Genomic DNA, 144,179 nt, shown 5'->3' on the forward strand with positions numbered 1-144,179 from the left:
GGCTCCTTTGCCTTGGCTATGCGCACCTCCTTTCTTTCTCTGCCTGCTTGAATGAGTGAAGGAGGCACTCATTAGCCACTAAACCGCTCGTTAGCCATCATTCAAACCAGCCGGCTTCCTCTCTCCCAGCATGGGCTCTCTGGAGGGGCAGGGAAGGTCCCTCCCAAAACCTCACTTGTCCTGGTGGCACCCTGGCAATAGCAGCTGAGCAAGGGAAGGAGGAATTCTGGGAGTTGAAGTCCACAAGTCTTAAAGCTGTCAAGTTTGAACATCCCTGGGGTTTTTTTCCCCTAAAGGTTTAAGGGTGCAAGAGTTTTGTAACTTGACAGCTTTAAGACTTTGTATGCTTTCAAACACCAGAGTTTCTGAGCCAACATTTTGGTTGCCAAGCAAGAGCGTTGTTAAGCGAGTTTCACCACATTTTACAAGCTGGCCACACCCACCCAGTCACATGACTGCCAAGCCACTCCCACCTGGTCACATGACTGCCAAACCACTCCCACAAAACAGGCCACACCTACAGAATAGGTTCTAAAAAATTTGAAACCTACCACTGGCATGTGCACACTGGGAACAGGCTCCAGCTGTTCCTCTGCCTCACTAATGTCTGACTCTGAAGGCAGCTAATAACTGGCATATGGCTCTGGCCCCCTCTCTGCCTCCAACACAGAGCCCTCGTCAGAGCCTTCCCCAGACTCCAGGACTGGCCCATCTTCCTCCCCAACCTCCTCACTGTCCGAATCTGCTGCCGGCTCCACCGGCCACTGGCAGACCACAATAGACTTGTGCCTGAGAGCATTGAAGGCTTTCCCCAGATTTGGGGTACTTGTGATTAAGAAAGGGCATTTTGGGGGGGGAGGTTGAAATAGAAAGAAGAATGAGTTGAAAGGAGGATTCATACAAAGTAGAAATCAGTAAAAAAAAAGACAAGCTCCAAAAACCTTTCACTGGGAAAATCACATCTGTCCCTGTGTTTGATGGTTAAGCAAAGCAGTGAAAAACAATGTTTCATTGTTTTCAATCATTATTTCTTTCATGTTAGTTTCTCAGCCGTTCCAGCAATAATACAGCTCCCCTCCTCAGAGGATAGTCATGCGCACAATTATAAACGGCACCACTTTGATCTCCCGAAGCTATTTTCTGTCCCTTCCTGGTGCCTGTGACTTTCTCTTGAAGCAGCTGGAGGCTGGGGGGCTGACCATATGACCAGGGCCGGATTTTCCTATAGGCTAACTAGGCTTCAGCCTAGGGCCTCAAGTTCAAGAAGGGTCTACATTCAAATTGTTAGCAAAATTAAAATTACACTATTCTAAAAACAGTGAACACTAAAACACTGAACCGAAAATAAGGAGAAATTCTACGCATATCACTAATAAACAAACATAAAAATGTATTGGTTAAGATCGTTCCAGCGCCGTGGCAGTTGGGGAGCCCGCCCACGTGCCCGGCACCGGCGGTCGGGCGAGAGGCACGGCTGCTCCCAGTAGCCGCCCCGTCGACGCGGAACCCACCAGCGGCCAGGCAGATGAGGGTGAGGGGGCCGAGCCGGGCAGCTGAGCGCAGCAGGAGAGGCGGCTGGCCTTGCTGCCTTTGCCGCAGAGCAGAGCCGCCCTCCGTCGAGAGGCCAGCTATATATATATATTGATATATATTGATATATAGCACAGTAATGATGTATTTTATTGTCTCTCATGTAATTTACAAACTTAAAAATGGGAGGTGAAAGGGCCTCATAAGTGGAATAGCCTAGGGCCTCTTTTCATCTAAATCTGGCCCTGCATATGACCAATGGTCTCCTCATTAACCAATCCTTTCAAAGCCAGCCATTAGCAAGATGCATTCCAGAAGCAACAGGAGGAGAAGGAGGGATGAGGGAAGGAATGGAGAAGCATGATTTGCCGAGAAAGATTCCATATCTGCTTCTTGGTTTTCTTGTTCCGAGATATATATATATATATTTAAAGTCACAACCCCTGGTATGCCCAAATATGGGAGGAAGGTCACACTTCCACTCTCTGTCTTCGGCTCGTCACAAGAGACCATCCAGACAGAAACCCAATATTTTTTTTACTGTTGCCTTTTTGTTACATTTGTTATATTTATGCTGATAAATAAATAAAGGGAGACTAGTATAGATCTATTTCAAGCTATTTAGCTCTCATCAGCTAGCCACACCCTTGTTCGATTCCCAACAAGGGTGTGGCTAGGTTCGATTCCCAACAAGGGTGTGGCTAGCTGATGAGAGCTAAATAGCTTGAAATAGATCTATACTAGTCTCCCTTTATTTATTTATCAGCATAAATATAACATACATATATACATACATACATACATACATGTATGTATGTATATATATATATATATGTGTGTGTGTGTGTGTGTATGTATATATATATATATATATATATATATATATATATATATATATATATATACATATACATATACATATACATACATACATACATACATACATACATACATACATACATACATACATACATACATACATATATATATATATATATATATATATATATATATATATATATATATATATATATATAAACTTCATTAGGAACTAGATATGCAAACTCTCATGATGGTTACAGAACGCAAAATGTCATTTGCAGCAGAGATGTTGTAATATAGTTCCTTGTGTAGGTGTGGGTCACCCATGGCCCAGTTCATACCAGGGCATGCAGAGCCACGCTGAACCACACAGGAGAAAACAAACTCCTAAAACGCCATAACATCCTGATAGTTCATAACATAACATCCTGAGATGTGCCCTACCAATGACGTCCAGGATTTGACCATATATAGACAGAACTTCTCTGAGCAGTAGATTAGAAATTGTACTTTTACAGGCTGTTTTTAACCACATGCTATTGCTCCTCCTGCCTTTGTCCTCTCTCAATAAAAGGGGCTCTCAGACCCCCAATCTGGGTCGCTCCATCCCGAGAAAGATTGTGTCCTGTCTTTTCTCCACCTTGGCCTCATGGACGAACCACGGGAACGTTACAGCAGACAATAGCGACTCATTAGCTTTGTGAATCATTTGGAATCAGGTTTATTGCATTTTTGTTTTCAGAGCTTGTCACGGCAATGCGTAACATCTGCGGCGAAGAACTCGCGGCTCATAAAATCACCCGATGAAATTTCAGTGTCGGAGCTGCTTGAACTCCTGCCAATGTGCCATTCTTCCTGCTATGCCGACGCAATCTGCTGTGGTTTTGGAAAGCCAACACAACTGGATGTGCCTTAGCATTAGTTGGACTTCATTCTTGCTTAGCTTGCTGTCCTTACCTGCATTTGAGCTCTTCAGCGCTTCCGTGCATGTGCACGGAGCGTACGGCGCCTGCGCAACGCTCCGCCGAGAATCTGGAGCATCGCAGGAGGTAAGGATGCATGTGCGTGCTGCGTGCATGTGTACATGTGCTGCGCACATTCATATAGTGGACGCCGGGCCCCATTGCACTGTACCGGTTGCAATGGGATTCGGAACCCATCACTGACCCACCTCCAACACAATACAACTCACAGGAAAGACAAAAAATCCCTAGCCCAGTGAATCCTACTAGGAAACACCCAGTCCTACTGGGCCATGTGAACTTATTGCATGTCCTGCCGGCCCCACAAGTCAATCATACTACAATACAATACAATACAATACAATACAATACAATACAATACAATACAATACAATACAATACAATACAGAGCCAAGGTGGCGCAGTGGTTAAAAGCAGCACTGCAGGCTACTGCTAGATCAGCAGGTCAGCGGTTCAAATCTCACCGGCTCAGGGTTGACTCAGCCTTCCATCCTTCCGAGGTGGGTAAAATGAGGACCCAGATTGTTGGGGGCAATATGCTGACTCTCTGTAAACCGCTTAGAGAGGCCTGAAAGGCCTATGAAGCGGTATATAAGTCTACTGCTATTGCTATTGCTACAATACAATACAATACAATACAATACAATACAATACAATACAATAGCAGAGTTGAAAGGGACCTTGGAGGTCTTCTAGTCCAACCCCCTGCCTAGGCAGGAAACTTTATACCGTTTCAGACAAATGGCTATCCAACTTCTTCTTAAAGACTTCCAGTGTTGGGGCATTCACAACTTCTGGAGGCAACTTCTGTTCCACTGATTAATTGTTCTAACTGCCAGGAAATTTCCCCTCACTTCTAAGTTGCTTCTCTCCTTGATTAGTTTCCACCCATTGCTTCTTGTTCTACACTAAGGTGCCTTGGAGAATAGCTTGACTCCCTCTTCTTTATGGCAGCCCCTGAGATATCAGAACACTGCTATCATGTCTCCCCTAGCCCTTCTTTTCATTAAACTAGACATATCCAGTTCCTGCAACCGTTCTTCATATTTTAGTCTCCAGACCCCTAATCATCTTTGTCGCTCTTCTCTGCACTCTTTCTAGAGTCTCCACATCTTTTCTACATTGTGGTGACCAAAACTGAATGGAGTATTCCAAGTGTGGCCTTACAAAGTGGTATTAACACTTCACGTGATCTTGATTCTATCTCTCTGTTTCTGCAGCCTAGAACTGTGGTGGTTTTTTTGACAGCTGCTGCACACGGCTGGCTCATATTTAAATGGTTGTCCACTAGGGCTCCAAGATCCCTTTCACAGTTATTACTATTGAGCAAGGTACCACCTATACTGTACCTGTGCATTTCGTTTTTCTTGCCTAAATGTAGAACCTTACTTTTTTCTCTACATTGAATTTCAATTTGTTCGATAGGGCCCAATGTTCAAGTTTGTCAAGATCCTTCTGTATCTTAAGCCTGTCTTCTGGACTGTTGGCTATTCCTGCCATCTTGGTGTCATCTGCAAATTTGATGAGTTCCCCAACTATGTTGTTTAGGGTTATTTTTCATTCGGGAGTCTGTCAGCCCACGGATAAAAACCGTTCTTCAGCCAGTTTGTGTGGCTGCCCATCCTACTACATCTCCTTCCAGATGGTAGGCGGATAAAGAAGGAGGGACCAGGGTGTGAGTCGTCCCTGAGGATTTTCCTCTCTCCTAAGGCAGTGATCCCTAGTGATCTCATCCAGCAGTGTCAGGGGGCAGCCCACAATGTTTTGTGCTGTGCTCACCACCCTCTGTAATGTCTTTCTATCCGCAGCTGTCAAACCAGCATGCCACACCGTAATGCAATGAGTGAGGACACTTTCTATTGTGTAAAAGGAGGTCATCTGTTGTTGTTTATTTTTTCAGAAGACCCTGAGGAAGTTAAGTCTCTGTTGGGCCTTTCTGGCTACCTGGGTCGTGTTGAGGTGAGATCTTTGCTGAGAAGTGTTGGCAATGTCATTAGTATATACAAGCATATATGATTCCACACTTTCCTATATTCTTGCACATACATTTTAGTGAAGCCTAACATTCCTTCGATTATTATTGATATATTATTTAGTAAAGAAATTATTAAGTCCTCTAGGATGAGGGATGTCTCTGAAGTTCCTCTGGCATAATTGTCATTACAAGTGTTTGGTAGAAACATTAAGTCATCCCCTGGTGTTGTCACGCACCCCACAAATTGCGTAATTCATGTCTTTTGTGAATTATTGGTAAGTTATCTATATTCACAATCCAAAGCAGGTATATGTTGACCAATGGTGGCTTTGTACTGTTTTTACTACCAGTTCTCTCATGCGCGCACACTCTCTCCCTCACAACACTTCTGCACATGTGCAGAAGCGTCTGGGTGGGTGGGTGGAGCCTCCCGCCGCCGCCCCTACTGGTTCGGCTGAATAGGGAGCAACCCGCCTCTGATGTCGACTTCTGCCCTTCCCCAAATACTCTGAAACAGCTCATGAAACTTGTAAGTTACCACAATCTGTGCCAACATGTGGCTGTTGATGAGGTGCCCTTATTTATTTTATTTAATTGTGCAGAATCTGTAGCTTGGATTCGATGTATATTAAAATATCTCACAGAACTTGCCAATGGGTATATCTTATTTACACCTTTATTTAAACTTTTCAACAATACAATTTTCAAACATCCATGTATTTATACATACAGGCACTGTGCATATATTTATATTTATATATCTATATATTTATATAAAAATATTTTTTAACTCAAGAACCTAAGAGTTGAGAAGACTTTATTGCTACAGTTTAACATTGACAAGAGAACACAACCGCACAAAGCAAATTTGAAAACCTCGGGCTCCTGCATAAAACTACATTTGAACAAAAACAAAATTATAAAAATATAGCTTCTGAGACTCTTAAAAAGAAACAAATAATAAATCATCCAAGTGCCAATGAAGTACCGCTGTGCCTATAATTATTACAATTTTCTGAAAATAACCGCTATAAAAGCCAGAGCGCGTTTTTCTGGTAGCTTTAAAAGCTTTAGGAAGGTAAAAAGTATATGACTCCAGCCCTGTTTTCACCTTCTGTACAGAAATATACATCGAACTGGGGAAGTTCTCCAATCACCTCTCTATCTCCCACACATTCAACTAAAATGCTACCTCTCTCCCAGGAGATTTGAAGTTAACTTGTGATGATTGGTGAAAGATTCTTCTGCTACAAGCCTTTCTGACTTCTGGGAGGACTCTGTAAGGAAAGATGCAATATTCACATCTGGAATAAACGTGAATGTTGGGGAATCTCAAGATAGGTCTACATCCTATTCCGATTGCTTAGGACTCCCCCTTCAGAGCTGGCCGAACGGGTGAAAATCGGAGCAATGAGACAGCCGAGTTCTATCTGCAGTTCCAATTCTCTAGTTCAGTGTTTCTCAACCTTGGCAACTTGAAGATGTCCGGACTTCAACTTCCAGAATTCCCCAGCCAGCGAATGCTGGCTGGGGAATTCTGGGAGTTGAAGTCTGGACATCTTCAAATTGCTAAGGTTGAGAAACACTGCTCTAGTTAGCCTTACGGGGCGAGGAGCATGGATGAAGAAACCTCTGCTATGGTTGAATGAGGGAATAGGTTAAGATTCTTCCATGCAACTGGGAAGCTATTTTGCAAGGTTTCCAATCCTACATTTCCAAGCCTATCAGTGCTGAGTTACGTAAGGAGGAGGATCTGTTTCAGATATTCTTGCACAGATTGGAAAGGGTCAGATGTTGTGACTTCTGTGGGTACCGAACGGGAAAACAATGTTGTCATATAGGTGCCATTTAGCTCTCCTAACCACCTCAACTGGAACGGTTGGTCCAATGGCTCCCCTGAGCAGGTAAGGTTTTGATGTACACACAAATACTTGGCGGGACCTTCCCCTTAATGAGAAGACGAAGGTCTTCTGCATGTTGCAAGGAGAACCTTGGTTGGTTGAAGTCTATTCCCTTCACAGAAGGGAATGGGGACCTTCCGCAATTAGGGAGCTTGGACTACGCCATCCCCCACCCCAAACAAAAACTCTGGCAAAATTTGGAAAGGTGCAACAGTGTAACATCTCCAGTGAAAGGGTCTATAAAACTGGCTGGCCCACTTTGGTAGCTAAACAACATAGAAGAATATTAAATTATAGATCAGATTACAAAGGCTAATGGCGTTTAACCCGTGGAGGACATTGGGGGTGTATTTTAATTATCTTGCATCTGGAGAAGTGTTTAATAACATTTCAGGAGGTCAAATAACTGCTTTTATCAGAAATGTATGTAAACGTAACAATGCAGTAAATGTAAATAACAGGATGTGAAAGCCCCAGTGGATTCTAAATAAATCAATACTTTAGAATTTGTTAGGAGATTTATTCTCGAGTCTTCCCTGGATGTTTTGCCTTTAAGAGAAAGATGCACTTTCAGAAAAAAAATGCCAATGGATACACATAACTGATATTTACCTGCCAATACTCGGATTTAAAACATGTTATTAGTTATTTTTCTCAATGCTGACATACCCAAATACCCAGTAACACAGGTAAGTAAGATGTTGCCAGATGTAACTAAGAAATGGTTTACCTCTAATAATTTTTCAAAGGAAAATGCACTCCTGATAAAAAATTTGGAGTTTATCAAATGTACTCGACTGATTTAAATACACCCTGTCACACATATACATAAATTGAACAAGTGAGCCATCTTTTCACTCAATCTACAGGAGCTACACAAAGAATATATGACTGTTTTGAAACACAAGTATGTCGCCACCAGACTGGAAAATCCACCATATTGGATGTTACATTTTTTTACACTCTCTTACAAATGAAGATACTTTGTTAATATGGAAACCACCATATGACAGCCTGTTTTTTTCCCCTTCCCAATACATGCTTCCGGAAACCATCAGGACTACCGTATCCGAGCTACAAATCCTGAACAAACCACTAAAGGGCAGCAGAGAGACATGGAAAACTCTTAAAACTCTCTGCTGCCACCTAGTGGCTCATCTGATAGTTGCAGGCCAGATAGAGCAGCCCTGAACATAAGCAAAAAAAGCAACGAGGAAACTGTACAGAAAATATGTCTGTTAATATCAACCCTGTAGAAGAAATGAGGCAGGAAGATTCTTTTGTGTCCCTCTCATGTTATATATTTTCTGCTCAAGCGGTTTTTCTTCAACCTTGGGCAACTTTGAGAGGTATGGATTTCAACTCCCAGAATTCCTGAAACAGACAGCAAGCTGGCTGGAGAATTCTGAGGGCTGAGTGCACACCAGAGATGGTATTCTGCCAGTTCGCCCTGGTTCAAGCGAATTGGTAGTGGCGGTGGTAGGGGGCTCCGCCCATCCATCCAGACGCCCTGCGCATGTGCAGAAGCGCTGAGCGTGAGCTTCCGTTTCCAAACTGGTAGTGACGATTAGAGCATTTTATACCTGGTCCACAACCTCTTAAAATTGCCAAGGTTGAGAAACTGGCCTAGAGTGAAACATTTGGGAACACTGAACTAAGGCTTAAGCAAGATGGGACTGGCAGTAACTCAAACCTAGGGAATCTGTGGTTCTCCAAAAAGTTATAATTTTTAACATCCATGACTACGAGCTTGCTTCACAGCCATAAGTTCCTCAACTCTCTTTACTAGGAATAAGTTCTGTTTGATGCTCATTCGAGATCTATTTCTCAATCAAGTGTTGCCTCTTTGTTCTTGGAATGTCAGTTTTTTTTTTGTTTTGCTTTCGCTTCTAACCCTTTTAAGATTTGGGAAATAATGGAAATTGCTCAAATATTTCCTCTTCCACGCTCAACACAACAACATTTTGGACTCAGGTGTTTTGATGCCTTTTGTATGATGCTCTTTTTTTAAAAAACAACAACAACAACAACCCATACTTATTTTTGAAACTGCTATTTCCCACTCCCAAATCTGATTCTACATTACCCATTGCCTATAACATAGCAATTATACAAATCCTAGCAAGCAGTGTTAACAATGGTGTGGCTGTCACGGGCAGTCTAATTTTGTATGTGATTAAAAAGAAAGCAGAGCAACTCCTGAAGTACTTCTACTAGAGCAACAGATTGTCGTTTTGAAACAGTACAATCTCCAGAAAGTTGGGTTGAAGTCTATTTTCAAACGTCCTCGTGTGTGAGTAAGGGCTGAGTAGACGAAGCACTGCTACCCACTGAGTTAATTCTTACGGAGTGATCTGTGGCATTTCCTTGACCACAAATGCCGTTTGAAACGTTTGAGTAAATCTGGAAAAGATAAGAAATTAGAATCAGTCTCTCGGACACAACACCAAACAATTTGCTTTTTGCATCTCATCCGCAAATGCTGTCTAGCTTTCCTCAATCTGATAAAAGCGTATTATAAAAGCTCAAGCCACCGTAATTTTAGTGATTGCTTTTTTGCTTGCTCGGAATATTGATTCTGTTTATGATTATTATTTTTTTTGCTTCCTATCTACATTTTATGGAGATTTCAATTACCATATCGCGAGAGGCAATCAACAGACATATTTTCACATTCGAGGGATGTATGTATATAATCAATAATTGATGTTGATTCATTCTGACTGTGATAAACTCAACGTGGCTGTTTTTTTTTTTTTTACAGATGATGATTTTAACTAAGGATGTGTCCTCTTAGTTTTGAGAGAAGGACAGTTTCCATCTATAAAATTAATAGTGTTTAATTCAAGCATCAACTAAACAAGAGATATACAGAGTGGAGGGGGGAAGATGGTCAGGACTGCAGATATTAAAGGAACGGTTTTGTATTCATCTTTAAATATACCTGTTTAGATTTCAATGTCTGGACTGGGATCATGTGACCAGAGAAATGGTACGATGGGCAGAACTTTGAAGATGGCTCATTAAGTACCACTTTCTCAGCACTGTTTTAAGCTTAAAAGGTTACTGAAGAAGTGGTTAAGTAATGACCACCTGCAGCTTAAAGTTGTTTAGAGAAAAAGAAAAATCCCGAATAATGAAGACAATGTAGGCATCGAAACTGATTAAGAAAGGTGGGGGGAACACAGTTAAGCACTTGTTTCATTTTTATTTTTATTTTTCCCTTGTAAATTTTAATTTTGTTTTTAACCACACTTTTAGTTGTGATTTTATGTTCTGTAATATTATCTTGTTTATAAACAACTTAGCTGAGATGGAGCAGTGTACAAATTTCATTGACTGATGCATAAATAGAAGAAAGATAGATATAGATAGATAGATAGATAGATAGATAGATAGATAGATAGATGGATGGATGGATGGATGGATGGATGGATGGATGGATGGATGGATGGATGGATGGATGGATGGATGTATGGATGGATGGATGGATGGATGGATGGATGGATGGATGGATGTATGGATGGATGGATGGATGGGGATGTGTGGGTGGATGGATAGATGATAGAGGTGATAGACATATATATATATATATATATAGATAGATAGATAGATAGATAGATAGATAGATAGATAGATATAGATAGATATAGATAGATAGATAGATAGATAGATAGAGATAGATAGATAGAGATAGATAAGATAGATAGATAGATAGATAGATAGATAGATAGATAGATAGATAGATGGATGGATGGATGGATGGATGGATGGATGGATGGATAGATGACAGAGGTGATATATATATATATATATATATATATATATATATATAGATAGATAGATAGATAGATAGATAGATAGATAGATAGATATAGATATAGAGATAGATAGATAGATAGATAGATAGATAGATAGATAGATAGATAGATAGATAGATAGATAGATAGATATAGATATAGATATAGATATAGATATACAGGCAGGCAGGCAGGCAGGCAGGCAGGCAGGCAGACAGACAGACAGACAGACGGACAGACATGGATAAATATTGGTGGATGGAGTGGAGTCGAATGGAATGGAATCAAATGGAATCGAAGCACATATTGGAAACGAAGCTGTTATGACCAGGACAGTGAGAACACACTTCACCCCTTCTGAAGGTCACAAGTGGCAGGAAACTAAATCCCACAAAAAGACAAGCGAAAATAATGCGCTGAGCTTCTGGTTTCTGGCACGTGCATGCATGCCGGTCACCTGGCCTTCTGATTTCTGGTGCACACATGCCCGAGCAAAGATCAGGTGGCCAGCCGGTATGCACGTGCCAGAAACCGGAAAATTGAGATGAGCCCCTCTTTCAAAATCCAATCTTCTCAAAAACCTGGTCCTCGCTTTACCTGACATTTATCTGATCATCTTTTCGACGAGATGAATGGAAAGCCACATAAAACAAGACCTGCGAACAACTAACACCTGATGTTGACACCTGTAGTGCCGAAATACTCCGTACTTACGTGACTTGTGGTGTCGGAGATCTGCTGTTCAATCAGTTGTACAATTTGCTTAAAAGTTGGCCTCTTCACAGGATCAGAATCCCAGCAGCTCTTCATGATGTTAAAGCTGCAGACACAGTTAGAATGAACCAAATGAAAAATATCCATCGTAATTTTGAGAAGGTTTTGGGAAACTTTTAGAAAACTCACAGGCATGCAGTTGGGTTCATTTTTCCCAAAACAAACCATTCATTTAATCGCCGAAAGCATCAGAGTGCCTTCTGAAAGGAGCTCTGAAAAATACAATGTGTGTCTAAAGTCCCAGCCTCCCATTTGTCATAAAGGGGTAAAGGTAAAGGTTCTCCTCGCACATATGTGTTAGTTGTTCCCGACTCTAGGGGGCGGTGTTGATCTCCATTTCAAAGCCAAAGAGCCAGCTCTGTCCGAAGACATCACCATGGTCATGTGATTGGCTTGACTAAACGCCAAAGGCGCATGGAGCGCTGTTACCTTCCCACCAAAGGTGGTCCCTACATTTTTCCTTGCATTTTTGCATGCTTTCGAACTGCTAGGTTGGCAAAAGCTGGGACAAGTAACGGGGACTCACACCATTACGTGGCGCTAGGGATTCAAACCGCCGTACTGTTGATCTTTCTGATCGACAAGCTCAGTGTCTTAGCCATTGAGCCACCGTGTCCCCTTGACACAACACTAGATAAAGGATAATTGTTGTGCTTTTATATTATACTTCTTGGAAACTGAAAGAATTCTGCTATGGAGCTTGCCGCAATTATATATGTATTTGTTTTTAAATTCTCAATGCGAATGAATGCTAGTATCACTTCATATTTAGTTTCATTTACTTTACTTTATTGTCACTGCACATTGTACAACAAAATTAAATGCCATCTTCAATATACATTATAACTATAAAAATAATAACACTAACACACATCTTTCACATTCATATCTCCTTGAAGTAAGCTGTGAGGAACTCTGGAAGCGTTCGGCTTATTTTATTAATTACTGAGGCAGGCATTCTATTTTTCCTGGAATGCTGACATGAACATCCAATGTTACAGTCACATGGGCATTCCAGAATGTGCTGCCAAAGGAGAGGAAAAATTAAACCAATTGTCAAGCTTATTAATTTTATCCACATGCTAAAATACACATATGTGCATATACACACATACTCTACTGGAAATAGATCCAACAATGATATTTTATTTACTCTTCAATTAACAGAAAATCAGAGTTGGAAGGGACCTTGAAAATTAATTTCTGTTGATTTTTAGGAGAGTAGATATTGACACAGGGCAAAGAACCCAGTCCTATTCAATGCAAAAAAACCCAAAACATTTGTCTCTAATTTCTAAGAAGACAACGTTTTATAATTGGAAAACCAATGATCAAGATCAATTATTAAATTGATGAATTGGCTATACACAATTGAAAGCCAGTGGCATCAGACCATAGTGAAGAGATTTAACTTTAGGATGTCAAATTTGATTTAACTGTGGTGATGATGATGATGATGGTTATTGTTATCCAGATAACTAGTTGCATAAGGAATCAAATAACCATCATGTACCTATGCATCCGGCCCTCTCAATTCCTGGCAAATAGTTGGGGAAGAAATGACAAATTTTATTTTCCTGGGCTCCAAGATCATCGCAGATGGGGACTGCAGCCAAGAAATTAAAAGATGCTTGCTCCTGGGGAGGAAAGCTATGGCAAATCTAGGCAGCATACTAAAAAACAGAGACATCACTCTGCCAACAAAAGGGCGTATAGTCAAGGCTGTGGTTTTCCCAGTTGCAATGGATGGCTGTGAAAATTGGACCATAAGAAAGGTTGAGCGCCAAAGAATGGAGGCCTTTGAACTCTGGTGCTGGAGGAGACTCCTGCGAGTCCCTTGGATTGCAAGGTTATCAATCTGGTCAGTCCTAGAGGAGATCAACCCTGATTGCTCTTTAGAAGGCCAGATCCCGAAGAGGAAACCCAAATACTTTGGCCACCTGATGAGAAGGAAGGACTCACTGGAGAAGAGCCTCATGCTGGGAAAGATTGAGGGCAAAAGAAGAAGGGGACGACAGAGAATGTGATGGCTGAATGGAGTCATCGAAGCAGTAATGGACTCCAGAGGATGGTAGAGGACAGGAAGGCCTGGAGAAATGTTGTCCATGCAGTTGCAATGGATCGGACATGACTTCACAACTAGCAACAACAATCTTCTATGCATATGAGGTCATACCACAATGGGTTAATTTAATGAGCACCTTAATTTCAAAAGATTTGGAAATATTGGACAATGCATGCAAGGGTAGATAAATGTGGGATATTGACCCAGGAAGACCTGTGGTCACAATGGAACAAAAAAAAATAGTGCCATGACTAATTGTAACGCCGTTTCTTTTCCCCACGATCAATTCAAACGGAATTCTACAAAATTTGTAAATATATGAAAATGCGAGAAGGGACCTTTTAGTATAGTATAGTCTTTATTGTCATTGTACAAAATAAATACAACAAAATTGCTTTTATCTACTACTGAAACTTTTAGGAAAAAACAGCATAAAATAAGTATTTACATCAAAATTGGATAATCGGAGTTTTTAAAGTTTAAATAAATTCGGACTCACATTTCTGGAGGTGCATATTCTGGACTAAACATTCTGTATCCTTCCTTAATGTTTTTATAGAACTTGGAATCCACAGGCATTCCAGGATAGGGACTGCTTCCTGTTAAACAAGATGCTATCTATTAGTATATAATTTTAATTATTTTTGCATTCAATAACCACTCGCTCCAGTGGACTCTATTTTAAATGGGTTTATGTTCTGCTTGGTGCTTTTTGGGGAAGCCTAGGTCAGAACAGGCCTCATTTGTTAAGTGAATCAATGCAGTTGATAAGTTAAGCAACCTGCTTGTCGATGGAATCTCGCTTTCCCATTGACCTTGCTTCACCATATCACCCTGGGACACTGCAACCATCAGGAAGAGTTGTAAGTGTGAAAAACAGTCCCATCACTTTTTTCATAGTTGTAACTATGAATGGTCTTAACTGTTGTAAGTTGAGGACTAGCTGTCCCGACCCAGCTCCCAAACACAACAAACCCTTTGTAAATATTAAATAAATGTTTCCTTTATTAGGAACGCCAGCAGCCCTGGCAAAAAGCTTCTCTCTCAACGCAAGCTAACAAGTCTGTCTGGCAGGGAGATGAATAGTTGTGTGCCACACTTATTCATTTCCACCCCCTGCCTTTTATCCCCAGAGCTAGAATGGGGCTTTGCTAGCAGCTGTGGCTCTTCTGTCCCAAGGACCGGCCCATAGATTTCCACTGCTCTCCTCTCCTCTGCCTTCTGCACATCAAGCACTGGGCCCAGCTGTTCCTCCTCTTCCTCATCAGTCACCTCCAGACCTGAGGACTGTTGACTCTCCATCTGAGGGCTGACAGCCCAGGCTCCGCCTCTCTCCCTCTCTCTCTCTCACACACAGCTCCATTCCCTCTTCTCCCTCGGAGCTCTCAGGTTGCCTTGGTGCTGGCCCTGACTCCCACGCCTCCTCCTGATCTAATTTGGCTGCTGGAGGGGCCGGCGGCCGACAAGTCGCAACACTACCTGTACAAAGGACATATGTGATCACCAGGCACCTGTTACCTAAAGAGAAGAGTTCCCAAAGCAGAATTCCGTAAGACCAAACATCGCTCTCAAAGGTGTACACGCATTCAAAAATGCTCTCTGGGGCCATCCACTTCACAGGAAGCCGTGCCTGGGGAGACAAAGGAAGAACATGTTACAAAAAATAATAATCGACAAAGATTAAAGATCTTATCCTGCGCAAGGTGAAAATCAAGCATTATTTGATAGAGCTTTCAACAGATTAAACATTTAATTGAATGCCTTAGTTAGCTTTCAGTACATTAGTTGTTAATTAATCTTGTTGTTACAAATTTGCATGTAATCAGATGTATCATAAAAACAGCCCCTTGTTGCCGGAAGAAAAAACTACCAGAATACTAAAAATTAAACTGGATAGATTAACACTTCAAATAAAGGAGAAGGAAGAAACAGAATATTTTTTAATGTGGGATTTGTTTTACGAATGGATAGCTAATAGAAACAGAAGTTAGAAACTCAAAAGTTTAAGAGAATGACCAACTACAGAATGAAGGTTTATTAGTAGGGGTAAGCAAATATTATCATTATGCGATTATCATTAATGCTATGAATATTAGTGTTATTATTGCTATTACTTTTCAAAATGAATTGTTGCAAGACAACACACTATTCATGTAGATATTGAGTTTCTATGTATTCTAAAAAAAATGTATAAATAAATATATAACAAAGATACAAAATACTAAAAATTAAACTTTTTTGGGGTTCCTATTCAATAATTAAAGAGACCAAGTGCCTCTGAGAACTTATTCTCGTTTTTTGGGGGGGAAAAGTATCAGCAATGGGTAGGATAGGTTGAAACCATCTGTTGACATACAAGAAATGGAAATTATGTGTCTCTCTTCTATTCCCCCTTTCAGAACAAGCACATTTGATCCTGGACAAAAGGGTCAGTAAATTAGTAAATTAATGATAGTGTCTAAACTGTATAAACATTCTTAAATATGCTGTTAACTTCAAGCCCAGTGAATTAAAATTCAGCTTCCTGGCTTGTAAGCTAAAGCTTCTATTGATGATGAATAAAAGTTATTTAATAATTATTCAGTAAATTTATTGCTACCAGAGAGGAAAGTACAATAGAAACAGGTACTGATTGTCCACACAATACTAAATAATCCCACCAAGATACTGAGATTAATGTTATTTCAAAGATTTTATGAAACGTCAATCTATCTAATAGAAGTGACTAACAATCTGATTTTCATTCATTCATTCATTCATTCATTCATGAATGAATGAATGAATGAATGAATTCCTTTCCTGGCTGCTCTTGCAAATAATTTCCTTTGAGATGGACAAGGTGATACCATCTCATTTGACCCTGATTCAGTTTAATTGCAGTTGTATCTGAGTTACAATTCCCAATTGTGTGGTTTTGTATGTATACATTGGATTTAATTTGTCACAATTCTCCACCTAAACTGATGAAAGACTTTTCCTCTATCCTATGGTTATTGTTTTCATGAATCTCATATATTCTGTATAGAGGTGGTATTCAGCAGGTTCTGACCAGTTCTGGAGAACCGGTAGTGGAAATTTTGAGTAGTTCAGAGAACCGGTAAATACCACCTCTGACTGGCCCCGCTCCCATATATTCTCTGCCTCCCGAGTCCCAGCTGATCGGGAGGAAATGGGGATTTTGCAGTAACCTTCCTCTGGAGTGGGGAGGGAATGGAGATTTTACAGTATCCTTCTCCCACTACACCCACCAAGCCACGTCAACAGAACCAGTAGTAAAAAATTGTGAATTCTACCACTGATTCTGTATCTTTATTAATTTAAAATTCATGTCTTCGTCCATTTGCAAGTCTTTTCAAGTCTTGTAAATTCTTGTAAATTCTGCTTTACATTGTTACCCAAGGAACCATGTCACCAGTTTTAAGTAACCCAGCAAAAGTTGGATTTTGGATAGAAATTCCTTGGATCACATTTAAAAAAAAAACCTCTGGAATTTGGATTTTCTAATGTAGACCCATGTTTTTTTAATCGCTACTATACAATTCATGTTCTTTGTTACGATTTCTATAGCAAAGTATTGATGATTATTGCTGGCTTTGTTACTGAAGTTAACATTTAGTTGAATCAGACTACTTTAATGGATCTCATTATACATTTCTTACCAATGATAACCACTGCATGGTACAAGAATCATACATTTATTTTGAAGTTTAGGAAAGTAATCTGCATTACTATTTCAATTAATTCCATGAAGTAAAGCTTTTAAATCAGAGTTCTAATTCTATATCAAGAAAGAATGGAATCATTATTAAACTAAAGGTAAAGATTCCCCTTGGACATATATGCTAGTCATTCACGACTCTAGGGGGCGGTGCTCACCTCCATTTCAAAGCCGAAGAGCCAGCGCTATCCGAAGACATCTCTATGGTCATGTGGCCTGCATGACTAAACGCCGAAGGTGCACAGAACGCTATTACCTTCCCACCAAAGGTGGTTCCTATTTTTCTACTTGCATTTTTACATGCTTTTGAACTGCTAGGTTGGCAGAAGCTGGGACAAATAACAGGAGCTCACTCCGTTACACGGCGCTAGGGATTCGAAACGCCAAACTGCCAACCTTTCTGATCGACAATCTCAGCGTCTTAGCCACTGAGCCACCGCTCAATGATTCCTCAATTAGGAATCATTATTGCTAAAAGCCAAATGAAATGCTGACTCCTTTCATTTTAAAGCAGGATCAGTATTTCCGTAACATGTGCTTTAGGTTCTCCCCATATACATGGCGAGAAAAATGAATCTTGCGAGTTTACGAGACAGATGGCAGAGGGAACAAAGCTGTTACAGAATCTGGTAGTCCTACTAGAAATACTTCAAAACCTCCCAGATGGGAGTAACAGAAACAGACCCGCAAGTGGGTGTGTGGGGTCTCTAACAATGCTTTGAGCTCTAAGCACATAGTGCTTATAAGCAATATCCTGAATAATGGGAAGCGAGTTTGCTATAATAAAAATATAATATAAAATATAATATAATATAAAATATAAACATATAATTTAATATAATATAAAATGACGCTATAGGGCACTGCACACCAGAACAACTAAACACAAGGACAGTTTTTCCCTGAATACCATCACTCTGCTAAACAACTAATCCACACAACACTGTCAAATTATCTACTAAGACTGTATTACTATTATTATTCTCTTCCTTTCTAGTACTTATCTCTCTCCTAGTACCTATCTCTTTCAACTTTTGACTATAACCATGTTGCGTGTATCTTTAAAATTTATATTGTTTTGTTTCCTAGTATGATTAGATTGCTTATTAGTAACCTATGACTATCACTAAGTATTGTATCTTACGATTGTTGATGAATGCATTCTATTTGATTTTTCTTTATGTACACTGAGAGTATATGCATCAAAGACAAATTCCTTGTGTGTCCAATCACACTTGGCCAATAAAGAATTCTATTCTATTCTAATCTTCTCTGCTGTCCACACCACTCTCTGTATGGACTTTCTATCTGAGGCATGCTGCCACCAAACCAAACAGTGATGCAGTTTGTTAAAAAGTTCAAAGAAGAGATAAAGAAGTTTATATCAGGGAAACCGTTTGAGAAGAAGTTTCTATCAAGGAAGCCATAGGCAGCAAGCTAATGCAAGGCAGGAGGAATCTCCTTCATATCTTTTTGTTTGGAAAACTAGCCAAATCTGCGTGTACCCCCCCCCCCCCAAATTTTCTAACTTTAGAGAGAAGAATCACTTACTACAGAGTTAATTGGTATGGTTTATTGTTGTGGCCCAGCAGGAGCCGTTGGAGCTGCCACCAGACTCCGACAGCGAGGGACCCTGTGAGTCAGCCCTGGAGGATGTGGAGGACCCTGGACAGGGTTCCGACTCCGAGCAGGGTGCAGAGAGACTGGTTGGCTACCAGGTGGCACCTGAGCCTTGGACCAATGGGGAGGAGACTAGGGAGAGTGAGCTGGAGGCCAGTAGTGAGTTGTTCCTGGATGCATGCCATAGAAGAGCTACTCGGCGTCAGGAACAATTACGCAATTACAGGAGGTAATTACGTTCAGCTGGTGGTCATTAGGCTCCTTTCCAGACTATAAAAAAGACTGCTTGTGCCACACCCTTCTTGCAGAAGTCAATGCTTTGACTAAAGAGAAACTAACTTGGCAGGCTGGATTGCTGCCAAGGTTTGTCTGAGTTGCTGCCAAGGTTTGTCGGACTTGCTGCCAAGGTCCTTATCTGTTTGTTTGTTTGGCTTTCAGCCACCGAGATTCTGGTCTTGTTATTAAAGGACATTCCATTTAAGCTTGTCTCGGCTTTCGTTACTGGATGGAGGAGGGGATCAGAACAGTTTATAGTCCATTGAGTTTGATGCTACCAACTGAGAGAGACATAAGCTGGGTCAAACATACTTACATTTCCTTTGACCACATAATTTGAGTCATTCCTGATGTCTCTTGCAAGACCGAAATCACAGATTTTTGTTATCCGTCCATGAGTAAGTAATATATTCCTTGCTGCCAGGTCTCTGTGAATGCACTGAAGGAATACAATTGCAGAACATACGTGTAAGGCAAGTAAACCAAAGTAATCATCAACACTGCAAATGACTATACAGAGGATATGATGGGAGTTTTAATGATTTATAGCAGAACTCAGGTTTTTGAAGATAAAGGGCATAAGAATCTAAGGAAATGCAAAGCAGCCACGTGTTGTCGCTACATATACAAGATGGTCCTATATTAACACAAAAAATACACGTTTCAACCTTGTACAAATTTCCATTCACAAGTCATATCTGTCAGCGTTCTGAGCAACACGTCTGAAGAAATCAGAACTCCGAGGCAGGAAGGTTCCTCAGAAAACATGTTTATTGGATACATCATATCGGCACAATTAGTGAAAACTCTGAAAAGTTCCCGCGGTTACAGTATAATTAAAAGAGTAAAAGTTCCCCCCCCCCGTCCCCAAATGTCACAGGTCACATTGTCCAATCAAAACAGTTGGCAGGCTCCTTGGTCACTTCTGTTCCTCCTCCAATTGCCACCTGTTGGGATGGCCTTGGTTCCCACGTGAGAGCTCTTTATTATGTCTACGAGGTGGTCTAGCTATTTCCCCCTCATCCTCCCCCAGTAGTACGTGGCAACTATGAAGCAGCAAAAGATGGCTTCAGCCAGGTTCGATTCAGAGTTGGCAATATCATTAAGATTGCAATTGGTTATTTCCTTTCTCAATCCTCCGATAGGTTAAAACATGCTTCGGAAGAATATTCTGTAGAAACCAATGGCAATGCGTTTGTTCACTATTTCTAAATTAAAGCACAATCTTGTTGCTTCTGGGACAGGAACTGTGGGCCACCATATTGGTGGCTCTTTCCTCCTGAGTCTGGAGAGAGGATTCTGATGTTGGAGGAGTTGCATCTGAATTCTCCCTTCTTTGTACACCAACCCACTAGGCTTGATGATCTTATTTAGATCATTCTTAATTCAGAAACCATCACAGATGTTGGAGGAGGAGGAATAGAAGAAGCCCTTCTCCAGGTGCCAATCCAAGAGACTATTGATATCGACAATTTTTGCTTATTTAGTTCAAGTAACATGATGTTTCTCACAGCAAAACATTGTATACTTGAGGCCAAACATGCAATATAATATTGTTTTAGAAGTTATAATGCAGAGCACTGAAGAACTTGCAGATTTCCTACCTATCTCAATTGGAGATGCATTACCATAAATTGGTGCTACCCTCTGTCTGTTTGTCTGTCTGTCTGTCTGTCCATCTGCCTGCCTGCCTGATTGCCTGCCAGCCTGCCTGCCTGCCTGCCTGCCTGCCTGCCTGCCTACCTACCTACCTACCTACCTACCTACCTACCTACCTACCTATCACTGTATATATGTATTATTATTATTTATTATTATTATTATTTATAAAATTATGTATAAAATGTACATAAAATATATGTTCCAGCATAACCCTGGAGCGCCTTGAGCAATTTCAACCAAACTTGGTACACAGATGATTTACCCTCTGGAAACAAATACGGGGGTGGGGGGGTCTGTGTGTGTGTGTGTTCCGCATAACTCTGGAATGCCTGGCCCGTTAAGGAGAACGAGTGTGGCATTCTAGAGCAGCAATTGTTTGTGATGTCAGTTCCTTCGCAGCTTCCTCTGGAAAGCCAGCTGTGACATTCCCCCTCCATTGGACCAATGGGAAAGCCTGATGCATTTGGGGGAAAGTGCCAGGATCGTAGACAGGGCGGGAAAGAGGAACACATGGGAGAGGGAAGGGAGAGGGCAAGGATGATGGCCATGGAGTAGGGGGAAGAAAGGCTCCTCCCAATAGCTCCCTGTCAGACAAACGCTTCGACGTCTATAAATACCCGGGCAATGACGGGTTATCAGCTAGTCTAATATAAAGGCAAAGAATAAAAAAGTGGGATCAGAGTTCCTAATGATTCTACAGGATAACTTAGAGATTGCCCTTCTCTAGAAGGTAAGAGCCAAGGTGGCGCAGTGGTTAAATGCAGCACTGCAGGCTACTGCTAGATCAGCAGGTCAGCGGTTCAAATCTCACCGGCTCAGGGTTGACTCAGCCTTCCATCCTTCCGAGGTGGGTAAAATGAGGACCCAGATTGTTGGGGGCAATATGCTGACTCTCTGTAAACCGCTTAGAGAGGCCTGAAAGGCCTATGAAGCGGTATATAAGTCTACTGCTATTGCTATTGCTATTTACTAACTTTGAAAATACAGAGAACATCATGATTCTTATATGAAAGGCTTCCTGGGGAGAAAATATGACAATCTAATATCATTGTATACATATATTTTTTTTAAAAATAAATTTTCCTTGAGTTTCTACTTACATTTTTAGCTGAAAGAAAGCTCATCCCCTTTGCTACCTGGTAAGAAAAACTTAAGAGATCTTCAACATCCAGAGCCAGTTCATCATCTTCTAAAATGGCAACAGTGACATCCGGATTAGCCAAGGAGCCTAACACGCGGGAACAATAAATGGAGAAATAATGTCACTTGGAAACAGAGCGGACATTTGATCGACAGGGCACGGCACCAAGGCCCTGCAGAAATGCTATTCAAATAAATGCTATTTAATGTTTAAAAAGAAAAAAAAAGAATGTAAATTCCCCCCAAGCCAACATAACATTTTAACATTGCTTTTATTTCTTTTATCCTACATTTTATTTTAAGTGGCCACTGTCAGGGTTCCAAGTAACACCCCCGCAACAAAAGAAGACTCCGAGGCTGGAGTTTTCTCAAAGTTCCATTTTATTAGAGATGTCCTATCGGCACATCTGGGAAAACCAGAATCTGAAAGCTTCCAGGTTTCCCCCACCCAACTGAAAGTTCAAGTCCCTGCCCGGCACCCACATGTCCATCACACATGGCCCAATCAAGCGCCATCCAAAACTGGAGATGCCTCCCAGTCACCTCATCTCAGCTGCAGGGCAAAGTGGCCTTGACTCTTTGAGAAAAGAATGTTATTTTGACTACATATCACCCACACTCCATATAATCCCCACTCCTGTTTTCCCACAGTAGCAAATGTGGCAGGTCCAAAGATGGCTTCCAGGTTGGACAGCCATGTTTAAACAAATATCAACAATTTCAGAACAAAGGCTCCCACCCTTCCCCCACCCCAAAAATTACCTAGTCTTTTAGTGGTTTTGGCGTGGACGATTTGAGAAACTCCTGGTTTCATGTCCATGTACTCATTGGTGGCATCACTGTGTGGAAAGCAGAGGGGATATGAGACTAATTCATACATGGAGTTTACAAGAACAAAAGAAGTATATAAAATATTCAATTGCTAAATAACCACATTTCTTGAAAAGAAATGGGAATCTATTATTAACCTGATGAAAGGTGATGATACCTAGCTATGGGACCGAAGATACCACTGTGAGTGTTATACTTGAATTCTGACATTTTACGAGAATGGATCTTAGAATTAATCATGAAAAAAGACAGTTTAAATAATAAGTTATTTGGGCTGAAGAAGGTTAATCTTCTTTACGGAGCCAAAAAAAGGCTATCTTGTAGGAAATTCCCTTTATTAATTGACTGACCTCCTGAGAAATGACTTTTCACTGATTCTGTTTGAATAACATAAATTAACATAAGAAAGCAGCAGATTGTAATGTTAAGAGGTCATTTTGTGTGCAGATAAGTTCTTGTCAGAAGGAATAGTTTAACTTGACCTGATAATTTTTTTTCTGATTATTTAAACCTCCTGAAATAATTTCTACTTTAATAACCAGCTTCTTGAGTTGATATGGTACCAAATTGCTCTGTTTCCCCGAAAATAAGACCCAGTCTTATTTTCTTTTGGCCCTCCCCCAAAAAACGGCTAGGATGTCCCCACTCTAGCTCAATTTTTACCTGTATGGCTTGCCTCATTCATGCATCGCAGAGTGGGCAGGGTCTTAATTAGGGCTTATTTTGGGGGGGGCTTATATTGGGCGTGCATGTAAAAATCAAGCTAGGATTTTCGGGGTAAGGTCATATTTTCGAGGAAGCACAGTATTTAAATAGCTTCCCTGTGTGGCTTGCCTCATTCCTGCCCCCCAGAGTGGGCAGGGTCTTAGTTAGGGCTTATTTTGGGGGGGGCTTATATTGGGCGTGCATGTAAAAATCAAGCTAGGATTTTCGGGGTAAGCTCATATTTTCGAGGAAACGCGGTATTTAAATAGCTTATATGAAAGACACACAGAGTATATATTGTACTGGACCCAATTCTGAAGAATAGTGAATTTATAAATGAAAAGAATCAACACCTCCCCCCCTCTCTCCATCCCCTGCCTGTACATCTCTCGTAAAACGGGCACCAATTTCTGAAAGCCAAAAGCCTACAAAAATGCACTGTGGTTTCCTGGGAATAACAACTGCCAATTCTGGCAACACAGCCTTACTACATGTGTTCTTTCTGATAGAGGATGTTCTTGTAAACAGCTGCTTCGTCAGGCCTCTGGCAAATAAAGGAGTCTCGTTTCCTCCTTAGGAAATTCAAAAGGTCGCCATAACAGCAATACTCAGTGATGACCAGGGTAGGACCTGCAGATGTAAAGGAAGTGTGTGAAGTGTGGGTGAATTCTGTGTTCTGTCTGAGACCTTTTTTTAAAAAAAAAAAATTAAACAAGATTATTTGTCTAGGCGTACAAAAATGAGCCTTTTCAAGCCGTGCTTTAGATTAGTCAAAGCAAAATGACATCAGCAACATCTTCTTTCAGAAGCTGGGTTTTCATCCCGATTAAAATGCTGTCATTTCCAATTAATTATTCCCGCGCATCAATAGGACTGCAGTGCAGAAAGACACATACACGCGTACACACTAATCCTGTTGTTAATGGCGCAAACCAGACACATCTGCTTCATTTTAAAGAACTTCCTGAAGGGACACCTCCGTTCCAAATACAAGCGTTTAACGTTTATTCTTTTGATTTACCCCATTTATTATTCATATAGTAATGTTAGAAACAACATTAAATATTATAGTTCTTGGTGTTAATAGGAGGGGAAAAACACACACACATTTGGACAGAACAGCCAATTAAGACTGAAAGCCCAGATGCTTATGACTTTTATAAAACATATAAAAAAAATGCCAGAATCAGCTTGCCTATAGTACAAAATATTTTTATATCAAAGATGCTTGCCAGCTAATTTAAAAAAATCGGAATATGTAACATTATCTGGAATTTCAATTATTGAATGCTGGGCTGGTGCGAGGAGATCATAATAATTCTCTTAATTATCCTAAAGGATATTTTGCTAACTAGCCTTCTAGACGGTTTGTCAAAGTAGCAGTTAGCAGTAGCAATAGCAGTTAGACTTATATACCGCTTCATAGGGCTTTCAGCCCTCTCTAAGCGATTTACAGAGTCAGCATATTGCCCCCAACAACAATCCGGGTCCTCATTTTACCCACCTAGGAAGGATGGAAGGCTGAGTCAACCCTGAGCTGGTGAGATTTGAACAGCCGAACTGCAGAACTGCAGTCAGCTGAAGTAGCCTGCAGTGCTGCATTTAACCACTGCGCCACCTTGGCAGTAGTAAAATTACTACTTGTTTATGCTGCGGTGGATATCATAAAACGAACTTTAACCACCACTGGTTGGGGCAGAAAGACAAATAGAATCACAGATAAAGCCTTATTTATTATGTAATGCAGTAGATAATCAACAAAACACGCAGTTGGAAGGCTCCTGATTGGTATTCTTGTAAGTCAAATGGACTCACTCTGAGAATACTCCTTTTTTTCCCCTCTACCCACAAAAGATAAGACTGCACTGTATGTCTACTGAGAGCTTGTAGATCGTTCTCCAGCAAGAGTTTGCTCTAATTAGCATTTGAAGCTTTGCAGAATTTTGTTACCTGAAACCGCTGATGGCTTCTTTTATATTTAGATTATGCTTATTCTGTCTTTATGATACTTCCCAGTCTTGGACTAAGATGACCATCACTACAGTGTGCCGACTGGGTTCAAAACGAAAAGATTACTTATTTATGATGAGATACACAGACATTATGAATTCCTCAGGGTGCCCAGAAGAAATGAAAGCAGCTTTCCGTCAATGCTCGGCCTCAAATACACAGCCGGGCCCTTATTTTTAGAAACTCTGAAGTGTGAATGGCTTTATCCTTCCTTCTCTTCTGAACGCACTCAACAAAGACCGTCAGAATCCTACCTCCAATAGTACAGGCTCCGAGCAGGTTCACAATATTGATGTGATTGCCAAGGTAACTCAAGACCTTCAGTTCTGACATCAAGGCTTCCTTTTCGGTGAAATGAGCACTGGCTGGAAAAAGAAAGAAGATGGAACTCAGAAAAATGGAAGTGAATCAAAAAAAAGGAAGGAGGAGGAATACTAGATACGTTTCCCTTTACAGAATAAAAAACAGTAAAGGTGGGATAAAAACCAACAACCTTATTATGTAGTATTCCAATATCCAATGACACTCAAAACCGGGGCGGGTCAAACTCAATTTCATTGAGGGCCGCATCAGGGTTGTGTTTGATCTCGGGGGGTGGGGTGGCCAGGGGCGTGGCCAACTTGACATCACTCATGTTGGGGGCACCGATGGTGGCCTGAGCGCTCTGCCAGCAAAAACAGGTTCCTGAGCTCTATTTTCGGCTTTGATGGCCTCCTGCAACACTCTGCCAATGAAAATGGACGGGGGGCTCCATTTTTGCTGGCAGAGGCAACATGGACCGGTCCTTTGCTGTTCCGGCCCCATATTGCCTGTTAGCTGCTAACAGTCCTACCTATATAACGTTAGCTTAAAAAAATTAAATAAATCATCGTTAATATAATATACATACAATAATACAATAGCAGAGTTGGAAGGGACCTTGAAGGTCTTCTAGTCCAAACCCCTGCCTAGGCAGGAAACCATATACCGTTCCAGACAAATGGCTATCCAACATCTTCTTAAAGACTTCCAGTGTTGGGGCATTCACAACTTCTGGAGGCAACTTCTGTTCCACTGATTAATTGTTCTATCTGTCAGGAAATTTCTCCTCAGTTCTAAGTTGCTTCTCTCCTTGATTGGTTTCCACCCATTGCTTCTTGTTCTACCCTCAGGTGCTTTAAGAATAGATTGACTCCCTCTTCTTTGTGGCAACCCCTGAGATATTGGAACACTGCTATCATGTCTCCCCCAGTCCTTCTATTCATTAAACTAGACATACCCAGTTCCTGCAACCGTTCTTCATATGTTTTACCCACCGGTCCCCTAATCATCTTTGTTGCTCTTCTCTGCACTCTTTCGAGAGTCTCCACATCTTCTTTACATCATGACAACCAAAATTGGATGCAGTATTCCAAGTGTGGCCTTACCAAGGCCTTATAAAGTGGTATTAACACTTCACGGGATGTTGATTCTATTCCTCTGTTTCTGCAGCCTAGAACTGTGTTGGCTTTTTTGGCAGCTGCTGTACACGGCAGGCTCTTATTTAAATGGTTGTCCACTAGGACTCCAAGATCCCTCTCACAGTTACTATTATTGAGCAAGGTACCACCTATACTGTACCTGTGCATTTTGTTTTTTCTTGCCTAAATATAGAACCTTACTTTTTTCACCATTGAATTTCATTTTATTAGATAGTGCCCAATGTTCAAGTTTGTCAAGATCCTTCTGTACCTTAAGCCTGCCTTCTGGAGTGTTGGCTATTCCTGCCAGCTTGGTGTCATCTGCAGATTTGATGAGTTCATCTCGGCAAATAGAGGCCAGGAACATTCTTAGGAAATAAAATGGAGCGTCTGGCGCAGTGGTGAAATTCAAATGTATTTACTACCGGTTCTGTGGGCGTGGCTTGGTGGGCATGGTGTGGCTTGGTGGGTGTGGCAGGGGAAGGATACTGCACAATCTCCATTCCCTCCCCACTCTGGGGCCAGCCAGAGGTGGCATTTGCCAGTTCTCTGAACTACTCAAAAATTCCGCTACCGGTTCTCCAGAACCTGCTGGATTTCACCCCTGGTCTAGCGGTATTTCATGTATCTTCTCGTAGGAAGGGGGGGGGAGGGAAAGCAACCAACTACAGCCACCACACTTGAGTGTTTTGTGACCGGCTCTAAGGTCACTGTTATGCTTGCCCTTTGGAACAACAAACCCCTGCAGATTTGTTTGGACATGGAACCTGTTGGCTGGACGAGCCTATCACTGTGATCTCTACTGACATGATGGTGATGGGTTCATGTTTTTATTACCCTTAAGTGCCATTATGTGCCATTATGCATTATTAATGCCTCAGAGTTATTCTTTTCGTCCTGTTGATTTGAATCTTATTTCTCTGTCCAGAGTTGCAATTGCATGTTGGGGGGGCTATGTAATATAATAAATACATATGCCAAGCTCTTAAAGAGCCATAGATTCCAATAGAAACACCTGGTGCATTGTATCAGATTCGTTCCTTCCATGACACAACGGTATGTGGGAATATCTGAGAGAGAGAGAGAGAGAGAGAGAGAGAGAGAGAGAGAGAGAGGGAGGGAGGGAGGGAGGGAGGGAGAGAGGGAGAGGGAAGGGAGAGGGAGAGAAGAAGAGGAAGATTTGCAGCCAAGGGTGATAGTTAGGTAAGAGGCATTTCAACCCGCAAAGAGAATAGGGACATGTAAACATCTCAAGGGGAAACCACCCTACTTCTCTGGAAAGTAAAGGCAAGGGGGAGGGAGACGGAAGTGGGCTTCACATAATTTAACAACTGGTTTGAAAATGTGCACATGCGCCTTGAGCACATGCGTGCTGCATCCAAAACACGGAAATTTGCTCACACGCCCCATCCGTGCATGCGTGCGGCATCAAAAAGCACAACGATACAGGACGGGATTGCACCAGGGTGGATGGGCGGGCGGGCCCACCGCCACCCGCAGGTCGCAACTACCGGTTCGCCTGAACCGATCCGAACCGGCTGAATCCCACCGCTGGAGGGAGATGTCCTTTGAAACTTGCAAAATTGATGTCCGGCTTTCAAGTCAGTCCAGACAAGAAATCAAAGTCACGAGTCCTAACACTAACTTTATTGTAAAATTACAGTAACGCAATCTTGCCGCCTCCTTTTGTAGAGGCTCGAAAACACCGCTGACTTGACCTTGATTTATGCGCCTGGAGAGGCATCACAACTTCAAAAAGCCACCTCGCTTTGATATGTTGACAAGTGTTATTTACTGGTTTTGAAAACGTCTCACCATATATTTTGGTTTTGAAACTTTTAAAGGTCAAAAAACCCAATTCAATTGTCCTCCAAAATAAGGCAACTTTACTAAGGTGTTGTCCTCACTGAGGAGACAACTTGGTTGTACAAATTCTTCTCCAAAGAAGGTTTAACAGTAACAGAGTTGGAAGGGACCGTGGAGTCATCTAGTCCAACCCCCTGATCACGCAGGAAACCTATACTTGGGATTTGAACCGCCGAACTGCCAACCTTTCTGATCAACAAGTTCAGTGTCTTAGCCACTGAGCCACCTAATCAGTTAGGTCTCCTGATCTACTTTGTAATTTTACAGAATATTAATCAAGACCATCGTGATACTCAAGGTAAGCTTCAGAGGGCTGAGGAATGTGAGTTTCAAATGATTTCAAGAACAGTTGATATTTTACAGTAAATGCTGAGGAATGGTGGCAACTTTTACTGTTTTCCCTTTCGCAGGCAATGGAATATGAAACAATTTCTGCTTATCTCTTTCCTCCTCATAAAAATAAAAAGAACAATAAGAGTTTTTAATTAAATTTCTTTATTTTCTTGGTTTCTTAAACACTCTACATTCAAACCACCCCAGTTCTGGCCCATTCATGCTTTCAGTTTGGTTGCCTGTGTCCAGACATGGCTACATTTCATAACCAAAGGTTCCCCTCGCACATATGTGCTAGCCGTTCCCGACTCTAGGGGGCGGTGCTCATCTCTGTTTCAAAGCCGAAGAGCCAGAGCTGTCCGAAGACGTCTCCGTGGTCATGTGACCAGCATGAATCAACGCCGAAGGCGCACGGAACGCTGTTACCTTCCCACCAAAGGTGGTTCCTATTTTTCTACTTGCATTTTTACATGCTTTCGAACTGCTAGGTTGGCAGAAGCTGGGACGAGTAACAGGAGCTCACTCCATTACATGGCGCTAGGGATTCAAACCGCCGAACTGCCGACCTTTCTGATCGACAAGCTCAGCTTCTTAGCTACTCCACAATTTAGGGAATGTAATAGGTTTCATGTTTGTTTTCAGACTTATTCTATTAATTGGGAACTGCCCGAGCTTCACCTGGTAAGAAAGGAATTCTCTGTTCAAGAACAGGCTGGCTAGTTCCCCAGGGAATTTTATTTCTGAACTCTTCCTGACTAGGATGAGAAAGTTTAGAGAAGCAACCTTCTTCCAGTAGGGCCAATCTCTGGCCTACTTTCAGTCCGCTCTCCTGATTTCCTATTTTTCTCTATTCTTCTCTTTGCCATTCAAGCTAGAGCCAGATATCTCTCTTCATACAGTTACCAAGTTCATCTTCAACCTCTAAAATGAAGCTTCTAGATCAGGGGTTTCAAACTCGATCCTGTCGTGGGCTGCATAGGGGGGCTGGCATAGCTGTGGCCTGGCCCTCATGGGCAGACTGGATGGGCATTGTTGTGGCCCGCCAGTGGCCAGCAGAGCTGGCAGCAGAGTCGGACAGTGAGGAAGTTGGGGAGGAACATAGGCCAGTCCTGGGGGTTGAGGGAAGCTCAGACAAGGGCTCTGTGTTGCAGGCAGAAAGGGAGCTAGCCAGCAGTGAGGCAGAAGAACAGCTGGAGCCTGTTCCCAGTGTGCGCATGCACAGAGCTGCCATAAGACAAGCACAACTAAGAAAGCGGGAAGCAAAAGGTTTTCAAAGAAAAGCAAAAAATGTCCAGTTGCCCCTTGAAAAAACACTTTTGGGACAACCATGACCTGGATGATTGAGAATCTCCATAGACAAATCTCTGATGTTGATATCTGACTCCGTTTCTGATAATACGTCTGCTTTGGTTCAGATGGCAAAACCCTCTAAGAATAAAGGGTTATAATATAATAATATATACAGTGAAGTAGTTACTAAATTTAACTGAGTATACTAAGTTACTAGTTACTAAGGTTCTTGATAAATGACTATCAGACTTTGAAAACCTGGTATCAATGGATCATGTTCAACAATGTTGTTGAAGTAACGTTAACTAAAAAGGTTTTTAAATTGGATTTTGAAAAACGTGCAATTAATTGTGACAGTTTTGAATTTTACTGTTACTATCTTCCTTCCGTCGTGCAAACCGCCCAGTCACATGACCCCTCCCCCAGTCACGCCCACCAAGCCACGGCCACAGAACCGGTCGTAAAAAAAAAATGAATTCCACCACTGGGTAGGGGTCACTGAGGATCAGTTTGTAGCACCAAGGGGGCGGTGGACTGAAAATGTTTGCGAATCACTGGGTTATATGAAGCTTTGGAAGCCCCAAAGGAAGATATTTTAAAAATGAAACCAAAGGAATTCCAAGGAACTTACGCTTGAGCATTTTCACCGCCACTCTCGTTGCCCCGTCAGGTTTGAAGAGACCGTAGGCAGTAGCTTCAACGACTTTCCCAAAAGCTCCGGCTCCTAGAATCTTGCCTAAAAGTGTACCAAAACACGTGAAAAGTAAGCACAAAGCTTCCTTCAAACAGATGGTCAATAAAAATTAAGTAAACCCCTGCCCCCGCTTTTGGCCCTCTTGTTTCACCCTCCCCAGGCTCCAGAGGCTCTCTAGGAGCCTGGAGAGGGTGAAAACAGCCCCTCACCTGGGGCCACCGGAGGCTTCAGGAACTTCCCTGAAGCCTCCGGAGCGCAAAAAAACGGCCCTATGAGCAAACTGGAAGTTCGGGAATGGACTTCCTGTTTTCGTAGGGTGAAAAACGGCCCTATGAGCAAACTGGAAGTGACTTCCGTTTTTTCGCCTTCCGGGAAGCCTCTTGAAGCTTCCTGAAGCCTCCCAAAGGGAAAAAAAGGCACTAAGGCCAAACCGGAAGTGACTTCCAGTTTGGCCGTAGGGCCATTTTTCACCCTCCAGAGCCTTCAGGGAAGGCTCTGGAGGGCAAAAAATGGCCCTACGGCCAAACCAGAAACCTCCTGAAGGCTCTGGAGGGTGAAAAACGGCCCTATGAGCAAACCAGAAGTCTGTTCCCGAACTTCCGGTTTGCCCCTAGGGCTGGTTTTTCATGCTCCGGAGGCTCCAGAGGGTGAAAAACAGCCTCAAAAGAAGGCCGAAGTCAGCTGGCCAGCACATGCATATGCACTGGAACTGAGAGGGCAACGCCTCATGTGCCCTAGCAAATGGCTCCGCATGCCACCTGTAGTACGCATGCCATCAGTTCGCCATCACGGCCTTATTGTAATAGAATTATTTCTCACAAGCAACTGTGATAGGGGCAGGAATACCCACAGACTACAGTGCTCCCCAACAAAATGACAGCTTCGCTCAGATACCTCTGCTGATTTCACGTGTGCATACAAGACTCAAGGTACATCTACAGAAAGACTGGAACTGGCATTGTGTTGGTGCCCTTGATCCCACCCCCCTTGATCAGGGCCGGATTTTCCTATAGGCTAACTAGGCTTCAGCCTAGGGCCTCAAGATCAAGAGGGGCCTACATTCAAATTGTTAGCAAAATTAAAATTACACTATTCTAAAAACAGTGAACACTAAAACACTGAACCGAAAATAAGGAGAAATTCTACGCATATGACTAATAAACAAACATAAAAATGTATTGGTTAAGATCGTTCCAGCGCCGCGGCAGTTGGGGAGCCCGCCCACGTTCCCGGCACCAGCGGTCGGGCAAGAGGCGTGGCCGCTCCCAGTAGCCGCCCTGTCGACGCGGAGCCCACCAGCAGCCAGGCAAGTGAGGGCGAGAGGGCCGAGCCGGGCAGCTGAGCGCAGCAGGGGAGGCGGCTGGCCTCGCTGCCTTTGCCGCAGAGCAGAGCCGCCCTCTGTCGGGAGGCCAGCTATATATATTGATATATATTGATATATATTGATATATATCACAGTAATGGTGTATTTTATTGTCTGTCATGCAATTTACAAACTTAAAAATGGGAGGTGAAAGGGCCTCATAAGTGGAATAGCCTAGGGCCTCTTTTCATCTAAATCCGGCTCTGCCCTTGATTCTGCCTTTAAATACCATGAGATACCATAGTATGGATGCCCTTCTCTGGAATGAACTGGCAAATCAAAGCAAGAAAAATTGGGCTAGGAAAAGAAAATGTCTTTAAACTACGCCATCATTAATTTAAGGGTACTAGAAGCATTACTGGATTGCCAGCAAGATTAAATATCTGCAAACTAACCAAAACTGAGGCAGTTCCTTGGAAACTCCCACTTCTCATCATATGGAAGCTGTGTTGGATCTATGTAAATATAGTTGTTTCCATTGATTTCATCAACTACTTTCCACTGTACCTCATATTTGGGTTTCTGGAATACAAGACACAACTTTTTTTAAGTATTTAAACTGGTAAAGCGGTGGCAGAGGAAAAAAAAAACACCTGGCATTCTAATAAGACACAATTACACACAATTCTTACCTGGAGATATTTATAAACAAGGATTATGACTATAACACACATCAGTCCTGCTGCTACACCGAAGCCGATTAACAACGGAGTGAAAAGGCTTCCACTGTTTTCTTGTTCTAGAGAGACAAGCGCATGTAAAAATACAAAAAAAAAATTATTAGCAACTTGGTTTATTAACATTTTTATACACTTATTTATAAGTTGCCTTCATTCTGGCAAGCCTACGAGAGAGCTGGCAAACTTTTTTTAAAAAAAAACAAAAACAAAAGCAGAATATAGAAAATTAGTCATATTAATTAAAGCCTACACTAAAATTGATATTCAAATCCTCAAATGTAGTTTAAGAAAGCACTCAGGTCCTGCGTCAATCCATTTTAACCACTGCTCCATCTTTCCAGAAGATCGGAAAACTGATCAGAAGTGAGTCTTCGTGACTGGAATGGAGCACCTCCATTTCCAAGTCACAAGTTCCATTCAAACAAAAATATTGTGTGCCCCGATGCATCTGCGAGGCCAGGCACTAGTTAGGACAGATCTCTGATTAGCATAATCGATATGTTTATCTGGAGTTACTCCTGCTTGGAGAACCTCACATAAACATGGAGAACCTCTAGGGTAAGAGGCTTAAGGTAATCCAATACCATGCCTAAGATCACCTGGTTTATTAAGAAAGAGTGTCAGGCAAGTGGCATGAAGGCTATAGTAGCAATGTTTCTAGACTGGCCCAGCTGCCCGGAAGCAGCAGAATCCATTCAGAATTTACCCACTGCTGAATGGACTTTTCTTAGATCAGTGTTTCTCGGTTTTGACAACTGGACTTCAGCTCCTGTAATGCTGGCTGAGGAATTCTGGGAGTTGAAATCCACACAGCTTAAAGAAAACCGTTTAAATATGAGCCAGCAGTGTTCAGCAGCTGCCAAGAAAAGCCAACACAGTTCTAGGCTGCATAAACAGAGGGATAGAATCAAGATCAGGTGAAGCGTTAATGCCTCTTTATAATGATTTGGTAAGCCAACATTTGGAATACTGCATTCAGTTTTGGTCGCCACGATGTAAGAAAGATGTGGAGATTCTAGAAAGAGTGCAGAGAAGAGCAACAAAGAGGATTAAGGGACTGGAGGCTTCTACTGTACTGCCGTAAAATGGTTTCTACTGTACAAAGCAGTGGAGTTACCATGATAATGGCTTCACAGTACTCCACGAGGGGGCTCCCTCTGGTAAGGGGTAAAATCCAACATTAGAAATTACGTTTGGTCCGGACATTTTCCCCCTATGAATAAATACCCAGGCAACACTGGATTATCAGTACTAGTGCTTAATATAAAAAGTATAAAAAGTATTATGGAAAAAGTTGTGACAAAAATATATGCCTTTGGTTATCAGCATCATAAAATAACTTGGTGACTTAGGTTCAGAGTGCTATTCCTTTTTTCCAAAAGCTTGCAGAATAAATACTGTATTCTGTTTCTGAAATAACTCACAAAATTACCTTTAATAGCAAAGTTAAAGAAAGCTGAACGCCTATCAATGGTATTGGAAGCCTCACAGGTGATTGTGCTATTGCTCTTGAACATGCTGGTATCAATAGTACTTTCCACAATTATCTTTCCAAAGGAAGAAAATGTTGAATCTTTGTATTTGGTTTTTACATTCTCGGGAGAAACATTTGGTGAATCTGGACACCTGGGGAAAAAACAACAACAAATCACCTGGATGTAAAACAACAAAAGAAATAATATAGCACAAGCATCCCAGGCAGAGATGGTATTGTAGTGGAAATTTTGAGTAGTTCGGAGAACCAGCAAGAACGACCTCTGGCTGGCCCCAGAGTAGGGTGGGGAATGAAGATTTTGCAATATCCTTCCCTCAGAAGTGGGGAGGGAATGGAGATTTTGCAGTATCCTTCCCCTGCCACTCCTACCAAGCCACGCCTACAGAACCGGTAGTAATTTTTTTAAAAATCCCACCACCGATCCCCGGGCTTATAATTTGACATTTATATCAAGCCTTTTCTCCTAAATGAATGTCCAGTTATCCAGCCATTCTTGCTGACAAGAGAAGGAAAGTGACATGGGTTAGTAGGCATCAATATTCTTGCTTGGAAATTCTTGGCAATTATAATTTTAATGCTTATCCTTAATGCAGCCACTGGAGATTTGGTTGCTTTTAATTCAGATCCACCGAAATAGTCTTATGTTAATCATGGCAATCTTAAAATCTGATTAATTTCACTGAGTTTGCACTCATTATAATTAGATCTGGATCCAACTCGGTATACCTCAAAAGTCAACAAATCTGCTTATTTTTCATTTATTTCTTGTGAACCTAACCTAGTTTCTTTTCATTGATTTTCAAAATATAAAGAAAAAGCCCAATGCTTGTTAGAAATTGCTTAAGGCTTAGGACATGTTGGTGAGAGTGAATTGAATTGAATTTTATTATTTATATGCCGCCCTTCTCCGGGAGGACTCAGGGCGGCGAACAATTCAAAAGGGGAAAAAGGGGAACATAAAACGAAATACAGAGAATTAAAATAAGCAAGAGTCACACAACCATACAAGTCGAGAGGGGAGGGAACTCATCACCCCCAGGCCTGCCAGCAAAGCCAGGTTTTGACGGCTTTTCGGAAGGCCTGGAGAGAGGTGAGGGTCCGAATCCCTGCGGGGAGTTCATTCCAGAGGGCCGGAGCTGCCACAGAGAAGGCCCTCCCCCGGGCAATAGCCAGATTGGCCCCTCCCATAAGACATAAAAGAGGAACAAACGGACGTGAGCCTTTGCAGGAAGCAATTTTGTCGGTTTAAACTCTGAAGCTCCGTTTGACTCTGGGCTCCGTTTGGCTGTGAAAAAGCTAATTTGCAATTAGGTCTCTGGCAGCGTTTCAAGGGAGATAAAGGTGGGTGCTTATCAGCCTTATCCCGAAAGACTTTGGCAGACTTCTGTCGGACTATTTACAAACTATTTGGGACTCACTACAGACTGTGAATGAACATAATTCACAGCCATTTAAATAAAAAGAGGGTTTCGGGGACTAAGCGTGTGATTTTTACTGTCTCAAGAAGGCTAGGTCAGAAGAAGCAGAAGTTCAGCCTCTTCTCCTATCTGCCGAACCTGTTTCTTTCATCCCAAGAGGGGTGGAAATTATTTCTATGAAAACAGAATTTGCTGACCACGTGGCATGGGGTGGATTAATACACCTCCTTCTCATCTCACTTCCAATGGAAACCCAAGAAATGTACTTTCTCGTGAGGTTTCAGGCCATGAAAACAACACAAATTGGAACCTTAGAGCTAATTGTATTGACTTCTCATCCTTCACATTTAATCCAAAATCAAAACACATTTTTTTAGAATCTCTCACCTTTGCTCAGTAGCTGGGCAAACATACCAGCTAATAGTAGGAGCAGGATATCCAGTTGCCACACAGAGTAGCATGCCATTGCTCAGTCTTTCTGAAGTGACAATCTCTGGTTTGGCTAGAGAATGAATGAAAGAATGAAAAAAAAGATAAAAGAAAATAAATAAAGAGGACGGTTTTATGAAGTCATTTCTACTTTGCCTACAATTCAGCACAATTCTATTAAAAATACTAGCATATCGTATCTGTATCTGCAGAAGCTCTCAATTTGTAAATCTTGTTTTTAAATCTTTACTCCCACAATCTTTTCATCCCATTTTATGCCTCTGTTCAGTGTTTCAAGAAGCAAAATAATCAGCAGAAGGGACAATGGGCAGCCTTGTCTTGTTCCTTTTTTTTAAATTTTTCACATGTTTCTGTTAGATCGCCACTAACAAGTATTTATGTTTTCTGTAAAGTATAAGTCGATTTTACTCATTTTAAAATTCTCTCTAAAATTCATGTCTTCAAAACTGTAAACAGGAAAGTCCAGTTAAAATTGTCAAAAACCTTCTATGCATCTAAAAAAAAATATCAACGCAGTTAGGTTGTTTAAAATATTCTGAAATATCAACAGAGTTGTAATATTGTTCTTTAACTATCTTTTAGGTTAAAACACACATTGATCTTCATGAATAACTTCTTGCAAAATTCCTGGAAGAACGTGTTCCTACTGGATTTTGGAGTTAAACTAACTCGGCTTTTGATCTGGTTCTGAATCAGCAGAAAGATCAAACAATATGATTCTATACAGATTATATGCAAATTGTATGCAAACATAGATCTGTGATTTGTCAACATACGTTTTTATTTTGGTATGGTGGAAAACAATGAAATTATTATTCAAATGTATATTCAATCGTATTGCAATTATAGTATAAGATTTTTTTTATCTTGCATTCCCATTTTGACTTTTTTATTTGTATGATTTAGCTAACCCTATAGCTTTTCTTGTAAAATTTAAATCTATAACCTTTGTTCTTGTTATTATGTGCACTTAAAATAATAATAAAATTATAATTAAAGAATTAAGGAACTGATGTTAGCCTAAGCATGCATAATCATGCAAGCTGAGACTTAATCTTTTGCTTATCAAATTCACATTTTTCCCAGGGACTCAATGTGTTTGATACCCTTTCCACTCAAAAGCCTTCATAATAGCAGTTGAAAGACACAGTAACTTAATTCTGTGCAGTCACCTTGTGCATAGAAATCTTGCACACCACTCTCTATTATGTTGCAGCAAAGAGAAATAGCTGGCTTCCACAGAACTACTGAATCTCTCTTCCCTGCTCAGCACCAGAAGTTTTTACCTCAGCTGGGGACCAGGTACAAGTTTTCAGGGTGTTTTAGCACCCCGACTAAGGGTAATGTGGTTTGCAAAAGGGAATTACAGGATGGATAGAAGAATGAAGTGCCCCTTATTGCATTTTTCTTGCAAAACAGCAATAGCACTTAAGACTTATACACTGCTTCACAATGCTTTTTGTAGCCTTCTCTAAGCAGTTACAGAGTCAACCTCTTGCCCCCAACAATCTGGATCCTCATTTTAGCCCACCTCAAAAGGATGGAAGGCTGAGTCAACCTTGAGATTGGTGAGATTCATTCGGTGAGATTTGAACTGCCGAACTGCAGCTAGCAGTCAGCAGAAGTAGCCTGCAGTACCGCACTCTAACCACTGTGCCACTCTCGTTCATGGGAAAACATCCCTTCTTGATCTCTACAAACTTTTAGCTACACAATTTGGGATGAACACCCTGGGAATGATGTGGGAGTAGGAATGGATTTCCAGAGGGAAAACTTGCAGACTAGAGGAACCAGGAAGGACATGGATAAGCCTGCCAGTGCTTTAACGGCCCTCTAAAAGGAAGCAAATGATCAGCTGTCTGCAAGGAGTATAAATCCTTCCATTTCCCACCATCCTGTCAGAGTTGAAGAAGCTTCTTGGATGAGAAGTGAAACCTCTTCAAAGAAAAAACAAGTAAGTCCGGTTGCCTCCTGAAAAAAAAAACCTTGGGGATCCCCTCTTGATATTACTTTCCAATGCAGAAGCTGCTGGGCTCCAGAATACAAGGCATTTATGAAACATATAGTCCAAGTCTAAAACAGGCTGATCATTATTTTCCCCATTTTAGAGTGGGTGGCTGAAAGACAACAATCTTCCTACGGTAGGACAGAAACATTCTCGCAGCCCCTTCCCAGAATCCACTCCAACGTCATGGATTTTTTACTAAACTCAAGATTTGCAATTATTGCGGCAAGCCTTGCTTGAATACACTAAATTTTCAAGACTCCTAAAAACTTTTAAAAGATTTAGTGATCCCACAATTTTTGAGACTTTAAAGGTAAAGGTTGCCCTCGCACATATGTGCTAGTCGTTCCTGACTGTAGGGGGCGGTGCTGATTTCTGTTTCTAAGCCGAAGACCCAGCGCTCTGGTCATGTGGTCAGCATGAATCAATGCCGAAGGTGCACGGAACGCTGCTACTTTCCCACCAAAGGTGGTCCCTATTTTTCTACTTGCATTTTGACGTGCTTTCGAACTGCTAGGTTTGCAGAAGCTGGGACAAGTGACGGGAGCTCGCTCCGTTACGCGGTGCTAGGGATTCGAACCGCTGAACTGCCGACCTTCCTAATCGACAAGCTTAGCATCTTAGCCACTGAGCCGCCGCGTCCCCTAAGAAATATATAGTCCAAGTCGGACAACAGGCTGATTTTATTTTCCCCATTTTAGAGTGTGTGGTTAGGACAGCAACATTCTTGCAGCCCCTTCCCCAAATCCGCTCCAATTTAATGCAGTTGCTGCTGGGACAGGCACAAATTTTCTGACTTCCTCAGCTACCAACCTGTTGAGTCCTGTCTCGAGGCCTCTGAGAAGATCAAAGCTCATGTGATCTTTGAGGCACCCCCAACAATGGCATTGTGTTGGCTGTTTGTTCTCCCACTAAAGGGATCTGGGATCAGGTCAGTGGTGGGTTCCGGATCCCGGTGCAACCGGTACAGTCCAATGGGGCCCAGCTTCTCCCACACGCACGCGTGCGCATGCGTCCTTACTTTTGCGACGCCTCCGCGATGCACCAGCTCAGTGGTGGGATTCAAATAATTTAACAACCGGTTCTCTGTCCTAATGACCAGGTAGGTAGCCGGGGCTTAGTGGTCATGTGACCATGTGGGTGTGGCCAACTCAACATTACTCAGGTCAATGGGCACTTTGCCTTAGCTGTTACAATATAATAAGGGAGAGGCAGTTTCCGTAAGCAGGTCAATAAAGATTAGGCTAGAAACAACTCCAGAATGTTTCCTTCCTGCCTTCCTTACAGGATTAGCCCTGTAAAGCGGGAAAAAAACAAAAGAAGATTTCTTCCAACAACCGGTTCTCTGAACCTCTTAGAAAATTAAGAACCGGTTCTCCCAGATAGGTGCGAGCTGGCTGAATCTCACCACTGCTCCAGCTGCTCGGCGGAGTGTAGCGCAGGCGCCGTACGCTCTGTGTGTGGAAGCGCCGAAAAGCTCAAATACAGGGAAGGAGGACGGGGGGGGGGGGGGCCCTTCGGAGTACCGTACTGGAATGGTACCCAGTGCTCCCGACAGGCACTGGTATGCCCATACCGGGCCGTACCGCCTGCAATCCACCACTAGATCAGGTTGACATCTAAGCCTGCTCAGCTCAGCTTACGCTTTAGCTGCGTTAAGGTTATTTGAAAGATTCCATGAACATCCTTCATTGTGCTGCTTTATTTAAAAGATGTTTCCCTTTAAATGATAGGAAGACTGATGACTTATTATGCCGTTACATAACTAAAACATATAACCGGATTTATTAAAGTCTGAGATATACTTTATTTCCGCTCCAAGACTTTTCTTGTATTACGTTTAAGAAAGCCGAACGCCGTTGCAATTAGAAGATTATTATCTGAGCCCCTGGGAAGACAGAGGCAATAAATAGGATCTGCAGACATTTACATCACCTGTCTTGAAACAGTGTTCAAAGAGAAACAGGTACGGCAAGAAAGGCTTTTGACAAACTTTTCCATAACATCCTGTGAGGATTTATTTAATGGAGCAGTTGGACCGCTGTTAAAGGAACCAGGGCCAATAGAATTTGTAAGTATCTAGGACTATGCCTTGATATTCGGTGCCAAATCTCCTCAGGTGCAGAAAAACAAGCTTTTAACTGTAATTAATGTTCTGTTATTTGCCTGAAAAGGGCTTCAACTTCTTGTGGCTATCCCAGGGCAGCAAGCCAAGAATGCTGGCCTCTCGGGAATCACGGCATCATATGGCCACAGTCTCCAGTGGAAGGTTTCTCAAACTGTGAGGGGCCTTGAGAAAGTCTAGAGCAGTGATCATTAACCTTTTTGTTCTCGTGTGCTGACAGATGGCCAGACCCGTAATACAATGCACCCTTCACCCTGTGCATGTGTGCACGACCCCTGCGCTCCCCCTGCCCGGGTGGGCAGGACTTCCCTATGCTCCCCCTGCCCCCTCCCCCTGTGCATGCACAAGACCGTGGGTCGGATTCAAACATTTTAGCAACCGGTTCTCTGCCTGGTTGCTGGAGTGGTCTGGGCGTGGCAGTGGTGGGTTGCAGGTGGTACGCCCCGGTACGGGCGTACCGGTGCCTGCCTGGAGCACCGGGTACCGTTCAGATACGGTGCTCTGGAGGGCCCACTTGCCACCCTCGTTCTTTACCTGTATTTGAAAGAAACGGGCCATTTGTGCATGCGTGCACAGCGTATGGCACCTGCGCGACTCTCCACCAAGCAGCTGGAGTGTCGCAGAGCATTGCAGGATGTAAGCACGCATGTGCCGCTGCACGCGTTCATGTGGTGGCTGCCCGGCCCCGTTGCACCATACTGGTTGCAACAGGATTTGGAACCCCACCACTGAGGCGTGGCCTACCTGGCTTCCTGCACCAGGGATGGAGGGGGGCGTTTTTGCCCTTCCCAGGCTTTGGAGGCTTTCCTCGAGCCTCTGGGAACAAGAAGTTCCATCATATATCATACAGCAGTTCCGTATCGGTTTCTTTACAGTTAGTGTTTTCCCTTCAATACATTTCTATCTTGCATTCATGGTCTCCTTATTCGTTATCCATTTTTTATGTACAATTCTATATTTATTTATACTTAGCTGTTTATAACCAAATATTGTTTACCTATATTGTGCTTTATATTCTTACTGTCATTTATTCTCTTACATACAATTATAGGTATACATTCACATAGTTATTCTTTTTCTTTGCCATTCTTATACTTTTGTTATTCCATTTAAAAGGTTATAATATACAGTTTGAGTTGCTTTGTTTGCCATCCCTAGCGCCTGTTGTAACACCACCTTATTTTCCCTTTCTTTTCTCCCTCCCTTCCTTCTCTACTTCCTTCCTTCCTCCTCTCCTTCCCCTTCTTTCTTCCCTTACCTCTCCCCTACTCCTACCCTCTCTCTTCCCCTTCCTGCCCTCTCTCCTTCTCTTTCTCTCCCTTCCACTCTCCTCTCCTTCTCTTTCTCTTTCACAGAACAGATTTTAAAAGCCCATTTTTTTACCTGCCGGCACTGTTATTGGCCAATAATATTTACATGGTCAACAATACATTGCAACATAAAGTAGTGGCCATCAAGAACTGATGAAAAAGAGTTCGTTGGATGTTTCTGTAACTGTGGCCCAAGCCGTGATATGCTGAAAAGAGATTGCCTCTCTCTATGCCAGCAGTCACCAGCTGGTGGTCCACGGACAGCTGGAGGTCCGCAAGAAAATTTTGCTGGTCCGCAGAAAAATTATTTGCATTTTTTATATTGCACTAAATCAGGGGTCCTCAAACTACGGTCTCCAGGCCGGATACATGCAATGATTGTTTGTGTTGCTGCAGAGAGTCTCCCCCTTTGGGTTCTTTTAATCCGGATTGGAGTGGGGCAGATATTCCAACTTGGGGTCTGCTTCAGCCTCCTGGTGCGGAGCTTTGGGCGAAGGCTGGAGGGAAGCGCCACTGGTGGCAAAGAGCCGGGGGGGGGGGCTTGTTCCAGCATCATGGCCTGGAACTGGCTGACCGTCTCAGCCCGCTGAGCCTCCAGGCACTGGCACCTGGCCTTGCACTCCTGCAGGTCTTCCCTCTGCTTGGAAAGCCTGTGCTCGTAATCCTCAGTGAGGTGCTTCTGCTGAGCCTCCTCCTCGGTCAGATCCAATTTGAACTGAGCCAGCTGCTTTGCCAACTCTTTCTCGTGGTGACTGTTTAGCTCCAACAACAACTGCTTCCTGTTGGGGTTCTAAGGAGCCTGGGCAGTCAGTCGAGGGGTGGCTGGGAGGGGAGGGGCGAGTAGAGGCCAGCGAGGCGCCCCTTGACATGAGTGACATCAAGTTGCCCACGCCCACCCAGTCATATGACCACCTCGCCATGCCTAGCCAGCTAGTCACTAGGCAGATCATATTAGTGGTCCGCGGGATTTAAAATTATGAATTTAGTGGTCCCTGAGGTCCAAAAGGTTGGGGACCCCTGCTCTATGCAATAATCCAGCTGCCTAAACATTTCACATTGAGGTGGAGGGAAATTTTGTTTAACGCCACGTTCAACCATCAACTCATGTCTCTGGATCAATACTGCAAACTGAAGTCACGTTGGAACCATTAGCCTTTTCATCAAACATTAATGGCCATCTTTATCTTTCAAAATAGATTAAGTGGAGAGGGGAATTCCGTAATCAAAGGCTGCCGGGGGAAGGTTAGAGCCTCCTTTTTCTCTAAACCAGACTAAAGTTGTTGTGGTGGTTCTTGTTGGGGTGGAATAGCAATAGCACTTAAGACTTACAGTGGGGCAAAAAAAGTATTTAGTCAGCCACCAATTGTGCAAGTTCTCCCACTTAAAAAGATGAGATGAGGCCTGTAGCTGACATCATAGGTAGACCTCAACTATGAGAGACAAAATGAGAAAACAAATCCAGACAATCACATTGTCTGATTTGGAAAGAATTTTTTTGCAAGTGTTGGTGGAAAATAAGTACTTGGTCAATATCAAAAGTTCATCTCAATACTTTGTTATATATCCTTTGTTGGCAATGACAGAGGTCAAACGTTTTCTGTAAGTCTTCACAAGGTTGGCACACACTGTTGCTGGTATGTTGGCCCATTCCTCCATGCAGATCTCCTCTAGAGCAATGATGTTTTGGGGCTGTCGCTGGGCAACACGGACTTTCAACTCCCTCCAAAGGTTTTCTATGGGGGTTGAGATCTGGAGACTGGCTAGGCCACTCCCAGACCTTGAAATGTTTCTTACGAAGCCACTCCTTCGTCGCCCGGGCGGTGTGTTTGGGATCATTGTCATGCTGAAAGACCCAGTCTTTCTGTATATATTGCTTCACAGTGCTTTACAGGCAGGGGTAGGATTCAGCCGGTTCGGACCAGTTCACACGAACTGGTAGTTGCGGTAATAAGTTGGCTCCGCCCACCCGCCCCTGCACTAGTCTGTCCTATATTTCCTTTGTTTGAAGCCCAGCTGATAGGCGTGGCAGAGAGGATTGCTGCACCTCAGTAGTTTTACTCACCGTGGCTGCAGTAGAAGTGTTAAGAGCTTTTTGGAAATGAACTGCGCACAAGCAGAGCGCATGTTTGGTGCGCACTCAGTGAATCAGTTATTACACTGGTTGAATCCCACCACTGTTTACAACTCTCTTTAAGTGGTTTACGGAGTCAGCTTATTGCCCCCAACAATCTGGGTCCCCACTTACTCTATTCATGATCAAAGTAGTGTAATATATATATAGTTGACTCTCTATTCATAGCTTACCCGAGGTGCCGCAGTGGTTAGGGTGCAGTACTGCAGCCACTTCAGCTGACTGCTGAAGAGCCGAGGTGGCGCAGTGGTTAAATGCAGCACTGCAGGCTACTGCTAGATCAGCAGTTCAGCGGTTCAAATCTCACCGGCTCAGGGTTGACTCAGCCTTCCATCCTACCGAGGTGGGTAAAATGAGGACCCAGATTGTTGGGGGCAATATGCTGACTCTCTGTAAACCGCTTAGAGAGGGCTGAAAGCCCTATGAAGCGGTATATAAGTCTACTGCTATTGCTATTACTGCTAGTTCTGCAGTTCGGCGGTTCAAATCTCACCGGCTCAGGGTTGACTCAGCCTTCCATCCTTCCGAGGTGGGTGAAATGAGGACCCAGATTGTGGGGGCAATATGCCGACTCTGTAAACCGCTTAGAGAGGGCTGAAAGCCCTATGAAGCGGTATATAAGTCTAACTGCTATTGCTATTGCTACCCTGGGAACAAATTCCCTCCAGCGGGCAATGATGATAAAATACATACTGCCTCCATATTTATTTGTTCTACTAATTAGCAAGAGGGGAGGGGGGAATTAGGTAATAAACTAAATGCAAATCAACTCAACGACACTAAACTTGCAACTCCCAAGACGGAGAAATGCTAAAGCAATTTTTTTAAATTAAAAAAAAAAAAAACCAACAACCTCCATATAACCATGCTTGGAATCTGTCTCAGCGGTCTTTAATAAAACTAATGAAATTAGAAAATGTAAAGCATTTAATGGCAAATTATTGATAAGAGGATGGGAAGTATGCAAAAGAGCTTAATGAAGCCTTCAATAATTAGTTTGCTGTAGTTGAAGCAGCGTGCAATATATAGCCATTAGCATTCCTTTTTTTTTTCCTCAGCATAATAGAGATAATTAAGGACAATGGAGTGTATCAAGCCCACCCCTTGCAAACTAGCTCCCAGGATGAGGGTTTGGGGTATTCTTTTTACACTGTCTGGATCAGGTTGCATCACATTCCTTTGAATGCAGTACAGATGGAGATGTCAACAGAGAAACAAAAAGTTATAGGAAAAAGCAGGTGAGAAGCATCCCCGTTCAAATCATTGCTCATACCAAAACTCTCATTGTGCACATCAGTGAGTCTATCCTACCTCTCAGTGAGATCTGGAAGGAAACACAGTCTAAATCAGGGGCGTCAAACTCAAATTAAAACAGTTAGCGGGCTTCTTGGTCATTCCTCTCCTCCTTCAAATGCCACCTGTTAGGATGGCCTTGGTTCCCATGGGAAGGCTCGTTGTTGTGTCTATCTACTCCCCGTCCCACTAAGAGTGTGTGGCAACTATGAAGCAACAAAAGATGGCTTCAGCCAGGTTCAATTCAGAGTTGACACTTGAGTTGACGAGAATCGAACTGCCAAGCTGCTGGCGGCTGTAGCCTGCAGTACTGCATTCCAACCACTGCGTCACCACGGCTCTAAAATCTCACTTTATAGAATGGCCTTCATTTCAGCCATGAAATCCACAGATTCTCCCAATGTGCAATTTGCTTTAGTCAAACGCAAGGCTTTGGGGCAAGGAAATGTCACAGGGATTGTTACTTACTGTTTACGTAGATGTTGAATGTGACAGAGGCGTTGGCGTCTGAGTTGGAGACGAAAAACGTATAAACACCTCCTTCCGTTTCCTTCAGCCGTGTAAGGTGAAGCTCGCTGGAATAGCTGCGGGAGGAACAAAACAGCAACCGTCATTACGCACCTCATGGCGGATAGTCTAGGTCAGTCATGGCTAACATTCTTCTAAAGCCCCACCATCTGCACATGCACACGTGACAGCCCAGCCCAGCGCATGCGACACCCTCCCTCCCTGCGCACGGGGGGAATTTTCACCCTCCCCAGCAGTGGTGGGTTCCACACATGGACATGCGCAGCGCGTGCGTGCTTCTTGCTGTCCAACGATACTTCCGTGAGCCTTCGTGACACTCTAGCTGCTCGGCGGAGCGTCGCGCAGGTGCTGTACGCACCGTGCGCATGTGCGTAAGCGCCGAAGACTTTAAAGACAGGTAAGGAGCGCGGGCGGGCGGGCTGTACCACCTGCAACCCACCACTGCTCCCCACACTCTGGAGGCTTTCCTGAAGCCTGGGGAGGGCGAAAACGGCCTCCCCTGCGCCTCCCAGAAGGCGGAAATGGATCATTTCCAAACTTCCAGTTGGCCCGTTGGACTTGTTTTTCACCCTCTCTAGGCTCCAGAGGTTTTCTTGAAGCCTGGGGAGGACAAAAATGGCCTCCCCAGGGCCTCCAGAAGGCCAAAAATCAGCCGGTCAGTATGCACATGCACACCAGAGCTGAGGGCTGCTATGCTGGAAAAAATGGTTCTACATGCCACAGGTTTGCCATTACAGGTCTACATGCTTTTTTATAATATAGTACCCTGTTCCTCCGAAAATAAGACCTCCCCAGATAATAAGCCCAATTGGACTTTTGCACGCAAAAGAAGCCCTCCCCAAAAATATTGCAACACAGCAGCAGCCATGAGGTGACCTCGCTCGCTGCCTCCTGCATCTCAAAAATAATATGACCTCCCCGAAAATAAGGCCAGGCGCTTATTTCGGGGGGGGGGTCAAAAGAAAATAAGACCCAGTCTTATTTTTGGGGAAACACGGTACTAAACTTAAACAGAGAACTTATGGGTTTATACAATCAGACACAGTGAGAGGTTCAATTAGGGAAGGGAAAGTTGGCAACCATTAGATTCCAAGAAAAGCAGGAAGAACTCTTCCAAGCCAAGTCTGTACAGGTAGTCCTCAACTTACAACAGTTCATTTAGGGACCATTTGAAGTTACAACGGTACTAGTGACTTACAACCATTTTCCACACTTACGACCATTGCAGCATCCCAAGGGCCAGGCGATGGACATTCGGAGGCTTGACCATTGACTCATGTGGATGTTGGTTGCAGAGTTCAGGAGTCAATTGTGCGACCTCCCGAAGAGCAAACTCAATGGAGAACCCAGATTCGCTTAACCACCATGTCACTAATTTAACAACGGCAGTGATTCGCTTAACTAAGGGGACAAGTTTACTTAACAAATGCTTCACTTCACAGTGTAAATTTGGGGCTCAACTGGAGTCGTACTTTGACTACCTGTATAGCATATTCCTACAGAACATCAATATAATTATTCTGTGGAATTTGGTCTCTGTCTCCATATAGCAATATAGCAATAGCAGTTAGACTTATATACCGCTTCATAGGGCTTTCAGCCCTCTCTAAGCGGTTTACAGAGTCAGTCTGGGTCCTCATTTCACCCACCTCGGAAGGATGGAAGGCTGAGTCAACCTTGAGCCGGTGAGATTAGAACCGCTGAACTGCAGATAACAGTCAGCTGAAATGGCCTGCAGTACTTCACCCTAACCACTGCGCCACCTCGGCTCTATTGATACTTCAATTTCATGCCTTGCCTTACCTGTTTTTGTCTATATTTGTGACTCTCACATAATGATCAGATGAATTCTGCAGTGTTTTATTCATGTATAGCCACAGTTCCTCTTCTGGTTTCGGATACGCCTCATACGTTACTACCAAGCCCAGATTTTCCCCGTCGTTGACGTAGAGTGTTGTATTTGTTGAAGTCGATAAATTGACATATCCTTTACCTGGTGGAAAATATTTAAAGACCTCTCTTTAGAATCAAGGTCAAGGAATACAGGAGCCCAACTAAATTGCAACTTGCAGAAAAGCAAGCCTTATTAGCTAATGAGTGCTAATGACATTTGACTGAATGATGTGAACAAAATAATGTTTTGCACACAGACCATTATCTTCATATGCCATCTACACCTATAGGGTCACAAATGACTTCCATAGGCCATTCAAATCAAAGTGTATTTATTTAGTTTTTCATCCCATTAAATACAAAGGTGGCACAGTGGCCAAGACGCTGAGCTGGTCGATCAGAAAGTTCGGCAGTTGGAATCCCTAGTGGCGTATAACGGAGTGAGCTCCCGTTACTTGTCCCAGCTTCTGCCAACCTAGCAGTTCGAAAGCATGTAAAAAATGCAAGTAGAAAAATAGGAACCACCTTTGGTGGGAAAGTAACAGTGTTCCGTGTGCCTTCGGTGTTTAGTCATGCTGGCCACATGATCACTGAGACGTCTTCGGACAGCGCTGGCTCTTCGGCTTTGAAACTGAGATGAGCACCGCCCCCTAGAGTCGGGAATGACCAGCACATATGTGCGAGGGGAATCTTTACGTTTACTATTTGCCTAGATGGCCTCCCAACAATATTATTTGGCAGTGCAAAAACTAGTTATCTATTATAAAGATACCTTCATATCAATATCCAAGAACAATCAGTCACACACTAGCTCCAGAACAGCAGAAATTTCCCCATTGTTTCATAAATAATACACGTCTGCAGCAGATATTTCAAAACAAATGGCTCTGATTAATCTTCTCAAGAAAATCATAACAATTGGAACGATGATTCCGAGAGTATCTCCTTGTTTTAGCTACCAGCCCAGTTTTGAAGATTTTTTTTTTAAACAATGATGCATCTCTTCCTATTTCTAGAAATGTGTCCATCATGTTTACCACGGATAATGGCAAATATTATATCTTCCTCGTCAGGAAGTTCTACAAGATGACATCTAGGGTTTTATTCATTTCCTATGTAAAATAATAGCATTTAAGCAGCAGAGTGAGGGGTGGGGTGGGGGGGGAGCCTCTTTTTTTGCCAATTACAGATAAAGACATGTTCAGAATACTCCTGCTAATTACACTACATGAATATGTTCCTAATCAGTTTAGCACTTATGGTAATTTTAATATTTGAAAAGTATTATGTGTCACAGCAATCCAGCACTCTAGGATGGCTTTTCAGGAAAGCATGTTAATAAACAGCAGAATCTAAGCATTTTTGATGGCTTCTGGCACAGGGTGTGCAAGATACAATGGACCCAGGTTTTAGCGAGCTCTGGAAATCAAACCTTTAACACTAAAATGGACTCTTTGGGTACAATCCAGTATTATTTGTGGAGCAGTTTCTCCTACAGGTTTCTGCTCAATTAACAGATGAAGCTTTATTTCACATGCTTTCCATTAGGAAAGCAGGTAAGAATATATGTTTTCACAGTAACCACCATCATAGTCTTCTCTCTCCGCTCTCTCTCTCTGTCTCTGTCTCTCTGTGTCTGTGTCTCTCTGTCTCTCTCTGTCTCTCTGTCTCTCTCTGTCTCTCTCTCTCTGTCTCTGTCTCTCTCTCTCTGTCTCTCTCTCTGTCTCTCTGTGTCTGTGTCTCTGTCTCTCTCTGTCTCTCTCTCTCTGTCTCTCTCTCTCTCTGTCTCTCTCTCTCTGTCTCTGTGTCTGTCTCTCTGTGTCTGTGTCTCTCTGTCTCTCTCTCTGTCTCTCTCCTCTCTGTCTCTCTCTCTCTGTCTCTCTCTCTGTCTCTCTCTCTCTCTCTCTCTCTGTCTCTCTCTGTCTCGCTCTCTCTGTCTCTCTCCTCTGTCTCTCTGTCTCTCCCTCTCTCTGTCTCTCTCTGTCTCACTGTGTCTGTGTCTGTGTCTCTGTCTCTCTCTGTCTCTCTCTCTTTCTCTCTCTCTCTGTCTCTCTGTGTCTCTCTCTCTCTCTGTCTCTCTCTGTCTCTCTCTCTCTGCCTGTCTCTCTCTCTCTCTCTGTCTCTCTGTCTCTCTCTCTCTAAAAATTGGTCCTTTCACGTTGTGGGATAGAAATGATAAATTAACAATGTCTACTGCATACAAAGAAAACGTATATAAAATGTTTTACAGATGGCACTTCCCACCAGCAAGATTAACTAAGATGTTGGAAGTGTAATCAGATTCCAGGCTCGTACTTCCATATGTGGCGGATGTGCCCAAAGGCAAGAGCATACTGGACAAAAAATATATACCGTATTTTTCTGACTATAAGATGCACAGGAGTATAAGACGCACCAAGATTTTGGAGAAGTAATATTTTTTTTAAAAAAAGGTTTTGCACTCTGCAGGCCTCCCAACCCCTCTGCATGCAGTTTGAGAGGCCTGCAAAGTATTCCTAGGGGCTGTGGGAGGGGCAAAAATGGCCCATTTTTTGCAAATAACAGGGCATGCATAGGCATTGGGAGGCTTGTAGAGTGCTCCTGGAGGCTGGGTGGGGGTGGGGACAAAAATGAGCAAAACACACCCTGTTTTTTTGCTCATTTTTGCCCTCCCCAGCCCCCAGGAGCACTTTGCAGGCTTCCCAAACCCTCTGCGCATCCATTTTTGAGAAAAAAAAGGATGCGTGGGGGCGGTGTTTTGGGAGACAAATATGCTGTATTCAGTGTATAAGACGCGCCCAGATTTTCACCCCCTTTTTGGGGGGAAAAGGTGCATCTTATACTCTGAAAAATATGGTGCTTGGATAGAAAAAAATGATAAAGGAACATGTATAGATATAAAACCATAAATATTTCTGTTGGGTATCATACCAGAAAAATGTAATAAAGGGACTATGTATCTAATACTACATGTGTTAACAGAGGCTAGAATTGTATTTGGAGAACATTGGAAAGGTGTGGTGATCCCTAAAGGAGAGAAGATAATTAAAAAATACTAGGATGTGCAGAAATGGATAGATTAACACTTGAAATTAAAAAGAAGGAAGACACGGAATATTTTGAAATATGGGATTCATTTTATCAATGGCTAACTAACAGAAACAGAAGTTAGAACATTTAAAATTATAAGAGAAAGACTAATTTTACTATGAGGGCTTATTACAATATGTTTATTACTAATACAAATTTGTAATAATAATTAGTAAGTATTAATATTATGATGAGAAAATACTGTTCTTATGTGACCAAGGAACATTATAACTATTAATGATGATGACTAATCCTCAAACAGACAACTACACTGTTTATATAAATATTGAATTGTTGCTCTTTCTTTATATAGCAAAAAATAAAAATAATAAATAAAAAAAAAATCAGTCCTCGGCATTTGATACTGAAAGTAGTATACAGCTTATTGTGGTTATTGTGCCCTCAGCTTATAATAACCACAATTGGGCCCAAAATTTATGCCGTTAGGTGAGAATCTGTTGAGTGAGTGCTGCCCCACTTTACGACATGTCTTGCCGCAGTTGTTAAGTGAATCACTGCAGTTGATCATTTAGTAACCCGGTTGTTAAGGGAATCTGACTTCCCCATTGACTTTGCTTGTCAGAAAAGGGGGAATCACGTGGTTTTGGGACACAGCAACGGTCGTAAGTATGAACCAGTTGCCAAGCATCTGAATTTTGTTAACATGAGCATGGGGATGTGACAAAGGTTGCAACTGTGAAAAATGGTCATAAGTCCCTTTTTTCCAGTGCCGTTGTCACTTGGAACAGTCATTAAATGAACTGTTGTAAGTTGAGGGCTAACTGTACTGCACCCACAATACAATTAAGACTGTTAACTAGCTATTGCAGTGTTTCTCAACTTTAGCAACGTCAAGGGGTGTGGATTTCAACTCCCAGAACTCCTCAGCCTTTTCCTTAAAGTCCAATGCCCCCCCTGCCCCCCCCCGCAACCTTTTGGGTACCAGGGACCAGTTTCTTGGAGATGCTTTTCCGTGGACCGGAAGAAGCGTGGTTTTGCATGCTGCCTGCATCCCACGGATGGGGGCTTCGTTTGTTTCCGCAGCCCGGTTTCTGGCATGCCGCAGCCTGGTGCCAATCCGTGGACCTGGGTTAGGGAGCCCTGCTTTAGTTAGTATCATCTTTTTTTAGATTCAGATTAACAGAGTTGGAAGGGACCTTGTAGGTCATCTAGTCCAACCCCCCCCATTCAAGCAGGAGACCCTACACCATTTCTGACAAATGGTAGTCCAGTCTCTTCTTGAAAGCCTCCAGGGATGAAGCTCCCACAACTTCCAAAGGCAACCTCTGGTCCATGGGTTGATTGTTCTCACTGTCAGAAGATTTCTCCTTATTTCCAGGTTGAATCTCTCCTTGATCAGTTTCCATCCATTATTCCTTCTCTGGCCTTCGGGTATTTTGGTAAACAGCTTGACCCCTTCCTCTCTATGGAAGCCCCTCAAATATTGGAAGACTGCTATCACGTCTCCCCTGGTCCTTCTCTTCACTAGACCAGCCATATCTATCTATCTATCTATCTATCTATCTATCTATCTATCTATCTATCTATCTATCTATCTATCTATCTATCTATCTATCTATCTATCATCTCTCTCTCTCTCTCTCTCTCTCTCTCTTTTCAATTCAAGAATTGTATGATTATTTTTTGTGATCTCATGCTTTAAAGACAAGGCAGAACCCAGATAAAAACAGTACTTGGGGTACGCCAAGGTCTGGATTTGAAGGGCAAAATGTGATTTAAGTGCACATGTAGCATCTGTTGAGAATACTTAGATCAAGCGTATCTTCTCCTGGAGTCACATGTCCATTGCAGAAGGGAGCCACATGAGCCCAGGAAAAGGAACAGCTGGTTTCAGGCATTTATTATTGGGGCTACGTACAATACACTGCATGCTCCTAACCCCATTTTGCCTTTCAAATCTAATTCTTCGCACAACCTAAAAACTGCATTTAATTTAGTATTAAAGTATTTTAGAAGCATTTCAAACTTCCTAACAGTGAGAAAAACTAACCAGTGGAACAGCTTGCCTTCAGAAGTTGTGGGTATTTCATCCCTGGAGGTTTTTAAGAAGAGTCTGGACAGCCACTTGTCTGAAATAGTATACGGTCTCCTGCTTGAGCAGGGGGGGTGGACTAGAAGACCTTGAAGGTCCCTTCCAGATCTGATCTATCCGATCCGATCCTCTATATTTTACTATTCTATTCTATTCTCCTCTGTTCTATTCTATTCTATTCCATTCCATTCCTCTCTATTCTCTGTTCTCTTATTTTATATTCTATATTCTATTTAAATTTAAAAATTACCAGCAATTTTTCTTTTTAGGTATTTTATATATTTTCCCTTCTAACACATTAAAAATTTAATGACAACTTTTAGGGGGGACTCAGGGCCTACTGAGATGCTATTTTGGAACAGGAAGGCAGGGATTCTTCAAAATTCTTTCAAATAAATCTATCTCAGTTTTAAGTCTACTTCTTAAGTCACACCACACTATTCTTTTGTTGTGGAAACACAATGATATAGACATTAAGAGATACATAAACAAACGCCCAGGAGAAATTTCTTCACACAACCTATTGTTCTGACCCAGTTCACATTCCCCTTCAGGGGAGTTTGAGATGTAAACCTTTGCGAGTGTACTCCACGGCCAAATAAATAACAGGAAACTTTCATAATTTCACAAAGACACAGTATGTTTCTAACATAATCACAGGTACTACTTTACACAATATAAATTGGATGCCAAAACCTGAAACAGTAAATAAACCTCGTGCTAGCTCTGTTTCCACACTAACATTTTATTGTATGTTTACAGTGTTCCATCCAAGACTTTTTGTTAAAGGAAAGTAGGCTTTGAAACTTCATGAGTCTTCATATTTACCAAGTATCGTACAACACTGGAGAACATTGGAGACACACCACCCAGAGCCCTATTCTGCCAGCAGACATTGTTGTTAGTTGCAAAGTCCTGTGTGACCCATCGTGACCCCATGGACAACGCTCCTCCAGGCCTTCCTGTCCCCTACCATCCTCTGGAGTCCATTGAAGCTCACGCCTACTGCTTCGGTGACTCCATCCAGCCACCTCATTCTCTGTCGTCCCCTTCTTCTTTTGCCCTCCATTGTTCCCAGCATTAGGCTCTTCTCCAGGGAGTCCTTCCTTCTCATTAGGTGGCCAAAGTATTTGAGTTTCATCTTCAGGATCTGGCCTTCTAAAGAACAGTCAGGGTTGATCTCCTCTAGGACTGACCGGTTTGATCGCCTTGCAGTCCAAGGGACTCACAGTAGTCTTCTCCAGCACCAGAGCTCAAAGGCCTCCATTCTTTGGCGCTCAGCCTTTCTTATAGTCCAACCTTCACAGCCAGACATTGCAACTGGAAAAACCAGCAGACTTATGGGGTGCTTTTGTGGATTACAATCAGACTCTTTATTTTTGATCTGCCACACCTGTTTTTGGTACATCCATGAGGCTAGCAATAATGTGATGGATTTTCACAGTCCATGAAGGTAAAGGCAACTGTCCAATATCACATCATTCTAGAAGTATGGATAAGGCCTTCAAAGGGACTTCAGCTAAAGGAATACTTCTTTATGGACTTCCAAATCTTCAACTAGATACAGCTAGGAGCACCTCTCAGAAAATCTGCAATGAATGGGGGGCGTGTCGTTCCTACTTCCCACTTTTGCATAATAGAATAAGAGTTTTTTTTTTAAAAAAAAATGGCTGTTCAATCTCTTCTTTAAAACCTCCCACAACTTCTCAAGGAAAGCCATTCCGCTGATCAACTGTTTTCACTATCAGGAAACTTCTCCTTGGCAGAAGGTTAGATCTCTCCTTGATATGTTTCCATTCATTCTTGTCCTGCCCTCAGGTGCTTGGGAGAATAGGTCAAACCCTTCTTCTGTGTAACAGTCCCTCAAGCACCGAAAAACTGCTATCATGTAATCCATAGTGCTTCTCTTCGTTAGACCAGACGTAAGTAAGTATAAGTATAATCTTTACTGTCATTGTACTTAAATACAACGAAACTGGTTTTAACCTCACTGGTGCAAAATTACAGCAGAAACGAAAAAAGAAAGAAAAAGAAAAAAAAACTATCGTGTGCATGGAGTGATTGTGGTTCAGTGGTGGGTTTCAAAAATTGTTCGAACCTACTCTGTGGGTGTGGCCTCCTTTGTGGAAGTGGCTTGCTGCCCATGTGACCGGATGGGAGTGGCTTGCCGCCCATGTGACCGGATATGAAGATGCCGACGACACTTGTCAGAACCACCTTAAACTACCTCACACACAGCACTGGCATGCATAAGAATAGGATGTAAACTTGTTTTTTAAAAGGCATCTTTGGTTTGCGTTAAAATAACTTCAACACACGCAATGTTCTGATTGCACCACAAACTCAGTCGTCATCCTTACCGTTCACAGAGGCACTGAGTTTTATAAATATGAGCATGATAGTGTAGAATACTCATATCCAAGGACCAGTGGTGGGTTTCAAAAAAATTTGGAACCTCTTCTGTAGGTGCGGCCTGCTTTCTGGGTCCACTGGTGGAACCTCTTCTAACCGGTTCGGTAAATTTGACGAACCGGTTCTACCGAATAGGTGCAAACTGGTAGGAACCCACCTCTGTTGTGGTTGTATCTAAAAGTCTGACAGCCCAAGGATAACTATCTTTAAACCTATTTGTTCGGCTAAAATCAGTAGCTCCCTGCAGGTATAGACTAGTTTTTGCCTAACTCCACTGTGACACCAGGAGCTCAAAGCTGCAGCATCTTGGCAGGGAAAAATACCTACCTAGTTCCCGCAATCATTCATCTTATGGTTTAGCCTCTAGAGCCCTGATCATCTTTGTTGCACTTTTCTGCACTCTTTCTGGAATCTCAACATCATTGTATTCATGAAAACTGGATGGAATGTTCCAAGCATGGTCTTGAAACTAATATTTCACGTGGTCTTGATACTATCCCTCTCTTGATGCAGCCTAGGCTGCTGGCTCATACTTAAGTGGTTGTCCACTAGGATCCCCCTCACAGTTACTGATCTGTATCTCTGCATTCGAGTTTTCTTGCCTAAACGTAAACCTTACTTTTCTCACCACTGAATTGCATTGTGTTGGATGGGGCCCAGTGTGTGCTGTTCAGCTCACACATACCCCGGGTGTAAGGAGTCTTTATTAAGGCCCCTTACTGAATTGGTATTCCCCAATTATTCCCTGTGCCGGCAACAGCACAACCCCAATAAATTCCACAGGCTACTCAAACTAAGAATAAAATAACAGAATTGGAAGGGACCTTGGAGGTCTTCTAGTCCAACCTCATGCTTAGGCAGGAAACCCTATACCCATGATAGCGAACCTATGGCACGCGTGCCACAGGTGGCCCGCGGAACCACATTTGCTGGCACGCCAGCTGTCAGCTTCAGCGCACATGTGTACACTGGCCAGCTGATTTTTCGCCCTTTCGGAGGGCCGGGTGCAGTGGTGGGTTTCAAAAAAATTTTAGAACCTCTTCTGTGGGTGTGGCCTGCTTTGTGGGAGTGGCTTGCCAGCCATGTGACCGAGTGGGAGTGGCTTGGCAGTCATATTCCCCCCACCTCTGGAGGAAATATCAAGCTCAGCTTGGTGGCGAGCAGTGGGGCGCACGTGGGAGGGGGTTGTGCGCATGCACGCAGGGGGGCGCTTTTTACGGGTACTAGCACACGCATTTTTTGGCACCCAACCACAAAAAGGTTAGCCGTCACTGATTTAGAGTATATCCCATTTTTCAACTTGAAAATCTCTTAGGACAGCTTATCAATGAAATACTTGGATTTGGCACTGATCCTATCCGAAGGTAAGTAAGATCACCTCTGTTTAGGCATTTGGGATGCGAACTTCCACTAGTCCCCATGAAAGATCTGCGACAATGGCAGTCGAAACCATTTGGAAATCATAATCCTGGCCAATATGATCAAATTACTCTCAATTTCCCAGTAATTGGCACTGACGCAAGAGTTTTGATCCACTTATAATTATGGCACCATGGAAATATGACTATTACTACCCTAGGACTACATACATAGTACTTGAGAGACCGCCTGCTGCCAATTACCTCCCACAGACCCATTAGATCTCACAGGGTTGGCCTCCTCCGGGTGCCATCTACCAGCCAATGCCACCTGGCTACTACCCAGGGGAGGGCCTTCTCTGTGGCAGCTCCGGCCCTCTGGAACGAACTCCCCGCAGGGATTCGGACCCTCACCTCTCTCCAGGCCTTCTGAAAAGCCGTCAAAACCTGGGGGTGATGAGTTACCTCTCCTCTCGACATGTATGGTTGCGCGACTGTTGTTTACTTTTATTATTTGTATTTTGTTTTTTATGTTCCCCTTTTTTCCCCCTTGAATTGTTCGCCGCTCTGAGTCCTCCCGGAGAAGGGCGGCATACAAATAATAAAATTCTATTCTATTCTATTCTATTCTACATGCACAAACTCAAGGAAATGTTCTTTTTTACATGGACTTTGTTTTTACCAAGAACTATTTCGGTATTGCAAAACAGGAAGTGGGAGGGTTAGAGTTAAAAACATATTGAAACATACATTTCAACACATATTCCAACAACATACTAGCGTGTGGCTTTTGCTCTAACCCTGGCATTATGTATATATATGTCTGCGATATTAATATTTACCTATTACATTCAAGGTTAGTGTGACATTAGATGTTCCAAAAGCATTGGTGGCTTGGCACGTGAACGCTCCAGAATCATTAACTCCCACTGAACGGATGCTCAGCCTTAATTTTTGTTCATATTCATAATCACGCACATTCTTGCTGTTGCTGGAGAAGCTCTGTCGGCAAAGGAGGGAGGGGAAAAAAAATTAACATCTAAGATACAGTGTACGTAGCATCATTCTCAAATAAATTAAAAATAGATGTAATTATAACTTCGCCGTATTAATATTCATAACTTAAAACTTGAATAATAAGCCGCCGTGGCAAACCTGTCACTGGCATCAATCCATAGAAAACATCTATATTCTTAAAGCCGCCTTGAGGGGGGACAAAAAAAATAATAATAATGAAAGAACAAAAACGAAGACGTGCTTCTCAGGATTGTTCTTACCCTCTTTGCTTTGCTCTAAATCTTGCATTTTTGGGGGTTTGATGGTCTCTTTAGGTAATAAACTCCAAATGAAATTTGCCCTAAAAACATTCACTATCACGAAGAGCTTTACAAATTAAGTTTGCGTCATGGCAGTCGTCATAACTCTCTCTCTCTCACTCACTCACACTGTGTGTGTGTTTGTGTGTGTGTTTGTGTGTGTGTTTGTGTGTGTGTCTGTGTGTGTGTGTCTGTGTGTGTCTGTGTGTGTCTGTGTGTGAGAGAGAGAGAGAGAGAGAGAGAGAGAGTCAGTCAGTCTGTCTGTATTTTAAAACTGTTATGTGAGATTCTTATAATTGATAAGTGGTATGAGAGTAAAACAGAAAAAAATCCAGTAGTTCCTACAGCTATTCTGAAGTAACATTGAAAGTATTTCAGATTCCTGGGATTCCTGGTCAAGAAATCACAACTGTGATTGGTGTTGTTGTTGTTTTTTTTAAAGTTGGTGTGGACCAATGACCCCTGCCGTGGAGATGACAAAAGAAGAATGTTCTATTCAAGGAAGGAAAGATCCTATTGACTTGGAATATCTATTTACAAACTATGCATTTTACTTCCTAACTGCATTTAGCAGGGAATCAGACTGTTACCAACGTAGTGCTGAATGTAATTCTACTTTTTTTTTTTAACACAATGCAAATCTCAACTCTGCCCAAATATTATGATGGCTTTTTTTTTTTTAAATTAATATGTGCTAAAGCAAATTTAGTTTGAAACAAAGCTAAAACTGAAAACTGGCTTTTCCAATGCATTATTTAAAATGATATCGGAACTGCTTCAGGAGAGCAGTAGGCCACATCCAGTAGGTATGGACCAGGGGTGGGTTTCTCGCCCCGTTCCAACCGGTTCGGTTGGAATGGGGCCGGTGGCATCCTCGTGCACGCGCGCAGTGCACGCATGCGTACTAGCATCTGCGCGACGCTCCAGCTGCTCCTGGAGAATCGCGCAGGCGCTGTATGCGTCCTGCGCATGCGTGGAAGCGCAGAACTCGTCAAAACTGGGTAAGGACCGCGGGCGGGTGCGCCCTTCGCCGTTCCCGGAAGTTACTTACTTCCGGGTTCGCCGGCCAACCAGTTCGCAGGGACCGCCGCGAACCGGTTGAAACCCACCCCTGGTATGGACCACATATGTTAAATGTCTGCTTTACTTCAGAATGGATAAGTTAGGATCAGTCAATAAAGAAGCACTTAAAACACAGGAATTATGCCGGCACCAAAGGATAAGTAGAGAATGGCCGGTAACACTCCAGGGACATATTATCCAAATTGTACTTTCTTGAGACTGTATAATTTCTCCAGCATTGCAACACTGCAACAGTCTTCCTATTTACATGAGCTGCTGATTATGTATTTTAATCACCGCCATTAACATTTGTCAATTAAGACTGAAATGACTGTACTCAGCTAGCTGAACTCTTTGGGGAAGTTTTCCTATACAGTGAAATGCAACTATTTACATATTTTTAAGCTATATGAGTGATCGGAGTCCCAATTCAATCCAGTCTTATGCATATTTAGTTAATTTCTATGAAAATTGGAAAGTAGAAATTAACTGATTTCTAATTAAATTATTTCTATGCGTCCATATCGCTAATACAGGGACTGGGCAACTTGCAAGATAATAAGAAATTTAGAAGTGTTAAAAAAAAAAGGATTAAAATTAGAATAAAAAGATTTTAAAAGTTAGTAACCGAGATGGATGGGCAATCTGGGTGTGAGAGCTTTCTCTACCCTGCCAGTGACGTCCAATGTATCAGGTCAAACAGGACAGCCAAGTTTATAGATTTTTTCCAGAAGGCCAGGAATATGGGGCACATCTCAACCTCTGATGGAAGAATATTCCGGAAGGTGGAGGCCACAGCAGAAAGTTGTGGTTAAAATTTAGCAGCAAGAATGGCTGCTATTAAAAGTATTTATTCAAAAGTGTGCCTTTCATAGGTGCCATATTGAAACTGAGTTCACCGACAAATGCACGCTCAACAAAAGCGCGCCGACGAAACCGCGGTGAGAAAACCGCGAGTTTTAAATCGCGCCGACAAATGAGCGCAGAAGCGCGCCAACAACAGCGCACCGACAAAAGCGCGCCTTCAACAAACAAGTAATAACCACGAGTTCTAAACCTAACCCTAAACCTAACCCTAACCCTAAACCTAACCCTGAACCTAACCCTTACCTGAAATCGTGCTTTTGTGGGCACGGTTTTGTCGGCACGTGTATGACGTCGTGGTTTTCTTAACGCACTTTTGTTGTGCGCACATTTGTCGGGTCACGTTGAAACTGAACTCCTTATATATAATTGACCTTAGCCAAAAGGCCGAGCAGCCTTATTCCCTTCTGAACCAACTCTAACCTGCCCCGTGTTTGACTTGAGCTTGGTTTAGATAACCCAATCTTTTCATTAGGAACTAAAAAATACACCCATAGACACACTACGTTTCAGTCGCCCACCCTAAGGTATTCAACAATCCAGAACAACTTGTGTTTGTTTCTCCTGACCCACTCAACTCTCCCTTCCAAGCAACAACTGGACAGAATGCCCTCTATTATTTTCGTTTAATTGATATTGACCACATCCTTGTCGGAATTTGTATCTTTGCTCTACTTTTCTGTCATTTACGATTTGGGTCCACAACATGACATTCACATACGTTCACATCCCCACCAAGGCACCTCCCACTTCAAACATGCCATATTCATAAATTCCTTATCCGTAAATACAGAATATGGTGTGGGAGGACATGGCATACACAAATCTTACCCCACATTCCCTGTCAAACCAGTCACTAAGCATGCCATTTATTTTTAATCATGCTTTACTTCCACTATATGTGGTCATTTATCAGTGGTGGGTTGCTCTTACCGTCGCTACCGATATGCTGCTCACGGGCCACGTGTCATGTCCGTGCATGCGCGCTGTGCATGCATGCACAATCCACCTCTTCTGCAATACCTAGCTGCTTGTTGGGGTTCACGCAGGCGCTGCACGCTGCTGTGCGCGCATGCGCAATTGGCCAGTTGTTTTAAAAACAGTTATAGAACGTGGGCAGGTGGGCCAAATGAGCCACCGTACCGGTACGCTGTCAGTTGCTCCCGGCTACTATCGGTTTGGCCGTACCGGGCTATACCCGGAGGAACCCACCACTGTCACTTATCCCTTCAGCAATCAGTTTTCAACTCCCTCTTCACACAAAACATTCCATACTTCAAGCTTGCTAACTATATTGAATACGTTCTGTAACACATGCATGGTAAGCTTCCATTCTCATATTCATGCACTTCCCAATGACCTGGTGATGAGCAAAATTTATGCTACACAATTTGAGAATGGCATTCTATACTATTCTCAAGTTGTGCTCATTCTCATTTCTTGTACTCTTTCAATCATAATTCCATCAAATGCTGTCTTAGGAACAGTTAGGAAAGTTATCCTTTCTTAGGCAGCCCAGAGTCGTATCAGTGTCATGGGCAGCATAGAATTTTAATTTTTTTCTCTTTTAACGATCCTGTAATCCCTTGCATCAGGGCGGAGTCAGGAGAATGAAATGGAGCTGAGAGATTACTGGCCGGATGCCCTTCCTGACACCTACATGGAGCTCACAGCAGATATTTTTTCTTTGCCTCCAGAAAAATATCTGCCACTACCTAGGATCAAACTCACAGCCTCCTGATTGTGAGGCAGGAGCTCAGTGGTGGGTTCCGGATCCTGTTCCAACCGGTATGGTTGGAATGGGCCGGCAATATCCACAGTGCGTGTCCATGCATCTTAGCACCTCCGCAAGCCTCTGCAACGCTCCAGCTGCTCAATGGAGCATTGCGCAGGCACTGTATGCGCCATGCACATGCGTGGAAGTGCTGAAGACTTAAAAGATTGGTAAGGAGCTCGGGCGGGCAGGTGAGCTCTCCCGAGCACCGTACCAGAACGGTATCCAGTGCTCCAGGCAGGCTCCCGTACCGGGGCGTACTGCCTGTAGCCCACCACTGCAAGAGCTCCATCTCTATGTCACCATGCCATTCTCAGCATTCTCAACTTTAATAACAAAAATAAATATATATTTTTTTTTAAAAATGCCGCTGCCATTTTTGAATTCATTTTTGTTATCTTTCTCTTAACTCAGGGAAACAAAAACATTCTTCCACTCACCAGGCACAGTTGCAATCTTCACATGCATTAAATACATTGACAGCAACTCCACATAAACTGCACCCAATTTTAACACTTCTCCAGTTGCATCAACTCTACCTGTACTCTTACAATTATTCAACATTCTCACAGTATTTAGGACATTTTTATTGTTTTTTTTCTTGAATGCTAACACTTGTTACAGTTCTCTTTTGACATCAGATATCACTGACATTACATTAAAAAAAAATTCAACCATACTTTCCCACCAGTTTGTTCCGTTTCATTCAAAATTATTTTGAGACTTTAAAAATAAACTTATATATTTAATTCCACATATTATGCCATAGATTCCTGCTTCCAAAACGGTTATTGATTTCCACCAAAGCTTTTTTTTTTTTTTGCATTTTCTCTGTCTTTTTTCTAGCAGATTTTATTATTATTTTTTGCATTTTCTCTGTCTTTCAATCTTGCTTATTCCCTGATTTCTTGGATTACATTCTTTGTGACTGTATAACTTTTGAGAATTGTATACCCGTTATATTTTCTGCTCATCGTTTATTGTAGCAATTGTTTTCTTACACGCATCTTTTTCTCATCCATATCCTCTTTCATTTCCTCATTGTACCAAAACTTTTTTTCCAATTTCTTACTTCCCATTACCTTTTCTTGGTGCAGCTGTTCTTTCTCTTCTATTCAAGATTTGTCAATGCTATCATTCCAACAATGATGCCTTCCATGAATATTACTTTATCACAGCTAATAACTTATATCTCAGACCTGTTCTTAAGTTATTATTTCAGAAAGACTATGCTTTCAAGTACATTGGTACATATTAGGTATAATGAACTCACCGCATTGCCTTGAAAAATCCAATTAGCTTTAAGAGAGCTATCTATATCCTTGATTGTACATGTAACTTCAAATTCTTCACCTTCTTTGAGAAGCTGCATTGTTTTTGACAAGGTGATGGATGGTAAGGACTTGTGAACTAAAAAAAAAAAAACAATCCAGATGCACATTATTGTAATTATATGCAAAAAGGGGGTCGAAATTGACAGTTCCTTAAAAAAGGCTGTATGTATGTATGTTCCAGCGTAACTCTGGAGCACCTTGAACAATTTCAACCAAACTTGGTACACAGATGTCTTACCCTCTGGAAACAAATACTGGGGGGTGGGTGGGGAGGGGAGACACCTCTGGGGTGGGTGGGGTGTGTGTGTATGTGTTCCAGCATAGCTCTGGAACGCCTAGCCCGTTAAGGAAAGCAAGTGTAGTGTCCTAGAGCGGCAATTGTTTGTGATGTCAGTTCCTTCGCAGCTTCCTCTGGAAAGCCAGCCGTGATATTCGCCATCCAGTGGACCAATGGGAAAACGACAGATAGATTTGGGGCAAAGTGCCAGGATCATATACAGGGCAGGAAAGAGGAGCGCATGGGAGGGGGAAGGGAGAGGGCAGGGATGATGGGCATGGGAGTAGAGGGAAGAAAGGCCCCTCTCAATGGCTCCCTGACAGATAAACGCTTCAATGTCCATAAATACGCAGGCAACGGCGGGTTATCGGCTAGTCTTCCAATAAAGTATCAGATTTGCTAAACATATTTTAAACACTGGGACATATCACAGTTGTACCTTCATCCAAATAAAAATGTAAAAACATTTATAGGCACTACGTAACAAATAGAGATAATAAGCCTGCCCTGTATTTGATCTTGCAAAAAGACTAAAGGTCAATGAGGAACTTCATCTAATACCATTTTGTAAGGCTACAATTCACAATCTTGAATCCACCGGTGGGATCTGAGAACATCTATTAACATGAAATATTTTCCTAATTATCTTACCTTTATATACAGGCAGTCCTTGACCGATGATCATAATTGAGCCCAGAATGTATATTCCTAAGCTAGACATTTAACGGAATTTCCCCCAATTTATGACCTTTCTCGCCACAGTTGTTAAGTGAATCACTGCAGTTGTTAATTAGTAGCCCGGTTGTTCTCAAATCAATCTGGCTTCCCCATTGAGTCCGCTTGTCCGAAAGTCGCAAAAGGCGATCACGTGACCTTGGAACATTGCAACCGTCATAAGTATGAGTCAGTTGCCAAGCGTCTGAAGTTTAATCATGTGACCATGGGGATGACGCAGCAGTTGTCTGAAAAATGGTCCTTTCTCTGTGCTGTTGTAACATTGAGTGGTTATTAAACCAACTCTCAAGTCGAGAGTTACCTGTAAACTAGGTACATTGTTTGCCACCTGTACAAGAAAAGGGATTGTACACAACGGTTCGACTGTAACAGATATTTGAGTTCAGCTGAATGCATTTTTTTACCTGCTCTCACCATAAGTGTTATATCTTTTGATTTTTTCTCAACGCCATCTTGTTGCGCCACACACCAGTAACAGCCTAGAAATGACCTCTGTACGTTTTTTATGGTGATTCCCTTCCGAGGATCAGGAACGAAGGTCATATTCTCAGGCAGGGGTTTGTGATGACATCTTTTCAAAGTGAAATTGGAAACATCTGGATCTGTCACCGGGCAGACAATGAGAGCATCGCTGTCCTCCCTTCCAAAGACTGTGGGTCTGTGAAAGAACAGAACCTCTGGATCTGTAATAAAAAGAAATTTTTTTAAAACAGAGGAATTCCTACAAAGGTATAATGAGCCATGTTTAAACTCATGCGATATCTTGAATAACATCTAATTTGGATAGTTGTGATAGTTGGATTAGAAGCTATTTTTTTTAATATGCACATATTTAATGTCCCCTCCATATGGAGCATCGAAGAAATGTCAGAATTTTCTGGAAATACTTCATTGACTCTGGCCTTGCTAAAAACATTCTCCCAACTGGCAATAATTCCAAGGAAGAGATAACTAAGCTAACCTTTGGCAGACGAGGAGAAATTAGGAAAGTCATTATTTTAAGAAAGGTAGCTATTAAAATTTAAAGCAGTATGGCTAATGATGCTCAGTCCAACTAACCACTCCTTTCATCCAGCAAGTCTCGAATCTTCCTCTTAGCCAGGTAGCTGGGACATTCTTGGCGTTGAATACCAAAGATATGTGAAACTGTCATAGAGTGATTCCTCGGCAAAATACTAAAAGCTTTCCATAGTCCCGGAGACTAAGACATATGAAGAATGGTTGCAGGAATTAGGTATTGCTAGTCTGGAGAAAAGAAGTACTAGTCCCTGCTGTGCATTGCGGGAGGTGTGCGCGCAAGCGTGGGAGTTGCACACACATGAATGGGAGGGCGGGGGGTTGCACGCGCATGCACAGTGGGAGCATGGGGGTGCGGCGAGCCCTGCCCGTGCCCCATTTTTGGTCCCAGGAGGCTTTAATGAGGCCTGCAAGGGCCAAAATGGGGCATGGGGGGGTTGTATATGTAATTGTGGGGGGTCACGGATGCATGCATAAGGGGCAGGGCACACAGGGGGGGGTATCGTGCACGCATTGCAATATGGTATACGAGGACAAAAAGGTTAGCCATCGCTGGCATAAGGTCTCCTGCTTGAGCAGGGGGTTGGGTTAGAAGACCTCTAAGGACCCTTCCAGCTCTATTCTGATTGACTGGTTTGGTTTTTTTTAATCAACTCTGAACAATGATTTAAGTGGCTCCTGTTTTTTCTACTTGCATTTTTACATGCTTTCGAGCTGCTAGGTTGGCAGAAGCTGGGACAAGTAATGGGAGCTCACTCCATTACACGGTGCTAGGGATTTGAACTGCCGACTGCCACCACAGAGAAGGCTCTCCTTCTGGATCCCGCCAGATGTCTCTCCTTAGGGGACGGGACCTACAACATTCCTTGCCTCCCCACTCTAGTGGGTCGGATAGATGTTACCGGCAAGAGATGGTCCCTTAATCTGATAAGGTAAAGGTAAAGGTTCCCCTCGCACATATGTGCTAGTCGTTCCCAACTCTAGGGAGCAGTGGTCTTCTCCATTTCTTATCCGAAGAACCAGCGCTGTCCAAAGACATCTCCGTGGTCATGTGGCCGGTATGACTAAACACCAAAGGCGCACAGAACGCTGTTACCTTCCCACCAAAGGTGGTTCCTATTTTTCTACTCGCATTTTTTTTAACGTACTTTCGAATTGCTAGGTTGGCAGAAGCTGGGACAAGTAACAGGAGCTCACTCCATTACACAGTGCGAGGGATTCAAACCACCGAACTGCCAATGTTCTGATCAACAAGCTCAGCGTCTTAGCCACTGAGCCACCTTAACAAGATAGCCATACATATATATGCTATGCATATTTTCCAGCATGGACGGGAGAATGATACAAACAGCATTGAAATGTGGTGCAAACCTCACTCCTTTTCTACATATGCCCCGATGTTGCAGCCGGACTCCGCAGGACACTCCTTGTAGTATCATGCTGCCATGCTAGCAGCTATCATCATTCTAATAAATCAGAAACACCCAGTAGAATACTACAGTGCACTGTCTTATAAATAAGTCCGCTCCCTTGTCTTAAGCCTGACAGTGTAATGATGAAAGGTCTCGTGCAAATCTTTCAGTCACAATCAATTTTGAACTCTATTCAGACATTAGACGAGGGATTAAAAGTCACCGGGGACGAGTGGAAATGAACCCTGTCCTCCTACATTGAGCTGGTGATCTTTGATCAAGAAAAGCATCCCTACTTTCAGCAGTGATGTCCGTCACAAGAGGAGCTCATACAAGATACCCCATCCTGAATTCCTTTGCACGCACAGTTTTACACACAAAGGATTCCTTGGGTCAGATGCTGAAGTTGGGGGGAAAAAAGATGGCTTAGAAGGTGAGACCTCACCTGTGTGACTTTCAAAGGATTAGGATTATCACTGCTCTCCAAATCATGGCATTAACTCTATCTAATGGCTCAGTTTTCTCTCTTCCTGTCTCTCTCTCTGTTTGTCTGTCTGTCTGTCTGTCTCTCTCTGTCTGTCGCTCTGACTCTGTTTCTCTGTCTGTCACTTTCTGTCTGCTTGTGTCTCTCTGTCTCTCTGTCTCTATCTCTCTGTTTCTCTGTCTGTCTGTCTCTGTCTCTCTCTGTATGTCTCTGTCTCTCTCTCTCTCTCTGTATGTCTCTCTGTCTCTCTCTGTCTGTCTCTGTCTGTCTCTCGCTGTGTGTGTGTGTCTGTCTGTCTCTCTGTCTGTCTCTCTCTGTTTCTCTGTCTGTCACTGTCTCTCTGCTGTCTCTCTCTCTCTCTGTCTCTGATTCTCTGTCTCTGTCTGTCTGTCTCTCTGTGTGTGTCTGTCTCTCTGTCTCTGCTTTTAATTTCTGCAGGGACAGTATCATTGATGAAATGATGTAGTTCTGATACACATCCACGATCACAACAATTAATTTTTTTTGCTCCCATTATTCATATCATCCTAACCTGTCTGGTAAGTGGTGGGAAATAAGGGAAGCATTTGCTACAAGGCTCAATTTCCTCGAGCTTGTTTAGACATTGGTTAGAAATGTATCTTACAACACAATAAAATTCACATTTCAGTAGATTGCTATGAATAGATTTTTCCATTTCACAATGTTTAATCCTTTCTTAATTGAGCAGAGCATTAATAGAACTTAATTGGTAACAAAGTTGTATTCTATTTGCCAAACCACTCTCTTCCCAACCCACATCCTCAACTTTTTGATAAAGTGCTGAGATATCTTTCTTGTTCGCTTGTTTGTTTATTTGCCAGGAGATGGTACATATATGTGTTTGCTGCTCCTTTATTTTTTTCCATCTAATTTCCACAGTACTGTGTTTCCCCGAAAATAAGACAGGATCTTATTTTCTTTTGACCCCCCGAAATAAGCACTTGATCTTATTTTCAGGGAGGTCTTATTATTTTTGAGGTGGAGGAGACAGTGAGTGTAGTCACCTGTGGCTGCTGCTGTGTTGCAATATTTTTGGGGAGGGCTTATTTTCATGGGGGGGGTTATTTTAGCGCATGTGCTCAAAAACCTGATTGGGCTTATTATCCAGGGAGGTCTTATTTTGGGGGAAACAGGGTACCTTGATGGGATTTGTGGAAAAGTAGTATATAAATATTGTTAATAAATAAAAAAATAGAATCTAGAATGGCAACAAAATTCTTATACTCCTACATTTGTTTGACGGTAAAGTCTATAGCAGTGTTTCTCAACCTTGGCAACTTTAAGTCCTGTGGACTTCAACTCCCAGAATCCCCCAGCCAGCACAGCTGGCTGGGGGATTCTGGGAGTTGAAGTCCACAGGACTTAAAGTCGCCAAGGTTGAGAAACACTGGTCTATAGACTCAGCACCACAGAAAAGGCTTCCCCCCCCCCTCTAGATTTTAAATTATTCAGCAAGATGAATGCTATACCCAAGTATCGCTAAAGGGCAGCTTGCAATAGTGTTTTTTTTTTAAAGTAAAAAGTAGCATCAGAAAATATGGGTTTTCAAGCAAAATATCATCAGGTTCCCATACCTAGACCCTGTTAAATGATGTATTTACTAATGGGTGGGGGGAAGACATTGATTGAGGTCTCCTAATAATTGTTCCAGATTATTTCATACCAGCAAAACAACTTTTTTCAGTGCAATCTATTCATTCATTCAAATGCCAATTACTGTCTGATGGAGAAATGTAAAAACTGCACACACATGTGGACCGGTCCTTAAAATATGCCAGCAGAAGATTATGGATGTTTTGGCAAAACACAGAACTTTTACTTTGTTGATGCTTCCAAAAATCCCTTTAGAACTATAAAAGCCCACAGAACAGCTGCCCACTGCCCCAGAGGACTCATCAGAAAGCCATAATCCAAATCTTCTCATCTTTTATTTCGTTCTAGTCTCAAAAGCCTTTGGCTTCAACTGGGGCTTCGTTCCCATCTGCCTATACAGACAAACACAGTCCGAATATCAACAAGAAGAACAAGACTCAACGGGACCTTTTTGGAGCCATGCTGCTCAAGGCAAATTTCGAATGAAATCCTACGGATTTTAATTTCTTTATGGACGCTGCATCTGGTTTCCGCATGTATGGTAACAAATGGGAGCTATGTAGTAGCCATGTAGTAGTAGATGATGTGCTTCAGTGGGCACCTGTGATACTTTTCTGTGGCCAAAACCCTTTCGGCCTTCTAGAAGGCCATCAAAACCTGTTGGGTTTTTTTTTTTAACCCAGTGATTTGGACCACAGTGAGGAAGCTTGGGCTTGGTTATTGGGGCTCCCAAGGGGGTGAAGTTTTGGTTGTGTTTTATAGATTTGTGGTTTTTATAGTATGGCAGTCCATAATTGTGGGCTGTCCAGACTTGGGTTTTAAAATAAGGTAGCCACACAACTATTTTAAAAGAAAGAAAGAAAGAAAGAAAGAAAGAAAGAAAGAAAGAAATAAAGAAAGAAAGAAAGAAAGAAAGAAAGAAAGAAAGAAAGAAAGTGGGAGGGAGGGAGGAGGGAAAGGAAGGAAAAAAAGAGAGAAAGAAAGAAAGAGACAGAAAGAAAGAAAGAAAGAAAGAGACAGAAAGAAAGAAAGAAAGAAAGAGGGAGGATGGGAGGGAGGGAGGGAGGAAGGAAGGAGGAAAGAAGGAAAGAGAGAAAGAAAGAGACAGAAAGAAAGAGAGAAAGAAAGAGACAGAAAAAAAAGAGAGAAAGAAAGAAAGAGACAGAAAGAAAGAGAGAAAGAAAGAAAGAAAGAAAGAAAGAAAGAAAGAAAGAAAGAAAGAAAGAAAGAAAGAAAGAAAGAAAAAACACAGATCCCAGAATTCAGTCCCAAAATTTAAGTTGGGTCAAATGACATCTTTCAACGTTGAAGCCAGAAAAGGATGGGGAATTTATGGAGAAGTTTTCCAGATTTATTCGTCACTGACTTAGTGTAGCCTCACTAGATGGTTGGTACATATGAGTCAGCCATAAAAGATCTGGAGTATAAACCCATAATTATATTCAGCATCCTCTTGGCTTCAAATGCCATGCTATCCAACATGCCAGTTGAAAGGGTTAGAGAAATCAGGTAGTAATCTGTTAACTAAATATTCCAAACTTTAAAAAAAAAAACCAGTCATTATTTCTTCACTAATACTATGAGAAAAACTGGGCCTGCTAATCCCAGATGGCACAGCATATCCAGTCTTATTTTATATAGCTACCAGATCAGAAATGAATAGTTATTTGCCCTAATCAAAATGAATGTCACAGCACAGTTCTCTGATCTCACAACAGAAGGCAGAGATGTCCTGCCCGTATCTAATTCGAGTGGCTTACAGGGCCAATTACACTCACCCATTCTTTGACTAGATCAGAATAGAATGGAAACTCACCCAGCTAATGCCCGACCATTATCTATGCTTTCGTTTTCCTGGCTAGTCTAGATAAACCATTACATGCCAGTCAAGCATATCTTATGCCCTCATTTATTTATCGTCTATCGGGCGTGTCGGAAGCTGTAAGACAATCAAGTCTTGCCACTCTGGGTAGAACACAAAATCTGGAACAAAATGGCTATGATGGAGGAGGAAAGGTAGAATATAATTGATCTGTGCATCTGGCAGTCTTTTGCAGGTTTAACCAGAGGCCATACTGGAGTCAATCAACCTTAGTAAATAGGTTTAGGTTCGCTCTCTAGAAGTGCCCTTTGATTATGACGTTTGAAGCCAAAGTAATAAACAAGGCCTGCTCTAAAGACATCATATGATTTCCTGCCACTAACGTCCCTTGCAGGGATGTGTCCTGGGGGGGGGGGAAGGGGGACTCTTTATTTCAGAATAAATGAGGTCTTGCTCATGCTCTTCTTACATAATGCATTGGGATAATACTACTACTACCACTATACATTTGGTAGGGTAGATATGTTCCAGGTCGTTCCTCTGACATAATGCTTCTCTGACATAATGTTTATCTGACATAATATTAGGTGTGCCTTCTATATCAGGAGACCTGCCCTAATTTGGATGGCTGTTGGCATCTGGGAAGACCTTAAAAATCTAGCCCTTTCCTGCAGGCTTTAGAATCAGGGTATCAGTGCAACATACAGTAGTTTGATTAAGCATTTAAATTGAGTTCAGCATTTTGCCTGGCATCTTTTATTGTTCAATTGTTCGCACGTCTGGTTTTGTTTTTAGAGCTTCGTTAGCAGCCTTAGAGTTCTTTGATTAAGATGGGTGGCTGTATAAATGTGCGCAATCAATCATTTGCAGAATTGTCACAGGAGTATCTCCGGTGTCTTTGTTCCCTGCCAGAGAGGGGTCAGTGAGGACACAAATTGTTTATGTAAATCACTTTACACTGTGCAAAATGTAAATAACTTTACACTCTGCAAAATGGTAACATATATGGCTTGTGTGACGCTATCGTGCTGCTCACGGGTCTGTTTTGAAGTCATCAAGGCTTGCAAGATGTTTCATCTATGGTATGAACTTGCCTGAAGGACAATAATCTTTCTCTAAGAATCTTTAAAACTTAAAAAACAAGGCCTACTTGTGAGGCAGACCGAAAGCCTTATCTGAGATGGCAGATTCAGATTTGCAAACTGACTCACCCTTGTCACTGTTTACGTCCCTGGGCCCTCTCTCTAACGTCAAGTGGCAGTTTCAGAAAAAGAAGATGTTTTTATTTTGTGCTAGGGTGCAGAGGGGCGGGGGGGAATGAATCGACTTTTCTCATGATCCTGAATAGAGTCAGGAGAACTCTTGGCTACTAGAACACATAAATTCGACATTGCTGGAATTGGGGATGCCTTGCTTAAGAAAAAGAACCAAGGGTGACAGGATAGCAGTGTTCCAATATCTCAGGGGCTGCCACAAAGAAGAGGGAGTCAAGCTATTCTCCAAAGCACCTGAGGGCAGAAGAAGAAGCAATGGGTGGAAACTAATCAAGGAGAGAAGCAACCTAGAGCTAAGGAGAGATTTCCTGACAGTTAGAACAATGGTCAATGCCTGGAATGTGTTACCTGACTCTGTGGTTTCTTCCCTAAACCGGTTCCACCACAAATGCGCGAACGACAAAAGCACGCCTGACTAAACCGCGGTGACAAAACCGTGCCAACAAAACCGCGCCGACGAATGAGCGCTGAAGCGCACCGACAACAGCGCGCCGACAGAAGCGCGCTGTAACCTAACCCTAAAAATAACCCTAAACCTAACCCTAAACCTAACCCTAAACCTAACCCTAAACCTAACCCTAAACCTTACCTTAACTTAAATCGCTCTTCTGTCGGCGCGCTGTTGTCGGCGCGCTGTTGTCGGCGTGCTTTTGACATCGCGGTTTTAGCGCCGCGGTTTTGTCGGCGCACTTTTGACATTCGCGCTTTTGTTGGGTCACGCCCTAAACCCCCACAACTTTAACCTTTAACCTCATCCCATTCCTAAGAGGTCTGTAAGGGGCATGCATAAGCGCACCAATATGCCTATCGTCCCTGTCCTAACAACCCCTTTTATTTGTATCCGTTTCATGCATTCATAATCTTGTATATACTTCTATCTATTATCCTATACATGCTTGACAAAACAAATAATAAATTAACCAGTGGAACAACTTGCCTCCAGAAGTTGTGAATTCTCCAACACTGGGAGTTTTTTAAGGAGAGATTAGACAACCATTTGTCTGAAGTGGTGTAGGGTTTCCTGCCTGAGCAGGGGGTTGGACTAGAAGACCCCCCAAGGTCCCTTCCAACTCTGTTATTCTACTCTATAGAAATTGGTGTCAGAATATTTAAAATAAATGTTTAGTGTCAATCCATAATTTTCAACGTTATCTGTCTTTAATATCCAGGAAGAGGTCTGGTGATTATACCACATACAGAAATACTTTCCTCCAAACAGTACTTTGAAACTGATACCATCTTAGATCAACAATTTGCCAGTGTCTCGCAGCTGTGCAAGAAGGTATGTATCATGGTTTTTTTTTTTAGAAATTGGGGGAGCTTCCACCAGAAGTAATAGTTTTCTATCTTTACCAACTCAGTGCTGTCCAAATGGATCGAACTGCTATGGCTGTACTAGACCATGATTAAAAACAAGTGGAATTGCAATCACAACAATGACCTGAATTTTTTGAGCATACCCTGTGCATGCACACACACACACACACATACACACCCCAGGGGGGTATATATTACAAAAGTAAAGGGGTCCCTGTTGATTTTATTCTGCTAATCGTTGGCAACTGGCGCTCATTTCCATTTCAAGGCCTTTGAGCTGGCTCTGCCCAAGGACATTTTCTGTGGCCATGTGGCCAGCATGACACCGCAGAGCGCTGTTACCTTCCCAGTGAAGTGGTACCTATTCATCTACTCGCATTTGCATGCTTTCAAACTGCTAGGTTGGCAGGAGCTGGAGCAAGGAACAGGAGCTCATCCCGTCATGTGGTGCTCGGGTCTCGAACCTGGGCTGCCTGTTTTCCAGCCGACAAGCCCAGCATCTTTATTCCCCCAAGTTTTTTATTTTTTTTTATAAAAATGTCAAATCAATGCATGAGCAATGTGGCACCTGAGTGCAAACAAAACTAGTCAAATTAAACATTATTATACATTCAATCAACATGTAAAATTCCCATAATACAGATCTATATTTGGTTACAGTCTATCATTATTCAATTATTCCACCTATTTCTCATTATTACTTTCATTTTATCAAATAGAAATGTAATACATTGATATTCCCTTTATTTCTTTCTCTTACTCTTAGCTTTTAATCATATTGCCCTATATTAAAAAAGCTTTTTCTTCCTTTCCTGTCTAACATCTAATCATGTCATCTGCCTACAGAAAGAGAAAGAAAGAAAGAAAGAAAGAAAGAAAGAAAGAAAGAAAGAAAGAAAGAAAGAAGGAAGGAAGAGGAATGGAGAGGAAGATATAGGAGAAGACAGTTCAAATCAAGAATCGAAAACTGGTATTGTCCATCCATAATCTCTTGCCTGCTTTATACTTTAGTTGCTATGCTTTAAATAAAGAGGAGTAGAAGGGAAAACAAGTCAAAACAATAATAAAGAAAGAAAGAAAAAGAATCATCTACCCATCGTCCCTTGCCCGCTTCAATACTTCAGTTGCTATGCTTTTTTTTTTTTTGACTGGACAAGCCCAGCATCTTAACCCGTGAGCCACCGCATTGCCTGTAAGTATAAACGGGATGGCCACAAATCAGTGGTGGGATTCAGCCAGTTCGCACCTATTCGGGAGAACCGGTTGTTAACTTTCTAAGCAGTTCAGAGAATCGGTTGTTGGAAGAAATCTCCTTTTGTTTTTTTCCACTTTGCTGGGCTAATCCTGTAAGGAAGGCAGGAAGGAAACATTCTGGTGTTGCTTCTAGCCTCATCGTTATTGCCCTGCTTACAGAAACTGCCTCTCCGGTTAACCCTTATTACATTTTAACAGTTGATGCGAAGCGCCCATTGACATGAGTGACGTTGAGTTGGCCACACCCACCCAGTCACATGACCACCGAGCCATGCCTACCCAACTGGCCATTAGGGCAGAAAACCCGTTGTTAAATTATTGGAATCCCACCACTGCCACGAATCCAAACTGAATCCAGCCTTCCTACCTAGTGCATTTTAGAAAATGTGCATTTGCGGCGAAGAAAGGGAAAGCGAAGAGATGAAAATGAAATTTACCTTTAACGAAAACATAAATGGAGCTGTTGGAGTTTTTCCGGCCATTGCACTGATAGGTTCCCGTGTCTGCTGGTCTTGCCTGGGTAACATGCACTTCGTTGGTTTTGAAATGCTTTAACTTCCCGAAGGGGTCAGCACTGTTGAAGACCCAGGACACAGGGCCATCGTCGGTACAGGTCAGCTTAAATTCTTGCCTGCTGTTCACAACCAAAGTAGATCTCGATGGGGAAATGGAAGGGGCACCACCTACCCAAAAATAAATGATATGGTTAGTGTTGTGTTATTCTCCACTGGTTTATTTTTTTAAAGGTTGCAGATTTACTGTATGTACATTTAATCTCTTTACTGGTTTTCTTGATTGCTCCAATACAGGTAGCCCTCGATTTACAACCACAATTGAGGTCCACATTTATGTTGCTAAGTGAGTTTTGCCCCATTTGATGACCTTTCTTGCCACAACTGTTAAGTGGATCATTGCAGTTTTTCAGTTAGTAACAAAAGGTTGTTCATCAGTGAAGCCGGGCTTCCCTATTAGCTTTGCATGTCAGAAGCTCCCAAAAGGTGATCACGTGGCCCTGGGACACAGCAACCGTCATAAATATGAGCCAATTACCAAGCATCTGAATTTACCAAGGAGATGCTGCAACAGTCATAAGTGTGAAAAACGGTCATAAGTCACTTTTTTCAGTGCCGTTGTAACTTTGAATGGTTGCTAAACACACTGTTGTAAGCAGCGCTGGGATTCAGCCGGTTTGGACAAACCGGATATTAATTTTAATCTGGTGCGCCAGACCGGTAGTTGGAAGGACTGGCTGACCCCACCCACCCAGCCCTGCACCTCCCAGGAGTCCCCATGCAGCTGGTTCATCATACCAGGTAAGTGCAGGACCCGTGCGGAGGTTCGGAGAGGGCGAAAGACGGGCTTATCAGAAGTACTGGAAACAGGCCCGTTTCCAGCCTCTGAAGCGCCTCCAGAGCCCAGGGGATGCCGTTTTCACCCTCCCAGAGGCCCGAGGAAACCCTCCGGAGCCTGAGGAAGGTGAAAACGCCCCTCTCCCCCACCGTGGTGCAGGGAACCAACTAGGCCACGCCCCTATGGCCACGCCCACCCAGCAACCAGGCAGAGAACCGATTGCTAAAAGTTTTCAATCCCACCCCTGGTTGTAAACCAAGGACTACCTATATTTTTATCCTACCTGCTACTTCTTTCAGCCCAAACTGGTCAGAATCTAACCAACCTGGAAAAAGCACTATGCCTTTATGTGACATACCATTACTGACATACCATTATTTTCCTCATACAGATCTCTGAACTCCTTTTAGCACCTCAGCGGAATTCCAAATCACATGATCACTTTTATTATTAATCCCCATTTGCTCAATTAGAGGGAGCTTGTTTAACCTCTTCACCAATTTCAAAACATTTTGTTCTCTGTCTCTTATTCACCATCCCTTCTTAGCTTTGACTATATTTTTTTTTACCCCGTGTGCAATAACTTTCAACTTCTTTTTTTTGAAGCAGTCATTTTCCTGTATGCATTTTTCTCATCCACAGAGCCTTCCATTTCATCACTCCGTCTAGCATCCTACTTTATAACACAGTCATAAAATAGGATGTTATAATATCATTTCTATAGCCTTTTTTCATTCCCCTGCTTTCCATTCAACAAGAGAATAATCAATCATCTAATGTTGTTTGTACAGGATTCTGGTCCTGCTTTGACTTTCATTTCTTTCCCCCTTTTTTATCTGTTACGTTTCTTTCTCTTTCCCATTCTCTTAAACGATTAAGAAAATGGTGTGTCAAGTTCCGAAAAAACAACAAAAACACATTGTGATTCTTCCAACCCTGATTTTTTTAAAAATTGTTCCTCACCTAGATAGAATACTTTCAAAGTAAAGCATTCTGTCACCCTCACAAAGCCTTTGGGAACTATTAGGGAGGAGCCATCTTCATCCCTATTCTCTCACATCATCCTGGGAATCCAGACAACGTTCCACCACATGATATGTCTCATGCTGGAAACCTCTTAAGTATCCCTTTCATGAACATATCTTTCATCACAAACAATCAAATATATCATGGCTTTTATATACATTACTAGCTGATGACCCGGCGTTCCCGGGTATTTATAGACACTGAAACTTTTATCTGATAGGGAGCTGGTTGTCTGACAGGGTCATTTCTTCCCCCTACTCCAGTGGTGGGATTCAGCCAGTTTGCACCACTTCGGGAGAACCGGTTGTTAACTTTCTGAGCAGTTTTGTGAACTGGTTGTTGGAAGAAATCATTAGGGCAGAGAACCGGTTGTTAAATTATTTGAATCCCATTACTGCCCTACTCCCATCATCCTTGCCTTCTCCCTTCCCCCTCTCATGCGCTCCTCTTTCCCGCCCTGTTTACCATCCTGGCACATTGCCCCAAACCCATCAGGTGCTTCACCATTGGTCCACTGGAGGGAAAACATCATGACTGGTTTTCCAGAGGAAACTGCGAAGGAACTGACATCACAAACAATTGCTGCTCTAGGACGCAGCACTTGCTCTCCTTAATGGGCCAGGCATTCCAGAGTTATGCTGGAACACACACACACACAAAACCCAGGGGTGTCTTACCCCCCCACACACACCATTTGTTTCCAGAGGGTAAGTCATCTGTGTACCAAGTTTGGTATATACAGTATATAACAAAGATATATGATATAAAGATTACATTGTTTGTCATGTGTACAGATGGTCCTCAACGTACAACCACAATGGAGCCTAACATTTCTGTTCCTAAGTGACGTCTGCAACAATATTCAAAACCTCACAACAGCAGGAAGAGGAAGCTAGGGCCAAGCCTCACTAGAAGTCCCTAATGAAATACCCACTGGGGGAATCGAGTCGCTTTATAAATGGATCTTAGCTCATGTCCAATAATTTGTTTGTCCAGCACAGACAGAACACGTCGATTAATTATTTCTTTCCAAAGCTGAATTTTCTCACGGTGGGTCTACAAATGGAATTGCAGAGACATTAACCCGGTCTCAGATGCATTCGTTTACCATCTCGGCAGGTCTTAAATGTACAGAGGTATTAAAAGGATGTCAGGTAAATATTCTGGATGGTGGGAAATCCAATGGAAGTAAATTACAGAAAGACTCAGAGGGAGGATCAGATTCTTCAAGAAATTTAATCAACCCAGTCAATAAAGAGCTTTTCAAATCAACAACCGAGTATGACAGCGTAATATTGATTGAATTTGGGAGCTCAGAATTTTAATTCCAGCACAGACATGAAATTCAAGAAGGCCCGTAATGTATCAGGTCCAAATGGAAAAATTCCCACTGCCAGAAAAAGATACTAACAGATCACAAGTAATGCCATTTCAGTGAGTTAACCAAAGTAAGACCTGCTTAGTACTTGGACAAGAATCAGTCAAGAAATGCACTGTGTTATTATTTAATGCTTGAAATGCAACATTAAGAAAACTAAGACCATGGCATCCAGCCCTCTCAATTCCTGGCAAATAGATGGGGAAGAAATGGAGGTAGTGACAGATTTTATTTTCCTGGGCTCCAAGATCACCGCAGATGGGGACTGCAGCCAAGAAATTAAAAGGCTTCTGCTCCTGGGGAGGAAAGCTATGGCAAATCTAGACAGCATACTAAAAAGCAGAGACATCATCCTGCCAACAAAAAATGCTTATAGTCAAGGCTATGGTTTTCCCAGTTGCAATGGATGGCTGTGAAAGTTGGACCATAAGAAAGGCTGAGCGCCAAAGAATGGAGGCCTTTGAACTCTGGTGCTGGAGAAGACTCCTGCGAGTCCTTTGGGCTGCAAGGCGATCAAATCGGTCGGTCCTAGAGGAGATCAACCCTGACTGCTCTTTAGAAGGCCAGATCCTGAAGAGGAAACTCAAATACTTTGGCCACCTAATGAGAAGGAAGGACTCAATGGGAAGAGCCTAATGCTGGGAAAAATGGAGGGCAAAAGAAGAAGGGGACGGCAGAGAATGAGGTGGCTGGATGGAGTCACTGAAGCAGTAGGCCTGAGCTTAAATGGACTCCAGAGGATGGTAGAGGACAGAAAGGCCTGGAGGATCGTTGATGATAGGTCGGACACAACTTCACAACCAGCAACAACATTATTTAATGCATGCAGTATTAGATAATAGAATAAGGAAAAAAAGATAGAAATATAGCTATTTAGGTCTGTCGACTAGACAGAGAAGTAGAAAAATAAAAACAAGAATCTTGAAGGAACGCAATGCCAGATATATCATTCTAATTTTCATCAACATTATTATGTCTATAAAAAGTAAAGACACTCTTTGATCTTGCTTGAAATACCATCTTCTAAGACAATATGGAAGTGCATTCTTCCAGGAGTTTTTTTTTTCAACTTTCCATTCTATCCTACAATGCTTTTATTATCTTGAAGTCTGCATCAAGTCAGGGGCAACTTTTTCTCAATCGCCCAGGTACTTCCAGCTACTGTAACTGAGATAAACGCACCACAGCAATACATTAAAACAAAATTACTACAGTGTTTTGTAGTTTCAAGTTGGTGTCACTCAAGCATGCCTCTCGCTCTTGTAACTTCTGCATTAATATTACACTTCTTCTAAAGTTTTCCTGAAATATGCCACTGGCTTCTCAATAAGCAGTACAGATAGTTCTCAACTTATAACAGTTCGCTTACTGACCATTGAAAGTTACAATGGCTATTTCTGCTGATTGCAGTTCGATTCTCAGCAGCTCAAGGTTGGCTCAGCCTCCCATCCTTTTGAGGTCGGTAAAATGGGGAGCCAGATTGTTATCGACCATATACTGATTCTGTAAAACTGCTTAGAGAGAGCTGTAAAGCACTGTGAAGCGGTATATAATTCTGTTGCTATTAAACATTTGGGTGCTTGGGAACGGGTTCACATTTATGACGGTTGCAGTGTCTCAGAGTCACACAATCCTCCTTTGCAACCTTCTGATGAGCAAAGTCAACGGGAAAACCAGGCTCCCTTCATTATTACCCTGTTTCCCTGAAAATAAGACCTCCCCGGATAATAAGCCTAATCGGGCTTTTGAGCCCATGCGCTAAAATAAGCCCTTCCCGAAAATATTGCAACACAGCAGCAGCCACGAGGTGACCACGCACGCCACCTCCTGCACCTCAAAAATAATAAGACCTCCCCGAAAATAAGGCCAAGCGCTTATTTTGGGGGGGGGTCAAAAGAAAATAAGACCCTGTCTTATTTTTGGGGAAACACAGTAGTATTTCTAATTTAACAATCGCAGTGATTCACTTAACAACTGTGGCTAGAAAAAGTCGTAATAGCAATAGCAATAGCAGTTAGACTTATATACCGCTTCATAGGGCTTTTAGCCCTCTCTAAGCGGTTTACAGAGTCAGCATATCGCCCCCAACAACAATCCGGGTCCTCATTTTACCCACCTCGGAAGGATGGAAGGCTGAGTCAACCCTGAGCCGGTGAGATTTGAACAGCCAAGCTGCAGAACTGCAGTCAGCTGAAGTAGCCTGCAGTGCTGCACTCTAACCACTGCGCCACCTCGGCTCTATCGTAAAATGGGCCAAAACCCACTTAGCAGATTTCTCACTTAGCAACATCAATTTTGGGCTCAGTTGTGGTCGTACATGGAGGACTGACTACCTGTACAAACTATTCAATTCCGTTGAGTTTTTCGTATCTCTTGTATTGTTCACTAATTTAATGCCCCTCTTCGATTTTATTTAATGGAGTCTGTTTTATTTTGCTTTGCCCGGAAGAAGTTATAATAGTGTGTGCTTTCTCCTTAGAGCATGCAAAGCTGAAACAAAAGAAATAAATGTATGGATGAAACGCCACACTATTTTCTCCTATTTCTTCATATTATTATATCTGATGCTTTAAAAACTCCCATGGAACCGGTGTCTTCTTTTTAATGCCTAATTTTCAAATCACATATTCCAAGGCTACTGTTTTGTCAATAACAGAGACTCTCCTCCAAGTTAAAGTATATTTCTAACAAGCTGCTCAATATAAACACATTCTCCTAGCAAGGCTGGTCTTTTGTGTCTGCTACTAATCATGAATGCATTTATATTGCTTAAGGGGGAAAACAGCCAAAATAAATACTTTCAAATCACTTAAAGTAACTGTGAAAATTGCCCACTTGAAACAGATTTTTGCAATCTGTGATTTAACAGGAATAACCTATTTTGCTAGGTATGCAACGTGCTTCTTCAAGCAACTCCCAAAGAGCAGAAAGAAATTAATTCCTTGTTTACCCAGTTCTGAATTAGCAGGATTAGCCATCAGCACACATGTGCTACAGGTAGTCCTTGACTTACAACAGTTCATTTAGTGATAATAGCGCAAAGTTACACGGGCAGTGAAAAAAGTGACTTGTGGCCATTTTTTTTTTTTACTCTTACGACCATTGTAACATCCCCATAAATCAGGTGAACAAAATTCAGATGCTTGGCAACTTGTTCATACTTATGACCATTAAGGGATGAAATCCATGTATGTTTGCTACTGGTTCGGTAGCAATGGGAGCAGGAGCGCGCATTCGCTTAGCTCGCACGCACTTCCTCTGGGCACGTGCAGGACCTTCTGCACATGTGCAAAGAATCAAAGTGACGTCCAAGTCACTTGGACACTTAGACGTTCAAGTCACTTGGGTGGGCGGAGCCAGCTACTGAGCATGCCTACAGAGGTAAACGAACAGTGGGGGTGGAATCCGCTGTGCCACGCGATTTAGGAAAGCAGGAAATCCCGCTTTCTAGCTAATATAAATCATGCGGCACAGCTGATCGTCAAAAAAGCTGGTTCGCCTATACCGGTAGCATTTTTTTTACGACCGGTTCGGGCGAACAGCTGGCATCTTTTACTACCGGTTCGGGCGAACCGGTCTGAACCGGTAGCATTTCACCCTGTGACGGTTGCTGTGTCCCAAAGTTACCTGATCCCCTTTTGTAACCTTTTGACAAGCAAAATCAATGAAGAAACCAGATCCAATGACCAACCATGTTCCTTAAGAGCCGCAGTGATTCACTTAACAACTGTGGCAGGAGTGGTCATAAAATGGGGCAAAATGTCTCATGTAACAACAGAAATTTGGGGCTCCATTGTGGTCGTAAGTCGAGGACTTCCTGCACTAGTATTGAGTAGCTGGGGTAGGTTTGCTAGGATGGACATCTTCCATTGATTTAAAAGACTACATCATGCTTGGTGTAGCATGTTGACAAGTTACGTTTCCGCTCACTGGATGCAATTTAAAGATAATTTGATAGTCACTGAATCAAATTGATTTTCCGAATTTTTAATGTGGATCAAAACCTGTCTAAAATATCCCGTCGTTAGATGGCCTCATGTGCATTTGCAAAACGTTTTTTTCCCCCATCATATCTGAATTTAATCACTGTAATCACCCGAAACGAAAATCTAAATTGAAGTGATTTTTTGCTGAGCCAAATCAATAATCTGAAATTGGGGCCCAATCTAATCAATGGTGGAAAAAGTAAACTTCTACATTTGGGCAACAAAAAGCAAATGCACAATATATGTAGGTGGTACCTCGCTGAATAGTAGTAACTGTGAGAGAGACCATGGAGTCCTAGTGGACAATCACTTTTGCCAATTACCTCCAATAGACCGATCAGATCCCACAGATTAGGCCTCCTCCGAATTCCATCCGCCGGCCAATGCCGACTGGCGACTGCCCGGAGGAGGGCCTCCTCTGTGGCTGCTCCGACCCTCTGGAATGAGCTCCCCATGGAGATTCGAACCCTCACCACCCTCCAGGCCTTCCGCAAAGCCCTTAAAACCTGGCTGTTCTGACAGGCCTGGGGCTAAAGAGCTTTTGCCCCCCTCCTCGAATGGTATGGTTGTTGTGTGTTTTTAAATTGTGTATTGTTTTGTTCGTCTTTTTTATCCCTTATCTGTACCCCCTTCCCTGACTGAATTGTGAGCCGCCCTGAGTCCCCTTCGGGGAAAAGGGCGGCATATAAATGTAATAAATCCAATCCAATCACTTAAATATGAGCCAGAAGTGTGCTGAAGCTGCCAAAAAAAAAAAAAAAAACCCAATACAGTCCTGGGCTGATAGAATCAAGACTGTGTAAAAGTGTTAATACCATTTTATAAAACTTTGGCAAAAACACACTTACACTGCATCCAGTTTTGGTCACCGCAAGGTAAAGATGTTGAGATTCTAGAAAAAGTACAGAGAAAAGCAAGAAAATTGATTAGGGGACTGGAGGCTAAAACATAAAGAACGGTTGGTGGAATTGATGAAACTCAAATACTTTGGCCACCTAATGGGAAGGAGGAAGGACTCCCTGGAGAAGAGCCTCATGCTGGGAAAGATTGAGGGCAAAAGAAGAAGGGGACGACAGAGAATGAGGTGGCTGGATGGTGTCACTGAAGCAGTCAGCGTGAGCTTAAATGAACTCCAGAGGATGGTAGAGGACAGGAAGGCCTAGAGGAACATTGTCCATGGGGTCACGATGGGTCAGACACGACTTCGCAACTAACAACAAAAGTTTAATGAAAAGAAGAACTAGGGGTGACCCAACAGCAGTGTTCCAACATCTAAAGGGCTGCCACAAAGAAGAGGGAGTCAACCTGTTCTCCAAAGCACTTGAAGGCAAGACAAACAGCAATGGATGGAAGGAGATGACCAGCCTAGAACTAAGGAGAAATTTCCTGACAGTGAGAAAAATCAATTTGTTCTAACAACTTGCCTCCAGAAGTTTTAGGTGCTGCAATACTGGAAGTTTTTAACAAGAGATTGGACAACCATTGGTCTGAAATGGTATAGGGTTTCCTGCCTGAGCAGGGAGTTGGATTAGAAGACCTCCAAGATCCCTTCTAACTGTTATTCTGTGCATGACACAGAGGTGTGAACAAATTGTTCAATTGTGATGGAGCAAGAGACATACCAGAGAAATATTCATATACACAATAATGCTACTAGTAGGAGTGGGGTTACAGCTAAACCAATGACATCTAAATCCAGAATAGATTTCCTCACTCACAACTAACTCGGAGTGTTGTCTTTCCAGATAGCAAGAAGAAAGGGAAGATCATCGGAATTTACAAAGGTATATTAAGGCTGGGAATGAGCTATGAACCGTCTTGACCTGTTTCCAAAAATAATGTCCAAAATTTAGATCCAACACTAAAATGAACTGAGTACAGCCCAGCATTTGTTCTCATACTTCCAAGAACTTGGAGCTGACCAAAAATTAAGCCATCAACACTTTGGCTCTTCTTAAAAGAAAAAAGAAAGAAAAGAAAAGAAAAGAAAAAACTCTCTGAGCCCATAGCACATAATACCTGCAGAAAAGTTGCCCAAAATGAATAACTGAACCCAACCAAACTACAATATATGCAAAATCACTGTAACATTTGCTGCAATTTTTCTAAATGTTTATTTTATTTTATTTTTAATACAAACATACCATCTTTCATTAAACAGTGTGTTGTCCAGGTACAAATATTTTGTGCAATAACAGTTAAATTTACAGCCATATTCATGATTTTATCTATTAAGTTCAGGGCTTTCCAAATTTGGGAACTTTAAGACTTGTGGACTTCAACTCCTAGAATTCCCCAGTCAGCCAGCTGGGGAATTCTGGGAGTTGAAGTCCACAAGTCTTTAAGTTCCCATGTTTGGAGACCAGCATGGCTGATTGGGGAATTCTGGGAGTTAAAGTTCACAAGTCTTAAAGTTCCCAAGTTTGGAGACCCCTGCTTAAGTTAATACTAATACATAACATACTATTATAACAATCCCCTTCTTAACTTATTTAACTTTATTAATACAATTTCCCTATTTCACTCCTCTGCTTTCATTTCTATTTTTCATATTTATTCTCTAACCATTGATAAAAATAGCTCCCATATATTATAGTAGTCGGATTCTTCCTTTCCTTTAATTGCAAGTATTAATCTATTCATTTCTGCATGTTCTAAGATTTTCTTAATCACGTTCTCATCCATAGGGATCTCTTCACTTTTCCAATTTTGGGCAAATACAATTCTAGCTGCAGTTATTACATGGATAATCAGATGTACAATACAATAGCAGAGTTGGAAGGGACCTTGGAGGTCTTCTAGTCCAACCCCCTGCCTAGGCAGGAAACCTTATACCATTTCAGACAAATGGCTATCCAGTATCTTCTAAAACAGTGTTTTTCAACCACTGTGCCGTGGCACACTAGTGTGCCGTGACATAGTGTAAGGTGTGCCGTGGGAGAATTACTTTATATATAGTCAATATAGGCACAGAGTTAAATTTTTTTAACATTTTCTAATGGTGGTGTGCCTTGTGATTTTTTTCATGAAAAAAAGTGTGCCTTTGCACAAAAAAGGTTGAAAAACACTGTTCTAAAAGACTTCCAGTGTTGGGGCATTTACAACTTCTGGAGGGAAGCTGTTCCACTGATTAATTGTTCTAACTGTCAGGAAATTTCTCTTCAGTTCTAAGTTGCTTCTCTCCTTGATCAGTTTCTACCCATTGCTTCTATTTCCAAATATACAAATGTTGGAAATATTGTCGGATATCGGGATCATATTATCATATGTGGTGGACATATATAGAAGCTAAAAAATATTGGACAAAAATCCCCATGTGGTTGGAGAAGATGATACAACAACATATTGACTTTAAACCAGAATTATTTTTGTTGGAGACTTTACCGGAAATGTATAGTAAAGAAAATGTATATTTGATTAACATTTGTTGCAACTGTCATTGAGACACTATTTCTTTCAAAAGTATGGGTTCTATTGCATCGTAGAATTAAAACACACTCCATCTCTGATGGGGCTAAGGTAGCAGGTCATAAATGCATGCACACTTCTGCCTTGTAAATATAGCCATCTATCAGTCAAATAACATGGGGACTAAATTAACTCCTGAATGCCACATCTTGGCAGTTTTCATTTCCTCTGTAGCAGTGTTGCACATTGTGCTGCATTTTGCACACAGCTAGCCAAACACAATGTTATCAGTGAGTGATTATCACCCATATTTCTCTTTCCAAAGATCCAAAGATCTGGGCTTTGATAATCCTTCAAACATTCTCCATCCTGATGAAGGGAGACAACAAAGAGCACCATACCTCTTCACTGTTTATTGGAACATACTCTACAATGCCTTCCCCAGGAACAAACCACACTGTTGCTACAGTAAATAAATCAGGTAAATTATCCTTCACAGCTACTGTTCCTAACTATCCGAACATTTGCAGATCAATAGTGCTTTCTTTGGCAATTCTTAAGCAGGAAGAAGATAAAGAGATGGGAATCAACAAAAGCTCTCTTGTTTACCAAATGGGGATGTTTACACCATTTGTGAAGGTAACGTGATCATAAGTTAGTTCTTTTAATGAATCCCTTTATCTTTAAAGCCCCCCCAAAATAACCCCCACAAAACTACCATATAGCAAACTACAAGGAGCTGAAGAGGGAAATGAAAAATTGCCATGCTTTAGAAATTGTCGATTTTGCCCACGAAGCTAAATAAAAAATGAAGACAACCTAAAGTGAAATCATCTTCTTTTTTTTTAGATCTTTTTCAGCTCTCCTAATGTGTTGGATTAAAGTTCTCATCATGCTAAAGGTCTAAGAACCAAGATGTTTGATTGGTGTGCCAGTCAAACCTTGCCTTTGGTATCTTGCCTAGTCCCATATTTATTTTGAGTATAGTCAATCCATCTTCTCCACTCCAGTTTATATCTCTCGTTTGAGTGGTCCTTGAGATATGCAGATATTTTAGCCATCTCAGCTAGGTTTGTTACTTTCAGTGTCCATTCTTGGATAGTAGGCAAATCTTCCTTCTTCCAGTACTGCGCCACCAACAGTCTAGTTGCGGTTATTAAATGCAAAATCGGGTTAATCTGTACAACTGTACAATCAGTAATTATACCTAACAAAAATAACTGAGGGGTAAACTTTATCCTTTCTTTTAAGTACATTTTGCATAATCCACCATATTTTTATCCAAAATGCTTTAGCCTTTTTACAAGTCCACCATATATGAAAGTAAGTAGCATCAGCACAATCACATCTCCAGCATTTAGGTTGTAAATTCGGATATCTTCCTTTAGATGGATGGGGCCGTAAAAGTTTTTCCATGCAAACATGAACATGGAGAGGTAGGAACAGGATGCAGGCAGGACCAAGCAGAGGTAAAAGGGTTAGGTAGAGTTGTGGGTTTCAAAAATTGTTCGAACCTACTCTGTGGGTGTGGCTTCCTTTGTGGGAGTGGCTTGCCACCCATGTGACCGGATGGGAGTGGCTTGCTGCCCATATGACCCGATATGAAAATGCTGACGACACTTGTCAGAACCACCTTAAATTACCTCAGACACAGCACTGGCATGCATAAGAATATGATGTAAACTTGTTTTTTAAAAGGCATCTTTGGTTTGCGTTAAAACAACTTCAACACACGCAATGTTCTGATTGCACCACAAACGCAGTAGTCATCCTTACCTTTCACAGAGGCACTGAGTTTTATAAATATGAGTGTGATAGTGTAGAATAATCATATCCAAGGACCAGTGGTGGGTTTCAAAAATTTTTGGAACTTCTTCTGTAGGTGTGGCCTGCTTTCCGGCTCCACTGGTGGAACCTCTTCTAACCGGTTCAGTAGATTTGACGAACCGGTTCTACCAAATAGGTGCGAACTGGTAGGAACCCACCTCTGGTTAGGTAGCAAAAAATGCTACAGAACAGGAGGAGGAGGAAGGACAAAATGATAGCAGCTGGAGTCTCAGTCCCTCAGACTGGCTCTGATGAAAACAGCTGTCCAAAGTCATGGACACTCTATAAATGAAGTAAAACTCCAAGTAACTAATTAACGAACTAATAAGAGAACTGATTTTACTATGTCTTGGAGATTCTCCATCATCCAGGTCACGGCTGTCCCAAAGATGCTTTTTGAAAAGGCAAGTGAATTTTCGTTTTTCCTTGACGACGTTTCACTTCTTATCCAAGAAGCTTCTTCAGTTCTTCGTTAAAGCTTCTTCAGCTCCTTGGATGAGAAGCGAAACGTCTTCAGGGAAAAACGAAGCCCAGTTGCCCTTTGAAATAGCACTTTGTGACTTTATTACGTCATCAGCTGAGATGACCTATTATTCCCCTTGATGGGCAGCCTATGGTGGCATACAGAGCCCTCTCTGTGGGCATGCGTGCCGTTGCCAGCTGGTCCATTGGATTCTGGCACGCTGGGCAGCTGGTCTTCACAGGTGCTGGAGTGCCAGAAAGCTAGCCGAAAAAAGTCCTGAAAACATCCTGAAAAATGGCCCCCAAAACAGACAGTTTGGGGGGCTGTTTTCAGGCCGTTTTTCAGGCTGTTTTTAGCCAGTTTCCAAGCTCTTTTTTAGGCCAAAACTGGCACAAAAGCAACTTGAAAAGAGCCCCCAAAATGGCCAAAAAACAGGCATGTGCATGCCTGCCAGCTTTTGTTAGGGTTTCCAGCGCTCTAGCATGGGCCCTTACATCAGCATACATGCATGAACCAATGTGGGCATTCAGTGCCGAAAAGGTTTGTCATCACTGACCTATGCAGTATATACATAATGTAGATACTAGTTCAGAGTATTTCTGCTAAACACAAAACCTCCCCATCTGTGGAGCAGGAACAGATTTCAGACTGATCACTGTGGCCTTAGATTTCATTGTACCAATCTCCACCTCTTGCACATTTTGAAAGCTTGCCACCACATTTGCACAGTTGAAAAGTTTTTAAAAAAAAAACAAAACTGCAGATAGTTAATAAACATGACACTGATGGACGCCTAGGAATCCTTTGTGTCCTACAATTAGTTCAGCATCTCTTAAACTGTATAAAATAGCAGCATGTGATTTGATCAACGTAAGGGACATTCAGACATTGTGTGATAAAATGTCAGTAGCACTTAAGACTTATATACCGCTTCACAATACGTTGCAGCCCTCTCTAAGCGGTTTATAGAGTCAGCCTATTGCCCCCAACAATCTGGTTTCTCATTTTACCCACCTCGGAAGGATGGAAGGCTGAGGTCAACCTTGAACCTGGTGAGATTCGAACTGCCAAATTGCAGGCAGCTGACAGTCAGCAAAAGTAGCCTGCAGTACCGCATTCTAACCACTGCGCCACCAAAGCTCATAATATAAAAGTTCTAACCTGGTACATCATTTAAAAACAAGGATGCAGCCACTGGCCTCACACTTGGTACCGTATTACACAGCTGTTTGCTGCAATTATATGATAACATCTGGTTGAAAATCTTGTTTATCTTAATGAGAGGAGCTGTGGGCTGGCATGAAACCAAAGCTTCGTTTTACGCAAAGAAGCCAAAATTTAGAAATGCAGATTTGTTGCGGAGATAACTTAATGAACGTTGTGTATTTAACACTGTGTGCCACTTTGTTCTCTTGTGTTTTTAATGGAGTACAGGGCAGGCTATGTCTGCTACTTGCATATGATCGTTTAATTTTCATACTGGGGGTTTAATATGATGACTTCACTGAAATCTGTCTTGAGAACATCAGGACCAAAAGTGGCAAATGGCTAAATAATCCCAGATCAATAGAATGAAAAACCAACTGGAAAATTGCTTCGTATTTTGCTTAAGCTGAAGAATTGTATTAAAGGCACATTACAAACGAAGGCAAAAATATGTGTCCCAGGATAATGTGGCAAGAACCCATCTGGGTCATAGGAGAACAATCCCCGATCAGGACAGGATTCAGTAAGAGTATCTGCATTTAAAAGAAAAAGCCCACTCTTTTGAAGACAGAAAAGTCCACATTTTGGACAGAGATAACGGCTGGTTTGAAACAGGGATCCAAGGGGCCATCTATGTCAAAATTGAACAGCCCTCTCTCAACAGAGGGGGAGGGATACAACATCATAGCAATAGCAATAGCAGTTAGACTTATATACCGCTTCATAGGGCTTTCAGCCCTCTCTAAGTGGTTTACAGAGTCAGCATATCGCCCCCACAGTCTGGGTCCTCATTTCACCCACCTCGGAAGGATGGAAGGCTGAGTCAACCTTGAGCCGGTGAGATTAGAACTGCTGAACTGCAGATAACAGTCAGCTGAAGTGGCCTGCAGTACTGCACCCTAACCACTGTGCCACCTCAGCTCTTTTTCATCTATCTCCATTCTACAACACAATCCTTTCCACAGTTCCAAGGAGGCTCCACACCCATTTGCACCACTCAGGTGACTCTGAGGACACAGATAAACTTCCAAGTGGCCTCGTCGACTCTCTCAAAGGATGCAAATGACCAGCTGTCTGCAAGGAGTATAAATCCTTCCATTCCCCAGCATCCTTTCAGAGCTGAAGAAGCTTCTTGGATGAGAAGCGAAACATCTTCAAAGAAAAACAAGGAAGTCCAGTTGCCTCTTGAAAAAAAGCACCTTTGGGACCAACAACCTGGGTCGGTCACTGGGACCAGAGGTTTACTCTTCCGAGCTTTCAGGCTCATGCTGGAGCCCATCCTCCGAAAACCTCTCTCTCCTAGACCCTGTGCTTTGAGCTATTATATGTGTCGTATTTATGTGGTGCCTTCCTATTGATGAATGGTGTGTTGATGGCTGGCAATTGGCGGTTGTTTCCTTGTGCTGCCAATTCCTCAGGCCCTAAGCACCTGGTAAGCTGGTGGTAAATCAGCACTCCTGTTGACGGACAAGGCGGTCGTTTCCCAGGCTTCAATCATTTCTCTGGCTATTTTTGTACCTGCTCGGCCAACAATCTCATTAGTTGTGAAGATGAATGCATGTCCTTGTTCATTGCAATGGGAGGCGACCAATGAGTTTGAGTTCCTTTGTCTGATCGCTCGCTTGTGTCTTTGTAGCTTCCTCCCCATCTGTCCTACATAGTCACAGGGACAATCCATGCAGGGAATCTGGTAGATCACAGGGAGTCCTCAACTTGCAACAGTTCATTTCAAGACCATTCAAAGTTACAATGGCACTGGAAAAAGAGACTTATGACCATTTTTCACACTTACGACTATCACAGCATCCCCTTTGTCATGTGATCAAAATTAGGATGCTTGGCAATCGGTTGATATTTATGACAGTTACCGTGTCCGGGGATCATGCGATCCCCTTTTGTGACTTTCTGATAAGCAAAGTCAATAAGAAAGACAGAATCATTTAACAGCGGTGCTACTAATTTAACAACTGCAGTGATTCCCTTAACAGCGGTGGCAAAGTAGGTCATAAAATGGGGTAAAACTCACTTAACAAATGTCTCACTTAGCAACATATATACACATGGTCTCCTGCTTGAGTAGGGGGTTGGACTAGAAGACCTCCAAGATCCCTTTCATCTCTATTCTGATTGAGTGATTTACAGCTGGAGGAGAGGGGAGGGGAGGAGAGAGAAGGGAAGAACAGAGTTGGAAGGGACCTTGGAGGTCTTCTAGTCCAACCCCCTGCTTAGGCAGGAAACCCTACACCACTTCAGACAAATGGTTATCCAACATCTTCTTAAAAACTTCCAGTGTTGGAGCATTCACAACTTCTGGAGGCAAGTTGTTCCACTGATTAATTGTTCTAACTGTCGGGAAATTTCTCCTTAGTTCTAAGTTTCTTCTCTCCTTGATTAGTTTCCACCCATTGCTTCTTGTCCTGCCCTCAGATGCTCTGGAGAATAGCTTGACTCCCTCTTCTTTGTGGCAACCCCTGAGGAAGATTGCTATCATGTCACCCCTAGTCCTTCTCTTCATTAAACTAGACATACCCAATTCCAGCAAAATTAAAAGAAAAGAAAAATCTAATCTGTTTTAGAAAGCAGCCTGAACTTCTATGCAGGCAGTATCTATATATAGGTTTTCTATATTTAAATATATATTATAAAAATAATTCTGTTATTCTCAATAATTCTCAAGTAATTAAAGTAGAACAAATAAAATAGGCCAGACTGCACACTATTGCAAAGTCCAATAAGCAAATATATTGGGCCCTTTTGCTTTTTCCCCCATTTATTATAATCTTCACTGGACATTTTGATTAACATTTCTTTATTCCCTACCCTTTTCTTTGGAAGTCCTTTTTAAAAAAAAAAACTGTGGCTTTTATTTATTTCAGTGAATGCACCAGGTGGAAATGAAGTGAAATTTGTTACACTTCTATAAGAAACCTGGAATCCACATAGCATTTTGCCATTTGAATCCCAACCTCTTAAAAAAAACATGAAACCCAAAACGAAATACGGCTTTTTAAGTAATATGAATGCTAATTATTGGAAGGGCTGGCAGCAATTTAATCGAGATATTGGAAGTTTCATTAAAGATATTCTCCTAGATAATGCCTTTATAAGAAGGAAAAATAGCAATAACTATGTAATTATTCTACTGTTGCTATTTTGCTATCTCTTGGATTTTTTTTCCCACCCTTCCTGCGGCAGTATCTCATTTTGAGAAAAACGGGACAATGAATAATACATGCAGATTAAAATAATCTACACAGCTAAATTGGGGACAAAAGAATGCTAATATTGGATCCCAAGTGAAATTGACAATGGGTGGCCTCGGAGGCGGCAACGATATCGCTCAGGCTTTCATGGCACTAAAAATTCAGAAGTGGGAGAGCTATTAAGGGCTGAACGGTGCTTGAGATTCAATTCCTGGCAAAGCGCAAGGGGCCATGAACGTAAGACCTGTCTGTAGCACCTGAAAGCTGAGCATAGGCGACCCTGGGGAAAGGATACAGCTGCTCGGAACAGCTGTACACAGGTGCTGTGTCGGTGTTGCTGCACGTTTCGAAGCGCTGCACTGGAAGCTCTCCCAAAGCACTTCATGGACCCAGGATCTTTCTAGAGATGTAGTCTTCACATCTGAGATATCTGAGGAACCCTTCTTAACATTAAAAAAAAAAATCAGTGAGGGACAATAGAATGGGATGGGGAATAGAGTGGAGCAGAGCAGAACAGAATATAGAATGGAAAATAGAGCAGAGCACAACAGAACAGAATAGAATATAGAATGGAAAATAGAGTGGAGCAGAGCACAACAGAACAGAATATAGAATGGAAAATAGAGCAGAGCACAACAGAACAGAATAGAATATAGAATGGAAAATAGAGTGGAGTGGAGTGGAAAATAGAGTAGAGTAGAGTAGAGTAGAGTAGAGTAGAGTAGGGTAGGGTAGGGTAGGGTAGGGTAGGGTAGGGTAGGGTAGGGTAGAGTAGAGTAGAGTAGAGTAGAGTAGAGTAGAGTAGAGTAGAGTAGAGTAGAGTAGAGTAGAATCCCGAAAGAAGAAGCCAATCTACAAGAAATCCAAAACTACAGACCAATTTCACTATTGAATTCCGATTATAAAATATTTGCAGCGATTATGGCAGAAATAATTAAACAAGTTTTAAATGAACGAATACACCCAGACCAAAACGGATTTTTACCCCACAGACACATTAAAAAATAATACGAGAGTCATCCTAGACATAATAGAATATTATAAGGCGCATCCAGAAAAGCAAATGGTACTGGTTTTCCTTGATGCAAAAAAAGCATTCGACAACGTAATTTGGAAATTTATAACAACACAACTAGATAGGATGAAATTCGGAGAAAAATTTACAAAAATGATAGAAAAACTTTATAACACCCAGACAGCCAAAGTTCTGATGAACGGAGAACTAACAGAGAAGATTGAAATAAAAAAGGGAGTTAGACAGGGATGCCCCCTCTCTCCTTTGCTGTTTATACTAACTCTGGAAATATTATTAAATGAAATTAGGAAGGACCAGGGAATAAAATGTTTAAGTCTTAAAAATGAAGAATATAAGACTCAAGCCTATGCTGATGACTTAGTATTTGTTTTAGAGGATCCACTAGAATCCAATCCGAAATTAATTAAAAAATTAGAATATTGCAAAATGGCAGGATTAAAAATTAATAAAAGCAAAACAAAAATGATAACTAAAAAAAAGCAAGAAGAGGAATTGGAATTAGTAACTAAAATGCAAATAACTAAGGAAGTGAAATACTTGGGGATCTGGGTGTCGGCAAAATGTTCTACAATTAAAGATGACAATTATAATAAACTAGTGACATAAATAAAGATTTAGAAAGCTGGAAAAATATTCAGCTATCGCTAATGGGACATATAGCCACAGTAAAAATCAATATTTTACCAAGAATTTTATTTTTGTTGCAAGCCGCACCTATTAATACGGATAGAACTTTCTTTCAGGAATTAAACAAAATAACCGATAGGTTCATCTGGCAAGGACGAAAAGTGAGGATTAAACTAAAGTCAATGCAAGATAACAAGCAGAGAGGAGGCTTAGCACTACCAAATTGGGAGTTATACGCATTAGCAGTAACAACAACATGGGTGAAAGACTGGATAGAGTTAAAGAATAAAAGAATCTTGACTTTAGAAGGCCATGATCTGCAAGCAGGTTGGCATACATTTTTCTATGGGATGATAAAAAATAAAACGCACAAATACTTTCAAAAACATCTAATTAGAAATGGATTATTGCAAAACTGGCTCAATTTTTTTTAAAAAACCACTATGTGAAAATCCCGAATTGGTTATCCCCGACAGAAAGGACGACACACCCAAATTTTACAGATATGAATAAAATGTTAAGATACAGAGACTTAATTAACGGACAGGGAAATTTAAAAACAATTGAAGAATTGGCAGAACAAAACATGAAAGTTGATTAGCTAACCCACTTGCAAATCAAAACTGAACACAACAATGATTCTAAATTATATGGCATCGAAATGGTACCACACAAATTAGATAAAATAATCCAAAGCTCAGAAAGAAAGATGATAGGGAGAATGTAAAAATTTCTCTTGAAGTATAAAATGGAAGAGGAAATTGTGAAAGAACAAATGGAAAAATGGGCACAGAACTTTGGCTACAATATTGAATTAGATAAATGGGAAAAATTGGGGGGGGGGACAAATTTAAAAATGACACTAGCGGTTGTATACAAGGAAAACCAGTACAAAATGTTTTACAGATGGCACCTGGCACCAGTAAGGTGAGCAAAAATCTCAGCAAATACCTCCCCAAAATATTGGAAATGTGAATCAATACAGTGAACATATTATCACTTATGGTGGACTTGTGAGGAGGCTAAAAAGTATTAGAAAAGTATTAAGATAAGCTAGAGTCAGTAACAGGAGTCAAAATAGATTGGAAACCAGAAGTTTTTCTATTAGGAATAATGACTGTGAAATATAAAAAAGAAATCCAGTATTTAATTTTACACATAATTATGGTGGCGAGGATTGCCTTTGCTCAGAAATGGAAAAATAAATTAATACCAAGCGAAGATGAAAAATAAGAAAGGTTATGGACTATGCCGAAATCAGAGGTGGGTTCCTACCAGTTCGCACCTATTCGGTAGAACCGGTTCGTCAAATCTACCGAACCGGTTAGAAGAGGTTCCACCAGTGGACCCAGAAAACAGGCCACAACTACAGAAGAGGTTCCAAATTTTTTTGAAACCCACCACTAGTCCTTGGATGTGATTATTCTACACTATCATGCTCATATTTATAAAACTCAGTGCCTCTGTGAACGGTAAGGATGACTACTGCGTTTGTGGTGCAATCAGAACATTCTGTGTGTTGAAGTTGTTTTAACGCAAACCAAAGATGCCTTTTAAAAAACAAGTTTACATCATATTCTTATGCATGCCAGTGCTGTGTGTGAGCTAATCTAAGGTGGTTCTGACAAGTGTCGTCGGCATCTTCATATCCGGTCACATGGGCGACAAGCCACTCCCATCCAGTCACATGGGCGGCAAGCCACTCCCATCCGATCACATGAGCGGCAAGCCACTCCCACAAAGGAGGCCACACCCACAGAGTAGGTTCGAACAATTTTCGAAACCCACCACTGGCCGAAATGGACAAATTAACAAAAGAAATCCAGGGAAAAGTAGAAACAGAATATTACCAGATATGGGATAAATGTTATAGGTGGATGGAGGAAAGAAACAAGGATCAGTGAAGGAAGTCAATAAAACCCAAATACAGTAGTTCAGGAGAATTAATAAGCTGGCCATTCCCACCCTGACCATGCCCACTTTTGCCCCCTCAATGAAATTGAGTTTGACACCCACGCTTTAGAAGTATATTTCCAACTGTCTTTCTGAAATATCAAACCACTTCAGTTCTTTCTACATTCAAGTGGCGCTTTTATTTATAGTAGGTCAACATAGTGTTAGCTTCAATTTCATTAGGTATTCACTAAAACATACACCCGAGCAGGGATGCCTAAAGTTACATAAGCAACTGAACTATATACAGGATTTAACATGGCCGCATGGTTATTATTTAGCTGAAGAGAACATTATTTTTTTCAGAGACCTATATTCAAATGGCAGGCACATTACAGAATGCATAATGCTTTTCTTCTGCTCTTATGCAATCTATTTTAGCAGATCTTGAAAAATAAATCTTTCGGGGGAAAAATAAAAAAATAAACTGTAATGTTTACAACCCAAACTGGAACATGGAATTTGGCGTAGCTTGTTTCGAGTTTTGAATGCCTAATTACCGAGAATTAAGCATGCCGAAGAACGAATCTGACTCCTTCAATATGAAAGCCTCTGTGAACAGTTTAAGATTAATTGATAACATTTTAAAAAATAGGCCGTTGCAAATCAATCGATCAAAGTTAAAAAAAAATCATTTGTTTGTGTTACAAAATAAATCTAACCTGTTTTTCACTGATCTTCTCACTGAAGGAACTAATGAAGCAGGAGATTTTGTGCCAATCTATAAAGCACCTGATGGGACGCGTTGGCTCAGTGGCTAAGACGCTGAGCTTGTCGATCAGAAAGGTCGGCAGTTCAGCGGTTCGAATCCCTAGCGCCGCGTAATGGAGCGAGCTCCCGTTACTTGTCCCAGCTTCCGCCAACCTAGCAGTTCGAAAGCATGTAAAAATGCAAGTAGAAAAAGAGGAACCACCTTTGGTGGGGAGGTAACAGCGTTCCGTGTTCCTTCAGTGTTTAGTCATGCCGGCCACATGACCACAGAGACGTCTTCGCACAGCGCTGGCTCTTCGGCTTTGAAACGAAGATAAGCACCACCTCCTAGAGTCGGGAACGACTAGCACATATATCTGCAAGGGGAACCTTTACCTTATAAAACACTTTCTTGCACAATGTACAGGAAGCATTTTTTTTCACTCCTACTTTCCCTGCAACGGTAACAGCCAGAAAACTTTTCATATCTATGAAGACCCAAAGAAACACAATGACTTGAAATAGTATTTCACCCCCGAGCACATTTCTGCATGAGGAGTCTCCTCAACTGATCTGCTTTTGTCACATAAGTCAAAAGGCTCTACTCTTATTTTGGGAAACTGACAAGCCATTATTTCTGGAAACAGCAAAAATTGTTCATGGCTCATTCCCAACTTTGCTGCACATCTGCAAGCTACCACACTACTTCACACAATATATAGATTGTGGGCCGTTTCCTAGACACAAAGTAGAATAAATCTGGAGATCTCCAGAGACGAGTAGCTTTCCTGAAGCACCAGGATCAAATGGGCCTTGAGACAGAATGTCAGCGACCAAAAGCAATTTCCAAGCTTGTATTTTTATGGAAATCCCAAATTACCTTCTCTGTCTCCCAGCGAAGACAGACACCCCCATTAATGTAACAGCCTCAATTAAGAACAAATAGCGCTCCTCTCTTCCTGTCTAAAAACCTTGGCCGGAAACAGAATCGTTCTGCTCCATTTGCCCAGAGTCTGCCAGGAATACTGAAATCTGCAGATTTCTTTTTGTACAGGTTGTTTGGTGGGGTAAAAAAGCTTAATGAAGTACGGTGTTTCCTCTTCCTATTGCACAGTTGCACCTCACAGGGTGTTCTTTTTAACAGGATTAACAGAGTTGGAAGGAGGGACCTTATAGGTCTGTGATGGCAAACCTTTGGCACAGGTGCCCTCACCTGCTGCTCTTCCGGGTTCCGGTGCGTATGCCGCATTGACATGCCCACCTGCCAGCTGCTTTCTTCAGGGTTTTGGTGCTCCGCCACATGGGGGGGGGCCACACCCCGTTTTCAGTCTGAATTGCCTCCTGCAACACCCTGCCAGCCAAACTGAGGCATGTAGGGCCATTTAGCAATAGCAATAGCAGTTAGACTTATATACCGCTTCATAGGGCTTTTAGCCCTCTCTAAGCAGTTTACAGAGTCAGCATATTGCCCCCAACAACAATCCGGGTCCTCATTTTACCCACCTCGGAAGGATGGTAAGGCTGAGTCAACCCTGAGCCGGTGAGATTTGAACAGCCGAACTGCAGAACTGCAGTCAGCTGAAGTAGCCTGCAGTGCTGCATTTAACCACTGCGCCACCTCGGCTCTTTGGTGGGGGCACATCCCGTTTTCAGCTTCAATGGCCTCCTGCAGCATCCTGCCAGTCAAAGTGGGGTACGAGGAGCCAGGGGGGGGTGTTGCAGAGAACTTAAGCTTATAGGCCCTAAATTGGGCAGATTAATACAAACGCGTGTTGAGTAAAATTGGGCTCTAATTGTACATGTGGCAAATGTGCCCAAACTGTCCTCAGCGTAAGCAATTGCAAGAGATTGTGTGGAAATAAACAGAACACAATCACAAGCTGTCAGAGAGATAATGGGCTGAGTTCGTTGACCGCTTATCTCACGAACGGGAACTTGGTACAGGTGAAGAGAAAAGCTGAAAAGAAGCCTTTCAAAGCATTCAGAGAGATTCTGCCTTAATGAATCCCATTGTAAATGAGGTTGGGAAGTTCCCATTACAGTTTCCAAAAGTTTGCATTCACCCCAGATTAATGGTAAAGATAATGAAAACTAAGCAGTTTGTGCTTCCTTGAACCTTATCTACTAACATAAGGTTTATTTATCAGCAAGGAATGCCGCTTGTGGCTTATGTGTTCTGACATAGGCTTCCCAAAAAGCACCAAGCAGATTCCTGGTCCCAGCAAAAACTGCTTTTATTAAACGAATGTGAATGCCTCTCATTCACATTCAGCAAAGGCCTGGTAAACAGTCTTTCAAAGGTGAATTTATGACCACAGACCTTATCTAGCTGGAAAGCTGCCATGTCAATATTTTCCAAACGCAGTGCAGTGTAAGGAAAGACTTGGCACAGAGTCTCTGAGATTCACGGACAGATCTTCACACTCCTGGAACAAAGGAATGAACGAACAAATTGTTTCCTGCAAAATCCCACTCCTAATTTCCTATTGGGAGGGGCCATTCACCGTCCACCTGTTGGCTTTATTTCCAAGTTGACCCTTATTTCTTAGTTGTTCTTTTCTTCTGGCAGCTCTGCACATGCGCACACTGGGAACAGGCTCCAGCTGTTCCTCTGCCTCACTGCTGTCTAGCTCTGAAGGCAGCTGAGAATTGCCAGACGGCCTCAGCCCCGTCTCTGCCTCCGATGCAGAGCCCTCGTCCGAGCCTTCGCCAGCCTCCAGGACTGGCCCATGTTCCTCCCCAACCTCCTCACTGTCCGACTCTGGTGCCAGCTCTGCTGGCCACTGGCGGGCCACAACACTATGTACAATACAGTCTACACCTGACTGTAGGATGTGTGGACTTATTTATTATTACTTAAGGCAATTAACGTATCTAATACTCTTTTTTCCTATTTTCCCCACAACAATGACCTTATAAGAGTTGGGATGAGAAAGAGCAATTGGCCAAAGTTATCCAGGCTGGTTTTTATGCCAAGGTTGAACTAGAATTCACGCTCTCCCAGTTCCTAGCTGGATGCTACAACATTACACCAGACTGCCTACAAACAAATTAACCAGTCCTGGCTGAAGAATTGTGGGAATTGAAGTTCGCATGTCTTAAAATTTCCACTGACTGGGGAATCCCGGGATCTGGAAGTTCACATTTCTTAAAGTTGCCCAAGGTTGAAAATCACTGATCTAGATCTCTTCCATCTTAGTAAAAAAAACAACAACATGATGTGACAGCAATTAGCTGATCTGAAAAGCCATCCCATCTCCAATTTGTGAGCAATATCTTTGACAGCTATACGCAGCCTGTAATCTGACATATCCATTTACAGAACTACTCTGACTAAATCAATCAATCTGATTCATCATTTGGAAATGATTGCCTCGTTTAATTATCCTTTAGGGTTGTTGTTTCTTTTTTTAAAAAAAAAAAGTCAAATCATGTTGTGACTGGCACCATTCATGATAGTTATTGACACTCCCATGGGTTCCTCGTGAGCCCACTTTCGTAATTTTATTCTGAAATAACGATAACTTGGGCAGGAGGTAGTAGGCAGCACTTTTCGCGAAGAAATGTTCTTCGATTCATGCCCGAACAGATGGAAAATCTCAGAACCAGTTTGTTACATTAAAAGCAAAGCTTTATTCCACCTGTTACTAAGACGCAGACATTTCAAAAGCAGAAATCTTAAAAGAGACTGAGCGCACTATTACAAGAAAAGCATTGATTTTTGACAAGCCGTGTAACAAAACCACAAAATTTCATTTCAATTGTGCAAGAGCAACAACAACCTATCAAAGGTGTAAACTCCAGCAATTTTTTCGCCAATATTCTTTTTTCCCCCCCAATTCCTATTTTCACATAAGTATGAAAACAGTATAGGTTCAAAATAACTATTATTCAGCTTTTGGCTGTTTATTTGTTTATTCGTATCTCGTCTTTTATTATTTTTACGGATAACTCAAGGTGGCAAAAATATCCAATACAACTTCCTCTTACTTTTCTCTCACAACAGCTCTGTGAGGTGGGTTGGACTAAGACAGGAGTCAGCAAACTGCGGCTCTGGAGCCGCATGTGGCTCTTTCCTCCCTCTGCTGTGGCTCCATCACCGGTTGGCGCCACAATTTTGAGAGGAGCTTCCGTTGGGAGGGGAGAGAGAAGCACAGTGTGCCAGGAGAAGACTCTGTGGCAAGGGGAGGGTTTTCCAGTTGTCTCCACAATTGATAGGGCTTTCGGTTATGATAGGTAGAGGAAAAAGTATGCTGCGCTAGGAGGAGACTCTATGGTGGGGGAAACTGAACTTCCGGTCAGCTCCAGAGTTGAACAGGGGGCTTCCGGTTAGGAACTTTGTGGCTCCCGGTGTTTTCTTTTCTGTGAGAAACGGGTCCAAATGGCTCTTTAAGTGTTTAAGTTTGCTGACCCCTGGACTAAGAGAAAGGGACTGGACCAAAGTCACTCAAGTTGGCTTTTAAGGTGGCATTTGAACTCATGGTCTCCTCCTTTCTAGCCTGGTGTCTTAATCACTAGACCCGTGATGGCAAACCTGTGGCATGCAAGGCCCTCTCTGCAGGGACGTGAGCCATCTCTCCAGCTCAGCTCCACTGTGCATGGGCACGCGCCTCCTGCCAACCAGCTGATATTTAGGTCTCTGCCACGCATGTGTGGGAGGTGGGGCACATGCGGGAGAGGTGCATGCATGTATGGGGGGAGCGCAGGGAGTGGTGTGGCTCCCCTCCATGACCCATTTTTAGTCCCAGAAAGCTGCAGGGAGGCCTGCAGGCCCAAAATGGGGCAGGGGGGTCACATATGCATGTGCACATGGAGGGAACACAGGGGTCTCGCGTGTGGATGCGCAAGGGGCCACGTGTGGGGGTGTCACACATGCATTGCATTATGGGTACGGGTACGCGCGCGACAAAAAGGTTAGCCATCACTGCACTAGACCCAAATGGTTGGTTATAAAAAACTAAGTGCTTTTTAGATATGACAGTCAAACTCAGTTTTATTCCTTCAGCTCTGTGCCTTTGTTTGTAATAGTATCAAGCGAGCTATGAGAAACATCCGTTCTCAGTCACAAGTTGAAGTGCCAAGTTGCAATTTCTACCCACAGGAAAGAAAAGGCCCAGCACATCCGAATACCTTTGTTATCTCTCCTTCCAAGCAGCACGAATCATCTGTCAGGTTTCCAAATAGAAATATTTAATAGAAAGGAAGAGGAAAAAAACACCTTGAAGTTAACTAAGATGCAAAGCTAAATTCTTTTATCAGAGAACTCTAAATGCCTAATGAAATGTTAAAACTAAGCACAACAAAGGAACGATCCATTAATAAGTGTGCTCATCACAGCTTTTTTGTTCAATAAACTTCAGATTTATGTATGAGATCAACGGAAGGACTCTCTCCTCCTGTCAAATAGCTCAAACAAAGGGTCAAGTGAAGAAACAGAATATTTTCTCCAGTCTCATCCGACCAAGTTCCTGTTGCATTCTAAACAATCACACAGCTTATTTTACAATCGAGAGGTGGAAACGCCAATCTTGGTTTTTTAATGAAATAAATGTAATCAGTTATGTTCACGATCAGTTTCGGTTACTAAAATAATAAAACCGCCATATCAGCTGTTGCATTTGCACCTAAATAAAAGTTCTCTAAAAAATATTCTCTATCCTTCCTATTCGTGTACAAAGATTCACCACCACAACACTTTAGAAAAAGAGGAATAATTCCTTGGTGTTTTATCTTGCAACCATAATTTTGTGTAACCAGGGAGGATAAATCCACAATCGTTCTGAAGAGTTGGATTCAAATCCTAACCACATTTAATAAAACATTCCTATTGATTTCAGAAAAGCCCTGTTTCAAGTTAAAACTCAAAAATCACAGAAGATACTGAGCTTGTCGATCAGAAAAGTTGGCAGTTCGGAGGTTCGAATCCCCAGTACAGGTCTCCTGCATGAGCAGGGGGTTGGATCAGATGACCTCCAAGGTCCCTTCCAACCCTGTTACTGCTACTAGAATAGGCAAGTGTCTTAAAAGCCATCCATCCATCTAATTTATTGATCACCCATCTTACTGCAGGGTAACTGTAGGAGACTTTAGTTAATTCCTACTCAGTATAACATTTCACAAAACATCCCTGTCAAATGATCATCCAGGCCTTGTTTGAAGACTTCTAGCAAAAGAGATCTCATCTGTACATGTGGTAGCATGGAATCAGGAGACTCCTTATGAGGTCCAGCGTCATCCTCAAACTCAGAGGTGGTATTCAGCTGGTTCTGACCAGTTCTGGAGAACCGGTAGTGGAAATGTTGAGTAGTTTGAAGAACCGGTAAATACCACCTCTGGCTGGCCCCGCCCCCATCTATTCTCTGCCTCCCGAGTCCCAGCTGATCGGGAGGGAATGGGGATTTTGCAGTATCCTTCCCCTGGAGCGGGGAGGGAATGGAGATTTTACTGTATCCTTCTCCTGCCATGCCCACCAAGCCCACAGAACCGGTAGTAAAAAAAATTAAATCCCACCACTGCTCAAACTGCGTTGTAGTTTTAAGCCAATGATTCTGCTCCTGCCTCTGGGACAACAGACGGCCCATTCCTTCTTCTAACTCAGGGGTCTCCAACCTTGAGAACTTTTAAGACTTCAACTCCCAGAATTCCCCAGCCAGCTTTGTCAAGGTTGGAGACTTCTGTTCTGAGTGACATCGCCTCAAGTTCTTTATGTAGGCTAAACACAGACAATTTAACCATTCCACGTAGGGCTTGGTTTCCAGACCCTTCGCCGTTTTGGTAGCCCTGTTTTTGTCACTTATCTTTTTGGAACTGCCCCACCCAGAAGGAACCATTTACACTTCATTTGGAGATGCAAACAACACAGACTCATCCCCAAACAGCTTGTGCCTGTCTTCAATGGTGAACACCCTGCAGCCAAGAAGGCCCCACACCCATTTGCACTACACAGGTGACCCCGGGGACACAGACAAATCTCCATGTGGCTTCAACGACTCTTTAAAACAGGGGTGTCAAACTCAAGGCCCGTGGGCCACATCCGGTCTACAGGGTACTTAAATCTGGTTTGCAGGGTTTGGAAATAGCAAAGGACTAGCTTGCGGTGCCTCTGCCAGCCAGAACGGGGGGGGGGGCACACCGTGCCCCATTTTCAGCCTGGACAGCCTCCTGCAGCACTTTGCTGGCCAAAATGGGATGCGGGGTGGGTGGGGTGGGTGGGTTAGAGGCCCCATTGTGGCCAGCAGATTGCTGCAGGAGGCATCCGTCCCGTCTCCCCCACCCCCAGCCAGCCCGCAGAGAACTATAATACTGATCCAGCCCTCTATCTGCAAGACCAGCTGTCTGCAAGGAGTATAAATCCTTCCATTCCCCACCATCCAGTCAGAGCGGAAGAAGCTTCTTGGATGAGAAGCAAACCATCTTCAAAGAAAAAACAAGAACGTCCAAGTGCCTCCTGAAAAAAGCACCTTTGGGACAACCATGACCTGGATAACTGAATATCTCTGGTCTGAGACTGAAAAATGGACACCATGTTCTAATTGGGTTTGCAAAGGTAAACTGGAATGAAACAACTAATTCTTATGATCTGTACTATATATATATATATACCTGTTCATACACAACCAAAGCCTTTTGCTTTGGGGTTATCTGTCAATTCATTTTGTTTCATTTGTGGCCAACAAAAATCCCCAGATTCTTTTTTCAACGGCTCTACTGCTAAACTTGGTCTCTCTCTTCTTCCACTTTTGTCTTTCAGATGCAGAATTTTACATTTTACTTACTAAATTCCATTCCTTTCAGCTTAGTGAGCATTTTTTCCCCCCTGAATCTTCTTTTTCTAAAATTTTGCCCCAAACCACCCAGCTGCAATTTCTTCAAGTTAAAACTCAAATTTGGCAATTTCAATTCTGTGTCCTTTTCTTGGTTTCTCATGACTTTCCGCCGGGATATTTGTCTGTTTTGCTCCCAGTCTGTCATATAAATCCGTGGCACAACAAAACCGCGCTCGACTAAAGCACGCCCGATGAAACCGCGTCGCTGATGTCATCAACAGGACGACAACAGCGAGCGCGGAGAAAGAAGGGCGCTTTAAATAGCGCTTTTAAAGCAAGCCGATTCAAGTTAAGGTAAGGGTTAGGTTTAGGGTTAGGTTTAGGGTTAGGGTTAGGCTTAGGGTTAGGTTAAGGGTTAGGTTTAGGGTTACGTTTAGGATTAGGTTTAGGGGGGTTAGGTTTAGGTTTAGGGGTTAATTTTAGGTTTAGCATTCACAACGTGCTTTTTTCTTCGCGCTGTTGTCGTGCTGTGATGACGTCTGATGACAGGTGCTGCTACCTATTAAATATGAAGATCGTTCTTTTACATTGTCAGTCTGCAATAATCCCTCCTTGTGTGTCTTCTACGGACTTGACAAGACTTTCAAAAGAACTGTCCCCTTGCATGCGCAAGTATTCTCAAAAGTGATTTGGGTACTTCTGAGAAATCGTACACAAAAGATAAACATTATTGGCAGATTATGTTGAAGGAAAGCATAATACAGATAGCTCTGTTATCAGTGACACAACCGCAGAGTTTTTAAAATAGAGTTTTTCAGAAGATTATGGTAAAGGGTCACATGAACTCTGTATCCTAGATTTCAGTGTTCTAATTCAGCAAGCCTGGGGGAAAAAATCTTTTCCGATCCAGACCTCTTATGTTCTGGAGCAGCGGTCACCAACTGGTGATCCGTGGACCACTGGTGGTCCATGAGAAAATGTTGGTGGTCCGCAGAAAAATTATTTGCACTTTTTATATTGCACTAAATAAGGGGTCCTCAAACTACGCCCCCTGGGATGGACATGTACAATGAATGTTTGTGTGGCTGCAGAGAATCTCCCCCTTTGGGGTCTTTTTGTGAGGGTCAGGGGGGGGCAGAAATTCTGACTTGGGGTCTGCTTCAGCCTCCTGGTGGGGGGCTTTGGGCGAAGGCTGGAGGGAAGCACCGCTGGTGGTGAAGAGCCGGAGGGCCTCGTTCCAGTGGGACTGCATCATGGCCTGGAACTGGATGACCATCTCAGCCCACTGAGCCTCCAGGAGCCAGTACCTGGCTTTGCACTCCTGCAGGTCTTCCCTCTGCTTGGAAAGCCTGTGCTCCTAGTCCTCAGTGAGGTGCTTCTGCTGAGCAGTTTTGCCAACTCTTCCTCATGGTGGCTGCTTAGCTCCAGCAACTGCTTCCTGTTGGGGCCCTAAGGAGCCTGGGCGGGCAGACAAAGAGTAGCGAGTAGAAACCGGTGAAGCCCTCCTTCAATGTGAGTGACATCGAGTTGGCCGCGCCCACCAGGTCACATGACTACCTTGCCACACCCACCCAGCCGGTCATTAGGCACATCATATTAGTGGTATCCGCGGGATTTAAAATTATGAATTTAGTGGTCTCTGAGGTCCAAAAGGTTGGTGGCTCCTGTTCTGGAGAAGAATAAAACTATCTTGGCATGCCAAGAAACTGTATTAAATAGAGAAGACCTATAGCATATTGGAGGAGAATATGGTTCCATTCCTGTCTGAAATTCTGAAGAACTGACATCCTATGAAGAATTGAGAGAGATGATCTGGTTCCCCTTGTTTTGTATTTCGTCTCACATCAGCAAGTCTAAAGGCAGAAGATTGTGAAGTTCTGGGACAAAACATCTGGAGAACATCCCGTTACATATATAAGCAACACTGATGTAGACGGATGAATGTTTCTCACATGCTCTGTGGTACTGACAGGATCTCAAGAAGCTACCTAAATCTACATGATTCCTATAAAGGACTCCCATTTCAGACAACAAAAATAAGAGGAATAAAACTTTTCAGACTCCAAAAACTGGGTTGTTCATAGCTTTCACTTGAGGAAACAAGTCAAGAGAAATTCTTTGAGGTCATGTCTATCTATCAATCAGACTATTTCACTCCAGTGATTCATGTAGGGATGGTTTTGTATCCATTTTGTGTCATTTCCCAGCCATAAGAAAAACATACCAATAGTAATATGAATTTTAGGTAGCTCTAAGTCTACCATAAGAGCCATAGTGGCGCAGTGGTTAGAATGCAGTATTGCAGCCAAATTCTGCCGACTGCCAGCAGTTCGATTCTCACCAGCTCAAGGTTGACTCCGCCTTCCATCTTTCCGAGGTCAGTAAAATGAAGACCCAGATTGTTGGAGGCAATAGGCTGACTCTGTAAACCGCTTAGAAAGAGCTGTAAAAAACTGTGAACTGATACATGTCTAAGTGCTATTGCTATTGTTATCATTTTATGACAACGAACTATTTAGAAAGTTGGGAACGATTACACTCTTCGGTTACAATTCTAGCACTACCATAGTTCGACAACTTTCCCCAGAGCACATCCATTTACCACGGTTAAGATAGCAGAACAAGAACACAGAGGGCAATTTTTATTAAAAACGTGTTTTTAAAATAATAGTAATTAAACTTCAATGCAACATAAAGGAAATCAAATGTATAGTTTCTCTTCAATTCACTTGTGTCTGAATTCTATACACAGGTCCCAAACATAATATGGTCCTAGAATCAAAACTGATTGCAAGTTCTTTCTCTTCAAACGTACCAGTTTTTTTAATCCCATTCTCAGCAGAATCACAAATGTACATTCTGAATAGAATTCAGAAGATTAAGAAGTGGGAAACATTATTTTGGGGGTAAAAAAGGAAAACCCTGAAGATGATATGAGAATAACTATATTTCAATAAACCATGAACTGCATATTGTGTGTGTGTGTGTGTGTGTTTAAAAAAAAAGAAAGAAAGGTTCCTTTCAGGATATTGGAGATAATTTCCTCTTGTCCTTTCAGAATTGCTAAAAGAGACTTGAGGAAGTGAGTCAAAGTCCTGGAAGATGTTTGTACTATATTATCAAGAAAAACAACATCTGTAAAACGGCATGCAAATATAAAGAATAAGGCTGCATGGGATGGAGAACTGAAAATTACAGAAATAGAAGGAAAAGATCTACTTATAAATAAAGTAGTTTATTGTGCAATATTAATCACAGTTATCTGAAATAAAATTTCAGGGGCGCTCTGAATTTGTAGGCACATTCTTCACTCTGAGATATGAACATTTCCGTTTATAAAATGCTTTCTGCGAATAGTCCATTGATCTATGAATTAATATTCCAATATGAGACTATCAGGAATGCAATCCCCTTGACTTAGAGCTGGAAGCCAAAACAGAGGAATGTAAACTTGTATGAAATACTGTCTTTTTTTAATAAAAGGGATGAAAAATGCCAGATTTGATTTAAATTATTCCAAATATTTCGGTACAGCTGAAGTTTTTACTATTTATTTATGAAAGTATTTGTGCTGTGACTTCTGATTCTACATCTGCACATACCTTAATAAATCACACTGAATTCAGCAGCATTGACTTTTGAGCTGGGCAAGATAATATAGCTGTTTTTAATACACACGCACACACACACAAATGGGAGAGGAAGAGTGTGTTTGTGTGCGCATGCTTTTATAGGACTCACAAGAAAAGTAGATTCTACAGATCTACAGATAGCCAATCATTTTTTATCAAATGTGCCAAATGATACATCCAATATCTATGATAGGAAATTCCTATAAATGCTGTCCTATATACATACTGTACTGTACCTATGACACCACATTGTGACTGCGTGAAACCACATGGCTTTGCTTCTTCAGGTGTCTGATCACTGAACTGAAGCAGTGTCAGGATGCAGAAATGTGTACAGGTGTAGGGATGGATGGATGGATGGATGGATGGATGGATGGATGGATGGATGGATGGAGAAATGGACGGACATGCCTTCTAACATACTTGCCTATTCTATGTTCTGTGGTTTTTGAGATTTAACTTGAAAGGTCTTTTCTGAAATCAATAGGACTATTGGATTATTGGATGGATGCATGAATGGATGGACGGACAGACGGACGTGCCTTCTAAGATACTTGCCTATTCTAGTGTAAGGTGGTTTTTGAGATTTAACTTGAAAGGACTTTTCTGAAATCAATAGGACTACTAGATTATTGGATGGATGGATGGATGGATGGATGGATGGATGGATGGATGGATGGATGGATGGATGGACGTGCCTTCTAACATACTTGCCTATTCTACGTTCTGTGCTTTTTGAGATTTAACTTGAAAGATATTTTTTCTGAAATCAATAGGACTATTGGATGGATGGATGGATGGATGGATGGATGGATGGATGGATGGATGGATGGACGGACGGACGGACAGACGGACGTGCCTTCTAACATACTTGCCTATTCTACGTTCTGTGCTTTTTGAGATTTAACTTGAAAGATATTTTTTCTGAAATCAATAGGACTATTGGATGGATGAATGGATGGAGGGATGGACGGACAGACAGACATGCCTTCTAAAATACTTGCCTATTCTACATTCTATGGTTCTTGAGATTTAACTTGAAAGGACTTTTCTGAAATCAATAGGACTATTGGATTATTGGATGGATTTAACTTGAAAGAGGGATTTTCTGAAATTAATAGGATTATTGGATGGATGGATTTAACTTGAAAGAGGGATTTTCTGAAATTAATAGGATTATGGGATGGATGGATATAGCATGTGTATATATGTCTTATGTATGTGTATGGGTAGAATATATACTTTCTTCTGAGATCAGCCAAACATAATTTCATTTTTAATGCGTGCCAGTGTGCTCACAATAAAAAAATGACAATAAAGGTTATCTTATCTGTTCAGCCACTTCATATCAGCAGAAATTACTTTGGTTCTTAGGCATGGAAGCCAACAAAGAAGCCGCTCTGTCTGAGACCATAGCTACAAAGAAGGGCATCACTTTGCATGACATCGCCGCAGAATCTTGTTAAAGATCAATGAAGCGTCAACTTTCCTAGAAGAGTTTAAGATGCACCTGAAAGTCAGTAGCACTTTATTCTGCAGAATTGCACTGAAGGGGTGATTGATGAAAGCAAAAGCCTCGGATGCTTCACAGAGGCTTACTATAGGTGTAACCACATTTTAAAAACACCGACTTGAAACAATCACTTCCACCATTTCTCTGCCAAGACCTTGATTTCTCTCAGTTCTGAATTTGCATGCCATGCACTTACTTCCTCAAACTCTATATAAATACAGGTTGTCAACGTAACCACAATTGAGCCAAAATGTATGTGACTAAACGAGGACAGTTGTTAAGTGAATTTTGCCACATTTTATGACCTTTCTTGCCACGGTTGTTAACTGAATTATTGCAGCTGTTAAATTAGTAACTTCCCTGTTGACTCTACTCGCAAGAAGTTTGCAAAAGTAGGTCCCTGCAACCGACATAAGCATGAATCAGTTGCCAAGCATTTGAACTTTAATCACATGACCATGGAAGATGCTGCAATGGTCGTAAAGTGTGAAAAAAGTGGTTGTAAGTACCTTTTTTTAAGTGCCGTCGAAACTCTGAATGGGCACTAAATGAACTGTGTATTTCACAGGAAGGCTTCATCGGAAGTTCTATCAGATGCTGATTCTCCTCTATTGGAAAGAGTGAAGCCAAACAGCAAACCAAGAACTTAAAACTTCATGTAAATGTCTGACTTATATTTGCATAGGTAGAGATCTATTAGAGATGGGGAGGGATTCAGCCAGTTCGCACCGGTTTGGGCGAACTGGTGGCTGCAATGACCGGCTGGCCCCGCCCACCCAGGAGTCTCCACGCGGCCCATTCATCATGCCAGGTAAGTGCAGAGCCCGCGCGGAGGCTCTGGGAGGATGGAAAATGGGCCTCCCCGAAATCCAGAAACAGACCTGTTTCTGCGCTCCAGAGGACTTCCGGAGCCCCAGGAGGCCGTTTTCACCCTCCTCGGGGCTTGAGGAAAGCCTCTGGAGCCTGGGGAGGGTACAAATGGGCCTACCAGAAGTACTGGATGTCTGAAAACGGGCCCGTTTCCAGCCTCTGGAGCCTGGGGGAGACTGTTTTCGCCCTCCCGGAGTCTCGGGGAAAGCCTCCGGAGCCTGGGGAGGGCAAAAACTCCCCCCCCCCATGGTGCAGGAAGCTGAGTAGGCGACGCCCACCCAGCCACCGGCAGAGAACCGGTTACTAACATTTTTCAATCCCACCCCTGATAAAAGCCGAGGTGGCGCAGTGGTTAGGGTGCAGTACTGCAGCCACTTCAGCTGACTGCAGTTCTGCAGCTCAGCGGTTCAAATCTCACCGGCTCAGGGTTGACTCAGCCTTCCATCCTTCCGAGGTGGGTAAAATGAGGACCTGGATTGTTGGGGGCGATATGCCGACTCTGTAAACCGCTTAGAGAGGGCTGAAAGCCCTATGAAGCGGTATATAAGTCTAACTGCTATTGCTATTGCTATAAGAGCAGTGCATCTATCTCAAATTCGTGCTTCCCAGTATTAATAAATTAATCCTGTGTGTCTCTCTCAGCAAAAACAAACAGTGGTACTCAAAAGTCACCCAATGTCAGTATGCAATGTAAACAAAGAATAGAAGGCAGGAATAACCACTCCAATAAACTCTGGTATAGTGGAATAATGAGTACATTAATGAGTTTTCTTCTTCCAAAGAAGCTATTAAGTCTGGACATGTTTTCCCCAAGTTTTCCTTAAGATAATATTCTATCAAGAAATTATAAGGTAGCTAATCTTCCTCTGGAAAATAATCAGATATCTCTAATGCATCCAAACTAAGGCTCAATTTCATCTTTCTAATAGGCTATTATCAGTGGACATAGGGGTAATAATGTTCTTTGGGAAAATATTCTGAAACGCATTAAAAACAGATTTCAGGAAAACCTCTGGAGCTTTCACCATGAATAGGGAAGGAAAGACCAAACTGAAAGAATCATCTACAGATCTTATTTTCTTTCATGAATTGGCACAAAATGTTGCAAAGCATAGACAAAGTTCCATCTGCTTTGTAGCCTCCCCTTCTTTCTCAGGCAATACTACATCTTCCCAATGATTGTCCAAGGAAATAAAATTTGCATTTCACCTGAATATAGGCTGCATAAACAGAGGGACAGAATCAAGATCAGGTGGAGTGTTAGTATCACTTTATAATGACTTGGTAAGGCCACACTTGGAATACTGCATCCGGTTTTGGTTGCCACGATGTAAATAAGATGTGGAGACTCTAAAAAGAGTGCAGAGAAGAGCAACAAGGATGATTAGGGGAGAGGTGGGGTGTTAGGGGGAGGGGGGAGGGGGGATATATAGTATGTGTTAGATTTTAAAGTAACGCGACTGCACTTGTATACTGTTGCTCTTTAATTTCACTGTAAAAATAGGACAAGCTGAATATATTAATAGATAGTAGAAATACACCGAAGGGAGGAGTAGAGGGATAGAAGAAAGAGGGGAGAGAGGGTGGGAGAGAGGATGGGAGGGAGGGGGAGAAGGAAGGGAGGGAGTGTACTGGGAGAGAGGAGTGGTAGAGGGGGAGGGGAAGTAGGGTAGAGGGGAATGTTGGACGGAAGCTGGAAAGTTGGAGGGGGGCGAAAGAAAGGGTGTATGGAGGGTCGAAGAGGTACATTGGGTTTCTATTTTGGGGGGTATTGTTGACAAGAGGAATGGCTATGTTTATTGTTTAATGTTACATGGCCCCGGTTATGCACAGTATATATGTGACTGTACGAAATGAAAATGGAAAATAAAAACACATTTACAGAGGGGGGAAAAAGGATGATTAGGGGACTGGGGGCTAAAACATATAAAGAACGTTTGCAGGAACTGGGTATATCTAGTTTAGTGAAAAGAAGGACTAGGGGAGAAATGATAGCAATAGCAATAGCAGTTAGACTTATATACCGCTTCATCGGGCTTTCAGCCCTCTCTAAGCGGTTTACAGAGTCAGCATATTGCCCCCACAGCCTGGGTCCTCATTTCACCCACCTCGGAAGGATGGAAGGCTGAGTCAACCTTGAGCCGGTAAGATTAGAACCACTGAACTGCAGATAACAGTCAGCTGAAGTGGCCTGCAGTACTGCACCCTAACCACTGCGCCACCTCGGCTCTGAATAGCAGTGTTCCAATATTTGAGGGGCCCCTATAAAGACGGGGGGGGGTCAAACTATTCTCCAAAGCACCTGAGGGCAGGACAAGAAGCAATGGATGGAAACTAATCAAGGAGAGAAACAACCAAGAACCAAGGAGAAATTTCTAGACAGTGAGAACAATTAACCAATTGCCTTCAAAAGTTGTGGGTACGCCCTCACTGAGGCTTTTAAGAAGAGACTGGACAGCCACTTGTCTGAAATGGTATAAGGTCTCCTGCTTGTGCAGGGGGGCTGGACTAGAAGATCTCTAAAGTCCCTGTCAACACCAGGATTCTTAGATAAAGGTTGTGGAAGGATTCCAGAAATTTTAGTACCAAACACACTCTGAAAGGCTTAATTTGGGGGAATAGTAGCTACGTCCTAATTGATATAATTTCACGCCTATTTCTCAGACAATATCCAAGCTTTCAAATAATCCTAAACCATAATATGGTACGCTGCTTTAACACAAATACATGAACCCCACTATTGTGGCTTATTAAACAAATGCATTGTGAGTTAACACTGTATATGAACGCAGCTACTCAGCTAGTATGAGAACTGAATCAAACTGTGGTACAACATGTTGCACCGAGGAACCAGCAGTTGTAAAAGGAGACAGAGAGAGAGAGAGAGACAGAGAGAGAGACACAGAGACAGAGAGAGAGAGACAGAGAGAGACAGAGACACACACACAGATATATAGATATAGATATAGATATAGATATAGATATAGATATAGATATAGATATAGATATAGATATAGATATAGATATAGATGATATAGATATAGATATAGATATAGATATAGATATAGATGATATATAGATATAGATATAGATATAGATATAGATATAGATATAGATATAGATATAGATATAGATATAGATATAGATGATATAGATATAGATATAGATATAGATATAGATATAGATATAGATATAGATATAGATATAGATATAGATATAGATAGATATAGATATAGATATAGATATAGATATAGATATAGATATAGATATAGATATAGATGATATAGATATAGATATAGATATAGATATAGATATAGATATAGATATAGATATAGATATAGATATAGATATAGATATAGATGATATAGATATAGATATAGATATAGATATAGATATAGATGATATAGATATAGATATAGATATAGATATAGATATAGATATAGATAGATATAGATATAGATATAGATATAGATATAGATATAGATATAGATATATAGATATATATTATGTACAACAGGAACATTTTTTTTTCAGAGATTCTATTATTCAAAGCGGGGAAAACATTGCACCCCAAGCTCAGAAAAGGGCCAATGTCTTTAAAAACACCTTTCATGAATGCCTGATTTCATATCAGGCATAGGCTTAGCTCCTTCGGGTTCTTATTCTGGATTTGACTTCCACCAGCAGTTGCTATAGCAGCCTCCTTTCAAAGACCAGATGTCAATTGTAATCTAGTAAGAGCAACTTGCTCTAGTACACCAGATTTTCAGGGCTCACCTAACTGCCGGTGGGGGGGGGGGGTGGTACTGTTTCTAAAGACTTTCCAGAAGCAACATAGGGGCGTCTGTCGCCTTATCTGTGGACTCCACTATCAGTAACCCGGTATTTCTCCAGCTACCTCTGAGTTGCACAGATACTTCGTTCGTTGCTATATTATTATTTTTTTCCGGTTTAAAATATTTATTTTCGTTTCCATAACATATAATCACATGTATATTATTACATAGACAAATATCATGTTGTAAGAGAGGACAATATACACGTGCAACCATGCTACTTTAAAATCAAACCTGGAATAGTTTCCCCCCACCCGAGCCCCCCCGAGCCCCCACAACCTACCCCCCCCCGACTTCCCAGAACCCGTTCATTGCTATTTTTTTTCTCCAAAAAGGAGCATAACATTTTATTTATGTGTTTGTTTCTCAAGTGTGTATAAGATAATAGATATAAGTACGTACAAGATTATGAATACATGAAATGGAACGAATAGATGGAGACAGTAGGACAGGAACGGTAGGCACGCTGGTGCGCTTAAGCGCGCCTCTTACAGACCTCTTAGGAATAGCAATAGCAATAGCAATAGCAGTTAGACTTATATACCGCTTCATAGGGCTTTCAGCCCTCGCTAAGTGGTTTACAGAGTCAGCATATTGCCCCCAACAACAATCCGGGTCCTCATGTTACCCACCTCGGAAGGATGGAAGGCTGAGTCAACCCTGAGCCGGTGAGATTTGAACAGCCGAACTGCTGAACTGCAGTCAGCTGAAGTAGCCTGCAGTGCTGCATTTAACCATTGCGCCACCTCGGCTCAATGGGGTGAGCTCAGCGGTAGAGAGTTTGAGATTGAAGTTGAGGGTTTGAGGATATAACAACGGAGTCGGGTAGAGGATTCCAGGCGTTGACCACTTGACCACTTACCTTGAGTTTGTATCTATTGTTTGCCCATGCGTTGTTATGGTTGAAGTTTTGCATTCGATTGCCCCTGGAAGCTAATAAGCAGAGAACGATTGAGATTGTCTTCTGCCCCACAGAGATAGAATGGCTCGTAAACTTATTTGGACCCCATCCAAACAATGGCTAGCACTGCTCAATACAGCTTTGCCTGCAACTACTATCTCTCGAGATATCTACACGTGAATCCAAAAGGTTTCCACTGCAGATACAAGAACCAAAGTTCTCGACCAACATTTGCTGTGGGCCTAATATATATATATAATTTACACCTACGGTGGATCTTTCGGAGGAACGCGGTGGCTCAGTGGCTAAGACGCTGAGCTTGTCGATCAGAAAGGTCGGCAGTTCGCCGGTTCGAATCCCTAGCGCCACGTAACGGAGTGAGTTCCCGTTACTTGTCCCAGCTTCTGTCAACCTAGCAGTTTGAAAGCACGTAAAAGTGTGAGTAGAAAAATAGGAACCACCTTTGGTGGGAAGGTAACAACGTTTAGTGCTCCTTCGGCATTTAGTCATGCCGGCCACATGACCACGGAGACATCTTTGGACAGCGCTGGCTCTTCGGCTTTGAAATGGAGACGAGCACCGCCCCCTAGAGGCGGGAACGACTAGCAAGGGGAACTTTTACTTTGATTCAATCTTGGATCAATTGAGGGCCCGAGTAATACTTTTTTTTTTCTTCAAACCTGAAGCACCGGGCAGCCCTGATTTTCTTCAGATTCGAAGGGAAAAAGCATTTGAGACCATGGGGAGCTCTCAGGAAGCACCTGCCTGCAATTCCTTCAAGCAGCTGCAACTTGTTCCTGTCCGCTCTCCCAATGATGCAGCACAATCCTGGGAAAGGATGCGTTTGGCTTAAGGAGTTGGGAGACGTTTAGCATATCCGCATCCTATCACTTCAAAACCTTTTGACCACGAGCCATTGCACAACCCTCATGAAGCATTCACTGCCTTCACAAGCAACTTGATACTTCCGCAGCTCAAACTTTATGATACCGCAATTCCTAAAAACGGCAAATGAATTGGTGCGATCCACACAACATCAGGGGACGCCAACCCAAGGTCCGTGGACCGGCACCAGCCCGTGGCGTGCCAGAAGCCAGGGCGCACAAACAAGCGAAGCCCCATCCAAGCGGGATGCAGACAGCACTGTTTCAGCTCCAGCATAGCCTGATTAGCGCAAGCAACTGATGGTCGGTTGGATCGGTCTCCCAACCGCCAGCTCTTTCAGGCCGCAGGGATTGGCATTGCTTAGGGCCGCCTCCACGCGCCCCGTTTTCAGCTTCTGCATCACGTTTTTGGCCTCTGTGCACCCTCTTTTCAGCCTCCATGCGTCCCATTCCCTGCCCATTCCGATCCCCAAAATGGGGTGCATGTAGGCCAAAAATGGGATGCGTGGGTCGAAAATGGGGCGCGCAGAGGTGGCAATAGGGAATCCCTGCAGACCTGACAATCAGTTGATTGCGCTAATCAGGCTTGTTTCCCATACCCAATCCCTGCAACCGTTCTTCATATGTTTTAGCCTCCAGTCCTGTAATCATTTTTGTTGCTCTTCTCTGCACTCTGCACTCTGCACTCTTTCCAGAGTCTCTTTTTCGCATTGGGGTGACTCATAGTTTCAGTTTTTAGTTTAGTGTCTCTTCCCAACGTACAAACAAGCTTCATGAAGGTATCCAAAAGTAGGAACTCAAAGCGATGGTCCCAATGAACTGAACACAACTGAGCCGAGACCAACCTGAGGCCAGGTAAACCCCCAGAACCATTCATGGGTCTTTCCACATTGGAAATTGAACTATCCAGCCCCATTCGAGGTTGCGGCTGTTGTAGTATTTTAATGGTTTGTTTAAATTGTTTGCTTTTATTTTATTTTTATATCCCCTCCCTTTTTATTTGTAAGCCGCCCTGAGTCTCTCGGGAATAGGGCGGCATACAAACCTAATAAATGAAATGAAATGAAATGAAATGCAGAATGAAGAAAATAAGTTACAGATCCTGTAGCCGCCATTGTGCGTTTTTCATGGCTGTTAAAAAAAAATTGTTTTTACACTCTCTTACACCACAAAAACCTGATGTGGTGATATGTGGGCCCCCAGCCCAGTCCTGGACAAAGAGATTGGTACTCCTGCCTTCTGAAGAAGCATAAATCAGCGGAAAAGGAGAGAGAGAACTTGCAAAGGCTTATCAGCAGAAGCAACTTTACAACAGAAGTGGTAAATGAGAATAATTATGATTAACATCTCCTCTCAGTGGCAAATTCTGAAACTGCAGTTACATATCCCACAACCCACGCACCATCCATCAAAAACCCGTACCTTTAGCTACTATACCTTTGAATGAGTATGGTATTTTTAAGGAGCCTGTCAGAATGTTCCAACGTTAATATTTTGGAAATTAAAACCAACGAAGGTCTGCAAAGTGATTGCAGAATTGTGTTTTAGGCAGGTCACTTAGAAAGTAGAACAGAGAGGCGCAGGGCGCATAATGGTGATTGGAGCACCAAGCGCAACAGTACACCGAGTGCGCCTAGGAGCTTTTGTAAAGCTGTATATATGTCCAAAGTCATTCCAATTATTCCTTTTTTATTTCTATGGCTAAATTTTATTTGCAGTGATTGTTGAAGGAAGTTAATTACTGGAGGGGGGGAAAACCCCAATAATTTTACTGCGCTGGAACTAAAATAATTGTGCTTTATGGGACTTCAGACCAACATTCAATACAGTGGTTTTTTTTAAAAGTTACCTTGGAGATGCATGGTTAAAGAGCAACATAGCTAACCAATCTATCAAACAATGGATTATAATAATAAATTTTTAAAAATAACCGAGAGGAAGAGTGGTCTAATCTATCGAGCCAGGGAGCAATAAGAACAATTTAAACATACTGCATTTAGGCCCCCAGCAGTGATTAGCACCCAACTATTGTCCTATGGGGTTCCCTTTCAGCCTACACAAGTTTGAGAAGACAAGCTCAAAATCTGTTTCTCTCGTGAATCTGCAGGATTAATTGTGCATGGGGGGTAGGACAAGATTTTTAAACAGCATCCAGAAGGATAGTGTAAATCCACCCAAATTACTACCTCAATTCACTAAAGACAGTGTTGGTGTAGCTGATCATTTTGCAAAGGTTAGTCCAAAAGAAAAAATAAACCTTGCAAAAATCAAGAAAGATGTATAGTTAGTTCACCTCAATTTTTTATGGCGGTTTCTCTGGGACCTTGAAAGGCAAGTTGTTTGTTTTTTTTCTGTGTCCATTCTCTCTTAAATAATGCCATCCCATCTCTATTTTCCTACTGGGGCTACCCAACTCACAGACTTTGAAAATATTGCTGCTGATTTCAAACCAGCTCCCCTTAAATTGTGCAGCTCAATCCTAGACACAAGTCTTGAGAATTACCCCCCCATTAAGGGAGAACAGGACGGTAAAGATATAGGCTATGCATTGTAAAAGAGTTTTCAGCAGAGCAGTAAAGCTACGCACTTTTATGTTTGGGTGAAAATAGCACAAAATTCAGCTGTAGCTAAACTCCGGTCCTTTGCACATTAACCTCCAATGAAATAAAGGGAACGCGAAGCTTAGTAGACAAGCGTAGATTGAAGGGACAGGATGGAGCTACGCAGTCCCTACACATTTTCCGTGGGAGCTGCGGGGTGGGTGTTCCTCCACGTTTTCAGATCCCTGGGAAAAAGCAGCCGGCCGGTTCGATTCAAGGAGGCGCCGATTTGACGACTCCAAACCCGACGCTTATCCAACCTCCCTCGAAGTCGCTGGAAAGGAACTTTCAAAGGAGCGCAACGGCGGCGGAGCGGGGGGAGAAGGCAAACTTCCACCTCCGGCCTCGCAATCGCAGCCTTAAGGGGTTTGGGGGAGCGGAACGGTAAAAGAAACGCGCACCTCGAGCGTGGATCTGGGAACTTCGCTCCTAGTTAAGACCTAGCTTAGAAATGCAGCATTTGTGAATGGAGGGGAGGGGGGAGGGAGGGGGAGAGAGGAAAGAGAGAGACGGGGGGTTGAGAGAGAGAAAGGGAGAGGGAAAGAGAGGGAGAAGGAGAGAGAGAGGAGGGGAAGAAAGAGAGAGGGAGAAAAAGAAAGGGAGAGAAAAAATGGGAGAGAAAGAGAGAGGTAGAGAGAAAGAAATGGGGAGAAAAAGAATGAGAGAGGTAAAGAGAAAGGGGGGAGAGAGAAAGAGGGAGAAAGAAAGAGAAATGAATGGGAGAGAAAGAGGGAGCAGTAAAGAGAGAGGGAGAGAAAGAAGGTAAAGAGAGAAAGAAAGGGGGAGAGAGAGAGAAATAAAGAAAGGGAGAAAGAAAGGGCCAGAGAGAAAGAGGGAAAGAGAGTGAGAGAGAAAGAAATGGGGAGAAAGAGGGAGAGAGGTAAAGCGAGAGAAAGAGGGAGGGAGAAGGGAGAAAGAAAGGGGCAGAGAGAAAGAGGGAGAGGTAAAGAGAGAGTGAGAAAGAGGAGAGAGAAAGAGAGGGGGGAGAAAGGGGGAGATAGAAAGGGAGAAAGAAAGGAAGAGAGAAAGAGAAAGAAAGGGGGCAGAAAAAGGAGAGAAAGGGAGAGATAGAAAGGGAGAAAGAAAGGGGGAGAGAAAAAGAGGGAGAGAGAGAGCGAAAGAAAGAGGGGGGGGAGAAAGAGGTAGAATCAATCAGCCACGCAACAGCGAATCCACGCAATACCAGCGAACAACTGACCGATTTCCAGCTAAACTCGCGCGGGGGAAATTCGCCGCTTTCCCAGCTGAGCTGCCGCCGCTTTTCTTGCCTTCCCCTCGACCTCCGCTTCCCCGCTTCACCTGAGGCCGGCGGGTGGGGGGGGGGGGAGAGATTGCATTCCCACGGCCTCTCAGGCTCGCTGTGCCCGGGGCCGTTCCGTCCATCCTCGGAGTGGGTGGGGGGGGAGAGAAGCGACCAAACCCCGCGCGGTTCTCCTCCGCTCGGCGGTTTCCAGGTAAGCGCCGCGAGCGAGTTCCCCGCCCGCCGCCGCCGCCGCCACAGCCGCTCGGTTGCTCACCTGTTGATGCGCTCAGGAGCGCCAGCCAAGCCAGTCCGAGCGCCCAGCGGCCTCCCATCGCGGGGCTGTCCGAGCGAGGGAAAAAGTCCCTCCGGGCTGACCTTCTCGGGCGAAGCCTCTCGCCTCACCTAAGAGGAGCCAGGCGCAACACACGCGACTCAGCCCCGCGCGCGGAGAGTTTCCCCCTCCCGCCCCCTCCTCCTCCTCCTCCTCCGGCCACGCCTCTGCCCCTCCCTCTCCGGAAAGCCCACTGGCTCCGCCAGGCCAGATTCACGCGGAGGGGGGGGAAGCTTTGCAGCCGCGGGGGGGGAGGACTTTGGGGAGGGGGGAGCAGGAGGGGGAGGGCTTGGCGGGAACCCCCGGAGGGGCCGCTTGGCGCTTGGGGCGTCTGAAGCGGGTTAAGCGAACTTCCATCGTTTGCTTTCCTCGGGGGGAGTATTTGGGGGGAGGGGGGAGAGGAGAACCACCACCCCCGGCCCAGAAATAAAGAGTTTAATTCCACATTGTCTTCGACTGACCACAGTTCGCTCGAAGCAGTATTACAGCATCCCTTCGGGAATTCTGGCCATTTTTCACACTTATGGCCATTTTTCACACTTATGACCATTTTTCACATGGCCATTTTTCATGCTTATGGTCGTTTTTCACACTTATGACCATTTTTCTTGCTTATGACCATTTTTCACATGGCCATTTTTCACGCTTATGGTCGTTTTTCACACTTATGGCCATTTTTCATGCTTATGACCATTTTTCACATGGCCGTTTTTCATGCTTATGACCATTTTTCTTGCTTATGGCCATTTTTCTTGCTTATGACCATTTTTCACATGGCCATTTTTCACGCTTATGGTCATTTTTCACACTTATGGCCATTTTTCATGCTTATGACCATTTTTCACATGGCCATTTTTCACGCTTATGGTCGTTTTTCACACTTATGGCCATTTTTCATGCTTATGACCATTTTTCACATGGCCATTTTTCACGCTTATGGTCGTTTATCACACTTATGGCTGTTTTTCATGCTTATGACCATTTTTCACATGGCCATTTTTCACGCTTATGGTTGTTTTTCACACTTATGGCTGTTTTTCATGCTTATGACCATTTTTCACATGGCCATTTTTCACGCTTATGGTCGTTTTTCACACTTATGGCTGTTTTTCATGCTTATCACCATTTTTCACATGGCCATTTTTCACGCTTATAGCAGTTAGACTTATATACCGCTTCATAGGGCTTTCAGCCCTCTCTAAGCGGTTTACAGAGTCAGCATATCGCCCCCAACAACAATCTGGGTCCTCATTTTACCCACCTCGGAAGGATGGAAGGCTGAGTCAACCCTGAGCCGGTGAGATTTGAACAGCCGAACTGCAGAACTGCAGTCAGCTGAAGTAGCCTGCAGTGCTGCATTTAACCACTGCGCCACCTCGGCTCCTTATGGCCGTTTTTCACATTTATGGTCATTTTTCATGCTTATGTTTTTCACACATTTTTTACAACCGTTGATGCCCACCGTCAGTGATCAAAGTTCAGACTCTTGGCTCGGCCGCAGTGTCGTGTGTGTGTGTGTCCCCCCCCCCCCCGATGGGGGCCCCTGATCCCCTTTTTCCCACCACCTGACAAAATCAATGGGGAAGACAGATTCACTTAGCAACCGTGCTAAAGTAACAACGGCAGCGATTCACTTAACGATTGGGGCAAGAGAGGTTGTAAAATGGGTGCAAAGCGATCTCAAATGCCTCGCTTAGCAACATACATATTGGGCTCAACTGTGGTCGTAAGTCGAGGACTAGAGTCATAATGTTCGAGTATAGGTAGTCGTCCACTTACAACAGTTCGCTTCGTGACAACAAAGTGATTTGTGATCGTTTTTCACACTTAGACCATGGCCCGTGGTCACGCGATCAAAATTCAGAATGTTTGGCACAACTGACTCATATTTACGACGGTTGCAGGGTCCCGGGGTCACGTGATCCGCTTTTGTGACCTTCCAACAAGCCAAGTCAATGGGGGAAGCCAGACTGACTTAACAAACTTAGCATTTGCGGCGATTCACTTAACAACATTGGCGAGAAAGGTGGTCAAACGGGGCAAAACTCACTTAACAAACTTCTCCCTTAGCAACATGAATCTGAAGCTCAGTTGTTTAGTTTACATTATTGTCACTGCACATGGTACCACGAAATTAAATGCCTTCTTCAGTGTACATCATAGCTATAAAAATAAAAAACACAAACATACATCCTTTACATGCTACATAATTGAAATTGAAAACCCTCATTATTGCACTATACCGTAGAATTCAGTATGGTTACTGCCCTGGGATAGAAGCTGTTTTTCAGCCTTTAAAAAAAAAGGCTGAAAAAAAAAGGCTTGTGGTCATTAGTCAAGGAATACCTGTATTGCATTACAGCCTTTTACTGGGGGGGGGAAACACCCTTACCTGTGCTTAAAACTATCACGTCAGTTTGCTAATAATGCGTGGGGAGCACCTGGCTGAATTCATGCAGCTTTCCTCTTCGGCGTGTTCCCCCCACTCCTTGCCAAAGAAATGCAAGACCAACATTTGACCTCATCTTCTCTCCCCCCAGGCTGTTTGAGCAAGTAAACATCAAGGCAAAAGAAGAGAATCCATGAGTCTCTTTTGCAGGATAGGTTTTTGAAATTAGCCTAATTTGACTGTATTGGCAGGTCCACCCAATATGAATTTGCACTAAAATTGCACTGACTAATTTTTGCCTTGATGCCCAGAATATGGAAACCCAGCTTAAAGACTATATGAAAACTTACTTATTTTATTTATTTAGTTAATTAGTTAGTTTGTCACTCGTGTATAAAAGGAAAAAGAATAAACATGAATAAGAGCACAGGAAATGGGTATAAATAAATGGGGATATTAGGAGAGGGATGTTAAGCATGCTGGTGCACTTATGCACACCCCTACTTATAATAATCTGAAGTGCTTATTAATAGAAAAAACATCTAAGTGTGGGCAATTAAGGCTTATATTGTACACCTAAATACGGTCTACTTCATCGTATCCTGGTGCAAACTTCATAACGTCCATCATCATTTCAATGTAGGCTACACTTTCATTGTCCTTTGAGTTCCGAGCTTTACTTCCATAATAAAAGAATTGAAAAGTAAGCTGGAGAAAGAGTGAAAGAAGCAGGCAGGATGAAATCTTTGTATTGTTACTGGGTTTTAAAAGTTATAGATTAATTTGACATTCACCAGCCCTGTGATTCTATGATTTTATGCTTTCCTCCCAAGCTGCTCCATACAGAAGTAGGTTCAGCTGAATTAAACCATAGAGGGTGGTAGCCATAATCAATTATAATGTGGCTTTCAAATTTTATGTCTAGGAATACTAGAGGAGGACTCCCCAACACTTTGGACCTCAGGGACCACTAAATTCATAATTTTAAATCCCGCGGACCACTAATATGATCTGTCTGGCTCGGTGGGCATGGCTAGGTGATCATGTGACTGCGTGGGTGTGGCCAAATCAATGCCACTCATATCAAGGGGCGCCTCGCCAGCTTCTACTGGCCCCTCCTCTCCCAGCCACTCCTTGCTTGGGCCCCAACAGGAAGCAGGAGCTAAGCAGCCACCACGAGAAAGAGTTGGCAAAACAACTGGCTTGCTTCAAATTGGATCTGACCGAGAAGGAGGCTCAGCAGAAGCACCTCACTGAGGACTGTGAGCATAGGCTTTGCAAGGAGAGGGAAGACCTGCGGGAGTGCAAGGCCAGGTACCGGAGCCTGGAGGCTCAGCGGGCTGAGATGGTCAGCCAGTTCCAGGCCATGATGCAGTCCCACTGGAACGAGGCCCTCCGGCTCTTCGCCACCAGCGGCACTTCCCTCCAGCCTTCGCCCAAAGCTCCGCACCAGGAGGCTGAAGCAGATCCCAAATTGGAATTTCTGCCCACTTCCGACCCCCACAAAAAGACCCCGAAGGGGGAGACTCTCTGCAGCAACACAAGCGTTCACTGCACGTATCCAGCCCAGGGGCCGTAGTTTGAGGACCCCTGATTTGGTGCAATATAAAAAAATAAAAATAATTTTTCCCCAGACCACCAAAATTTTCTCGTGGACCCTCAGTGGTCCACGGACCACCAGTTGGTGACCGCTGTAGTATAGCAATAGCAGTAATAGCAATAGCAGTTAGACTTATATACCGCTTCATAGGGCTTTCAGCCCTCTCTAAGCGGTTTTACAGAGTCAGCATATTGCCCCCAACAACAATCCGGGTCCTCATGATTTTACCCACCTCGGAAGGATGGAAGGCTGAGTCAACCCTGAGCCGGTGAGATTTGAACAGCCGAACCGCAGAACTGCAGTCAGCTGAAGTAGCCTGCAGTGCTGCATTTAACCACTGCGCCACCTCGGCACTATAGGCAATAGGATTCTACTCTTCCCATGTCTTCCTTCCATTACAACTTAGGATGGTTCTCTTGTTTTCGTCTTTGCAGCAAGTTATTTCATCCAAATTCTCGTACTTACGATGTTTATTAGATTTTTACCTCTAGTACACGTGAGCGCTGCACTAGAGGAAATATGACCGGTTATCTGACATGATGGTGGCTCTTTCCTTATCATGTGGAGTATAGCAGGATTGTGCAGCCACACTGTTTGAAAGTTTCACTGTTCAGTAAAAAGGAGGCTGAACACCAAACAAACTGGCGCACCATGTGATTGCAAGCTAGGGTAGGTATTCTTAGCCCCTGGGCCTAATTTTGTACGCTGTCAGCGTGTGAATGGTTCACTTTTCTAACAAGAACCAATCTGTCACTCCCGGAGCAGCCCGGCGGCTCGTAAGGAGGAAGAAGGGATGAGAAAACAGATGGCCCAATGCAGGAAGCGGTGGAAGATCAGTGTTTCTCTCACGCATGGGTCACCTTTGTTCTGTGGGTACGTGCAAACCTTCAGGCGTAATCTTTTTGGTGTGTGTGTGTGTATGTGTCACGTAATGGACAAACCTGAAACTGGATCCAAAAGTTGATGAGAACATGTCTGTCTGACCTATTCTTTTTCCTCTTTCTAACATCCTCTTTCAAGAGACAGCGGACCTCCTGGGAGGTGTTTCGAAATTGCATCAAGGAGGCCCACTTGAGGACTTCTCATGGCCCACTCTTGGCATATATTCTTATTTTTTTTTTCCTTCAAGGTGGCACAAATGGTGAGATGTTGGGCCAAATTGTTGTTGTTGAGTTTTTTTCCTTCAACATTCCAGTTTTTTAGGAAATGAGTGCCCAAGTTTGTAAATGTTAGGAATCAGAACTAAAGGATGAAGGACGAAGTCATATTGGGTATTCCACATTATTCCAAATTACCTCCACTAGACCGATTAGATCCCACAGATTAGGCCTCCTCCGAATTCCATCCGCCGGCCAGTGTCGACTGGCGACTACCCGGAGGAGAGCCTTCTCTGTGGCTGCTCCGACCCTCTGGAACGAACTCCCCGTGGAGATTCGGACCCTTACCACCCTCCAGGCCTTCCGCAAAGCCCTTAAAACCTGGCTGTTCCGACAGGCCTGAGGCTAAAGAACGGTTGCCCCCATCTCGAATTGGTATGACTGTTGTGTTTTAATCATGCATTGTTTTCTTTTATGTTGTTTTAAATTTTTGTTTGTATCCCCCCTTCCCTGGTTGAGTTGTGAGCCGCCCTGAGTCCCCTTCGGGGGGAAAAGGGCGGCATATAAATAAAATCAACATTCAACAAATCAACATTCAAATTTAACACTGCTAACTCCAAACATGGGAAGTTGGAAGTCTCGGGAAGACAGCTGGGGCTCCCTCAGTCAAAATGTAACTCCTGACACAGCCCTTCTATCATGTCTCACTATGGCATGAATAAACACCTGGAATCAGTGGTGGGTTTCAAAAATTTTTAGAACCTCTTCTGTAGATGTGGCCTGCTTTGTGGGAGTGGCTTGCAGGCCATGTGACTGAGTGGGAGTGGCTTGCCCGCCATGTGACCGAGTGGGAGTGGCTTGGCAGTCATGTGACTGGGTGGGCATGGCCAACTTGTAAAATGTGGTGAAACTCACTTAACAACGCTCTCTTTCCCCCCCCCCCTCTTTTTGTAAGCTGCCCGGAGTCCTTTGGGATTGGACGGCATATACATTTTATAAACAAACAAACAAACAAACAAACAAACAAATAAATAAATAAATAAATAAATAAATAAATAAGATGGACAGATATCCCCACATACTCACAACGCAGGATGAGTATAGGTAATCCTCGTCTTACAACCATTTGGATCATGGCACTGCGGTGTTGCTGAAGAGGCAGCGATATGGCAGCCTTGAGGCAGTCACAATTTCCCCACATTTCCTCCCCATGGGATTCTGTAAGTCCCTTGCTTCCATAACTGTTCCCTTATGAATGCCCGTTTTTGCTGAATTATAAGTAAAGAAATAGGCGCAACATATTATCAGAATTGGGAGGGAACCTGTAGGTCATCTAGTCCAACCCCCCCCCAATCCAAGCAGAAGACCCTACACCATTTCTGACAAATGGAATCCAATCTCTTCTTGAAAGGCCAGCGATGAAGCTCCCACAACTTTTGAAGGCAACTTCTGTTCCATGGGTTGATTGGTCTCACCGTCACAACATTCCTCCTTATTTCCAGGTTGAATCTCTCCTTGATCAGTTTCCATCCATGATTCCTACTCTGGCCTTTGGCACCCAAAGGAAAATAGTTTGACCTCCTTCCTCTCTGTGGCAGCCCCTCAAATATTGGAAGACTGCTATCAAGACTGCTTCTCTTCATTAGACTAGCCATGCCCAGTTCCTGCAACCGTTCTTCATATCTTTTAGCCTCCGGTCCCCTAATCATCTTGGTTTCTCTTCTCTGCACTTTTTCTAGAATCTCAACATCTTTTTTATAGTGTGGTGACCAAAACTGGATGCAGCACTCTAGGTGTGGTCTTACTAAGGCTTTAAAGAGGGGTATTACTAACCTCACTTGATCTTGATTGTATCCCTCTGTTAATGCAACGTAGGATTGTGTTGGCTTTTTTAGCTGATGCCACACACTGTTATTTATTTAATGGTTATCCGCTAAGACTCCAAGATCCCTCTCACACTTGCTGCTATTAAGCCTGGTTTCACCCAATCTATATGTGTACTTTCGGTTTTTCTTGCCTAAGTGTAAAACTTTACTTTTCTCTAAAGAGTTTTAGTAGTATATGGATACCCAAAGTTATGGAGCAAGAAGAAATTGAAGTTAAGTTTAAACTGATAAGAACACTTGATCTTAGCCAAAAAGCTGAAAAGTGTATATAAGTGTATATAAAGACCCCCGGGTGCAAAGGATCATAATTCAGTAACTCTATGCGGCTTGCAGACACTAACCCTGCTACTACAATCCAGAAACTATGCCTCAAACCAGCTTTAATGAGCATTTAATTTGTTAGCTAAGAGTGTTTTGTATAGTGATAGATGTAGTTAGCCATATATATTAACTTTTATGTTCCACTGCATGGTTTTAATTTTCCTCTAGATTTTTTTAGACTTGTATGCTCTCGCTCTCTCTCCCCCTCTCCCTCCCTCCCTCCCTCCCTCCCTCCCTCCCTCTCTCTCTCTCTCTCTCTCTCTCTCTCTCTCACACACACACACACCAGTGGTAGGATTCAATTTTTTTTACTACCGCATTCTGTGGCGTGGCTTGGTGGGCATGGCAGGGGAAGGATACTCCAAAATCTCAATTTCCTCCCAATCAGCTGGGACTCGGGAGGCAGAGAATAGATGGGGGCGGGGCCAGCCAGAGGTGGTATTTACCGGTTCTCCGAACTACTCAAAATTTCCGCTACCGATTCTCCAGAACTGTTCAGAACCTACTGAATACCATCTCTGACACTGATCAAACTTTCTTCTTCAGGCATAGGGGGGGGGGAGGTTGTTCTTGAACATTATGCTTGCCACATGCCTGCCAACCACATTTAACGCACCGTTCAATTCCCTAACTAATACATATATTAGTTTTATAAAATGTATTGTTATGCTTTTTAACCTTGTGTGACTTTTGATTTTATTAACGTTTTAGCTTTTTTTTAAAAAAAAAAAGTTATTCGTTGTTTGCATCCTATTTTCCTTATGCTGGTCTATGACCATAATAAAGTTTTGATTGGAATTAAGTTTAGCATCACTTTCTCTGTTACATTTTAAGGCATTGACATGGAGATGAGTGCACAAAGCTAATTACTAGTTCTTCTCTAAACAGGAAATTTCCAAACAGACTGGACTTCTAGTAACTTCCTGGACATTTTCATATAGTTTTCATGGTGAGAAAACAGAAGTGTGCTTTCTTCTGAACTTGTGTTTTCCCAACACAGTCTAGAATTCTGTTGTGTTTTTTTCTGGTGATCTCTCTTCCATGTATTAACCTGCTTAGGTTTTTTAAAACAGCCAAAGTAGACAAAATCCTAACTAACTGGGCTCTCTACATAGCAGGCAAAATTTGGGCATAATATTCAGCAAACTTTAAAACAGATTATCCTATCCCCACAGGAAAATTGTAGGATATCTCCACTGCGAGCAGAAAAAAACTGCAATGGGTTTCAGCAAAGTTTTTTCCCCCCTACTCTGATGTAGCCACTAATGGAAAAATCTATTTTCAAATCTATTTTTTTGCACTTGTTTCTGCTTAACGTAAAGTGTGAAATCAGCACGATAGCTCTCTTGGAATTTGCAGACAAAAGTAAATTTATAAGAACAGTAGAAAGGGTTATTGTAAATTGATTCACATATGCATGTAGCTTACTAGTAACTTTCACGTGTGACAAAACAGGCCTTCCTCGTAAGCAGAAAGAAAAATAATTTTTGGGCTGCTTGTTTGCTTAGCTAAATCACACCGGTAGCTGCAACTGTGTGGAAGTAACATCACAGTTCTAATATCAATTAAAGCAAATAGAAGGGACAATCACAGAACAATTGATTTTAAAACCCACTCAGGGAGTGCTCTAAAGACCAGTGGGTGCCATAAAGCAATATGGAGTGGTATATAAGTCTAAGTAGCAATAGCAATAGCAGTAGACTTATATACTGCTAGTACTATTGCTATTACTAAGTGCTATTGAAAAACTATTGTTATTCCCCTGCAAAGATGCATCAGACTAGCTTTCATGAATGCACAAACTTGTGTGCTTGTTTGTTTGCAAGCTGTCCTGCAATCTGAAAACAACTGTATGAAGCACTCCCCTCTCCAGATTAAAATATTCTTTACTCTTAATATTAAAAAGAGGTAGGATAGAATATTTTCCCAAAGGAGAAACATGTTCTTAAAGGCAGAAAGCAGCCCCAGCCTTAGGAAAGCAGCCTCAAACATTCATTCAGAAAGACTTGGCCAATCTATTCTTAAACAAAATGCCTCCAGCCACCAGCTCCCATAGAAGGCTGGAGCTGATGGGATTAAGAATCTATATTCCCCCACCCAAGTTCTAAGGACAGGACAGGATTTTTAGGACATGATAAGATTTACCCACCACCATTGGAATAGCAAAAGACACAAGGCTCACTACATTGCACAACCCCCCTGGAGCATCTCAATCACCAAACCCCACAAGCCTATTTTTGCCCTCCCGGAGGCTCAGTAAAAGACTCTGGAGCCTGGAAAGGGTGAAAACGCCCCCCACCCCATGCTGCAGGAGCCAAGTAGGCCACACCCACCCAGGGACTTGGCACCAAACTAGTTGCTAACATTTTAGAATCCCACCACTGACCTTATCCCATCTCAGAACTATGTAGATAAGAGAAATAATATTATTAAGTTGATCAGTATAAAAATGTGTATGTTATGGCAATAGCAACAGCACTTAGATTTATATACCGCTTCATAATACTTTAGGCTTTCTCTCTAAGCAGTTTACAGAGTCAGCGTGATGCCCCCCCCCCCAGCAATCTGGCTCCTTATTTTACCAACCTCAGAAAGATGAAGGCTGAGTCAACCTTGAACCAGTCAGATTCGAACTGCTGGCAGCCAGCACTCAGTAGAAGTAGCCTGCAGTATTGCCCTCTAACCCCTGCCCCACCACGGTTATAAGGTTGACATGATGAGGCCACCACATAGATTATTCTTATGTGATTTCATTAACTAAATATATATGAATGAAGTCAAATAAAACTAGAAACTACATTAAATATGAAAGGATCATATGGGTCAAGTTATTGTCAAGTCCATGTATGATATTCTAAGGAAGGAAACATGGCAAAATCTATTGGCCAGGATCTGGAACTCATTGATTCATTAGACATCATGCATTGTATCAACTTTTTTGGTCATATCCAGTCAATTTAATGCTACCTAGGTCTTCAATTTTCACTGTATTGTATAACAATTTTGGTTTATGCTGCTTGGTAGCTTGCTTTACAAATAACTTCATTCAAGATATGATTTGAATTGTATGATTCTCTGGGATCTCATAAAAAAACAAATATATTTCGTAAAATGCTTACCCCTATAGGGTGATTTCATTCATGTCTAAGGGGAGGAAATAAAAAAAAAATATTTGTGATAAAAAAAATGTTTATCGCTAATATCAAAATGGCTCTCAGATTTTCATATTGCTTGATTTGGTTAAGTAGCAGAAATAATTTGCAGTTCATGGCTAAGACTTAAAGGTTCAAAGGAGATAAGTATTTTTGTGGTGTGTCATCCGCTCTGAATGGCTCTTTTTTTTTAATTATCCCAAGAAGCAGTTTAAAAGCATTTTAAGAAATCCTGATGTGTCTAATTCCTGTGTCCAATCAAACCAGACAGCACTGGAGATTTTATGCCTTTAAAGTAAAAGAACACACTGTGTGATCATGGACATGAAAAACAACACAGACTCTTAAGGCAGAGCTCTGAAAAATCAGATTACTGCAAAATGTCGGGGGATACATGAATACACAATTCAGGAAATTCAGCTGTATGCCTCTTTCAATAACTGCTAGGTCCATTTTTATATTTTATGTGCTTGCAAATATTAGATGTGCTTACTCATTAGGTAGAGGGAAGGGATCCACACTGAAAAACATCACTTTTTTTTTTAATTTCCTGACTTTGGTGATATCAAATGTTCAACTTTTATATTTCAGCTACACCATGTTCCCTTGCAGTAATCTGGAATTTAAAAGCAGCTGGAAAAGGGCGTATCAACCATCTTTAGAGACATTCTACGTATTTGTGTAAGGGCTGGGCCGGTGAATTTACTCAGTCATGTCTGAGTAATCAATAAAGTCACGATATACATTAATCAGAGAAAAAAAAGCAAGACTTTGGCTTGATGTAACATAATGCTTGATTTCTTCCACTCCTCCTTTTTCCAATCTACCTTTCCTGGTGTTTTCCACCCATGAACAAATATTAGATCTGCGAAAGTGATTAATGTGTCTGTCTGTCCGTCTACAGAGATGCAGCTGTAGCAATGAACACAAAGAACAACTTCACGACAAAGCATGTTTTGAATGACACCGGGGGCATTTTCTGATATCAGGCACAGACTTTCTACTTGCTGTGGATTATGAATAAATTAGAAGCCGAGCAAGACATTTTATCCAATAAGGCAACTTATGTTCCATTGGTTGATTGTTCTCACTGTCGGGAATTTTCTCTTTATTTCCAGATTGAATCTCTCCTTGATCAATTTCCATCTATTATTCCTTCTCTGGCTGTTCAGGTGCTTTGGAAAATAGCTTGATCCCCTTCTTCACTGTGGCAACCCCTCAAATATTGGGTTCCACCACAAAATCGCGGAGGACAAAATCGCGCTTGACGAAAGCGCGCATTTGACGTCATCACAGCGCGACGAAAACATCGCGCTGTGATCGAAAAATGTAAAAATAAAGCGAAAACCTTACCCTAACCCCCCCAAACCTAACCCTAAACCTAACCCTAAACCTAACCCTTAACCTAACCCTAAATCTAACCCTAAACCTAACCGTTAACGTAACGCTAAACCTAACACTAACCCTTAACCTAACGCTAAACGTAACCCTAACGCTCTAAACCTAACCCTAACCCTTAACCCTAACCCTTACCTTTATGTGAATCGGCTTGCTTTAATTTTAATTTTATTTAAAATTTTAATTTTTTTCGTCGCGCTGTGATGACGTCACATGCGCGCTTTCGTCGAGCGTGATTTTGTCCTCCGCGGTTTTGACGGGTCACGAAATATTGGAACACTGCTATCATGTTTCCCCTGGTCCTTCTCTTCACTAGACTAGCAATGCCCAGTTCTTGCAATCGTTCTTCATATAGTATGTTTTAGTCTCTAGTCCCCAAATCATCCTGGTTGCTCTTCTCTGCACTTTTTCTAGAGTCTCAACATCTTTTTTTTATAGTATGGTGACCAAAACAGGATGCAATATTTTAGGTGTGGTCTTACAAAGGCTTTATAGAGTGGTGTTAGTCCTTCACTTGATCTTGATTGTATCCCTTTGTTAATGCAATTTAGGATTGCATTGGCTTTTTTAGCTGCCACCGCACGCAATTGGCTCATATTTAACTGATTGTCCACTAAGACTCCAAGATCCCTCTCCCAGTTTTTAAGAAGTCTAGTTTCACCCACTGTATATGGGCATTTTTGGTTTCGCTTGCCTAAGTGTAAGACTTTACTTTTCTCTACATTGAATTTCATTTTGTTAGATAGGGCCCAGTGTTCAAGTCTTTGGAGATCCATCTGGATCTTCAGCCTAACGTCTAGAGTATTAGCTATTCCTGCCAGCTTAGTATCATCTGCAAATTTGATAAGTTCCCCTTCTATTCCCTCATCTAAGTTGTTTATGAAGATATTGAAGAGTACTGGCCCTAAGACAGAACCTTGTGGTACCCCACTGCTTACTTCCCTCCATGTAGGTCAGAGGTGGGTTCCTACCAGTTCGCACCAGTTCGGTAGAACCGGTTCGTCAAATTTACTGAACCGGTTAGAAGAGGTTCCACAAGTGGACCTGGAAAGCAGGCCACACCTACAGAAGAGGTTCCCAAAATTTTTGAAACCCACCACTGACACACACACACACACACACACACACACAGACTCACACAGAGAGAGAAAGAGAAAGAAAGGAAGAAAGAAAGAAATAAAAAAAGAAAGAAAAAGTGAGAGAGAGATGAAAGAAAAAAAGGGAAAAGGGACAGAGAGACAAAAGGAAGGAAAGAGAGAGAGAGAGGGAGAGAGAGAGAGAGAGAGAAAACACATGGCCGGCAAGCCACTCCCACAAGGGAGGCCACACCCACAGAGTAGGTTCAAAAAAATTTTGAAACCCACCACTGATGTAGGCCAAAGAACACATATTAAATAAAGTTCCGATGGACATTATTTTTGTTTTGATCCTTAGGGCAAGGTAAGACGCTGCCATTTCTTTGAACCGATCACCTTCTCTTCCTTGATAGCATCAACCCCAAGGTGTTGTTGACAAGTGCTACTAATGATAAACAGAAGGGGACCATCCTGTTCTTCCAATCCTATGTTTTTTGTTTTGGTTTAGGAAACTTGTATCCAGTTCCCGTACCTAGAGGCTTCAGGGAAGAATAAACGGCCTTCTGTCTTCCTTTTGATGTGCCTGGAAAAAAAACCAGTTTCTTAAAAGAAACCCATTGGAAAGGACAAGGAGGTTTATCTGATCTTAGTTTACTTTGAATGATGTAAGGAATAAAAAGATCCTTACACAAATACTAAATAAGGGTAGATCTTCTGACTTCTGAGCTCAAGCAGATATTTATCAGACCGAGGCTGTCCTTTTTTTAAAAAAAAAAAAGAAACCTCATGACCAGTCTTTTCACGGGAAATCAAAGTTGTTAAGGTGTTGGTTTAGGACAGGGGTCGGCAACCTTAAACACTCAAAGAGCCACAAAGGTCCTAAACGGAAGGCCCCCATTCAATTTTGGAGCTGACTGGAAGTCCGATTCCCCCACCATAGAGTCTCTTCCTAGTGCGACATCCTTTTTCCTCTATCTGTCCTAATCGAAAGCCCAATCAATTGTGGAGACGAACCAGCGATAGGGAGCCACAGCAGAGGGATGAGAGAGCCACATGCGGCTCCAGAGCCGTGGATTGCTGGTTTAGGACTAGGTAGACTGAGACTCAAATTTATTCTTCACCTTGGAAGTTCACCGGGTGATTTTTGGACCACTCATTATCTCTCAACTCATTTACCTCATCATGATTGATGAGGAGATAAAAAATGGAGGACGGCTACCTGTGGAAATCTGAGGGGAGGCCGGATATAATTATAGCAAATAAATAAGAAGTCGTTAAAATACAATGTAGAATTATTTCATTGAGATCAACAAATTTACTGGCTTTCTTGCTAACTTTTTCTTTTAACCCCATCACATTCTTTCTAAAGTAAGTGTGTTATGTTTATATTTGCTGGAGATGAAAAAAGTTAAACATAATATCCGCTTCCATCCATTGTTTCTTGTCTTGTCTTTTGGTGCTTTGGAAAATAAGTTGACCCCCCCCCCTCTTTTTCGTGGCAGCCTCTCAAATACTGGAATGCTGCTATCATGTATCCCCTAGTCCTGCTTTTTTCTAGACTGGCCATACCCAAATTTACAACCGTTCTTCATATGTTTTAGTCTCGAGGTCCCTAATCAATTTTGCTGATAGGTATAATATGAGGAAATACAATATGATCAGGTGATGCTTTACATGATGGTAAAAGAATTTTAAGTATATTGTTATTCCTCAACTTTTATCAGAACGTATTTGGGTCAGGTATTCTACCAGTTTCTAAGCTTCTATTGTGGTTATATAGAAACTTATAAAACTAATAAAAGTTATACAGAAACTTATAAAAGTTTACACATGCTGTGCTCATTATATTTATTTCACTAATGAAAGTCAATGTTAAAATAATATCTGGGACTCTTGCTAACCTATTCCAGAAGTAGTAATACATTCACTAATTACATGATCCTGCAGGATTTATTCACCATAGGTAAGCAGGTGAATAATGTGAGGTTATTAATACATTTTGCAGCTTAAATAAACATTTAAGGCAAATCTTGTTAATATCATTTCACCGGATACAGAGAAGGCGTTTGATAAAATCTATTGGCAATGTCTATGATGTATTCTCTATCTATTTTCTCTTCAGAAACGTTTTAAAGGAGCACAGTTTTATTCTTCTCCAAAAAGACAAGAAAGAGCAAATGGGACTTGATCCACAAACCCTATTTACTGAATCTACAGTATATTTATGGTCAAAATGATTGGGATCTAACCGCAGGATTTATGCCATGATGTCACACTGCACACATGTCATCCTTTTGATGTCCCTGAGGTTTGCTGCATATCCTGCTGGATTGTCTTCTCCCCCCTTTCATTTGTGTTTGAATCTTTAGCCTCAGCATTAGGAAGGTAATCAATTTGTAGATGACATGTTTGGCATTCCTTGATAAACCTGGATCTTCTACATTAATTATATTAATTGAAAGGTTTGGAGGCCTCGTTAACCTCTAATGTTAATTGTATTGTTTGTGTCTATGCCAGTGATGGCTAACCTCTGAGTGCCAATAGTACGTACGTGCGCCCGAACCCCCCAAATGCAATGCACGTGGGGAGGGCTCCAAGTGCTCTGCCTCATGTGCATTGGTGTGCATCGCCCCTCATGCACCCTACCCCATGCCCCCCATGCCCCACACAAACATGCGTGGCAGAGACCCGATGACCAGCTGGCTAATGGGAGGCGCGTGCGCATGTGCAGTGGAGCTGAACTACGGTGGCGGCTCGCATGCCCACAGAGGGCACTGCATGCCACCTGTAGCACACATGCTATAGGTTCGCCATCACGAGTCTATGCCATCCTTCACCCTCAGGCTGAGGATATATGAGCTTGCTTTATGGAAATTTCTGTCTTACTACTCATCTTCTTAATGCCAAGAAGCTTGTTGTGACCTAATCCCAAACCCAGTTTTCATGCCTTTAAATCTGTGTAGCAAAAATCCATCTGTGCTCATGTTTACAAAGCATATCATGTATTCTGCTACTTACCAGACAGAAAACACAGGTCTACAATTAGGATGCTAATGGCTGGAGAACTAGCAGGATGCTCTGGCTAAGAAACTGGTAAGAAATTTATTTATTATAATAAATGAAAAAATAAACTCACTTCTGAGTAGCCAGTTTATTTGAAATCTCGTTTGGTTATGAGTTCACTTAATGCCTGTTAAACGAAATACAGCCTCTCAATTTCTCCATCTACAGGAGGGTGAAAACTAACACCGGCAGGATTGTTATAAAGATTAAATTTGTTGAGCATTATTGGAGGTGTTATTTTTTCTCAAATATGTTAGGAGGGCAGAAGAGAGATTAAGGTAAGAATATGTGGGAAGTTATCACCCAGCCCTCTCCCAGAAAAAATGAAATATCCTAGGAAATATTGAAAAGGCAGAATATTTCTCTGGATGTGAAAAGAAAGAAACAGTTTTAAAAGACAGAATAGTTGCCTGTAGCTTCCTGCCCATCCCCAGTTAATGGGCCATTGAGATGGCCAGGCTAGCCCACTTTACATAATAAAGACTTCACCAGCAGCTACAGAAAGGCATGATAATATACTCAACTGACCACAAGGCATCTGAGAACTCATCACAGCCTAGAGAGTAGCCCCGTGCATGGAACCATGGGAGTCTGACAACCAATCAGAATACATTTCTTACACAGGAACAGGAAACAGAGAGGTGGGACTAAACAGGGTATAAAAAGCCTAGCAAGCCCCTCCTTCAGCCCTTCTCTTCTTCTCCACCAACATTGAAGCATGTCATCACCTTTTCTGTTCAGGGCTCAAGCCATGTGGCCCTGTCCACCAATAAACCATCTTTCCAAGAAGCCTCCATGTCTCCAGTGTTTTCTTCCCCACTTGGAGCCGAACCCAGAAGGACATTTCTTTCAACAAATATAAATTCAAACATTTTCTTGGAGGATATTTTGAACCCATCCGTATTAAAACAAAACAAAACAGGAAAGTAAGACTAGGGTCTTTTCCAAATGGCAGCCTTAAGCTCCTTGTCTGTAGCACGGGAATTGGTTGGAAATGAAGCTGGCTTCATACGAGATTGCTGTCTTCTTTGAAATGCGTTCTTCAACTTTGGATGCAATGCTGACCAGGACTTCTGTGGCACTTACCACAGGCTTTTGATTTGTGAATCCTCCCACTTGCTACTTGTCAAGAAAGCACGCACCAATCACTCTTCTGGCCATGGATGGGTCTTTGAGGTCACAAGTTTCCATGGACAGATTTTTGTGTGAAGCCTACTTTGTGAAACCTCCTCAACTTGATATCTTTCTGTCTTCCACATCTACCCATAGCCTAGTGGAAAGGGGGAAAAAACATTTTGGAGAAGAAAATTATATTAAGCAGATTCTTTAACCGACACACAGATTAGACAAATGTGAGTTTTTCCAAGCAGATGTCAATTTAAGAACCACGTCTTTCTTATATAAAATGATGTGGAGATCAGAATGTTCTAGTGAAATCTGCAAACTGGGTACTAAAAATTGTGGAGATCCTGAAAAAGATTTAGATGAATAATGCTTCGCTCTTCGCAGTGTAATATTTTGGCTGCTCTTTTTCATTATTTCTGCCCATTTCTTATATATGAAGGGGTTCCGTTTCATAATCACTGTAGCAACTATTGTACAGAAATATTCATTTGTCCCAGTATCTTTTAAAAGTGGCATTGCAACTATTAGGGTTTAGGGTTTAGGGTTTTATTAACATTTATAGGCCGCCCTTTTCCCTGAGGGGACTCAGGGCGGCTTACATAAAATCAAGGGAGGGATATACAAACAATAGCACAGACAAAACATAGAATAAAATAATGAGCAACATTCATTCATCATTCGGGTGGGGGCAATTATCTTTGTCCCCAGGCCTGACGGGCAAGCCAGGTCTTAAGGGCTATGCGGAAGGCCTGGACGGTGGTGAGGGTACGAATCTCCACGGGGAGATCGTTCCAAAGGGTCGGAGCTACTACTGAGAAGGCTCTCCTCCTTGTAGTTGCCAGCCGGCACTGGCTGGCAGATGGAACTTTAAAGTTATTAAAGTTGTTTCAGATTGTGTACACTTCAAAATATCGTTGATCATTTCATTGAACTAGTTTGGCCCCAGACAAACAAAAACAAGCTTTAAAAAAATCAGACAAACGAAGAATATTTGAGGTTGTACTGAATTTTAGGACACCCGTAGACCTTCAGCTTTGAAAAAAGAGGTGAACGAGAACCTGTTTCCTTTCCTTAAACCAGTGGTGGGTTTCAAATTTTTTAGAACCTCTTCTGTAGGTGTGGCCTGCTTTATGGGAGTGGCTTGCCGGCCATGTGACACGGTGGGAGTATTCCTCCTCCAGTCATGTTGGCTCAGCACCCCTAACCCTTTAGAAAAAAAAACCCTCAGGGGTGTTCAAACTTGACAGCTTTAAGACTTGTGGACTTCAACTCCCAGAATTCCTCCTCCAGTCATGTTGGCTCAGGAACTCTGGCATTGAAGTGTGCAAGTCTTAAAGCTGTCAAGTTACAAGACCCTTGCACCCCTAACCCTTTAGGAAAAAAAACCCAGGGGTGTTCAAATTTGACAGCTTTAAGACTTGTGGACTTCAACTCCCAGAATTCCTCCTCTCACTCTTCATCTTGATGATGTTCGGACAGGCAGGGGGCCCACCTACTCACTTGCCCACCCACCCGGCTTTCCCTCCCGCTGCCCATGGTGAGTTGTCCCCATGGCCAATTGGCCATCTTGAGTTGTCCTACGGTGACTTGGCAGTGGCAAGCTGGCTGCAGTGACCCGGCTATGACGAGTTGTCCATAAGGAGCCGACGTGGCGCAGTGGTTAGAGTGCAGTACTGCAGGCCACTTCAGCTGACTGCTATCTGCAGTTCAGCGGTTCAAATCTCACCGGCTCAAGGTTGACTCAGCCTTCCATCCTTCCGAGGTGGGTGAAATGAGGACCCAGACTGTGGGGGCGATATGCTGACTCTGTAAACCGCTTAGAGAGGGCTGAAAGCCCTATGAAGCAGTATATAAGTCTAACTGCTATTGTTATTGCTATTGCTATTCTGAGGTTCAATGGTTTCTAGGTCAATGGATTTATGAACACATTCTCACTTCAGACCATGTAATTAGCACAAGACTTTATTTCCCTTGTTCTTCACAAAATACCCATCATTAATTGCTCCCCAAATGTTCATTGTTAACAGCTACTTTTGCTGCTCTTCTTGTTTGAAACTTAGGAAGCAAAAATCCATGGGTGGTTCTGCAAATCACTCAACGGTTCTGGTGCTACCTTCTGTCCACTCCTGGTGCATTGTTGAACTACGTTATAATAAGTGCCTTCAAAATTAAAGCTTCAGTTGTCAGCAGATGTTTTTAGTAAGATATCAGGAAGTCATAGAAATGAAATTGCTCTAGAATCCAAATGGAGGCATTACTAGCCATTAATAGTCTTTTTCTTCATTAGGCATGATGTCATATAATTTGATGCAAGATTGCTTTGTTAGCTACAATATCTTTGTTTCCTGTGGAGTTGGAGTCCATATTGCAGTCCATATTTCCACAGCTCAATTCGCCAAGGTGGCTTCCTCCCTATCACTGTAAGAAATGTAACACAAATATACCAAGCATAAAGCATGTTAAAGTTAATGTTTCATCACATAATGTTGCATTGTGGAGTCCTTGGTGGTCTCTGAGCTTGGCTGTTTGCTTGCAGATGTTTCATTACCCAACCATGTTGTATTCTCATTTGTATTCTAATTATCCAACTAAGTTGTATCCTCAGAAAATCTATTTGGTTCTGAAAACAAATTAACCAACCAGGCATAACCTGACTTCCATTATCTTTGGATGCTCAGTGGATCATATGGATAAATCTTGCTCGTGCTTGCTTCATTTACCATAGAACATGGTGTTTTTTTTTCAATCTATTCAGTTCATTTCTAATATCATAAAAAAATATTTTACTGGAAAAATGGTTGAAACATATGGATAAGTGAGAGGGGCAGTCATCACGAGTTAGAATCCTGGTGTTCTTGTATTTTATGGTCCCATTTCCTAAGATCTATGGAATTTCCAAATATCTAGCTCATTCTATTTCCAAGATTTGGAAAGGAAAAACAATTAGTTTTTAGACGCCTTTTTTGCTATTTGGGATTCATAAAACTGTCTTATTTCCACAGGAATGGCAGCCTGTTTCTGGAGGAGGAGGAGGAGGAGGAGGAGGAGGAGGAGGAGGAGGAGGAGGAGGAGGAGGAGGAGGAGGAGGAGGAGGAGGAGGAGGAAGGGGAGGACGAGGAAGAATCTGCCAATCACAGAGGTATCTTTTTGTCTTATAAATTTGGCTCTTTGGAAACTATTGAGGTAAGTATCTTGAAATCATGGAATCCTGTATGAGTATCTTGAAATCATGGAATCCTGTATGAGTATCTTGAAATAATGGAATCCTGTATGAGCATCTTGAAATCATGGAATCCTGTATGAGTGTCTTGAAATCATGGAATCCTGTATGAGTATCTTGAAATCATGGAATCCTGTATGAGTATCTTGAAATCATGGAATCCTGTATGAGCATCTTGAAATCATGGAATCCTGTATGAGTATCTTGAAATCATGGAATCCTGTATGACCTACTATATCTACAACTGAATTGTCCTATCCTGGCCCCATTGATAAATCTGTATTGAGGAGAAGGCAATCACTATTGGATCTCGTGTGTCCTAGAGCCGTGATGGTGAACCTATGGCATGCGTGCCACAGGTGGCACGCGGAGCCATTTGCTAGTGAGACGTTGCCCTGTCAGCTCCAGCACATATGTGCGCGCTGGCCAGTTGACTTCGGCCTTCATTTTCAGCCAATTTTCACCCTCGGAAGACTTTCCTGAAGCTTCCGGAGGGCGAAAAACAACCCAACGCATACACCGGAAGTTTGGGGACGGACTTCCGGTTTGCACATTGGGCTGTTTTTCTCCCTCCTAAGGCTTCAGAAAAACCTCCAGAAGCCTCCGGAAGGCAAAAAACAGCCCTATGGACAAACCGGAAGTCAATTTCTGAAGTTCTGGGTTGCCGTAGGGCCATTTTTCACCCTCTGGAGGCTGTAGGGGGGTTCCCTGAAGCCTCCAAAGGACAAAAAATGGCACTACGGGCAAACCGGAAGTCCGTTCCTGAATTTCCGGGTTGCCTGTAGGGCCATTTTTCACCCTCCTGAAGCTTCCAGAGGGGCTTGGGGGGGCAGTGGAGGCCGTTATTGCCCTCCCCAGGCTCCTAGAAAGCCCCTGGAGCCCAGGGAGGATGCAAAATGGGTCCATCGTGCACCATAAGCGGGGGGAGGGCAGGGGTTGGGTCTACATGCCTGGGGGTCGCACATGCGTGGGTGGGGTGGTCGCATGCATGGAATTATGGATGTTGGCACGCCCATGCATGACCCCCCTGCACTCCCCCCACTTTTGACACGCGAAGGGGAAAAGGTTAGCCATCACTGACTTAGAGGGCACTTGGTGTCCCAGTGAATCATCACTTAAGTATGACTCAGCTGTGTGCTGCAGTTGCCAAAAAAAAGCCAATGAAATCCTAGAGTGCATCAACACAGGGATAGCATCAAGATCATGGGAAGTGATAGCACCACTTTATGACGCCTTGGTAAGCCCACACTTGGAATACTGCATCCAGTTCTGGTCACACAACCATACAAAAAAAGATATTGAGACCCTATAAAGAGTTCTGAGAACAGCAACAAAGATGATTAGGGGTTTGGAAGCTAACTCATGGGGTGAATGGCTACAGGACCCAGGTATGTTTACCCTAACAAAGAGATGGATTAGTGGGTAACATGATAGCTGACTTCAGTACTTGGAAGAAGAGGGGGTTGATTTATCCCCCATAGCACCTGAGAGCAGGGCAAGAAACAATGGGTGGAAGCTTGTTAAAGAAAGATCCAACCTGGAACTAAGGAGAAATTTCCTGACAGTGAGAACCATCAATCAGTAGAACAGGTTGCCTCCAGAAGTTGTGAATGCTCACAACACTGGAAGTTTTTAAGAAGAGATTGCACAACCATTTGTCGGGATGGTATAAGGACTCCTCCTTTGGATAGGAGGCTGAACTAGCAGACCTGCAAGGTCCCTTCTAGCCTTATGATTCTAAGCAAGGGTGGGATTGAAAATTTTTAGCAACCGGTTCTCTGCCCGGTTGCTGGGTGGGCCTGGCCATGGGATTGTGGCCTCATCGGCTTCCTGCACCATGGATATTTTTGCCCTCCCCAGGCTCCGGAGGATTCCCTCGAGCATCCGGGAGGGCAAAAATGGGCTCCCCTGAACTCCAGAAGCTGGAAACGGACCTCTTTCCAGACGTCTGATAATTCTTGTAGGCCCATTTTTTGCCCTCCAAGGCTCCGGAAGCTTTCCTTGAGCCTCCAGGAGGGCAAAAACAGCATCCCATGAGTTCCGGAGGCTCTCTGGAGGCTGGAAATGGACTCATTTCCAGACTTCCAGTACTTCTTGTAGGCCCATTTTTTGCCCTCCCCAGGCTCTGAAGGCCTTCCTCGAGCCCCTGGGAGGGTGAAAACAAAATTGAGAAATACCGAAAGGATGGCTTCATAAAATAGTCATCCAGAAAAGTTCTCAAACTTTCTTGGAGGGCCCTGTAGGGAAATTTTAGCAATTGAGTTCAGCTAAATATCAGGAATTTGCACACCCACCCCTCCATTTTTCCTTAGAAACTTTGGGAATATGAGACAGGATACATGCACTTATATACCCTGTTTCCCTGAGAATAAGACCTCCATGGATAACAAGCCCTTTCGGGCTTTTGAGTGCGTGTGCTAAAATAAGCCCTCCCCTGAAAATAAGCTTTGAAGAGTACTCTTTGAAAATATTGCAACATAGCAGCTGCCATGAGGTGATCACGCTCACCGCCTCCTGCACCTCAAAAATAAGACCTCCCCAAAAATAAGGCCAAACGCTTATTTCAATGGTCAAAAGAAAATAAGACCCTGTCTTATTTTTGGAGAAACACAATAATATGCTACAAAAAAAAGAAAAAATCCTTTAAAAAATCCAAATAGAATCTTCTACTGCTGGGTGTGACCATTTCTTGATATTAGTCAAAATATTAGCATGTTTTATGCACATATTAAATAAACTGCTTTATTCGGGCATGTTTTAACTAAACTCATTTTTCAGCAAACCTCCATAAAATAAGGTTTATTAAACCTTTGATAGATCAAAGAAGATTTGATAATTCTACCTTCATAATCCATAGGAAGACAAAGAAGGCTATTTCAAATAGTTACCTCTTTTTCATTCCATGAGGTAATTTTAATCTCAAAATATTTTTGAGACCTCATCAATTTAAAGCCAGCCTCCATATAGAAGGAAATATTATTTTTTCTCCTCTAGGCAAGCTGCTTTAACACTGTATGATTGTGATATCATATTGAATGCACATTATCCCATGCTTACGGTTCTGTTTATATAAAATTATGAATATTGAGGAATTATGTCCATTAGCATATGAACCAAAAGATCCTCAAACGCTCTGAAGAAACAGATGTTGGCCAGGACACATCTCCATGGCATTATCAGTTCAAGTCCGATTTAAATGTAACCCGCATCAAAACAGCATACTTTTTCCCATTGTTTTTTTTCTCCCTTGTCAAATATATTCTCAACTAATTGATAACGTGGTGTTGCCCGGGTATTTATAGGGGGAAAATGTCTGGACCAAACGTAATTTCTAATGTTGGATTCTCCCCCCCTTACCAGAGGGAGCCCCTTTGTGGAGTACTGTGAAATTGTTACTATGGCAACGCCACTGCACTATACAGTAGAAACCATTCTACGGCAGTACAGTAGAAGCCATTTTAAGGCACAACAGGTTGTATCTTAACAGAACACACATCCTGAGCGGTGCTAGAGGTGTCTTACCCCACAGTATTTTTTTCCAGAGAGTAAG

The 144,179-nt window shown here is 42.5% G+C and overlaps 1 protein-coding gene across 1 annotated transcript; it reads right to left on the reverse strand.

Annotated features, from left to right (window-relative positions):
- Positions 1 to 9,227: 9,227 nt before the first annotated feature.
- Positions 9,228 to 120,407, reverse strand: KIT (KIT proto-oncogene, receptor tyrosine kinase). The gene is made up of 21 exons (XM_087724732.1): positions 120,246 to 120,407; positions 75,011 to 75,256; positions 64,784 to 65,062; positions 63,307 to 63,443; positions 57,860 to 58,019; positions 48,036 to 48,225; positions 46,173 to 46,288; positions 36,778 to 36,892; positions 34,910 to 35,103; positions 33,430 to 33,536; positions 33,193 to 33,319; positions 31,372 to 31,476; positions 26,067 to 26,177; positions 24,291 to 24,432; positions 23,029 to 23,105; positions 22,227 to 22,354; positions 19,781 to 19,903; positions 15,369 to 15,480; positions 14,350 to 14,449; positions 11,726 to 11,831; positions 9,228 to 9,614 (listed from the first exon to the last, which is right to left on the reverse strand). The coding sequence occupies exons 1-21, from the start codon at positions 120,301 to 120,303 to the stop codon at positions 9,489 to 9,491; spliced, it is 2,859 nt and encodes a 952-aa protein (XP_087580858.1). The 5' UTR covers positions 120,304 to 120,407; the 3' UTR covers positions 9,228 to 9,488.
- Positions 120,408 to 144,179: the final 23,772 nt, after the last annotated feature.

Source organism: Thamnophis sirtalis, unplaced genomic scaffold (genome assembly GCF_051295495.1).
Source record: "Thamnophis sirtalis isolate CommonGarterSnake01/CBP01778 unplaced genomic scaffold, rThaSir2_p1.2 scaffold_10, whole genome shotgun sequence".
In the NCBI taxonomy this organism is placed as follows: Eukaryota; Metazoa; Chordata; class Lepidosauria; order Squamata; family Natricidae; genus Thamnophis; species Thamnophis sirtalis.

Coding starts and splice junctions, on each gene's coding strand:
- KIT (XM_087724732.1), bottom strand. CDS start 120,303: ATGGGAGGCCGCTGGGCGCTCGGACTGGCTTGGCTGGCGCTCCTGAGC. Junction 31,477..33,192: donor AAGGAACTGCCTCAGTTTTG/GTTAGTTTGCAG, acceptor GTACACTTTTAG/GCAAGATTCTAGGAGCCGGA. Junction 15,481..19,780: donor ATTATGTGGTCAAAGGAAAT/GTAAGTATGTTT, acceptor TTGTCTCCCCAG/GCACGGCTTCCTGTGAAGTG.